This window comes from Ixodes scapularis, unplaced genomic scaffold, assembly GCF_016920785.2.
Source record: "Ixodes scapularis isolate PalLabHiFi unplaced genomic scaffold, ASM1692078v2 PGA_scaffold2__306_contigs__length_199485367, whole genome shotgun sequence".
In the NCBI taxonomy this organism is placed as follows: domain Eukaryota; kingdom Metazoa; phylum Arthropoda; class Arachnida; order Ixodida; family Ixodidae; genus Ixodes; species Ixodes scapularis.
In genome coordinates this window covers 289,442-431,899 of record NW_024609857.1, presented here as the reverse complement: position 1 = coordinate 431,899, position 142,458 = coordinate 289,442, and the positions used below count along the sequence as shown (strand labels likewise).

The 142,458-nt window shown below is 46.6% G+C and overlaps 6 protein-coding genes and 1 non-coding gene across 11 annotated transcripts; 3 read left to right on the top strand and 4 right to left on the bottom strand.

The window, feature by feature from the left end:
• The first annotated feature begins 64,234 nt into the window (after nt 1-64,234).
• LOC115318018 (P2X purinoceptor 7) lies at nt 64,235-68,089 on the top strand. Its single transcript, XM_040499872.2, has 4 exons — nt 64,235-64,561; nt 64,628-64,834; nt 65,262-65,440; nt 65,983-68,089. Exons 1-3 carry the CDS (start codon nt 64,365-64,367, stop codon nt 65,437-65,439), a joined length of 582 nt encoding a protein of 193 aa, XP_040355806.2. The 5' UTR covers nt 64,235-64,364; the 3' UTR covers nt 65,440; nt 65,983-68,089.
• LOC115318020 lies at nt 66,441-68,728 on the bottom strand. 2 transcript variants are annotated; one of them, XM_042291662.1, is made up of 3 exons: nt 68,383-68,728; nt 66,629-66,720; nt 66,441-66,576 (listed from the first exon to the last, which is right to left on the bottom strand). In XM_042291662.1, the coding sequence occupies exons 1-3, from the start codon at nt 68,726-68,728 to the stop codon at nt 66,466-66,468; spliced, it is 549 nt and encodes a 182-aa protein (XP_042147596.1). In that variant the 3' UTR covers nt 66,441-66,465. The 2 variants fall into 2 exon arrangements, with proteins under 2 accessions (XP_042147596.1, XP_042147597.1); XM_042291663.1 differs by having other exon boundaries at nt 66,441-66,568.
• LOC115310679 lies at nt 68,400-78,359 on the bottom strand. 2 transcript variants are annotated; one of them, XM_042291661.1, is made up of 15 exons: nt 77,872-78,359; nt 77,138-77,206; nt 76,952-77,035; nt 75,823-75,919; nt 74,461-74,566; nt 74,167-74,394; nt 73,205-73,568; nt 72,821-72,994; nt 72,242-72,428; nt 71,964-72,107; nt 70,105-70,206; nt 69,818-69,989; nt 69,568-69,716; nt 69,231-69,422; nt 68,400-68,891 (listed from the first exon to the last, which is right to left on the bottom strand). In XM_042291661.1, exons 1-14 carry the CDS (start codon nt 78,175-78,177, stop codon nt 69,232-69,234), a joined length of 2,373 nt encoding a protein of 790 aa, XP_042147595.1. In that variant the 5' UTR covers nt 78,178-78,359; the 3' UTR covers nt 68,400-68,891; nt 69,231. The 2 variants fall into 2 exon arrangements, 1 of the variants encoding a protein (XP_042147595.1); XR_006077933.1 differs by lacking the exons at nt 68,400-68,891; nt 69,818-69,989 and having other exon boundaries at nt 69,305-69,422.
• A 2,892-nt stretch (nt 78,360-81,251) lies between these two features.
• Nucleotides 81,252-90,304, bottom strand: LOC8034837. The gene is made up of 6 exons (XM_029983281.4): nt 90,135-90,304; nt 89,882-90,064; nt 85,239-85,319; nt 82,701-82,929; nt 81,510-81,667; nt 81,252-81,455 (listed from the first exon to the last, which is right to left on the bottom strand). The coding sequence occupies exons 1-6, from the start codon at nt 90,273-90,275 to the stop codon at nt 81,303-81,305; spliced, it is 945 nt and encodes a 314-aa protein (XP_029839141.2). The 5' UTR covers nt 90,276-90,304; the 3' UTR covers nt 81,252-81,302.
• Nucleotides 90,305-90,406: 102 nt separating this feature from the next.
• Nucleotides 90,407-108,248, top strand: LOC8026725 (protein-serine O-palmitoleoyltransferase porcupine). Its single transcript, XM_029983282.4, has 13 exons — nt 90,407-90,636; nt 90,734-90,924; nt 93,343-93,544; nt 93,661-93,704; nt 94,162-94,340; nt 95,472-95,578; nt 95,746-95,856; nt 100,342-100,442; nt 100,518-100,594; nt 101,276-101,339; nt 104,226-104,311; nt 106,108-106,215; nt 107,522-108,248. Exons 2-13 carry the CDS (start codon nt 90,735-90,737, stop codon nt 107,618-107,620), a joined length of 1,368 nt encoding a protein of 455 aa, XP_029839142.1. The 5' UTR covers nt 90,407-90,636; nt 90,734; the 3' UTR covers nt 107,621-108,248.
• A 2,357-nt stretch (nt 108,249-110,605) lies between these two features.
• Trnak-cuu lies at nt 110,606-110,678 on the bottom strand. Its single transcript has one exon. It is a non-coding gene; the product is annotated as a tRNA-Lys (tRNA).
• Nucleotides 110,679-114,482: 3,804 nt separating this feature from the next.
• Nucleotides 114,483-142,208, top strand: LOC8026724. 3 transcript variants are annotated; one of them, XM_042291660.1, is made up of 5 exons: nt 114,483-114,552; nt 133,486-133,634; nt 135,671-135,738; nt 136,388-136,465; nt 142,002-142,208. In XM_042291660.1, exons 2-5 carry the CDS (start codon nt 133,486-133,488, stop codon nt 142,133-142,135), a joined length of 429 nt encoding a protein of 142 aa, XP_042147594.1. In that variant the 5' UTR covers nt 114,483-114,552; the 3' UTR covers nt 142,136-142,208. The 3 variants fall into 3 exon arrangements, with proteins under 3 accessions (XP_042147594.1, XP_042147593.1, XP_040077615.2); XM_042291659.1 differs by lacking the exon at nt 114,483-114,552 and adding an exon at nt 114,848-114,925; XM_040221681.2 differs by lacking the exon at nt 114,483-114,552 and adding an exon at nt 114,851-114,925 and having other exon boundaries at nt 133,441-133,634.
• Nucleotides 142,209-142,458: the final 250 nt, after the last annotated feature.

The window sequence follows — 142,458 nt, the reverse complement described above, 5'->3', positions numbered from 1 at the left end:
GCGTTTCTCAATGATCGCGACGCTAGCACGCAGCAACTGCGAGGCAAACGTGCCTGCAGCTCCGCGGCGCTTGTCTTCGTGCTTCGGCGTATTTGCCGCTTTGTCGGGGATCCACTAACGATGACGTCATGCGCAAGCCTTGTCTTCTCTCTGGTATTGGCTGGCCTCGCCATCCGAGCCCGGAGCCCGAGCCCCGCAGCTGGCCTCTCCCAGGCCCCGAGTGCGAGGCGGCGCCGGCCGTCCCTAATGGCGAAACTTGATAGTCGCGCACCCGACGTAACCGAGATGGCGGGCTTCTCCCCGGGACGAGAGCGGAGAAAAAAGAAAGACGATCCCGCAATAAGTAGCGGGTTCGGGCCCGGAACAAAGAGGGCCGCGACCAGCTGAGTGCCTGTCAGGCTGGGGTGTCCGCCGCGCAAAGTGGTGGTCAAATAGGCGTCGAGGGCCCCCAGCTGCTCCGCAAGGAGCCAAAGGGCTAGCGCCCATTCCTCTCTCTTTCTCTGCTCCTGCTTTCGGCCGGCGGTTTTCTCCTACGTCTACGCTACCGAGAAACGGCGAAGCCCCACGCATTATCGACGCCCTATAGACTAAAGTAACTAATGCGTGCTCTTAATTCGTCGCTTTTCCGGCAACAAGGTGACAAACTCGTAACTTCTTGCCAGAATTGTTACAATCAACCTGTTATCTACATACTTGGTTACTTTTTCCGGTAACGAAGTAACGAACTAGTTATTTCTTAAGAGAAGGAACGAGTAACGTATTTACGTTAGTTTTGGATAAAGTAAAACGTATAAGATGGCATTTAGTTACTTCCGGAGGGGAACGTTCAAAACACACGCACCCAACGTACACAAATCACCCCCATGCAGCTCGCGCCTGTAGTTTGCGCCACCAGACAACGCTAGATTTTCCAGAAAATAAAAGATATTTACGAGTGTCGCGGATTGCTCGATTCTTCAAGTTTTGTGTTTGGATTTTGTCAGACTCGTTTCGGTTGTGATCTTGGTGAACGTGACGATACGAATGTTGGCTCGCCGGAGAAGGAACTTTTTACTTGTTGCCGGTCGCTTGTTGCTGGGCGCTTGTTGCTGGGCGTCTAGGGTTACGTCTGCAATTACTACCGAATATAGTTCAATGTCAATGTGTTGCTCTCGGTATTTTTCAATGCTATAAGCCTATAACTGACTTGTAGTGTTTTTAATTTCAAAACCGAGATCGCTGATTGGTGATAACATGGTTATTTCCTGTCGATCAGCTAAATGACAGCTAAATGACTGCGGTGCTGCTATTTCTTATAATATAGAAGTGATGTGGTGGAAAGAAATTGGAGGAGTACAGGGAGCAGTCCGAGATGCCGTTTTCCAGTGTGGCAGTCACGAAGACAACTGGAAGGTGAGACTCGCTGTTAGATGGACATTTTGTCCCCCAGTTTCTTTTGCACTGTTCTGCGGTACGACGGCGTGCGGGGAAGTGCGCGACAAAGAATACCGTAGTCAAAAGACAGCGAGCGCGCAGGCGAACAGGTGGTGGCCATTCGTGTCGTTTAACACCTGAGGCTGTTGTGCAGCAAATGAAAACGTTTAGTCGAAGGAAAAGACACAGAAGGGAACGTCCGACGCACTAAACGCCTGTACCACTTCGGAGACGTCACCTCCCTTGGTTAAGGTTAAAGACGCTGGTCGAGAGGTAAGACTTTTTGTTTTTCTGTATTTTGATTTCGGTACGCCATTAAACTGGCTCGTATGAAATTTCTTTTCTGGTGTTCCCACCGATTGTCCACTCGGATTGCGAGCACGTGTTTCTTCAATTTTGCATTTAATATTTTCTTTTACTCTGTTTCGTTAAACGTTATTGTTTAAAGTAGGAATTAGTTCGTTGGTGGTTCACGCTTGCCCGGTCGTCGCGTCGATCCCTCGTTCAGGTTCACAACGGGCGTGGCCCTATCGCCTGACAACCGGTCGAAAATCCGTTATCATGTTCAAAAGAAGTTGTCAGTTTTGCCCTTGTCACGATTTATGCCTACTTCTTGAAAGGCCGGTCCAAAATCTTGTGGCAACGAGGTACGTCAGTATAACCACAGTTATCCATGAATGAACACGCTCTAAAACAAGGTACTAATAACGACGAGAAATAATGAAGGTGCCTACTGTTTCATAAAAATGCCACATTCAAAGTAACGAGAAGATAACGAGTTACTATTAAGCTGAAATAACGCGTTCCTTTAGAGTCGGAGTAACGAGTAACGTACTCAGTTACTTTTGGAGTGAGTATCGGGAAACGGCATCTAGTAGTTATACCCGTTTTCACCTCAAAAACCATAGTAAAAAACCTCGGGTGCCACGCGGATCATTACTAATTTGCCCCTTTATCTGGATAATTAAGAGATATGTAGGTGAATGTTAGATTATATACTGTAAAGGACTTAATTTTCGCGGGCGCAAATTTTCGCGAATGAGGCCAAAGCTGAAAATTTGAAATTATTCACGGGTTCTAATTTTCGCGAATCGAGTGTAGCTTCCGTAGCCTTCACATATTGCCCAAATTGTTCGCGGGGCGTATTTTTCGCGAATTGTAGGCGATTCGCGAAATTCGCGAAAATTAGGTCCCCGCGAAAATTTAGTCGTTTACAGTATGGGTTATCTTATCCAGACGTACAGGCTTCAAACGCCAAAAGCATCACTTTTTCCTTCAACAACCAAATCTAGTAAGAACTATTTCGCGCCGCGTATGAACAATGTGCGAAACTTGTTTTTTTCTTGAGGTGAAAACGGGCATAGTTTGTTTTCGTAACGTGTACATGTCTGCTTCTTACGAGCGGGAGCGGGTGACGTATTTTATCCACTTTGGACCGAGTAAAGAAGGACTGCGACTCTAGTTGTATTTTACAAGGAACGTGTGCATCAGCGGCGTTCTCTGCATTTGAGTCACAATCCAGAAATGTCAGAGCTGGGAAAACGAGGGCGGGTGGCGTCTGCAAAAACGAACATCGTGACTGCATATATTAGCGTCGATTCTATCCAATTAACCCTAGTAATTCCCCTTCGCGAGCCTGAAAATAAGCAAAACTGAACGATATTTATTTGGTTAGTCATTTACAAGTTTTTCGCATCCTTGGAGGTGTCCTACGTCGCACGAATCGTTGTATTCATAAGATCTATCTCCCGAAGTCACTAGATTCAGCTTTCTCTCGGAAACTTCCTCGTGTACCCTGGCTAAAGTGCGGAAAGGAGAACAAAAAAATAAATATCGATCATTAAAATAAAATAAAATAAAACGAAAAGCCTCGCTACATCATACGAAATTCTCCATGCCGCTTACTTGCTATTGCATGGGGACGAGAAAGTTGGGTATAAAAATATTATTAAGGCAATGAATAGGGAGAAAATAGGAGTAAAAGAGATTCGCCACTCCAAACGTGTGTTTCGGGCCCCATATACTACACAACTACGCGTTTTATCCACTCCGCAACTAAAGTTTGGATTCTAAGGAACTAAGATCTAACTTCGCATTTTCGACACTGCTGAATATACCATGTGTTATGCCGCAGCCGCGCTGCTCAAAGATCATACAAAATACATCGCTACAAACATCATGAGACAAGTATCAGAGGAGCCATGCTTGCTTCATACACCGTTTGAACATGTGCCCAGGCAGTTTTTGCATGACCAAACTGACAAGAGAAGGAAGAGCCACGCTTCAGAGTGTGTCTGCAGGACTGTCGCTTGTATGACGCCTTAGCGGTGCAACCACGGTTTTAGGCGCGGATAACCTGTGTACCGCCGCAGACGAGCAACTGCTATTCAGGCAAGCGCTCTGTGGCTAATACCCCATGCCTGCTTGGGAAAAGAGCGTGTTGGTTTAAGTCATGGATGACGAAAGAATAAAACAAAACAGGGACAACGCTACCACATCTTTCAACTAGCAACAGACGAGTCGCCTGTTGCTAGTTGAAAGATGTGGTAGTGTTGTCCCTGTTTTAATTGTTTTATTCTTTCATAATACCCCCGTCAGACGGGTTAATTTAGTGCACTTCAAGCACGTGCACTTCGCCTTTAGTGTCATTTTCGTAGTGTGCCACGCGGCTTCTTCCTGAAGAACACACATGGATTCGAGTGAGCTGGACGAGCTCACTTCACTCGATCGAGTGCGCGGCCTCGATAGCAGTTTCTCGAGAGTAAAACGTAACAACGCAGAAACAAACAAAAACAAAAAAAAAACACGCGGCGTAAATTTTATTTAAGAAAAATGAGAAATTCGTAAGTGTAAAGACAGAAAGGATTGAAGAAAAAAATAGTGGTTTGGACTTAGCCTTACTGTTTAGGCTGATATGGACCAAATTATCGCCGAGGTGAATCGATGAAACACGACGACAGTGTCAGTCATTCAAATGCTATCTTTGTTAGCGGAGGCGGATACAGCGTACATTTGTTTCAGCATGTAGCTGTACGAGACATGAACTGAACGAAACATGAACTGAAACATGAACTAATAAGGCAGTGGCACACGCCATGCTCGTAGACATCTGTGGGATGAAACGGAACGTCAAGGTTGGATATTCTCCTTTATCTTGGCTGGCGATAATCAATCAGAACCACCTAATAGGCGTAAATATCGTTTATTAATGTAACGCTGTTTTTAACGTGTCTTTAATGCCGTGCCTAATAGTACTTTACACATCGTTATGGAGATCATTCTTGAGTGACACTAATTTTTCCGTGTGGCACCGAGACACGTGAAGGGACATTCGGTAACCTGAAGTGCACTCGCTTAAAGTTCACTAAATTGGCCCGTCTGACAGGGGTATTCTATTAATTTGAAATATGCTGAGCTGGCAGTGGTGACAGCTCTGTTTGTAATGTATTACCTTATGGGGAAGATAACTTACTAAGATATTTTATTACTATATCAGAATAATTGAGGTAACGTTACTAACTTTGCGAGAGGTAATTTAGCGGTGCCATTAATAACTCTTGCGTGGTAGTTTAGGCAACATAACTCACTTGATTGCCGCAACACAGTCCTCGAAAAACAGTAAAACGGACTTATAATAAGAAAAAGGAAAGGTAACAAGGAAGGAAAACACAAATCTTATAATTAAAAAATAATAATAGGAGATGGGGAAAACGTTGGGACCACTGAGTTCACTCTGTTGAACAAGACGTTATAAAATTATTTTCAGTTTTGTAGTTAATCTGTATTTTATTTTCTAGAAAATTTACGAAATGAAACTATGTTACGGGCTTTAGTTAAGCTAGTTGGTACATACTGTTGGCAATCAGGTCAGCTGAACACGGAAAAAAAACAAGAACACGAAGGAAAGGACTGGACAATCACACCGCTGACTAACAACTAACTTTTAATTTTTCCTCATCCCAGCCTACGCCTTTTCTATATTCCAGGTAACTATAAATCAAAATAATGTTACCAAAATTTAATGACTTCGTAATGCACTTTTATACAATTCCTTTGTTATGACTTCACATTCTGACGGAATATTACTTTACTTCTCGGAACAACACCTAATATATGCCTGAAAGAAGAACTTCTCGAGTCTGGCGTCGCAGCTGTTTTGACCTAATTCAAAATCCATATATTTATTTTCATAAAAGCAAAGAGACCATGGTCAAGAAGATTATCTTCCCGCCTCCTTCACACAAGTTTTGTTGCAAAGGATTTGGTTGCAAAGACAAAGTATTTCGGTAGTACTGAATATTCTCTTAACTGGTGCTTGAAATGAAATAAATGTACGGTTGTTGTTTCGAAGCAATAAATTTTATGGCGTTTTTTTTATCTGAATACATTTGGAAATAAATTGACGAAGACAAAATGAAAGAAACATGATATGTAATTTGTCGTTGATAGATTAATGTCCCGATGATACGCGTCCCCAATACCACTTGGAGCGTAACGAAATACTTCGCTAGATGTGCTGGGAACCGGCAGTTGGTTGGGTCTTCGAGCTAACTTTGCATCAAGAAAGTACTCATTCAGACGCAACAACTGCGTACATGCATTCTCTCCCAATATTTCTGGTTTCAGAGTCCTGATGCAACAAGTCAACGTGTCAATCAAAACATTGCTTCTCTATTAGAAGAAAAGCTCTTGAGAACGTTGTGTTAAGCTGACAGCATACATATACGAGGGCCGTTGTTGTTTACAACTCTCAATAGACTGGGCTAAAAAGAAAAAAAAAAGAGTGATGAGAGCTCTTTTAATAAATACAGAATTTATATACAGGGTGCGGCCGTAAAAACTTTCACATTTGGCACGCCTAGCAAAAATCAAATTTCAAACATACATACCTGAAATTGGGCACACGAACGTCGTTTATTCCAAAGTTTTTTGCCTATTTTTTTCAGACGTCAACTCTGGAGTAGCGAATTATTAGAAAGATAACAAAAATGGCAGATGTGTATTTCCTATGGCCTATACCCGCCCGTTCGCCGTCTGCTATCTGGTTCGCGACGCCGCTCCCAGGTGGCGCACTGAACGCAAAAACGCGGGAAACGCCGCCTGAAAGGGTGGTGTCGGGCGAGATAATCGCGATAAAAAGTGATTTGAACGAAATATATGAATGATTGTTGAAATTACCTGTTTCAAGTCAAGTTCTGACAGATCGTCATGCAAGCAAGAAGACACCATGATGCGACGATATCATTTATTTACAGCTGCTCGTCTTGTTGACGATTGCGGGTCGCTCTCGAAGACAGCAAGCACCGCTTCCATGAGCTCCTCATTTTTCAGCAGGCTCTCACGTTCACTGACTGTATTCTTCTTTTTAAAGTCTTCTCCACTCACAAAACGATCCGCCCAACTCAAAACAGTCGGGCGTGAAGGCGGGCGTTTATGAAATGCAGTGCGAAATTTTCGTTGTGCTGCGGCCAACGAGTTCCGCTCCACGTACCACTTGACTGCATGGGCACACTCACTTGCCAAGTATTGCGGCATCGCAGGGCGGCACGGAAAATATTTTGATAATAACTGCAGAAGATAGTGCAACAAAAACAATAAATAGAAACAATCAGGATGCCTCAGCAGCGGCACTCTTGATTCCAAAGTTGAGCTTTCACCGGGAACGGACCCGTCAACAGATAAGCAGACGACAAAGGAAGACACACGTTCGTCTGCTTTAGAACATATTTTTATTAAACGAGGGCGTCCGCCAGTTTTTATATTTCAAGTAAAAGGGCATAATCCTTCACATATTTCGGTAAAATCACTTTTTATCGCGATTATTTCTCCCGACACCAGCCTTTTGTGCGGCGTTTGCCGCGTTTTTGCGTTCAGTACGCCATCTGGGAGCGGCGTCGCCAATTAGATAGCAGACGGCGAACGGGCGGGTATAGGCCATAGGAAATGCACGTCTGCCATTTTTGTTATCTTTCTAAAAATTCGCTACTCCAGAGTTGACGTCTGAAAAAAATAGGCAAAAAACTTTGGAATAAACGACGTTCGTGTGCCCAATTTTAGGTATGTACGTTTGAAATTCGATTTTTGCTAGGCGTGCCAAATGTGAAAGTTTTTACGGCCGCACCCTGTACATACTGCAGCAATTTCTCCACGTAATCACAGCACAAACTAAAGCGAATACCTTGACGTGGCGTAAGCTTTTGGATGCTCTCCCCAAAGAAATGAACCGCCCGGGTTCTCGGTCATTCCATCATGCGTCAACAGGAGCGTCAGTCGCCACCGGCGTGTAACATGTAGGAAACTACGTGTATCAGAATTAATTGGGGAGGGGGGGGGAAGGGGGGGGGGGGCTAGTTAGATGAATATCTAGACGATGGTTTAAAAGCGCAAAGGACTAAGAAGAGAAGGAGGGACTTTAAAAGCGCTCTGTCCTGTCCCCTCCTTCTCTTCTTAGTCCCTTTGCGCTTTTAAAACCAGCGTCTAAACTACGTGTAGTTTTTGGGAGCATGAACAGAGACCCACGACGACAGGGGCCAGGGAAGAACGTCAGTGGCGGCTGACGGTCTGCTTGAGTAAGGTGGTTAGTTGGGCGAGTTGGTAATGAGTGAACATGGTTAAAATTGCGCACAAATAGAAAGGAACAGTGAAGAGGGAAGAGAGAAGAGACTCACAACATCCAGTTGTGAGGTGAAGAGGGAAGCGGAAACTCACAACATCGAGTTATGAGTTCGCTCCCCTTGTCTCTTCTCTCTTCCCTCCTCACTGTTCCTTTCTATTTGTGCGCAATTTTAATTATGTTCGGTCTTCTTGACTTGTGATGGAATGGCTAAAAACCCGGGCGGTGACGATCTTTGAGGAGAGCGTCCAAAAGCTTACGCCACTTGTTTTTGAACCCAATCCATTAAAGATGGGAAAAAAATCTTTGTGTAAACAATTCTTTAGTGCGCATTTCGTCGCGCGTAACCGCTTGTATTTCTGCAGTATGTACAAACATCGCAAGCCAACATCCGTTACATTAAATGCCTGAACACACAAGACATTTTTAATCGCATCCCAGACTTCATGATGCACTTATGTACCACTTTAGCGCTACTACTCGGGGTTAATTTTCACGGAATAAAAAAAAAAAAAAAACGAAGCAAAACTCAGTCTTGTTTCTTCGAATGTCGTCCAATGTCGCCGCAACGATGAATCTGTTCCTACGAATCCTTCGGATGACAGCGTCAGCAGCACCATCCGATTGCGCGGACACCGCCGCACGTGGGGGAGAGATGAAAAGTTTCGCTTGACACGTCGCGCCATCTGATGCGGTCCTCCCGCAACATGGAAAAAGTCGGCTTCGCCTTCCTGTCGATGGATTCGATCATAAATGGTGTGACGCTAACAAAAGATCCAGTTCTTATAATATTGTTCGGTTCGTCGCATATCACGCGAGTAGCTTTTTATGATGTATTAATATCCCATTCTACGATGAAGTAAGTAAATAAATATAATAATAATGTTATTAAATTGTAACTCCAGCTATCAAACAGTGGGCGCGTTATCAGGGCGCTGGGCTCAACGCAGCAATCATTGATTGCAGCTGTACAGCATGACCGCCAACTTTTCGGGTATACAGTGAACGTGGAACATTTTCAACGTTCTCCAGATTCATGACAAACCCGACGAAAGGCAGACGCAGTTATAAAACTCGCCAGGATGGAAAGAGAACTATGTTTAAATTTTTACAACAAAAATGGACTACGCGCAAGGCGTTGGAAGCAGATGCCAAAGTTTCTGAACTGACCGTTATCTGACTTCCAAGTTATCAGCAATTTTCTTACATTTTCAATAATGATAATTGGGGCGAGTTCCCGGTAGCTGTATGTGTATGTATCTGCGAAGTCCGCTAGCCTTTTTTTGCTTTAACTCTTGGATTATATAACGACAAGTTCTGAATCACCGCCACCTGCTTCCAAAGGGAGAACGAGCGTTCCGCTACGCGTATATTATTTCTACAGTAAGGAAACCCCGGTTCACTTTTCTCCCCAACGCACGATATGTTTACGAAAAATTCACAGGGTTTCTTATGTTATCCCTAAGACGACTTGAAGGCTTGTGAAAATTTTGGGGGGTTTCGAACTCTCCAAACCATTTTCTCCTCCCCCCGCCCTTCCTACGCCACATGCTGCTTCCCCTTGTTGATAGGCAAAACAACCACTAAAATTCGAAAGTAATTTGTAACTTGAGTAGAAGTTACTCAAAAAAGTAATTAAAGTGAACTACTAATTACCCAAATAAAAATTTAGTTGAAAGTTACTAAACTACTCAGAAAAGTAGTTAAACTACAGTAACGTGAGTAGAGTAGTTGAACTACGTACAAGTATGGTATGGCTGAGATGCACCGCCATTTCTCGGGAGGAGTGCAAAGCGGAGCGCGATGAAAGTGGGCGCAGTGGTACTCCAGGGTGAAAGTGGTCGTAAGTAAAATAGAGTTGGTCGTGTCCGAGCGAACAGATGCCGAAATATGCCGTCATGGCCGCGTTCAAACCTAGCGGTGCTGCCTAAAGCTATAGCCATGCTAGACATCGGCAGCCTTGTCTCGTACGCGAGTCAGTGGGTTCCATCAATTGAAAGGGAGCGCGAACACTCCTCAACATAAAATAAGGAGGCAGAAAATCGCTTTTGGGTTACCAACGGCGTAAGGATCCTCATCTTCTCGGTAGGCTTCTGTGCATGCCAGGGAAAGCCCCCCCCCCCCCCCCCCCCCCCCCCCCACACCCACACACACACAGGCTGTTTAGCCCTACAAACTGGAGGGAGGCCGCGATAGAGCCTCCGCGTACCGTACTCGTCCTCAGCAACATTAACCATTTTTTGTTCTGTTATAGACGCTTTAAACATACGCCAGATTGAGCCGCCTAAGAGCCGCCATAGCCGCAGTGTTGTACGGAACGGCGTTCCAAGGAACGGCGTTCCTGGAACGCGTTATTTTTAGGAGGGACGAAGGAACGCCGCCGTTCCATTTTGCATTGCTGGAACTGGAACGGGAACGCGTAACATTTTTACTGGAACGGAAAGATTAACGGCGTTCCTTTTTTCGTTTAGTGGGGTAATTTTTATTTTGTTTCTAACAGCGAAAGTATGAAAGTACAAAAACAATATCTTTACGAAGTGCAGGATCTCTTTAACTTTTGGGCTACTAATCATATGGATTATTTCGTGTGGTCCTCGCTTGCTAACAGTTTCGGGTGCAGGAGAGCTGGTGGGCATTGATAATTTTTTGAGTGCCCGAAACTGCGGTACAAAAAACCAAACTTTTAGTCATAGGAAAAGACAAAGAAAGAGGGTTGTTTCAAACTCAGCTACTTCCCTTGGTTCCACGAATCCTCATACACCCAGGAATCTAATGCTGACTACAGCCATTTTTGAACTTCAATAACGAGACCTACAATCACAACAAGATCACAGATTGCCAGATATCGGACTCACCCTCGTATCCCGAACATTATCCACACAAAAGATACACAAAAAATAGCCTTTATTCCTTCTCTTGTCCCCCACCTTCAAGCTAAACAACAAATACAACCTTCACAACGAAGTATGTGTAGCTTTCAAAACTGACTTTCCAAAAGCCCTACCCTCTCGTTCACTTGCTTGTCTTGCGGACAACAACATCGAGAAGCAACTATTGTTAAGTTCTAACACGGGAATCTGTTAAATTGAAGCGTGTGAGGTTGTTGTAAAACGCTCGTGCAATCTTGGGTAAAAGTACATTTGGCTCGTCTGAATTGTCCACTGCAAACATGAATTTGGGTAATAGCTGAGATTTTTAACATGAATATATCAACAAATGAAACCCTATTTCCGCGTGCTTTCTACTCCTGGCGCCCTTCGATCACGACACACAAACTCGTATGTTGACTGTTAATGGGAGAGATAAAAAAAAACTCTGCTTGATTTAACTAAATATGGTAATTAGCAAAATATACAAATGTAACGTATATGTAACGATGCGTTCCCTTTTTTAAACTGTAACGGGAACGGGCTCCTTTTTCACATATGGGACTTGTAACGGGAACGCGTTCCAAAAATCAGAAGGAACGAGGAACGAGCTTTCGTTCCTTTTTTTGAGGAACGTGTATAACACTGCATAGCCGACCTTCTCTTGTTTTACCGAAATGCTGAGCCATTGAAGCGGACGGTTACGCGCCTCCACGGAAGCCTATGCTGATAAGGACGCAGTAGCACCTAAAGTGGTGATAACCTGTCCTGCGGTGGTAATGATGAAGTGAAGCAAACGGAATAACAGGAAAAAAAACTGAAGGTCGGTTATGGCGGCACCCAAAAATGAGGCGCTTTTTTTTTTCTTTTTTTCTTTTTTTTTCCTTTTTTTCTTCGTTTTAAACGAACACATGAATTAGTCAGCGTTCAATAATATCCCCTGTCATGTGAGGCCCATACCAGCAGAAGCAGCCAGTGCATTTTTTCGCTGAGGCCAGAGTTAGCATTTTATGTCGTTTCGGTACTGATCGTATTGGAGGCACTGCATTTGAAGAAATTCTTCCACGAGTAAACTTAGAAAAAAATTTCGTTTCGTCGCTAGGGCCCTTCATCTTTGTCTCCTTTGCTGGCAGATTGTCCAAACGCGAAATCCAGCGTCACGTGCGCTGCCTGGTGGTCGTTTTTTAGCTTGGAGTGCAGCAAAAGCTATCGGCGCAAGGTCACAATTTCGAAAGGTACTGATCTTTTTTGGTAGCACGTGCAGCGAAAGCAGCAACTGAAGCTTCGAGCTCGGACACGTAGTCCTCACTTCGGTCCACGGTAACCATGAAATTTAGAGCAAGGTCCGCGGCCTAAACGTGGACATGCGGAGTTTTTCGTAATTACTTTAAGGTCCCGTGATACGCACACTTTTCTGGTCTGTCTGACCTGGTTCCTTTACCTTGTCCGCCGTGTGAATACACCCATGAAGCTCCGCACCCGGTTCAAAAATATAGGAACACATTATTCACTCGATCAAATAGAAGACTGAATTGACTGTACTGCAAGCATTTTACTAGACTGACATAAATGTCCAACTCTGAAGCACCGTCGTTAGTTTGGCACGTAAAACCCCCAAATTTGACTTTGACCTCGCGACCCCGGGCTCTGAGGGGTTTCGCTCGGCATGCATCTGGTATGAACATGGGCCTACGCCGTATCTTCGAGAAATTGTGATATTATTCTAGAGCTAGACACCATAAAGCGAATATGCTGTAAAAAAGCGACGAATTTCGCCGGAAGGCGTTCGCTCTGCGCCCGGCGTAAGATCTGTGGTTGTTGACACCGTGCACAAAGAGAACGTGCCACCGGGAAAAACTTCGTCGGTTGCACGCCCCATTTTCGCTCCCTGCATCCTAGCCATAATAGTGCCAGAAACTGCTCAGGAATGTGGTGCGGGGAAGCTACGGACAAACAAACGAAGACATATACGTAAGCCGGAAGTGGTCGAGAAGTGAATTAGCCTATTTCTCGAACAACTGTCTTGATATTTAGATTTACAGTGACGACTAGAGTAGAACGTAGGTATACAATTGTATATTCCAGACGGACACTACAATACGAGAGAGAGAGAAAGAGAGAGAGAGAGAGAAAAAAATTAATGAAGGTAGTGGAGAGATTGGCAGCCTTAGAAATTAAAATGCGAAACCATTTACTTCCGAGGTGAGTGCCCAGGCAGAAATAAAGGTAACCGAATGTTTGCTTTGGGGATGCCATAACAGATGTCACGATGGTCAAAGCTATAATATACATAACAAAGCGTTCATTAGGCAGCGCTCAATCGCTGTGAGGGTCGATAGTTAACCTGGGAGGCAATAAACATTAACGAGGGACGAAGCAGTAAACAAGGGACGTTATGGGAATTGCGGTGTAACCTTTGCTGACACCGCGGTGGCGCTGCGAGTTTACTGCTCCCCAATTTGCGCATGAGCGCTCATGCAACCAAACTACAATTTCGGAATTCATGCTTTTTTTAATAATGCTGAAATGGGCCACGCAACAAGGTTTACAATCTGCTCTGACGTCACGCGGGTGATGTAATCAATCCTGTGATAACATTTAACATCAGATATGATGTAGCGAAGAAGAGTACGTTTTTGCTATTCTTGCTGATTCGAGACAATACTCGCTTTTCTTGTGGCATCCGACTAGTGTTCAAGAAATCAAAACTTCCTAGATATATTTTAGCATCGAATGCGTCTGTGGCAAGCGAAACTTGGCGAAAATATAGGACACAAAAGGCGAGACGAAAAAAACGTTATGACCAAGAGAGAGAACGTCATATAGTGTTACCGCCACAGCTGGGCTTCCTCGCGGGTGGCGTGTCATTCCCAAAGGCTGGCGTAAGGAATTATGCAACTTAACCATAGCGATAGCCAATGGCGTTCTCATCGAAAATCGTAATATGAGGAAATTTAATAACACGAAAGATATTCTCTGAAGGAAAAACTGTCTGTTTCGATGATACCGGATTTTCTCGTGTAATAGGCTAAATTTACACGGATGCGACCGTATCGCATTGAATCGAGATTTGGCTATTTTGATTCGTGGTAGATGGGCAGAAGAGAAATAAGTAAAGAGACAAGGTGCGTGTGATTGGTCTTTGCTCGATTCGATGCGTAACGATTGCATCCATGCAAGCCCAGCCATAGACGTATTATTTATGAACAATGCCCCTGCGCCTACTTCACTGCGCAGGACATAGCCAGTCAATCATCGCGTTCTGCATAAAAAAAAATATAATAATTAAGATAGCTACTGTCTACTCTAAAACCCGTCGTTACCAGACCTTCTGTCACGTGGAACAGACCCTTCCTCGTATTTAACCGTCCTTGATCCACGATAATGCCACCAACTCACCGGTATTCGTCTCGACCCGAGCAAGGCTCGCATGGGTCGCAAAGCTGGAGCTCGTGCTTCAACGTTTATTATATTCCTTTTCTTTCAAGTAGAAAACAACACCTCTCGACCATGACACAGCACCGAGAATCATCCCTCTTCCACTCCACGGCGTCTGGGAGCGCTCCCCGTTATTACGGTAACCTTGATTAGGCTTAGCGCGGACACGTCGCCGATCGCGCGCTCGGCTGCCGCAACTCCCAGCAGGGGCAGATTACCAGAAAAGTCCCCCAATTCCGAAGCCGGATTAAGGGTCGCCCCCGGACCGATCGGGGGAGGGTCGGCCGGGGCACGGCCGCCCGTGTTGTTCCCCCTCCCGAGCCCGAGCAGGCGGCGATTTCGTCGCCTCATTTCCGAGTTGAGTCAGAACCGCGCGGAGCCGGCCATTGTACTCACTCCCCGCGAGCCCTCATGTCCGAAGGGATACTGCCGGACCCTAATCCTCGCGGAAACAATGCACACATCGGGGATTGACCTTCCTCACTTCCCGCAGCATTTGGTTCGTGTAGACCCCACTTCTTTTTTTGCTGCGCGTCTGTCCGCAGCGCGGGCTCGTGTGGCGGGCAGCGGTCATCAGGTCCTCGCTGTCGTTGAGCTGGCCGCCACGCGTGATTCATGAGCACGGTGCACGGCCGCTCCGAGGTCTCCCTCCGCCTCTCCCGTGTTCCGCCCCGCGCTGGGAGGGACGCTCCTCGCCACCGGGGATCCCAGAGGTGCGCTAAAAGGACAGCGACGGTCTGGGGGACGCTCTTTCTTCTCTTTTGTACGGGTCGCGGGTTTTTACGGTCGTCGCGAGGAGGCCACCTGTTCGCGGGGGCCGCACTAACGAGGCATCCGCGGCGGGGCCATGTTTACGAGGCGCGGCGACACTCCGCGCCAAATGTGTTCCCGGTGGACTCGGACGGCCGCATTGGTATCATAACATGGGACGGGCTGTAAAGCTCAATCCCCTCTTTTCTCAGTATTATTATTGTTGGTAACAGTTGTAGTGGACACGGTAGTTCAGTGTTGGTAGTTGTCGCAGCTGTATTTGTAGTAGTAATAATAGGTAACAGTTGTAGTAGACACGGTAGCTCTAGCACACTGTTGGTAGATGTCGTGGCTGTACTACCAGTAGTAGTAGTAGTAGTTATAATAATAGAAATGGCAGTTGTACTGCAGCGAAGTGTAGACTAGCACAGAACTCCCTTTTCAAGGACGCTCCTCGGCGTCGCCAACACTTGCGCCGCAGGAGCATCTGCCAAAAAGCTTTGAGTGCGAGCTTCTAGCCTTCGCTGCGGTACACCTTAAGAATAGAGTTGATGAAGAACAGGGCATGGCCATTTAGGACTGATTCAGTCCTTACTAATGCAGGATTGTTCTTACCGGGGTTACGCTGCAATCCCGTAGGCCGCAGTGGCAAAAAACGACGGGTCATGTCGATCCTTAGGGTTTCACTGGCGTGTAGTTGTTATTTTCTACTCAGAGTGCCTTAAATGTCCTAGTAAGCTAGAATTATTTTAAGCTGCGTGGAATTTTAAAGCGGGAAAGGGGAGGAGGCATTTGACAAGTCGCGCTACTTTTACTTCTGGTCTACGCAGCAGTACTGACACTATCGGGGCTATCCAGACACTACGCGCGTGTTAGTATACCGAGTGGCTCGATGAAATTCGCCCATGCTACAGGAATAAAACAGATTAATACCGCTCTCCGCGTTGTCGCCTTAGATTGTCACCCGCCCCTCATCGCCACCATCAAAGCCGAAACCGAGCGGCCAGGAATCCCGAGACCATGAAGCCCTGATCGTCACATGACGCCACCGACACGACAAGCGTCCGCCATTCTTCGAGGCGTCGTTTCCTTCCGCCCAGACCGCGACAATGATCTGCCCCTCCTCGGCAAAAACCGCGGAGAACAAATGGCGCTCACTCTTCACGCGGGAGGAGGCGAGAAAGAGAAGCCGAGTGCGGCCAAGTTGCCTCGCTTCCGATCACGGTCACTTCCTCCGACAGATTGTCGGGGAAGAAAAGCCGCCACCCGGGCCCTTCCGGATCGGCGCGTCCATTGAAGAGGCGGGCCGTGCGTCGCGACTCCACCGCCCGGTTTCTTCGCAGACCGCAGCCCACCTAGAAGACAAGGCCTGCACGTGACGTCATCATGGGTGCATCCCCCGTTGTGGGACGCTGCAAGACGTGCGCTAGCGGCGATACTAACTCACGCTAGGTGACGCTGCGGGGATCCACTAGTGATGACGTTTGAGGGGGAAAGATGCAGGCCTTGTCTTCGAAGTGGTATCGGCCCGGCTTCAAGCCTTCGGGCCGGCGCTGACGGCGAAGGCACTGTCGCTCCGCTTCCTCCCTTATGACTCCGCGTCGGCCCGATAAAAGGGAACCATTCTCCCTAATGCCTGTTCCCCCAGTGGCCAGGTGTCGTGTTCGTGCCTCGCGAATAAAGAGGGCGCTCCCAGTGATGCGAAGTCAACCGGCTCCTTTGCTCGGAGCTCTTTAGCGACGTGTTCGCCATTGTGCGCAGCCGCGGAGCGTGAGCCCGCAACGACCCCACGCCGTCGCCCGACAAAGCTTTTCTTTTTTTTCTTTCTTTTTTATATGTTATTCTCAATGCTCCTTGCCTCGTGCTCCGACAGCGATCGTGGTGCTAATGCGGTTACCCCAACAGTAAGCAAGCGGGAAGAAAATTAAAGTAAGAAATAAAACCAGTCGTTGTATCTGCAGGATGCCATCGACGGCACGAAATAAAAAAAAAAAAAATAAAAAAAAACATCATCATGGGACTCGCGTGAATATAAACTTGTCACCAATTGTGCTCGTTCTGGAGTTGTTTTAGAACTTTAAACTAAGCTGAAGTTCTGGAATGGCGAGTCCGAAGATCCCCCGCAGTCATTTGTAAAACATGTATAACATTATCTTCTCCTATTGCAACTATAGCGGAGGATAGGGAGGTGCTCCTGATTCGAGCATAGAAGAAAGAGCGTTAACAGCCAAGGCGAGGACGACTTAATCTAGAAATAGATTCACCCGAAAAACGGTCAGTCGTGACAGTCGGGGAAGAAATCCCAAGGGTGGACCTGAATATCAGGTTTTATCCCGAGTCAACGTTTGTTGCCAGACTGATGCATGTTAACACCACTTGAAAGGGAAACCATTCTAGAGTCAGTCCTCAGCTAAACCACCCCACATTGCCACAGTCACTTTTTTATCTTGATTTTGTTTATAGATGAAATGTTTCATCCAGCGTGTCTCGCTCTTCCCTTTGCCTCGCCTAACAACAGTATTTCACTGCCTCGTCGTTACCGGGTGAGATACGACCCCCGGATTAAAAAACGCTTCAGTGATTCGTGCTGATCGCTTAACGTAGCCTCTATCATCCATCTCCCCACACCTAGATGGTTGTTTGGTACATCGCCTCAAGACCAAAGTTCCTTCCAGCAAATAACTATGATGCGGCTCTTCCTTGCAGCCCGTGTCAGCCATAACGTGGACGAAGCAATGCACGTATTGTTCTTTTTCTACGAGGCATTCGAAGCAGCGATGACGAGCCGAAATTTCCGGTTCTTCGCCATCAGTCTTCGCACCCATCATAGCCGCGCAACCTCCTTTGTTCTCTTGTTCACGCGAAGGGATACAACTCCCTTCGCGCACCCACGCGCACCGGGAGGAGCAGACAGCGCACTGCGATAGATTTCGGCCTTAAAAAAAGCGCCATAAAACATCAACAACTGCGCAAAATCAGGAGCCTTTTTTTTCATGGCTCTCGGGCTTTTAAGAAGTAGTAGTAACCCAAAAAGAAGAGTCTTTCAGTTCTTCTTCACACTTTTTCCTCTCCCTTTTTTGAGGGACGCTCTTTTCTGCGTCCCCGGTGCGGGTGGGTTCGCAGGAGATGGTTTTCCCGCTTTGTTTGCAGCCTCCGGAAGTGACAGGGAGGGCTGGACGTGACGCTGCCGATACTGCTGCTAAGTTACCACCCCAACCCTCGCTTCTTTTTTTCATTCCAAAAGCTTTCTGTTGGAAACCCATCATCGTGGTTTTTTGGGGGTGCGGGGAGCGTAACAACTTTATAAAACCCTAATGCCTTTCGCAATTTCGCTCGCTACAAGCTCACTTTAACGCGCGGTGTGGTCACGTGCTGCTGAGATTGTCTCCCGGGCGCCCGGCACGGCGAGTGGCCCTCCCTCATCAAGGGCGGGAAACGAGATTAAGAGCGTTGTTCGTAATGAAGCACGTGCGCGAGCAGATAGCGTCCTCCGTAACCCTCTGCGACGACGGTTCGGTGCAGTTACACGCTCTTCCAATTAGGACCGAGGCCATTAGCGATGCGCTCGTACCGATGCTCGGACGGAGCAGCCGTGTTCCCTCCTTACCTGTCCGGCACACGGAGACGACTGAAATCTTATTGAAGCCTTTTCGCGGGAAATTCGTTGATGGGGCCATCAAATGATTTTTTTAACTTCTTCCTCCTTGGCCTTTCTCCTCAACTAAAAAACCAAATGAGAAATCATTCGGTCGTGAAGTGCTTGGTGGGCACCGGTACAATGACTCCAAGCTTCTACCGCGCTTTCTTAAGGACACCGTTAATTTTGTCAATCTCAAGTGATGATAAGTGCCGTCTTGGCACCCATTGGCCGCGAACGCGAATTCAAATATTCGTCGACGAATTGGTTGTTGACGAGCGCATACGTCCGAGTGACGCAGTGTTCGTGTCCAATGTGTGAGCTGGGGCAGGCTGACGTGCTTTTGGTACCGCGGATGCATCACAGTGAAAAGGCGGTAAGCTCTCGAAGGAAAAGGGGTCGGTTATATTTTCGAATTTTCGTACCGAAAAGCAGGCTTTTGACTTTCTACCCCCTTTCTTTTGGACGACTATAAATGATATGCGATTAATAAGATTCCAATCTTAAATGAATTATTCTTTCATGGCCTCTTCTTGTTCAAGAGGCAGGCCCCACAACCCGCGATTCTCAGCTGTCGGCGACTGTCATTGATTTTAGGTTCAGCGGCTCATTGAAAGAATAATCGCACTTTTCTGGCGTCTAGGTAACGATTCTTGAAGTTCCCAGTGAAGCGAACCAATCGTAGCTGGGAAAAGCTACTATTACTGCAGCTTATGGCGTTAGAGTTCCTTGAACTGTAAACAGAGTAAATTGCGAATGTTTCTACAACCTCATATATGTGTACGCATGCTCACACCTACAGTTACTCGTAAGACGTAACCAGGTTAGGTTTAAGTTGCTTTCCAAATACGCCCTGACGTCGAGGTATGCCGCACCGATTGCTGCCCAACGATACGGTTTCCATCGCGGAACGTGCTTTGGCAGTTTCGTGTATACTCGACCCCCTGTTCACGGTAGAGTTTGAGGCAATCACGGCAGATAACTCTGACAATGAGACTGAATGAATTAATATTTTTTTTTAAATACAATTATCATCGTTACTTCGAGTAGTACAACTCTAAATTACCTAAGTTACAGGTTACTTCGAGAAGGTACCTGAGTTACGACGCTTGCTTGCACCTTTCCATTTAATTGTATTATAATCATACGTGAGTTATACATAAAATTTCTAAAGTTTTCCTCAATCATAGGAAGTATCTAACTACTGACAATGTTAATAACTTAATAATACACAGAAAGAATAAAACACATGAAGGATGAACACAGACGCATACAGTTCTTTCTTGAAAGAACTGTGTGCGTCTGTGTTCATCTTTCATGTGTTTTATTCTTTCTGTGTATTCCAGGGATGGGCAAAATACATGCAAATATGTATCGAAATACAAATACAAAATACTTCGTCAATATTGTATTTAATTACAAATCTAATTCCATTAAAAAAAGCATTTAAATAAAAGATACAAATACAGCCAAATGTATTTGGTCTCCTCCAAATACTTTTCCAAATACATCCCTCAAAATTTGCGTCAGCGACTTCAGGGCACCTGCAACGGTTTTCTGGGTATCTCATTTTAATTTTGCATCGCACACTCGGGAGTTAGTGTGCGAGGCTCTAGTAACGTAATAAAAATATAATCACAAAAAAAATAATCAGCTTGGACGTAATAGGTGAAAAAAGTCAAGAGCTTCAAGCAGCTTTTTGTTGATTACATTTTGGTATAGACCAACAAATAACCGAGACGACCAAGACGCGCAGCACTAGCTAGAGAATTTTTTATTGTTGCAACTCACATCAGTTACGAAAATCTGGACGACCCACGCATTTAGAATGTTCCAGGCAAAAATATGGATGGAAATCAGGCTGGAAAGCATGGCAAGTTGTCACAGGCACTTATTTACCCGCCTGCCTGTGAACGTTAATTTCGTCACTATTCTTGCCCTGGTCTAGCATGGTAATCACAAAGTCACTAAACGCTTGTGCTTGATTGAGAGACACTGCATTCGGTGCAGAGCGTAGTTTTCTTACTGCTCTGGACAGTGACAATAAATTTGAGGGATGTATTTTCGCCCACAAAATTGTATTTAATTACAATTGTATTTGAAATACCCACGTTTTAGTATTTAAATGCACACGTCAAATACACTACCCAATTTGTAATTAAATACAAATGCAAAATACACAAAGTATTTGAAATACGTATTTCAAATACTTGTATTTGAAATACTGCCCATCCCTGGTGTATTCTGTAGTTTTCAACGCGCTCTGCTACGTGTACTTTAATAACTTAAGGCTGGTTCAGACCAACTGCGTTGCGAGTCGTTTCGCTCCAGAACGGCGCTGTGCGCGAACCTCGGCTACCATGGGAACCACCCATTTGTCGGTTACACTCAAACGCAAATGTCTAAACCAGCCTTTAGAGTGGCTTAAACGCTTCTGATTACTTTGCTACAGCTTCGGAACCGAGTAAATGCGAGCGAAGCAGCGACTCAACTGTGGTCTTCACTGCAGCGCTCTCGAGACACAGGAGAAGCAAACTTGAGCAAAATAGGGGATCCGCAGAAACACGCTGCCAGTCAGTCATCCCCTCCGGCGGCAAGTCAAATCTACGAACCAGTCCCATAACGTTTAGTGCAGCACTTGACTTTGGTGGTGACGACCTCCGTCCAAACAGGTGCGAAACCACGCGGTATATCTTAAAGTCGCGAAGTTATCGCGGTCGCCTCCTTCGCAGAATAACAAAAAAAAAAAAAAAGAAAACGATTAGAATAATTCAAATTTATTTTATTTAAATCAGATTTACTCGATTTCAATCAAATTAATTTGATATAAATCCTTTTAGCTAGAATTTAGTGATTTCTTAGCACCAGATATAGTTTTCAAGATGGCGATTGGTCGATGAATTCATTCGACTACTATAACACTGCCGAAGAAAATATTCCTGTAAATTTAAAGTACAGATTAATTAACAACTTTTTTATTTTTGTAATCTCCGCCATACTGGAACAAAAAGAGCTTTTTGTTTCAACTTTATTTGATCTTTCGTTCAAGTTCTGGCTTGAATGCAATAGGACATTACTTTTCAAGTTTTCGTTTCTTTTGAGTTCAGATTTTGTTGCAATAGAACGCTGCGAATTGTACGAATAAAGTGAAAAGTGCCAAACCAAGCTCACCGCTACGATTTGCTGAGAAGACGAGTTTTTTTTTTTTTTTTTGCTCCTGTTCAGCGTTATATAAATCTTTCTTGCTGGGTGATTCTTTGACTTAGATATAAAACAAATAATACACCCAAAAAGGATCAAATGATAGACAAACGGTAAATACGCAAACTATTTTCGGAATTATCTTTGCGGGAAAAGTTTGGTTTAAGTCATCGTGGTAAAGTTGGTCTAATTTAAATCACGATCTCAATCCAATCGATTTTCGTCCTCGACCCGGGTCTTTCGACTCCTGTCAGAGAGAAGAGTCAGCAGCAGATCAAAATCCCCCAAAAAACATGCGTACGAACAATCGGTACAGTCGTAGAAGATTGTGCACATATATTACCCTCCGATACACACGGAACACCAATCACTGGTATATTTACCCTATAAGCTGACGAAAAGCAGAGTGATCTGAAGCGTCTGCTTTCACGCAGAGCTCTCGGAAAAGGCAATCGCCGCAATTTACTGCAGGAACTCGGCCAACGGCAAAACTCCAAATATGGTTAGGCAAAAAAAAAATACAGTTTGCGCCTTGACACAGAACATAATGTTTCAGCATGTTTCATGTCACAACGCAGACTGGGTTCTTTTAAACATATTTTCGCCTCGTCATTTGCCAAGCTACCTCCGTAGGTTGCAACGGTTGGCCCTTCCAGGGCCGGTTTTCTGGAAGCGATGGTAAACCCATTTTGGTAAACCACGGTGCCTAGGAAGGAAAAAGTACCTAGGGTACTGTAATAAACGGCTGGATATTGAACAGCCATAATTATTTCTGATTGGGCAGTAAGATGCGCCATCTATCGGTGAAACAAGCCAGTCATTTTGTTTATCCTCTTTTTCCGCTGGTCGTTATCGATCTAGTATGGTATTTTAAGTCAAAATATAGTAATGTTGTACTTTAAGACCACTTTATTTGCTTCAGATGGTACGAAGAAATTTTTGCTACTATGCTAGAGTTTGTCGACGAATATGCGAAAATGTAAGAAACATTTCCTCCAATATGTTCCGCCATAAACAACGCATAACTTTCCCGTGTGCCTTCCAGTCTGGCAACGCCGATGCTGTAGTCTCGTTTTTGTTCCTTGCGACGCACGTTTCTGCGATTCCTGCTAATCTCAACTGTTTGCCCCCTCTTCCGTTTGCCCAACCGATCCACCAGTGACGAGAAGCTAAGCTTCTCGTCACCGTTGAATTGCTGGCCACCGGGGATATGTAGAAACCTCGATGCTGCCTGCATACTGTCGGCTCACTGCGAACAAAAAAAAAACAGTACAATGTCCCAGCTGTTCACCGGGAACGAAGGCTATATCGAGGATAGCCCCCTTTCTCTGCAAAGTAATCGCTACTCACGAGTTGGCGTGCATAGTGTAACAGGTTAAAACATGTTAGTATAAATATATACCAACACTCGTTCGCAAAACATTTCTTTACTCACCATAAAAACACTTGCAAGGCTTAAGCACTGTCATATGTCTTGGATCCCGGACGGCTGAAGAGTGATGCGTTCGCGGAATGCTACCGTCGGTAGTTTAGCAGTCCCTCTCAACTACCGCTTTGCTTGACTTGCTAATAAGCTGATGGTGTGTCATTAATATAACAGCCGGATCGAAATGAATGTTCAGCAGTACCAAGCAGAACTATTAACCCTCATTAAGCGACGTCGCAGCCATTTTGCTTGTAGGTACAGCTCCTCCCTCGGCGCCCCTGCTCTCCCAGTCACGTGACCTAAAATTGCCTCTTCTAGGGACAATAGTTAACTTCAAACCACGGTTCGCGTTCGAGAAAACGGGCCCAGGAGCTGTGTGGGAAACTAGCCACTCCAGATGCTTTTTTAGAGTGTGTGATCCGAAGGGCGAAGAGGCGGACGCTCTTTCGCCGCCGACACGGCACGTAACATTGGAGCATCTTACTGATTAGTCCTCTCGTTGACTGAACTCGAAATTCCCGGGGTAATATGTTATCCTTAAGATGACTTGAAGGCGGAAGCCCTAGCGCCGATGTAAACGTGATAGCGAACCTCTGAGGACACACCTTTGGCGCCGTTTCATTGGTACCTCTAGTTTGGGTACCTTTAGTGTCGCCGACGTGTTTTCGCTCAAGGACTTTGAAGGTCGACTGAACGATGAGACATATAAGGCTTTCGCCTTAATCAAAAAACGCAAATGATCAGTGTTTCGAGTCAGGGCCGTAACCAGGGGGGGGGGGGGGGGATAGGGGGTTCTGACCCCCCCCCCCCCCCCCCGAAATTTTTTTCTGGGTACGGCCCTGGTCGGTGCACTTGCAGCCAGCCGATTTTAATCTCCACCTCTGCGCACGCGCAGTGGCGCCGGTCGGCTACCGGATACCAAACCGGGACCGGTTCTCCGGTTTGCTGCAACTCTCCATTATATACCACCGATGCACATGATTCATAGGCAAAAATAAGACAATAGACACTTTCAAAATGGCCGCCGATGTCCCCGAAACCCCCCCCCCCCCCCCCCCCCCCCCCGAAATTTGTTTCTGGGTACGGCCCTGTTTCGAGTACATCGGACACTCGATCGGGTCACCAAAAGGCCGATTTCGTTTTGTCGGCGGACAAGAATCGGCGTTTGTCGCGCTGGAGGAACTTAGAGCTCCCAGCAGCCATTCCGTTCGTACACATACCTAGAAACATTGCACACTCGTAGATCTCACGCACACACTCACGCCACCACGGAACGCGAAACAATGCTCTAAATTAAAAAAAAAAAAGGAGAGAATCTGAGTTTGTCTCGCCCTTAGCCAACCGTGCGACGATTAGCAGCCGAGGGCACAACTCGGGCGTCGTGCACCGCACACGTCCCGCACCTTTCCTTATTTTTTTTTTTTACGTTTCCTCTTCTTCGGTGCAGTCGTATCGCCTCCTTTTATTGCGGCGAGAGAAAAAAGAAGGAGGGAGTTGAAATCCGGCTGTTCCTCGCGCGCTGGGTTTCGCGGAGGCACGAACGTGTGACTAATCGTTGGCTGGGATTTCGCCCCAGAGACGCATTGCCTCGGCTTTCCGGATACTCTTCGTTCTGGCTTGTTTTCTTTTTTTTTTTTTTTATACATATATATATATATAAAAAAATTGAACTCAGCGTGGTGTGTAATTTGAATAAATGTACACGAGGGGAACGGCAGCGAGCCTTTTTAATCGAACGGGCTGTTCGCATTGAATGCCGCCTTTTTTTTTTATCGGGAAAAAGAAAGAGCGACGGGGTGCTTTGTTTTGTTTTTTTCACGCCGAGCATTGGCGCGCGCGCGTGACGGAGTCGGTGCCCTCAGTTTGGGGAGGGTGACTCTTTTTCGAAGCGTCAAGACTGAAAAAAAGAAAGAAAGACGGGCGAAGGAGCCATTTTTAAGCGGGGAAATGAGCTGTGAAATGATACTTAGCTCACCAGTGCCAGCACGGACAGGCGGGAATTTATGACAACCTATATGCGCGCCGGGTTAGGCCGTCCGCTATACGCAGAAAACCGGAGATAATCTTCGATGGGTTAGCCAGATTAGACGATTTATGGGGATTGAGTGCGCTCATCGACGGAACTAAGGAATTCAATTCCCAGTCCTTTCATGGCGTACGTCAATTTGGGTTTGAGGGGGTTAATGAAAAGAGATTAGTGGCTCTCAATGAGGATGGCTCTTGGTAGACTGTATAGGATGGTGTTTTGTTCAAGAATGAGAAAAGTAGGTGCACAGGAACAAATAGCGTGAAGATTATGATCGCTTAATTGGGCTCAACGTTATATTATTACTTGTATCTATTCGTTTTCTACGCTTCGACTATTTAGCATCATAGAAAGAAATGAATTGCATACAAAACATTAAAACGTAAAAAAAGAAAAATATTTCTAAATATAAATGAAACTATTACACGACCAAGGCACAAAACTTTGTCGTTCTGCGTTTATAATTTGATATTTGCAAACGGCGAACGGGAGGCATTTCCGAAAGTTAGCCACGTGCTATCGAAGTTGAATGCATACTGTCGCTGTACACAAAAGAAACCAGCCAACCGTCCCTAGTCATAAGCACCTTTCTTTTCTATCGCCTCTACGACTCACGAACCAACAATCAAAGGTCATACCCTTTAACGGGGTTTCACGGAGCATAACTGGGACTCCAGTTACGTTCGTTATCTCCCGAGCCATTCGAAACTCCTGCCAGACTTTTTTATTACTCCGTTCTCAGCAGCGAGCCGATCCATCGGACGCCAAAGCTTATTTTCTGCTATAGGATTCTCGGGCGCAAAAGGAACGACAATAAAACATCACGAAGTCGAGCGCGAAGCATCAACAACAACGGCCGGAAACGGAGGCCGAAGGCAGCGCGGGTGGCCCTTTATTAACCCCGGCCGCGTCACAGTCGGACGCGGGAGAGTGGATCGCATTAGACGGCATTAGAGTCTCCGTCTCCTCGGCCGAGAGCATCAGCCCTGCCCCAGGAGGAGCTCTCGTCGGAGAAGATTCGGCGGCAAAAACGGCACTAGCGAGAGTGGGATGGCCTCCGCACTTCCTGCCCGACTTCTTCTGCGTCTTCCAACTTACTCCCAGCTTCGTGCGTCTTAAAAAGAAAAAGAAACACGGAAGAGAAAAAAGAAGCGCGACACGGCGTCCCAATCCTTTCGGCGGCTCGGCCAGTCGCGCGTGTGTTGAGCGGGGGCGCGCTAATCCGGCCATATCCCGTCCGGGGGCTCGCCAAAGTAAGCAACAACAGCGAGCTTCCCTTTCTCTTCTTCCATGCCTGGAGGGAGCGCGGGTCCAGATAAACTCACTGCTAGGACCCCGACGCAGAAAGGACGACGCGGGAGTCGGTCCGCCGTCGTCGCAATAAATAGAGGAGCGCGAGAGAGGGCCCGAGCCCCAGTGAAAAGAGATGGGCCCTGGCCGTACGTGACCGACATGGCGCCGCTGAACCGAATATACGTCCTCCTTCTTTTGCGCGTGTTTTTTTTGGTTCTTTTCGACCCGAAGGTCCGAAGCCACGGCGCCACCGCTGCCGTGGAGGACGAGGCGGGGTCCGCGCCTCAAACGAAAGCCGCGTAATAAAAAGTAATGGCTCCCTGCAAATGAAGACGAGCCCGGCGAAGCAGAAGGCTGCAGGCTTGCCGGAATGGCCCCTGCTTAGTCACCCTGCCTCGTATTTTCTTTCGGGCGCGCGTACATCTATACGTTTCGGTTGATCCCCCCTCCCGGACCCGTCCTCCGTCTCTTGACCACCGAAAATGTTTCCAGGATCGTCCCCGGCATTCCGCGGCGCTGATCAACGAGATAGCGGGTAACCGTAAAGCAAAGCAAAACATCCAGGGTCTCGACAGCGGTCGCTCCAGGGTCGTGGCTGGGCTCGGGTTGGCATCGGGGCTTTCGGCTCGTGCACGAAACACCCCGTCTCATTCGTCTTTATGGCTGACCCCTCGGGCGTTCCGTGCGCGGGGTATTTTTTGCGGAACACAACGACAGGGGCGTCGTGGTGTTCGCGTCTTTTGAAAGCGGCGATCGCGGTTTTCTTTTCGTGGCGCGCCGAACGAGCGCTTTTGAGTGCCGTCGGTGTACCAGGCCGTGTCTTTGCAGGTCGTGAGAGGAGTCGTTTTACAGGAGCTGGGCAGCGGCGATCTAGATTAGCTCGTCGCTCGCCTTATTTGAACGCCGGCCCGTAAAAGGGAAGCGATCCCCCGACGCGCTTTACGGCCGCGAGGACCAACCGGTTAATAATTGCGGAGAGCGGCACGGTTCCTTGAGGGGCGTCGCGGCCGGGCACGCGTGCGGCGCGTAGGTGCAGGGCTTTATGGCGTGCTCTTAAAGGAAAAGGTTGACCGCGGCATGGTCTCGTCTAGGGAAGGTCTTACGAGTCACCGATAAGAGCGACGCGAAATCTCGGAGTCACGACACGGATTGCGTCCTTTTAATCCGACAGCGATTATTTATGTTTCTTTTTTATACCGCGAGTATATCCTCGTGGTATTCCAGCGTAGGACAAGGCGCACCAAACTTTGCATCCATAGAGTCAAGTGCCTTCAGCTGTCCTTGCGTTACGTGTTTACCAAGAAATGGCGTCGAGTCATTGCGAGGGACCCGAAGTTCGCTCGCAGCGTTTCGTTTGGGGCTGCTGTCGCTTCCGCAAGTTGTGACACCTGCATGAAAAAAATATATATTTAGGGGGAGATGTAAGTGATTGTATAAACACTCTTCACTTCAATACCCCCTACACACGGTCAGCATAAGTACCAGTAACACAGGCCCCTTTGCAGTCGACGAATCACCTCGCGCATTTGTGTCGCGAGCACATGCCACGCGCGGAGGATCGCGAACTGATTCGCAGCCGACCATAGAGGTCCCTTAGCTAAAGGGACATTTAAGATCGTATGAATGGGGCATACGAATCGCCAGAATCATTAATGAATCAGAGCGCGTCCACATTCGCTTGCGTGGAAACAATTCAGCCGACCTATTTCCCTAACATCAATAAAATCCCGTGAAAACATTTTTGACTGCGGGCCCAACTCAAGGGCACAGGCTGCAAGTACCGATTACTCCCCAACTAGGGTTCGCGTAACCTAAATCCCACGGCGACCATTCCCTGCCCATAGTTCCAAGTTCTCGTCTGATTCGTTTTAATAATATGATTGTCTTTATTTTTATCGCTCTTTTCGGTTCCCCGTTTCAAGCTCGTCTCTTTTCTTTTCTCGAGCGCGCGAAGCTTTTTCCATTTTTGGGCTGCGCGAGGGTCGTTAATGACCCGTGCCACCCGACTCCCTTCCTCCCATCGTTCCCATTCAGGCGGGAACAGGGAGGGAAAAAATGGCACCGAGCGCGCCAAAGGCCGTCATAGGACAATGGCGACACTCGCGAACAAAAAAGACGGACAAAACAAGTGTCAGAAGCCGGTTCGGTCTAAGCGAGGAGATTGTGCGTCCAAGTATCGTTGCTTTGTTTCCAGACACTGCTTTTTCCAAGTCCGCTTGTCGCCGAGTCGCGGCTCCCCCAAAAAACGTACTCGAGCGAGCGGCGCGCGAAAAAGTCGGTGCTCGCTTTTGTGCCTTTCGACGCTCTCGAAGAAGCGATCGTAGACTTTTAAGGTGACTACTTTTTTTTTTTTTCTCGCGAGTTCGAACGGCTCCGGAAACGTCGATGCACTGCGGTACTTCGGAGAACAAGCCATCGCCATCTTTCACCGCGTCCCCTTCCCACCTCAAACAGGACATGGCGTTTATTGTTGTTGTTTTAGCACGAAATGTTACGCTTTCCAAATTTGCAACGTTCATCTTGAGGAAATGCACGATTTACAAAAGCATAACATCAAAACCTCCTACGTAAAAATTATTTTTTTTACAAGTTTGGTTTAATAAATTAACACTGCTTTAACTTGATTACAACAAAAAAATGCTGTTTAGATGTGTCTGCTTTGGCACATACAATTAGTAAATTACGTAAAGAAGCGAACACGTAACGACAACCTGAGATTCAGTATTCTACAACAGACGTAAAGGGACCCTTATACACGAGTCCCACTAGAGCGACTAACGGAAAGAACCGACAAGGCTCAAACACACGGAGCGTGCATGCGATGATACCTTTAGCAGGCTTGCAGTCTCCTGGTATACTCGCCAAGTTAGACAAGAGATTACAGTCCTTCCGCCAGGGAGCTTTAGAACAGGAGTCCCCACGCTTCCCTAAAACAGCTTGGGGCGTCGCACTGCGCTTGCGCAGAACTTCTGCGCTTGGGCGGTGCAACTGCGACGCCCCAAGCTGCTCGGGGGACCCGAAGCGTTGGAGCCTCCTATCCTAAAACTCTCTACTTTCGCTTGGAGGCTACACGTGTTTGAGGCTTGTCGGTGTCGGTTGTATGTGTTTTTCTCTCTATAGACCTTTTTCGCTTGCTCTTAGGATATAAGACGGTTACGCTTATATCCTATATGTCCTCTATCGACATGGTGACGACAAAACAATGTTTTCGCCCATACTGGAAGTGACAAAATTCATAATGGCGGCGCCCTTGTGAAAAATGTCTCTAAGGACTCGGACATTACGAGTCACCAAAGAGAAGACGAAGAGTTGCTCTTTTAACTTGGTGGGACGTTTGATAGGGTATTAATAGTCCTGGTCAGACCGGGCATGCCGTAGCAATACTCGTGGCGCCGCACCCTGGCGCAAAACCGCCCTCCATAGCAGTACGGGTCCGTTTGCTATGGCGACGAACACATTAAACTTCTACTGCGGCCGCGTTCCAATATTGCTGCCGCTTTATCTCTGCTGCGAAACGGTGAAGACTGTTTTAAGGAGGCGAACCTCCGCAAAGAAAGTTTTCCAGCGTGCATGGTTTCCGGAGGGAAGGAGATAATCCTGGCCATAGCCTGGCAGGTGGCCACGAGAAGCGGCCGCCGAAATTTGAAAAGGTAGAGCGGCAGACAACGGATGAGAGAAGAGCCACGTGACGGGAGCCCCGCTGCGGCGAGACGCCGAAACACACTTCTCCGGAGCTATGGAACGTCTGCTCGTGCTCCTCCTATACCTCGCGCTACCATTTCTTTTCTCGTCGGGTTTGAGAACCATATTTCCGGTCCTCGCCGCTGCAAAAGCTGCGCGCTGACGTCCAGGTTCCCCGAGAAATACTCTGTGCTACCAGATCCTCGCGCTCCCAATCTGCGACCGGGCACTTTTTGGCTCCGTCGTCGAACTGCCAGGCTTTGTGAGTATATATAGGAGGCTATGTCCTGGCATACAAACATTTGTCGACCGCGAAGTGAGTCTCGCAAGTACAAGACAGCGTTACCTATGACATCCGCCTCAAGATAAATGCTGTTTTTTTTTATGGTTTGGCTCACTTCCGAAATTCATGAGCTATTCGGACAAAGATGGGGATGCTATATTAATCAAATTAACTTTTCCTACACATCTGCGCTTTCGCACACATCGCTTGAACTACTCTAAAAAAAGCCCGTGCGTCTACTTTCCCGCACACCACTCGGAAAGCCAATCCCCGCAACTTACGGAGGCCACTCAGCGAATGACGATGCCGAAACATTTGTTTAGACCAAAAAATGCAGTCTGAGTTTTGACATTAGGCAATGCAAAACGTCACGCTTGCATTGCTAAATGTCACGACTCAGACTGCGTTTTTTGGTCTAAACATATGTTTCGGCAGTGTCATTCGCTGAGCTGCCTCCGTAAGTTGCGGGGATTATTGGCTTTCCGAGTGTTGTGCGGGAAAGTGTTGTGCGGGAAGACGCACGGGCTTTTATTTAAGTGTAAGGGCTTGCGCTCCTAGAAAGTCAGAGTTACCGCAGTTGCTGTAATCATGCCGCTGCTGTTTCAATTCATACGAATTAAGTAAATGACGAGGCACGCACTGCCAGACCGCAACACTAGGTCAATTTGTATAAACCAACTGAAATGGGACGCGAATACGGCCACAGCTCATCTGTTCCCAGGCATTGTGAGCGACTCGAACAACAAAATTAAAAACCTTTATTACAAGCCGCGACATCTTGTGTGCCGCTGCCGTCAAAGCGGTAAAACTGTAATTTAAAGGAGCTGTGCAACGATATTCAATTGGAATGTTTTTCTCTCTACACGAGCTTACTGGCACACCTGAGACTCAAGGATACTCACACGCAACGCCATTGGCCAAGAAACTCCTTTGTTGCGGTGTAATTTCAAGGACAAAAGCGATCGTTTTCATTCAATCTCTCCTTTGCAAAATCTGATGACGTAACTCGGGGATCGCAGTACACCCAAGTGACGATATTTGAATTCGGTTCATAGATTGGACCCGAGCATTGCGTGGGCACTCGATTTGGGCTCGTGACAATTGCTAGCTCGAGAAGCATTCGGGTTGTGACCAGTGTCCAATCGCTGCAACGACGACAACAGCCGAGCCATAACAATGTCTGGAACTCAGCGCGTGTCCTGCGCTTTGCCAACCCCAGCGCGTGGCTATGATCAACACTGGCGGCATATAATCGGCTCCAGATCACGGGGCAGCTTGTTCTGGCTGCGAGTTGAGGGGGTGAACGCAGCTCGTTTTTCTTAAATTTTTTACTGGGACTTCTATTGCGTGGGGTGAAAAACGAACGCGTGTTTCATAGGTCATTAACGTTAGGGATCCGTTTTAAGCGGTATTTGTGCAGAGTACAAAAATTGTTGCATTGCTCCTTTAAGTACATGTGTCGTTCTCTTGTTCGTGTCCTTCTTTTTTCTTCTTCCGGTGTTTAAGGTTTCGTTATGTCTGCGTCAGTAACCTACTCGTGCTTTTAGGAGTAAAAATAGTGGTCGCCAATCGAATTAGATTTGTGCCAGTACTGTTGTCTTCTTGTTTTACCTTTTTTTCTATGTGACCTCAGAATAACAATTTTTCAGCACAGTTGCGGGTAACTACAAATAAGTTTTTTTTGTGTGTGATTTTTTGTTTTGCTTGGTTTCTAAGCGCAGTTATACTTTACATATCTAGATCCCCAGCGATAGAAAACAAATCGTCAATGTTACTTCCTTCTCTCTGCAAAAAAAAAGAAAAACAAATAACTAATTTCTAATTTCAGCCATATATTTTCAGTTATTTACCTTTGTGAACTGTCCTTTTTGTTGCTTTCTTTTAAAATTATAAAATTGTCAACAGGCTCAAATTGGTCAACCCAGAAATGTTCTAGTGTATAATCTTTTAAAGTTCTTTGGAAAGTAATTATACCTGTTGTAGGCTAACTAGATCATTTTAATAATAAATATAAAAAAGCTAAAATATATCCGTCTTTTTTTTCAATTATGCGTTTAAGTCAGCACACAACAGAAGCTACGATTGTCTGCCTTATTTTACCTCATGTATTTTTCCGCTCACTCGCTTTCCCTTGTATGCATCGGGGAGCAAAATTGGCGGGCAAGCAACATAAGTTGGTCCTCAACTTTAAAGTTGTTAAAAAATGGTAACTTCATATTCGGATTTCTTTAGTCGACAGCCACGGGGAACCATCCTAGCTACCACATTAGAAACTTATCGCGGAGCATCAGCTGCGGACGGCGGGTCCTGCAGGCGCGAGCTCAATCCGCCTTCGGTGACGGCTCCCCCAAGCAACGCAAAACTCTTGCACGCTCTTGCGTGTGATCTACAAGAAGTCCCTATTAACGTGACAAGTAAACATAGCTGCACTACTGAATCATACAACGAGACGGAGAAACAACCCTGTCCTCCGCACTGCTGGAGATTCATGCTTCTGGCGCTATTTCTTAAATCACCTCCCAGAAACCAAATAAAACTTTTCGGGGGACACATACATATCTACCTTTCTGTTTAATACGATGCTCTGGCATTTTACTACAAAACAATACCTGCTGCCCTGCCCTTTTGCATTCGGTACTTTACGAAGCGCGAGGCCAGTACGACAAGTGCACCTGCCCCCCGCGTCGACTGGTCCTTGTACTGCTAACAATTATGGGCGAGCCGCGCCAGGGGGACTCAGTGGCACTGCGTATGCGCGGCGAAACCAGGCGCGCAGCCCTATACACTCTGAAAAATGCCTGCGCGTCCACTTACCCGTAAAACACTCAAAGAGCCAATCTCTGCGATCTACGAAATCACCTCAGCGAATAATGAGACGGAACATCTGTTTAGACCTCAAAACGAAGTCTGCGCTGTAGCATTTCGCAATGCAAAGCGGGAGGCTTGCATTGCGTAATGCCGCAGCGTAGACTTAATTTTGAGGTCTAAACAAATGTTCCGCCTCCGCATTCGCTGAGCTGATTTCATAGATCTCAGAGATTGGCTCCTTGAGTGTTTTGCGGGTAAGTGGACGCGCAGGAATTTTTTAGAGATACAATAGTAAGGGTGCAGGCGAGCTGGTGGATGTTAACCACGTTGAATATACCTGAGACCGGGGTAGAAAAGAACATAAAAGTCGAAGAAACAGAACGGGACAGGACGACGTCTGAGACGTCGTCCTGTCCCGTTCTGTTTCTTTGAGACGTCGTCCTGTCCTGTTCTGTTTCTTCGACTTTTATGTTCTTTTCTACCCCAGTCTCAGGTATATTCAACGTGGTTAACATTTTTTGAGTGTAGGCAGGCACGGGAGATCTCATCCAGCAAATCCCCACCACGCGGTAGAGCTAAAGTCGCTGGATGCCTTTGCAAGTGGACCCGGCTAATGCCCGAGTTTCACTAGAGCAACAAACAAAAACAAAGCGATGGTACCTTTGGCAGGCGTTTATTCGTTCGGGGCTCGTGAAGAAAGCACGAGTTACTGCAAGCCTGCCAAAGATACCCTCGCGTGGATGATGCTCGTGTTTGAGCATAGCCTCCTTTATTATATCAAAGCCTGTCAAATCGCGAAAGAATCTGGTTTGAGGCTTGTCGCTGTCGGTCGTTTCTGTTTGTCGCTCTTGTAGGACTCGGCCATTACCGCGCGTCAAGGTGAGCGGGAGGACCTACACTTCAACCAGGTCGTTCCCTGCTTGTCGTACATTGTTGCCAGGCGTCTCTTGCTGAAGTAGATACCACTGAGCGTCGCGAGATTCTTAAAACAAGTTATTTATAAAACATACAAGTGTTGTCTTCGGACGAGAAAGAGCACAAATAGTTAAATGAAATGCTGGAACCAGTAACAAACCGATTTTTTTTTTTTTTAATATCCCAAGTCTCAAAGTGCATATTAGAATTCGCCAGAACCTCCTTCCACACGGTCCCATTGCCGCCAGCCAGTGTCCCTTTAAGAAAGGCGTCCGCTACCAATTGTGCACGTCGCACTGACGTCTTTGTAGATCAGTGCATACTGCTTATCCGCTAGAAGTACAAGTCAGGCAGCACGCAGAAATTGCACACCTTTATCTGAGCAAGCCCAGTAATTCATTGCCGGGCCAACGTCTTTTAAAGCTCTAGCTTTACGGCCGACACTTTGCAGATATTTCGAGCTCGCGGGCTGTCGTCGCCCGCTATGGGAAAACCTTTCTTCCCTCTTCTCTTTGCGCGAAGAGAGGGAAAAGGGAGAGTCTTCGTGTCGTCTGCGAGCGAAGGGAGAATCAAATTTGGAAGAATCTTCGTGTCGTCTGCTGGAAACCGTTCTTTCCAAACGTTCCTCGCGTTATGCGAAATCCCGCTTTGGCAGTATCCAGTTGCCAAGCGAAATGTTGGATAATTTTAGAAACTGCCACCGCGCTTACCCACTTCACGGATCACCAAGCACTGGTGGCGGTCGTCGGTGGCATCCACGACGCCACCTACGATGGTTATGAGAATTAACCATGTCGCACCGGTACGTGGCGGCACCATTCCACCCGCATTGCGCGGCCGTGCCTATCGCTTTCGTTTCTTCGCACATTGTCTCTTTCACATGCTTACACGTCACAAAACTCGCCATGGCTACTGCATTTCCTGGTTGGTCCACATTTGCGCACCCCAATGACGTGCCCCTGGCACACCCCAACATGGAAACGTTACGCGTCGCCAGCATCGCTCAAAATGGCAGCGCACAGTAGCCTCTCTTCCAAACGTGTGTAGGGAAAGCCGAATCCCGTACGTGCTTCTTCATCTCGTGATTGGGCGTTATAGGCCCAATCCTGCGTCGCCCAGAGGGCGCTGCGAAAAGGGGCTTGTTAGGACTTCTTTTGGGTAGTACGAACTTGAGCGTCTATAACTGTTTCGCATATAGAAGCGTGCCTGCTTTGATGTGGAACACGATAACGAGAAAAATACAGAGAAAAACAAAACGTTCTAACGCCGTCGAATCACAGGTTAAAGCTAAGACAATAAGAGCGTGAACCAAGAAATGCTGTAGCACGCGTTCCAAAGAAGAAAAAAAAAAGAAAAACAGGTCGGGACGTCAGATGTTCCGACGTCACCACCCAGATATAAGAGACACGTACCCTTGCGGTGGTGATATAATAATAATAACTTTATTCACCATATCACATATGGTGGGAGCTGGAGAAAAAAGCTGACAAAGCAGCTTGACGGGTCTCCAGCCCCCTGAACAGGTACACAGCGGGGCCAAGTTACATACAAGCAAGAAAAAGAAAAAAAAGCAACAGCAAAATAAACAGAAAACATCCACAAAACGCTGTTATGGTAAAACAAAAAGATGACTAACAAACCGTCAACTTCACAAAAAAAAAAAATGCATGAAGACTAGACGACAGATAAACAACATGTTTATATAAAAAGTAGATAGTCACGTAACTCACGCGGGCTAGAAGATAATATATCAATATTCGAATTCAGGAAAGTGTTTAGTAACGTTGGAAGTGTATTTCTAATCATCTGAAGACCGTAATCTGTACGCGATGTACCAACCATCCAGAAATCTGAGTGGCGAGTAGAATGTGTCAGCTGTTTTTTCCTAAGGGATGCCAAGCTTAGCAGGAAGCTATCTATCACAGAATATTCTTGTTTATACTTCATGATAAGCTTGTATTCATATTGTTGATGTATTTTAAGTACCCCGAGTTTTTCAAAATTTGGTCCGTGTGAAAAAGATAAGGCACGTCACACACGAGTCTTAACGCTCTCTTTTGCAGTATGAATATTCTATGTAAATTTGTTTTAGTAGTGGTACCCCATACCAAATGACAATAGTTTAAATGAGATACAAATAGTGTGTTATACAAAAGTAGTTTAACACTTGATGGAAGAATTAGACGGTGTCGATGTATCAAACCAATTATACAAGCAAGTTTTGAAATAACGTTATCTAAGTGCGCTGTCCAAGACATGTTGTATGAAAACAACACGCCCAATGTCTTGAACGTGGTGACCATTTCAATGGGGGACGAGTACAGAACGATGTCGCTCAAAAGGGTAATTTTCCTGTTTTTGGGACTAAAAAGCATAGCTTTAGTTTTGTCTTTATTTATTCTTAGATTATTTGATGTAGACCAAGCCTCCAGACTTCTCAAGATGTCGTTTGCGACTTGTACAATATCGCTGCAATTCCGAGACGATATAAAAATACTCGTATCATCAGCGTAAATGATAAATTTAGCTGGTGGTGCAATATTAACGATGTCGTTTATGTATATGTTAAAAAGAAGCGGACCAAGTATACTTCCTTGAGGTACTCCCGATTTTATAGGTTTTAATTCAGAGGCGTGACCCCCGATATGCACATATTGACGCCTGGTTTCTAGGTATGACTTAATAAGTATTGCCGCATGCCCTCTAATACCGTAAATATAAAGTTTCTGAAGAAGCAAATCATGGTTAATAAAGTCGAATGCCTTTGTAAAATCTATAAATATACCTAACACTACATTTTTGTCTTCGAAATTACGTAAAATGAATTATTTTTGGTCCAACAAACCAAGTTCCGTGGAACGTCTCTTTCTAAACCCGAACTGCGATTCCGTAAGAATGTTATGTTTGTCTATAAATGTGGTAAGACGACTAAAGATAATTTTCTCTAAACCTTTTGAAAAGACTGGAAGGAGAGACACAGGCCTATAGTTACTTATGTTATTTCTGTCACCTTTTTTGTAAAGTACAACCACTTTTGCTATTTGCATTTTTGTAGGGAATGTGGCTGTCTCTAGGCTAAGATTAAAAATGTGTGCAAGGCACCTGCTAATGGTGTCCAAAACATAAATTACTGGCCGTATTTGTATATCATCAGCGTCGCAGCTATTACTAACGGTAATAGCTGCGATATAAATCTGGAACTTTCTATCAACTTGTGGCGTTTAATTTATAGCCGATTTCGGACGTTGAAAGGATTTTCCGTTCTTCAACACTACACAGAAAGAAAAAAATCTCAGCGAAGGCGCCTCAAGTAGTGCGAAGCCCAGTCAGGTGAGCTTGTATTACCCAAAATGAAAGCGCCACACTTTGTTCAGAGATTCAGCGCTGGAGGCGTACGCCGGATCGTTAAGATTGCGCTATAACCCTTCCGTACTTCAACAAGTGTTCAGCGTAACTACAGTGTACTGAGGTAATAGAGAGTTTTAGTAGATCGTGTTTTCAGGCCACGCTAATCGTAGCGGGAGCTCGCGCTGCCACTTCGATGTAGGCTCTGAAGCGCGCGCTCGTAGCGGTAGCGGGCCTTTGAAAACGATCTACTAAAATTGTTGGGACCGGAGCGGTTCGCGTGAAGCGTGTGGTGTAGATCGCGATAGGTGTCGACACCGGCGCATCGGCAGTAGGGTCAGTATGGTGGTGGTGGTGCGCGTGCACCGCATGCACGCGCACGTGCGAGGGCAAGCGTGAACAGCAGCAACTTTCTGCTGCTTTGTCGACTGCAGCACCGCGTAATCTCACAAGTTCCCATTGTTGAGTCACGCCGTTGCAAGCTCTACCCCGTATTCTAGTACACTGTATACCGTAACCCCGCCTCGCATAGTTTATTTCTATTTTTCGTACTCACATATTAGGCAGGCTTATGTGGGCTCCCTAGTTCGTACTCTGGTCAACTGGTTGGACATCCCACCGCCTCTACCGCTTGGTGATGCATCAATTACCACATAAATTTTGAAGACAAAGGTGGACCTTCGTCTTCTTTCTCCGAGACTCTGTCTCTGTCTGCTCGACGGGTCTTGGCGTCGCTGAATTATCTAGAGTCCTTAAAGCTTCGTCTAAACGGCAAGAGAGAAGATTAAAAATTAAAGAAAACGCTACACTTTTTTTCTTATTCTGGATATAATTTTTCTTTTGTAACTTTTAGAAACCAATGCGCAACCTAAATGCACCATTAAGAAAAAAGGCTTCTGAACAAAAAAATCCTCCCAGCCAGTCTCCCTCATGAAAACGACACAAGGACGGAGCTCGCGAACAAAATAAAAATTTCGCCCAAGCGCAAATTAAATGATTGATGGCGCGCCGCCCGACCCGCGTACACATAAAAAATGCATTACAAGCGGCTAATGACGCCGCCTCTTTCCACCAATTGTTCCTTTTTTTCTCTCCCTCCCTGCACTAGCAATAACTTGCACATTGTAGTTCTTCTCTCACGCGGCTCGAGTTTTAAACGAAAGCAAACAAACAAAAATATAACAAAAGAAAGAGCAGCGTTCCACTTTCGCGTTTAATTGCTGGCTCTATTTTCCGTCCAATAATTAGTTCGAGTAATGCGGATGAATGACAAAGAATGTATCATTGGAAGAAAAAAAAAACAGCCGGGAAATGTTCAAGCTTGCCTTTCTTTTCTTTTTTGATTTCTTTTTCTGCTCCTTGTGCAAATCGATGTCCGCGGGTGTCCACTATTTAGGCTGGCTCGCGGTAATTGGCGGCGCTGCGTACAAAAGCGCCGACGCTCACATCCCGCCGATTATCTACTGAACCTTCTTCACGAACCGAATGCCAAGAGCCGGAACGCCGCTACAAGCAACAGATGGATCTCTCTCTCTCTCTGTCCAAAGCTTCCGTCACCGCATAAACTACGTCGTGAAGTTTTATTTTATATTAAAACCCCACCGAAGACAATTAATTTTCAAAAAAGACTTCTAAAAGTGGTGTTTCCCCTTCTATAGCACATCAAAAAAATATCTATTTACAACATACAGCTTACAAAAAATTACAGGAAGATTCATTGGTGCATTCTTACGGAATACGTAAGCATGACCTTTGGAAACGCCAAACACGTCCCCCTATGGGAAACGCTGACGCTAACCCCCTCACTTTTATTATTATTATTTTTTTTTTGCTTTCTTTTTGCACCGTCTATTTTTTCCTGCCTCGTTTTGGTCTTGTTACGGGGTCAGTGTAAGCATTTTTCAAAGGGCGTTTCCGAAGGGTCATGCTAAAGAATCCCCTAAGAATCCACCAAAGGATTATTATTGTAATTTTTTCCCCTCTGTTCCGTACTCTGCCTGTCATAGTACGTCGACGCCCTTGGATACGGTCACGCATATCACTCGTGGAAAGAACCACATCCATCACACTCGTGGAAGAAACCGCATTCGTATCACTCCTGGAGGGAACCGCATCCATTGTTTTAACTACACACACATCACAGCCCAAGCTCCGGCATTCCACCGCGCCACGGCACAACACCTCGTATACAGCGAATTGCCAAATAGAAGTACCCACCTTTTTCCAGTTCCCTTCTTCTACATGGGTCTCTTTTTTATGTTCGTCGTGCTATCAACGAGACGTACGCGTACTTCACCAATGCCATCACGTTTTAAGATGTAGATTGACGAATCACTTTGCCTATAGGTCACATGTCTTTTTCATATCAAGGTGTAAATGTTTTTTTTTTTTTTCTCTCTTATTCAACTTCAGTTGCAAGTAGTGCCCTGTGGTGTCCGTCGTCCTTTAACTTGTCCGTCGTAATTTTAGCGCTTTTATTATATATAGTGAATCAAAAACTAGCCCAAGCAAACACCCCTCTATTCCTCCCACCTCTTTCCACTTTAGCACAGTGAATGCTGAAGAAGAGGCGACCTCCTCTCCAACGTTCGTTGTTAAAGTGGGAAAAGGGGAAGTATATTTCCTGAATGCTTAACGTTGCTGACACCGTGACGTCACATTACGGCTTTGAACCGCGAGTCGAGTGACGTGCATCGCACGCCACAGACGAAAACAGATTCTAAATTATCTTCCGGGAAAAAGAAAAAAAATCTTTTCATAAAAAAGGGAGGTTGTACCCGCGCACGGAAACGTCTGAAAATATGAGAAGTTTCGGACAATAACATATACCACAAATTTAGAGGACTGGCTCTTTAGAAGTCCCCAAATTATATTTTCTATTTTTTTTAATACATTTCATTTTTGACTATTACACACTTGTAACTGCTTACGACCGGAGACTTAAAAACCGGTTGTGGCGTGGCAGGGTTGAGCAGTATCGTGACGCAAATGTATAGCGATAGTGTTTCAGAAATGCATTATATATTTCTATTTCTGTATCAAAATACTTTTTTCGGGCGTATTCTTGGTATCGCGGTATTATTAGGGCCGATGTATTTTGCTACAGTTTTAAAAGAATTGTTGACCTCCACACAGAGGGTCAAGACCGAATTTCGTCAGGAACGTTTTGTGTCTCGGACCACAGATGACTCTCTTCTTTATTGTACAAATGTTTACATATGTTTTCCCACACTTTAGGCGGTCAACTATTCCAGTCGATTCCAAAGGATGAAGGCTCTGTCGGCGCGCTCAACTAGCAGATAAAAGGATACGGGTTCCTTCAACTTTTTTTTTTTTTTTACGGTGACGTTATAAGGTCACCGCTGAAAGAGACGTCCTGATTGGACATAACCATAGTGACTTTTCGAGGTTATTTGGAAGGACACAAAACTGATTTAGATGTTCCTGGGATTCTGTCTCAGAAAGATAAGAGAAGCCGCAATAAAACCGCGCTCCAGCCATGGTGAAAAAATTGCTTGCTTCCATTCCTACTTCTCAAAATACAAGATGTTAATTCTGCAATAAATTTGACTCGAGCTTAAGTGAGGCTCCAACATGCAGTGAGAACTTGCTCGCTGGTTTAAAAAACAAAGTCTCGTATTCTCGAACCTGCTTCTTTTTGTTCTTCGTATGTTCTAAGAGCTGCGCCAAAACATCCATTATAATGTTTTTGTAACAATGCATTTCAGTATCTGTATTTCAGCCCCACCAAAATACATTCCTGTACTTGTATTTCCAAATACTTTTCTCTTTTTCAAATGTATTTCTGATACCTATCAAGGTATATTTTTATAAAGGTAATTCAGTATCAGTATTTTAGCTTTTTTTATCATGTATCCCAGTATTTGTATTTCCAAATGCTTTTGAAAGTATTTGTGCCAAACCCTGTAACGTGGTCAAATGCAGGTTTGTGATCCAGCCCTTACGGTGCGCTTTTCAGATAGGCCAAACTATAGTCCTCCGTTTTTGTGTGTTCGTTTGTTTGCTTTTTCAGGAAGCGAGTGAAACGACCGAGCGAAGATGGGGTGAAAGAAGAACAGAAGTCGAAAAGCAATTCTTGAAAAGAGGAAACTGTTGCCAGGCCGTTCTGGAAAGCAAGTATTTGGATGGCAACATTTATTGGCGAGCGTTCGCTGAATCTATTAGAAAACGTAGAATCCGTCAGAGAAAAGTAAACACAAGATTTCCCGGGACTTAGCAGTTAGAGAGTTCGAGGACTTCTTCGGAACTGCGATTCCTTGTTTCGAGCTAACATATGCCCAGGAGTGCCGCGTCCCGAATGATTCGGGATGCACGGAGCTAAAAAAAGCGGAGGACCGCGCACGCGATGCAATGTCGGCACGGAAGAGCGCGAGAAAAGAACTGACATCACTCTTCTAACTCGGTTCTTCTTCACCAAAGGGTTTTCCTCGGAAATGAAACCCCGCAGAAGAGAGGATGGAAAGATAATGGCCATCTTCGAACGTTAAGACCTCGGGGCTGGAAAAGACGCACTCCGTTTCAACTTACGGCCGACCGCGGCGGATATCACGAGCCACCGGGGCCAATCCGAGGCCGCGCGAGTGTCACGTGATCCTGGAGAGGGGGCGCAGTGAGGCGCGGAGAGAGTATCACGTGCTACGTTCACAGAGCCGGATTGGTTGGGAATGCTCGTAGCATCCGCTGCGCTCTAACGTAAGATGAAACGGAGTACAGACTTCCTCTGAATTCGGGATCCAGGGTCCGGAAGCGCTCGAGGCGGCCTGCCCCGAAAGGAAAGGTGTGTCTGAAAGCCCAAAGCGCTCGGCGACTGCTCTCTTCAAAATTGCCCCGAATTGAGATAAAGCGTGCGAAAGACTCCCCTTTCGGGGGGAGGGCTTCCTCCCGACGGTGGCGCGCGAGTGGCCCGTCCCGAGCGAGATCCCGACCCGCGGGGGGCCGCTCCCGCTGACGGTGCGCTCCATTGCCGGCGAGTGCCGGCAGCCTCCATTTTTCACAATGTCGCTCAGTTCTGTTCCGGCAGTTACTCACTCATACGGTGGAGTCTCCTCGGGACGGAGATACGTATATATGCTTCCGGGATATACGTCGCTCGTGGAGCGGATCGTTTTGACGCGCGATGGGGAAGGCTTTGGTCGTTGGTCCCACGATACTTCCGGAAAGAAGCGACTGCTCGCTCACTAAGGTGAAAGTCGAAATCTGGGACACGTCCAGGTTCTTTTGTTCCCCAAGAGACGCCCAGCGAGGGGAAACGTTGCAGTTGCTTCTTCCAATCCAGCTTTCGTCTTCGTGCCGTTTTCAAGTTTAAGAAAGAAAGAAGAGCCTGCGCTCGATCTACCGTCGGGACAGCGGGAGTAGCAGATTTCCACAGGTGGATAAGGAATATCGGATATCGTTAGGCACCGATGGTGTCCACGAGGAACCCGAAGGAATCGGTACGAGAAAAAAACATAGCGGCAACTGCAAACGCCCGGTTTCGCAAATTCGATTTTTCTTACAGCGGAGCTGTCGAGCGCTAGTTCCCCAAGATCGTGTCCCCCGCAAACAAGTGAAGACACCGAACTCTGGACACCTACTGCCATCTATGAGCGACGGCGGCAAGCCACGTATCTGGTTGCCGCCGTCGCTCATAGATGGCGGCAGCCTTTCCACTCCGGCTTGCCGACTTGCGGCCGGCCATTACTTTTCATTGTACAGCTCCGCTGTTCTTTCTTCTTCACCAAAATAAAAAAGCGAATTTTTCTTTTTTTAATGTTGGCAGGTTCTTTGGCATGTTTCTCCCCCTATATCTTATCTCCGGGGAAATAATTAGCCGATTTGTTAAGAAAGCTACTTCGTTGAATAGAAATGAATCAACTAGGCAACACGGTCCATACACGATATCTTCACTCTGACTTTGTCCATTCAACCCGTCGAAGGACGGTTGGCATAGGGCTCGCTGGAGCCATCCGCGTGTAATGGCGTTACGTGGGGTAAAGCCGCGATTACACTCTTAATATACAGAAGACAGCCCGCAGACACCGTCTGCGTCCTTCCTCGTAAAACGGTTCTTTCACATTGATCTTACAAAATTGTCTGCGTAGATGTTTGAAGCGTAGACATGTAGGAAATTGCAAACCTGCTTAGAAGATTCTTGAGGCGTGTCCTCAGATACTGCCGTTGTCGAGTCCGCAGCGGCTTCGGCTTCGGCTTCGGCTCTTCTAGGGCCTGTCCGGCATCCGGAGGGAAGAGGAAGCGGACGAGGTCGAACGCCGCCTACACTGAAAGCGCCGAATACATGGTGGACACGAGCGTTAGCCAGAAGCCGACTGGAACTCGTACCATCCAAACACTTGGCACAGTACCCGTGCCCCATCTCCATTTGCGACCCGCGGTGGCCCTCAGCACATAGACAAACAGAGCACCTGCGACTATCTAGGCGATGTTGGGAGGGGGACGGGAAGGGGAGACGGGTGGCCTCGAGGGCTGGGGAGGGCTAGCGCACACCAGCACGGAGCACGTGGAGCGAAAGTTCGCGCTGCAGAACCCAGGGATCCTGGGTTCAATCCCCACCCGTGCCCGTTTCGATCTGGATGAGCATCGTACCGGAGTGCGGTCGTGTTTCACTATACTGCGTGGTGCACGTTAAAGACCCCAGGCTAGCGGTTGTACCGCACTGGCTAAATTGCTCATCTACAGCTGAGACACGAGACACCCATTAGGGCTGACTAACTTCCGGCTGAAAAAACAGAGACACAACACAATTTTTTTTTTATTAACCCAATTACTTACTTGCAGCGGAACGCAAAAGAACACTGTTTTTTTCTGTATTTCAGTTTCATACAATACAATACGATACAAACTTTATTTTTCCAGAAGTACTGGAGGGGTCCCCAGATAAAAAGCTGCTAAAAGCAGCTTGACTGGGCCTGGGTTCCTCTTATACATACATGGCAACAGCTCGTACCACAAAACACTTTGCCAGGATGGTAAGAAAAATAAAACAAGGTCACATAACATTGAAGTAGCAGAAGAACAAAACTAGTTATGAATAGTTGAAACAGAAGGTACGTTAAGTCTTTTTTTGCCAATTATGTAGATGTTTATGGTGTTCGTGAAACATTTATTTAACACGTACTTCCTAATGCAATGATTGGAGGTTGTAATTTGTTCGGCACCGAGGAAGGAGCCAAGTGTCTACACGGCGTGTGTTTATACTACTTTGACGTCCCCCCCCCCCCCCCCCCCAGTTCAGAAATAAAATACAAAAAATCTATGAATGTTGGCGATGAGAAACGAAGCTCATTGACCATGCAGCCCAATATCTTTTTAGGCGATGTTCGCCAGGCTCAGAGAGAGAGGAAGACGAAGTCGACCTATCCAAATCTTTCCACAGTGAGCTCCGACAAATCACCCGATTTGCACAGTTTTTCCATCCAACAGAGGAATAACGACTTCATAATCGAAGAGAGGTTCACTCACGGCATCGATGAATATCTGATTTTTTGTGAGTTCATTATCTGTATTTTTCTCCCACCTTTCGAATGATCACGCCATGGCGGTAGCTAAGCCTCGCGAGAAAACTTAGACCCGAATATGGAAGGTCTCATCGCTCCTGTCGACGGCGGCCACACACTGTCGGAGATGCATCCCTCACTAATAACGGGCAAGACACCCACCTTCTCCTCACCTGAGCAAACCATTATGGCGCCAGACATCCACCGTTACGAGACAGTTACCGAAGAAGACAACTACACACTTGTCCAACTCGGAAAGAAGGCCCGTACTACCCCCCTACGCTCAACAGAGCTTAAAACAGTCATAATCCGACCACAAAGTGCCATGAACCTTCTTCAATACAAACAACATCACATTGCAATCCCCGTAAGGCAAAACGCCCTCCTCACCCCACACGAAGCCCAGGATCTCTCGGTGCACATCAAGCAACAAAACAATATAATAGTGATCAAGACCCCAAGCCCGATGGCGGCGGAGAAAATTGCGACCCTTTCTCAACTTCCACTTGGACAAACCGTATACACAGTCCAAGCGTATATCACCGCACCGGCCAACTCCTGCAAAGGTGTCATTCACGGAGTGGATCCCGGTACAGCCTCTGAACACCTCATGCAGCACTTGGCCACTTTCGGACCTACCATACTTGCCGCCCGCATTATGGGCAAGACAGAAACAGCCATTATCACCTTTGAAGGAAGCACCGTACCCTGGAAAGTTCTTTATCACCGAGCTATATCCCGGTGCTGGCCCCATCATCCGAAGGCACAGTTCTGCTCCCTATGCTTGATGTATGATCATCGCGCAGACAACTGCCCCACCAGATCAACCGCAATCAGATGTGCTGATTGCACAAAACAACTTAAGCAACAAGGAGAAGAACACCAATGCTTCCTTCTCTGCATCCACTGCGGAGGGGAGCATAGGACCAAAGACCCCGATTGCCCAATCAAGAAGCAAAAGGATCAGAGATGGACCAAAGAATCCTATCTTCAACGTATCAGGCTGCGCAACAACACCATGATCCCGCAACATCAACAGCCTGCACGCGCATGGGGAGCACACAACCAAGCACCGCCGCCACATCAGGGCCCCGATTATGAGCACGCATTCCCCGCACTGGCACCACGAGGTCAGCCATCGCAGCCGTGGCGAGGGCAGCTACCACGACAGGACAAGCACATCACTTATGCCACCATGAACAACGCACCACCACCACCACCGCCCGCATCGGCAGATGCGACAAACCAAAACCAATGCACGACCCCAAGCAAGAACCAATTATCCTGCCTGGGTACTGGGAAAACCGCTCCACCCGGAAAGACAGGTGAGCCAAGCACTCCAGCTCCACCCCAACAACCCGAAACCCCCAACTTTAACACCTCACCCGCACATCCTCCTCCCATTTACGCAGCACTTCCATACCAACAGCACACAATTAAAACAAGCCAATCCCCCCTGGTCAACACACACGATAGTATCCCGTCTGGACAAACCAGATGCTGTCGTAGCATGTTTTGACAAACTGGAACAGAAGCTAGACCGCCTAATCAACAGTGTCGATAAACTCGCATCGACCTATGAACGCCACGAACTGCGACTAACCCTGCTAGAACAACGCGTAGACCGCATGCTCAAACGTCTTCTCCCCGACGAAGATTGGAGCTCCGACACCATGGACTACACGCTCCAATCACAAAAGAGACATATTCCCCAAGACCAAGAGGACACCGCGAGCACCCACTCAAAAAACGCAACGGTAGATAGTTCATGCCTCAAATAAGTTCTGAGAACCTTCATGTTTGGCAGTGGAATTGCCGCGGAATCACCCACAAAAAGCATTAATCACGCAATACCTCCTCAAATCAGAAACTCCTCCCCACGTCATACTTTTACAGGAAACTTACAAAGCGCAAAACCTGCCCAAATACAAAGCAACACACTCGGCACACAATGAGCATGACCAACCATTATTATCAACTTACGTTAAACGTGGCATTAAACACTACACAGAAAAGCACCGGACAACATAAAAAAATTCAACTTAATAACGACAATATACCCAGACAACTCACAACGCCCCATAAAGCTTTACAACGCCTACAATCCACCCAAATCTAAGCATGACCTGAAACTCATCTTTAAGCACGCCAAAGACGATGAAGGGACACACGACATTTATATCATGGGAGACTTCAATGCACCCAACACGTCATGGGGATACAAGGCAAACACCAAAACGGGCAGGCTACTAGAAGAAAACATACATGGCTTTCAGTACACTGTCCTCAACACGCCGGGGGTAACGACCCGCACGGGGACACGCGCACAGGTTTCCACAACACCGGACCTCGCACTGCACAAAGGACGATACTCCACTACGTGGGAGAACAGTCACGAGAACCTGACTAGCGATCACGACATACTACACATCACGATCCAAATTACGCTAAGAAAGCGCCGCACAAAGGTCGCCTTCACAGACTGGAACAAATTTCACAAGCTGAGGCAGAGCACAACAGACAGCGAACACGACACCTTAAACACGTGGACCAAAAGCCTAATGGACACTAAAGAGCAAGCCACCAGCCCGCAAACAACTTCGGCGCCTGCAGACAGGCCAGACCCACATCTCCTACGTCTTTGGAAAAAACGAAAAAGGCTTCTCAGAATCTTCGCTAAGCAACCACACAATGATCACCTCCGCAAAAAAATAGAAAACATAAGCATAGAGGCGATTATTCACGCCCAGACGCTAGAAATGACAGAGTGGAACGACACTTGTGACAGAATTCAAAATACTCTACACAGCAAACAAACCTGGCACCTTCTGCGCGCCCTGCTCGGCACGAAGAAAGACGTGATCCCCACCATAGAGAAACACGTGAGCACAAAAGGCATCAACAAAACCTTCGAGGAACTACAAAATCTCTACGTTCCAACGACACACCAGTCACTTTACAAAAACTACACGGGCCCCGCTAACGAATACATTGACAAGGATTTCACCCTGGCCGAGCTCAACGGTGCACTAACCCAAAACAATCGCAAGACCACGCCGAGCCCCGACGGCATCACCTACACCCTGCTGCGCAACCTTCCTGACAGAGACAAGGAGACACTTCTGGACCATATCAACCAACATTGGAACGCAGGCACACTTCCGGACGAATGGAAAACATCGCACATTACCATGATTCCGAAACCGGGAAAAACAGCCACACTCAGCAATCTCAGACCAATATCCTTAACATCTTGCGTGGGAAAAACTATGGAACGGCTTGTACTAAACAGATTAGAAGAACACCTGGAGGACACTAAACACTTCCCGCATCAGCTCATAGGGTATCGTAAGTACATATCCACGCAGGACCTCTTTCTAATACTACAAAATACACTTCTAATACCCAAGACAGCACAGACACAAGCACTCCTCGCACTTGACGTGAAAAAAGCTTTTGATAACATTACCCATGATCACATACTCGAATCAGTTCTCGACACTGGCAGCGGCACCAACATGTACAACTACATACGCAGTTTCCTCCAAGGCCGGATAGCGCACTTTAGAGCCGCAGGTGCACTCTCCTCGCCCGTTGACATAAGCCGAGGCACACCCCAGGGATCAATTCTATCCCCCACTCTCTTTAATATCTGCATAACCACACTATCCAGGCAGCTGTCCACAATCCCAAACCTTCACCACACATTATACGCCGACGATATTACCCTTTGGTGCGAAACCGGATTTCCAGGAGAAGTCGAAACTAGCCTTCAACAAGGCGTAAATACCATAGTAACATACCTACATGAAGCTGGGCTACAACTCTCGGCCGAAAAATCGGAATTACTCCTCATGAATCGAGCACAGTACCAAAAGAACGCCAGTGAACTAGTGCAAATTAGCATATCAGGCAAGCTCATACCGAAGGTGACATCCTGCAGAATACTTGGATTCCCCATACACCACAACAAAAATGCTAACCCAAACACTTTACAGTTTCAAAAAGACTGCCGAAATCTCACGCACCTAATCAGACGCATCATAAACAAAAAACACGGTCTCAGAGAAGAACAGGCGAAGCAACTCGTCACCGCACTCGTACACAGCAAGCTCCTCTACACTGCACCATACCTCAACCTCACGCAAACACAAACCCGAAAACTTGAATCCGCATTTAACACCCTATACAAAGCGACCCTGGGACTCCCTATATACACCTCAAACCAATGTCTTGTAGACACAGGCCTCTTTCACAGCCTTGCCGAACTGACACAACAGCACAGAGATAGGCAGATAGCGTGCCTCTCCCATACGGTGCAGGGACGCGACATCCTCCAAAGATCAGGAATCACCCCTATCTGGCTTACATCAATCAGCCAAGGCCTTCCCCTCCCCCGTAACATCGCATTTCCCAACATACCCAAAAATATGACGCGACACCTCCATGAAGGGCGACGTCAAGCACAAGCTGCTAAACACCGCAGAGACAAAACATGTATAACAATATACACGGACGCAACACGTTCCCACACTGGATCATTCGCCTGCGCAATCTATACACCTGGACAGACAACACCTATCACACACATGGAAGGACCCTTTGACAACCCCCCAAACATCACCACGCTGGAAACATACGCGATTATATATGCCATACACGAAGCTTCTCTGCTCACTGAACACAATAACGCCAACATTAATCTCTACACCGACTCAGCCCAAGCACTTCGCAACATGCAACACAGGTTATTGGAGCCACATTTACTTGATATCCTAATGGACGCCTACACACGCAACAACAACATCAGAGTCACCCTGCGCTGGATACCTGGCCACGCGGGTATTGAGGGAAATGAGCTGGCACATCAACTCGCCCGCGAGATCAACTTCCGGGCTCCCTCGATCCCCTGGCCAAACCCAACGTCAGCGGACGACGCCGCAACTTACAAAAAGCAAATAGCTGAACACTATAAAAACATTAGGGAAAACCGTACCACCCTTCCCAAACCACACCCCTCACTTAGCACCGAACAAGCACACATTCTCCGCGAAGTACAAACCAACACTCTCATCACCCCGCTAATGCTCTACAACTTCAGGTGGCAGAAGACAGCTCACTGTCCCAACTGCCCCGAGGTCAGGGCTGACACAGAGGACATACTCTACGCCTGTAACACTGCGCTCAACTCTCCCTACTTCCCGTACCCATCCCCTCCCTCCTGGAATGCTTGGCTCAGCTCGGACTCGGCGGACCTCCAATGGGCCCTGGCGGAGCAAGCGCTCCTTTTCACAAGGCCGTAGTTTTTGGCTTTTAATAAAGTTGTTCTTCTCCTCCAGGCTCACGCATTTTTTTCTTATAGACGATTGCGAGCGAGTGGACTGGCCGCCGCCATATCATTGCTCGCGCGAGCGAGCCCGTGCAATTGCGAGCTTGCCAAAGCTACGCTCAAGCGCACGCTGCACGTATGGGGCACCAATTGGGGCGCCATGCTTGCAATAGGCGAGCGGCATCGGGCAACTTCCCATTCCTTAGGAAATTTTGTTTCACTGTTGACAAACAACGACTAGGATCTGCTAGCCTGTCTAAACAAGGTTCTCAAAACTACAATCTGGAGCTTTCAGAACCATGCTTTCTAGGTCTTAATTTCCGTCATTGCCCCAAAAAAAACGAAGGAAACTTGTTTTTCTTTTGTTCGTTCAGTTCTGGTATATGCATGCATAGTTCGGGACCTTCAATCTAAAAGTCTATCGGATAAATTCGAAAGAGTAGAAAGTCGCTGCGCCAGATTTGTCTCGAATAATTATACGTTCAAAACATGCACAACGGCTACGAAAGAACAGTTACACTGGCAACTGCTCTCATGCAGACGGAAAATTTTAAGATTAAAACTTCTTTATTGTCTATATAATGATAAAATTTGCATCAATAAAGACAATTACATTCAATGCCCTTTCTACGTGTGAAAACGAGTTGACCATCAATACAAAGTTGCAACTGTAAACTCTTGTTGTAGATAATTTTTTATTCGAACTGCATTAGAGTGGAACATGCTTAATGAAAATGTGTTTCCCTCTGTATTTTCATCTCAAATGTTTTTGATAACCTCTCCCTGCAATGTTGCCTCCAAGGCAATGCCAGGTAATCTCAATAAATGAATAAATAAACAAATAAATGTTTGCAGAGGCTTGCAGGCTCATTGCCCTCGCTCGTCAACAATGAAACAAAATTTCCTAAGGAGCCGGAAGTTGCCAAACGCCGCTCACGGAGCGCCGTGAGTGCAAGCACGTGAAGTTCGCGCGTGAACATAGCTTTGATGAGGTTGAGATTGCGCGGGCTTGTCCCCACGAGCAGCGACATGGCGACGGCCAGTGGCCTCGCTTGCGATCGTTCATTGGCGACGTGCGCGACCAAAAGCGTCATCATTGGTCAAACGCTCGCTATGAAGACTTTAGTAAGATGAGTTCTGCTCTCATCGACGAAGATAAGAGCAAAGTCAGACTCTCAACTTTGATGGTGTTGATTTACGAACGTGATGAGCAGGCTTCCACCGGGCTTTTCAAGCAACATCGAACTTGTCGCTGGCTACTGATAATCTCGGTCGCGACGTCAGTGAAAGGAACCGTTAGAAGGCGCCGCCGAATCATCTACGCTTCAGAGTAACGACACTTGCCCATGGCTGGATGGATGGATCGTAATGGCTATACACTTTGTAACGGGCGGCAGCTTGTGCCACCTAGCCTAATAATTCGTCATCCCTTCTTTTTTAATATTTGTATAAATTTCGTTCTAGCGCAACACTCCCCCCCCCCCCCTTTTTTTAAAGTGTTCCCATTGCTTATTTTTATGTTTTTCCACCCCTCCCTAGATGTTTTCCACCAATCTTCCAATCTCCTCTTAGTTACCGTAATTCTTTCCCTGTCCATTCGTTCATTTATGTCTGCAAATCATATTGTGTCTTAAAATCATGATTGCCAGTTATCTGAAGCTTTATCTGAATCACAGGGAACGCTTTTCTGCCCTCCACAAACGTTTAAACAGTTCGCGACAGAACAGAGAAATATTACATGAGCTTCCCAACACCTAATGTGATGCTGAGGAAGGCGCACTTATGAATCATGGCGAGCGGCAGTTGCGTCTAGCTGCTCTCACAAGCACCGAAATGGCGGCGCCCACAACAATGTCGGGGAACAGAGTGCCGATATACTCTAGGCGCAGGTAATTGAGTGGCTCTAGTCTATACTGATTAATAAAATGTTTGCCCCTTTCCCGCACATATCGTGGCAAAGGGCTCCGACGGTGGTATCGCATGCTGCTGACGCATGTGACCTTGACTTCGCTCGCACTTGTGAAACATGCTGCTGATGTGGATAACGAAAGAACATCAGCGTGTGGAGAGCATGTGAACCAGTCAAAACGAAGTAAATTAGGTTATATCGAGGATCGCTAAAACGGTCGTAGCGCTCACCTCATCTCGACTACTTGCTCAGATGCCTGCAGCCTGATAAACGTTTTTCGAGACTAAATGACGCCTGATGTGTAGGAAAAAAAGTTGCTGAAAAAAAAAAAATAGATCCGCGGCAGCCAAACCTCAGCAGCATTCATGAGCGTGTTCTTCTTAAAAGCGTAGTCTACCCAGCCTGAAGTTTATGTAAAAGAAAGTTGCCGAAGCGGCGCGATGCAGCGAACAAGTAGCCGGTCCCCTGGTATGAATATTGCAGAGACGGCACGGGGTGATGAATGGCGGGGGCTCCTTGGCGCTGCCTGCGCGAGAATTCCGGGCCGCTAATCGGTGTCGGGGGACGCGCGACGCCTTGTCCTCACCCGCTGCGGCACGCTCCTCGGCACTAGGGCCAATCCGGCCCCAGGCTCGTTAATGGAAGGACCGTGTACCGCTCTAAAGACGTCGGCCCGGGTTGCTTTCGCTTTTGCCGGGCCCGCTCTGTCTCGGAGTTTTGCTGACAAAGGTATACACATTCGCCGACGCACTTTCTCTTCGAGTGCCGTGCGGGTGTCCAAACCAGAACAAATGGGCGCGGATTGGGTTTCCTGTAGCTGCTTGTTGTCAGTTCGGGACACGACCAGCGGCCACTTCGAACAAGCGCAAGTTGAATGGCTCTGCACGAGGGCACTGCCAATACCTAAGAAGGTGCAAGAAGACGAAGCCTACGCCTTCCTCCCCCCCAAACGTCACCACTAGTGAATACACGCATCGCCGCCAGCAGGAATTTATACACCCCCCGCCCCCCAAACACCACCCCCACGAAAAGACTAATATCCCCAAAATATACGCCCCTAACTCCCCTCCAAACATCCCCCCCCCCCCAATCCCTTACATAAAGAGCGACCCCCCCGCTTCCCCCTTTTCTCTCCTTCAATTTGTTTTCTCCACCGGAGAAAATATTTTTTTTTCTTTCCTTTTGCTTCAGGGGAGTAACGGTCTTTATACTTTCTAATAATGGGTCCACCACCTTCGTGCATCTCAGTAGTAAATCACAGCGGTAGAAGTTGACAAGCCAGTTTATGTAGTCACTTCGAAGGACCAGCGAAATATTTTTAGAAAAGAGCTCTCAAGTCGACGCTAGAAACTTTTGAAAACTCGAAGTGTTCCTGACGGTGAGGCGCTGCAAAACTTTCTTCGCCTTTTGCGAATTCAAACGGCAGCTCGAGGCCTTGAAACAAAAACAAAAAAGAATTATAAAGTGGGACGTCAATCAACGGGCACCAAATGAAACGCCCAGGAAACATCAGCGCTAACTGAGAGCCACTCACGTAATCTGGTCACATAACACTAACTCACGTAATCTAAGCTCGCATGAATATGTGACACGTGATCACGAGCCTACGTGATTACGTGACACGCGCGATTACGTTTACCCAGGACAAGACGCTGCAAAATGCTTCGGATTTCAACGAGAATCTGTACAGCGGTTTTGGCTACAATTTATACTTTTTGCAGTCGACCGTCGACCATCCCACTCTTTTAGCACATTTCAGGCGGCGGGGAAGTGGGAGCTCAGTCGGGATATTACGGTATATATTAGGGGCGAAGCTGGGGTATTCACACGAGGGAGAAATCCCGGGGATTTCTCCCTCGTGTGAATACCCCCTAGCCTTGTCCGTCCGGCGTCCGTGCTCACATCGATCTTGCTGGTGCTCCTGCTCGTGATCGTGCTCGTGAGTTCACGTTCTCACGTGCTCGTGTAGGGCAAAAAGAAAATTACACCATCTTCCCGAGGGGAACCATGGGGTGATGCGGAGCATCGTTACATCACACTTCATCGGAAGAACGGAGTGAAGTGGAGTCAACAGCGGTGAACTGAACGCGCGCAGAAATTGGTTTGCTCTTTATGTTTATACAGCCTTGATGGAGGTGCGCCTCAACGGGTAATGGGTCTTTTAGCTGTAGATGACGAATTTAGCCAGTGCAGTACAACCGCTAACCTGGGGTTTTTAAAGTGCATCACGCAGTAGTCATCACACGAACGCGTGCCGGTACGAACCTCATCCAGATCGAAACGGGCGGGGGTGGCGGGGACTCGAACCCAGGAGGTTCCCAGCGCAAGCTTTCGCTCCACGCTCCGAGCTGAGACGCGTTAGCTCACTCGGCCAGTTCCCTTTTTTTTTTTTTTTTTTTCCTTTATTGTTCGGCCACTTTTTCCCCTTGAACGCGCGCAGCGCGCCTACCGCTGCTTATATTCAAACTTGAAGGAGAAGAAACTAGAGGAGGAAAGTTGGGCCTGCGCGCGCGGTGTGAGTAGAAGCGAACGCACGCGAAGTGCACGCAGCTGGTAGCTGCGTGCACTTCGCGCAGCTGTTGAAGAGAGAGAGAACGCACGCGCAGCTGTTGGAGAGAGGGACGCAGCTGGTAGCTGCGTGCACTTCGCGCAGCTGTTGGAGAGAGAGAGAACGCACGCGCAGCGAGGAGAGTTGCGCATGCGTAGTGTGAGTGCGGACTACGACGCCGCGGGACATAGCCCGAGCAAGAGATGCTCCGCATCTAAAAAAAAAGATAAAAAAAAGAAAAAAGCTCTGCGCAGTTGACAGGATTCGAACCTGTGCGGGGAGACCCCAATGGATTTCTAGTCCACCGCCTTAACCCCTCGGCCACGACTGCGGGACGAGTGGGGGCCTCTGAGATGTGGTAATAACTCATGAGCTGGGGATGTCATGGATAAAACGTTGCATGTAGTCGCTCCATGTCTATACAGGAGAGGGCGCTGCGGTAAAATGAGTAAATAATCGCGTTAAACTTGGCGTGCATTGGCCCAACGTTTATAGACGAGAGGGCCCTGCGGTTAAATGCGTATATAACCACGTTCCATACCACACATTCTCTTTCTGACATGGGTGGAAACAAACGAAAGGCTCGGCATGCTGCGGCTCAGCGTCTACGCAGACAAGCACCACCCGAGCTTCGCCCCAATCAACCTCATTCACCACGTGGAGATGCGGTTATTTTTTTTAAGAACCTTTTTCCTTATAGTTTAGCGCTATCATATTCGTACATATATAATTAATTTCAATGGGATGTACTGCCAGCGTCCAGGCCGGTCAAACTAAAGCCACTTCATGTTTCAAAAGTAAGGCAACGTGCGTCGCTGCACGGGGCACCTGCAACCTGCAGCTCTTGGGAAGATCATGGCGGCACAGCGCAGCACTGAGCTAGATCAGACGCCATGTTCTTCCCAGAAGTGGGGCGCGGCACGTGTCTCGAGCATTTCCACAACAATGAATGGCGCCACTTTTCCTAGGATAGAGGGGCTTTAAGTCAAACCACCTTCCTGGACGGTGGAGGACCAGTCGCCAGGCGAAGAGCCCGAGTCACCAGACGAAAAAAGACAAATCACAACTAAAAAGAAAAAAAACAAAACAGCGCAAAGACGAGGACAAAGTAAAAGGTAATCGACAGGACACAGCGCTGACTCTCGACTGAAGATTTATTTATGTTAGCATCCAGTATAAATAGCATACATGCCACACAAAATAAATGGAGGAAAAACACGAAGGACTACATATCACGTGTTCAGTAAAACACCGCCACTGGTTTGCCCTCCTCGTTCCAAGTACTGCCGCTCTTTATCTGAAAGCACGAGCGACGGGGCGCTAATAAAGCCCCTTCATGTTTCAAAAGTAGCGCAAGGTTCTTCGATGACGTGCAAACCTTGGGAAGACCATGGCGGCACAGCGCAGCACTGAGCTAGATTTCAGACGCCATGTTCTTCCAAGAAGTGACGTGCGGCACGTGCCTCGAGCATTTCTACAACAATGAATGGCGCCACTTTTCCCAGGATAGAGGGGCTTTAGGCTCTAACACAATCTGGTCCCAGTCTCACGATGTCACGGGCTTGTATAACTTCACGCGTGACTCTGTCTTTATTTTTAAAAACCACTTGGGCATTTGTCGAAGACTGGAATGCAACCACAATCTCTGCAGGGCATCCCGTGGTGACCCGACACAACTTTAAAACGTTATATCGGTGTTCTCCGAGCCGATCGTTGACGATCTTCCTGTCTGACGGGCGTAGCGACGGCCGCAAGATAATGGAATGGAATAGACCACTCCGTGCGCGCGACTTCCCACTTTCTTCAGGTTATGTGGGATACCGTGAGGTGCGGTACAACAGTGGCATTTTTGTTCACTTATCTAGCCTTTAAAGTGAAGTTACTACGTCTTTTCTTTAGTAAGGTCTCAGCCACAGGTACGACGGATAGCCAGCAGTCCGGAGTCTAGAAGATTCTTTACGAAATCTTATAACAACCTGGTCTTATTCGGCGGCTACAACTGCATCTGTCGATGAATCTCGAAATCTCGCCAGAGACATTATAGCGAAACCAAAGAATGCCCATTTCTTGTGATCAACTACTGTTACAGGACTATTAGAGGCCTTCGGAGAAGCTGTATCAGAAGACATGCAAGAAAAGAAGCTTATCGACAATCAACCTTATTCCGTATGTGCTGATGAATGTACAGACGTGAATGATCGTGCAGTCCTCAGCACGCGTATTCAACATATTAGTGCTCACGATGAAAACTTCGAAATTCAAGATGAAAACTTTGAAATTGTCGAAACTTTCATTTCAGCCGTAAGCCTCGAGTCGAAGAAAGGCGAGGACATAAAAAAATATACTCATTAGGAGAGCTGAACAAGGTCGGGTTGAACCCGGAAAATATTTCAGCCGTTTCATTTAATGGGGGGGGGGGGTCGATGTCAGTAAAAATCTGAATGGCGTGCGGGCGCGACTCACAGAGTACGCACCAGACTTGCTCTTCGTACACCGCCACAGTCACCTACTCTAGCTTGCTCTCGATCACAGCCGCAGGCGAACCTTTCCGATCAAAAGAGTCCTCAGTGCATTGAACAAATTGTATAGCAGCTTTAGAAAAAGCTACAAGACTAAATATCTGTATTGAAAGGCGCTCAAATAGTGACCAATCCCACAAAGTTGTGCAACCTGGGGAGACTCGATGGCTTTCTTATCATGGCAGTGTGAAGGTCATAATCCAGCCTTATGCGTCCATCCGTATTGCATTGGAGCCTATCTACTCCGACGCTGGAGACCATTCTTCTGACGCTGGAGGACTTCTCCTCTTCCGTAAAAAATTCAACAGTCTTTATCATCGTCTTGTTGTCGGCTCCTCTATCCACTTGTTCGTTTGTGCAAGTGCTTACAGACTTCGACAGGGAATCTCACCGAAGCCACAACGCCAATCTGAGCAGCAGCAATCATCAATTGGAGACACCATTGTGGAAAACTTTCAGAAGAACTCGTGCAAAAAAGCACAAAGACAGGAAGTGCGAATGGAGGATGACGACGAAGCCAGCGGAAAAGACCTACAAAGACTAGCTTTATCGTAAACATTAAAAAAAGTTGTAAACAACATGCAGAAAAGGTTTTCTGAAGAGTTTCTAGAGCTGGGGGGGGGGGGGGGGTGCAAGATTTCACAAACATTTTTTACCAAGAGAGGTAAATCCAAATTTTAGAAAAAAATATCAGAGATGCGCGACACGAGAGAAAAAACATAAGCGAATATAAGATCCACCGAAGATATCCAGGCGACCTGGCTTCGCAGAAAGAACTGCTGGCACTTGTGTGTGGAGTCGAGAGGAAAGTCATGTTTCCTGCCCTGTCTGCTGCAGCAAAGAAGATCTTGCTTCTTCCCGTTAAAACTGGTGTAGAGAGAACCTTCTCAACCATGAACCGGATCCTTACCTCAGAAAGGTCTCGTCTAACTCCCGCCCCTGTAGATGCCCTAAAAAAAGTTTCTGTGAAAGGCCCAAAACATTCCTAACATCTAAGACTCCACGGGTGAGACGAACAATTGCTTTAAGTTTATAAACAAAGCTTATAATCACTGGGGAAAAAAAATCACGTCGTGCTTTTTAAAGGTTTCGTTTTGCACTCGAGTTGCATTGAGATGCTTTTTTTTATGTTCTGTATATCTACATGTGGCCATTACGGGAACTATATTTCGTGTAGTACCACGACAAAGGCAAGTGAAAAGAACCTCGACAAAGCGGTACTGGGAGGAGGGGAAGATTTGGTGTAGAGGACTGCCATGGTGTGGCGATCACGGACAAGTTATGTAAAAACTGTATATAAAACATCTTTTTTTTTTGTTTTTTTTTTTTTGTTTTTAATATGCGGTTACAATCTTTTAGACTTTCTGCCACCAACTGTAAAAAAGAAAATTGATTTCTTTTTTTAATGTTACGCATTTTCAATTTTTTCGCAATGCCGAAAATACTGATACGAGGCTTGATTTGTAGCCCGCCAAGAATAACGCAGCTCACCCTAAGGTATTTAGGATCTTTACTGTGTTTATAGGTACAGTAAACGTATATAAAATTAGTAGATCCAAAAATATTGTCACGACGAAATTAACCACTGGATGCGTTTTGAAAAGGTTTCATAAATGTAAGTAACCATACCCTTTTTTTTTTAGCTCTAAGCGATAACAAACTCTTGATATCTAGACTTTAGTTGAGTTCAATGAACAAGGTTTTCAATTATACAGCCCACATCTATTAGTATCATAGAATAATGACAACCTCCCCCCCCCCCCCCCCCCCTTTTCCAGCACAAAAAAAAAAAAAAGATTGTAACACTTTCTAATTTTTTTTTTTTTTTTTTTGACACGCCCCCAAAGCTGGAATCCTGGATCAACCCCTGGCCGCCAGCGCGACTTGCTGCGTCTGACAACGAGCACGACGCTAGCACGCGGCGAAGCCTAGACCGACCCGTGTGCCCCTTTGTGGCGACTCTCGTCGCTCTCGTCCAGCTTCAGCGTGTTTGACACTTGGGGAGGGTCGAGGCTCCACTAACGATGACGTCATGCCCAGGCCTTGCCATATCCAGGTGCTATTGGTTTGGTACAGCTCGTACGCAGGAACGGCTGCAGCGAGCTTCGCTTGACGCCCGCGCATGTGCAACGTGCTGTAAACGGCGTTACCGCTACGGCGCAACGCCAGATGTAAGGCCTCCGTGCGCCTTACAACTATAGCGACGTTCTTTACGGCGCCGACTGGCGCGAGGATGCAGGTAAAAAAAGGACAAATGGAGCATTTACACCGGCAAAACAAACTAAAAAACGCTGTTTTTTTTTTGTTTTTTTTTTTGCATACTGTGTTTTGTCATGCGTGTTGGATGCCGTAATTCATTAAAGAAGGTGCGCAGTATTGAGGGACTTCATGTGCGCCCAGATGCTCAGAACCATATAGAGCGACTTTATTTATTTATTTATTTATTTAATTATTTATTTACCAATACTGCTCGCCTGGTCATGAGACTGTAACAGGAAAGTGATACACACGCAAAAGGCGAGGAAAAAGAAAGAAAAAATGTGTCGTATCGCGCTGGTCCAAAAATATCGGGAGCGCTCTGCTGCGCTGCGATGCCAACAAAATATTTTCAGTGTCGTTAAGAGGCTGCATAGGTCATCAGCCCCGACTGAAATCTAACAGGAACAACAAACAATAAAAACATACAATATCAGTCCAAACTTTGCATGTAAGAAAATATAATGCGCAATAAAACGCGAATACGTCTTCTATCCGATTTGAGTGAAGAACAAAGAAAAGGACGCACTGGTGAAAACATCAATTGGCAAAGAATTACACTCTAAAACAGTTCGCGAAAAAAAAAAAAAAAAGAATGGTGAAATGCTTTATTTTGACATTTATTGGGACGGTCGGCACGGATATGAGGGAACGCCCTTGGCTGAATTGACCGTGTTTTGGCAAACACGCCGTCCGACTCTCAGACATGTGAAATTCGCATTGTTACTGGGAGACACTTTCTGGCATCCTGTACCTCTTTGAATGTACTGCCAAAGAAATCCTACTTTTGGGCGCCGCCAACTGGCTCCCACACGCGAAAGCGGTGCTGTGGAAGGTCGCTTGATTCGCCAGACATCAGTTTAATTTCATGTCTATTTGATGAAGTGAAGCATATGTTCCCTATTCTGGAACCGGCTCCTTGAAATACAAGGAATGGATAGGGTGTATGATATATGAACTACAGTTGTAAAATGTCTACGCAATGAATAACACATTTAACTGTACACACCAAGGGTGGAAAATAAAAGTTAATATGATATAAATCGTAATTTAAATTGGACCAGTTTTACTATGAGGATTTAGATCGAACCTTTCCCGCAAAAATAATCCCGGAAATATTTTTATTCACAGTTTGTCTATGATTTAATCCCTGCAACGTGCATTTCTTTGTTGTTATTGTAGTTTTTTTTATCAATGATTTATTATGCAAGATTTAAAGGGATTCTAGAACAAAATTTCGGCGCTCATTTTTTGGTCTATATGTGTTCAAAGGAGCAGTATCACATCGAACATACCAATATCTTGTTAAAAAAGTTTCGAAAAGGAATTTTAAAAAGAATCGAACGATTAGCAAAGACCACCTGGTGGATGTCGCTAACGCCTCGTTTGTAATGCCTGTCTAGGAACCTTGACAGCTAGTGACGGAGGTTGTCTCGTCTCCGGCCACGACGAGAGAAGAGGGGAAGGAGGAACTCCCCTCTTCCCGAGAATGCCTTTTGTGTGTCGCAGAAGTCGCTATCGTCCCCCTACAAGATTATAGAAGATTAACCCGTCGCTCAAAATTCGTACAAAAGCAGCCGCTTCGGTGGCTGGAACGACTAGGCCATCCTCTCGACGTCAGCCTCGCCGTAGCTTTGCGCGTCCCGAGACGACCTACGTCACGATTGCGTTGGATGTCACGTGGTCTCCGCTGGGCCCTCTCCGAGCGCTTGCCCGAGTGGGCCGTTTATAACAAAAAATAAAGCCACCAGGATCAAAATACAAACGTGCGATTGTCATTTACGAATATTGTGGATCATATTTGACCTATTTTTGAACACGACGGGAATATTTCAAATTTCGTAGAAGTATCCCTTTAAATAGGGATGAACACGAGCAAAAAAAGAAAAAAAAAGTGCTCTTCTGAGCAAATCAGATCGTTGAGCTTAGTTTCTACATTCACCTTCATTCGCCTGCTATGTAACGTCATACTGTAACTAAATCAGAACGCAAACAAAAGAAACAAAAACTATAACACGTAATATCATTCTCCAGTCGAGTTAGAACGCGAAAGAAAAACCAAGTAAAGCGTTTTATCAACTAAACCAATCAAGCTGTTTTTGTTATAGTGTGGTAGAGATTACACCCAGAAAAGGTTATTAATCAAACTGTACTTTATGTTCACAGCAATTCTTTCTTTCGCATTGTTATTAGCGATGGGACAAATTCATCAATCAATCTGTTATGTTGAAAATACATCTAGTGGTAAAGAATCGCAATTTTCTAGCTACAGTAAATTAAATCAAATTAATATGATTTAAATCAAATAAACCTGATTTACTCGAGTTTCTAAAAATAATTGTGATTTTCTTTTATAGAAATACACTTAGAAATAATGGGAACTCACACAATGAGAGATTACGCGATGAAGGCATGTGTACAATTACAATATTCGTATTTTGGTTTTAAACGGACAACAATCGATGTATGTTGCGCTAAAGTACGTAAGAATACGAGCGAAATATACTAGATATCACTAATCTTTCAGGTGCAGACAAAGGCACAGGGGATTTTGTGCTCAGCTCAGGAAAACGCTGTTTGTAGAAACATTCGCGCGGAGAACGAACCTTCCAAAGCTACGAGTTTGCACCCGTGCCTTTGTCGGCACTGCAGATTTTTCTGATATCGAATACATACCGGCAATCCCCTTACGAGAAAAGTGGTCGTGTCCGCCTAGTTGCGTACTTATTTTGGCCCCACGCCGTTGCACAACGCGCTGCAAAGAAGTCCTGGTCAAAGTTCGCTGTCAGAAAAGCCAGCGTGTTTTGAGTGCCATTAGGCTTCTTATTTTCGAAAAAGTAAACAATGTCCATAAAAATTGCTGCAGAAACCACTATTGTTGGTTGTTAATGAAGTGCGTAGCATTCGTCCAGGACAACGACAAGGAAGACGTTTAATTAAGCAGCCTTGGGTAGTGTCACGATACTGTAACTCGTTAGCTTTTTTTTTAATGCGAAAGCATTAACTGGCCCATGGAGTGAGCCGACGTCATCAGCTTTGAAGCAGCGCCAAACGGCACCTTAAATCTTTTCTCTGAGTGAAGCCAGCTCCCAGCTATGAAACCACGGGAAAAGCCTAGCCAAACGGCACCTAGTTTCCCCGATCCCAAAGGAGCGGAGTAAAGCTGATGGATTTTGAATTCGGTTTCATTGACTGGCGCGCGTCGGCGAGGCTCCCATTGGCCGCTGCGCGTTATTTTCAATAACCGCCATCCGATGGCGCTGCGTGCCCGCGAGGCAGCATCTTTACTCCCAAGGTCAGCGCGCGCGCTCGACCGTAGACTCAAGTACGAAGCAGACGACAGAAGGGAGCGGAAGAGCGGCGTGCATGCTTTCGCATTCGCAACTCATAAAAAGTGCTTAGGTCTACCTCGAGCCTTTTTAACTTTTAACTGTAATTCGATACACCTTTTTTTTAAGAAGACTATCGCATTAATGAATAATGCTATCGCATCAATACACACGATACTAATTCGCATAGCCGTCATTAGCTGCCTCAAGTCAGCTCGTTAGTAAGCCTGTTCAAGCGTTAAGGCCGATTCAGACACTTGCGTTTGAGTGCATTTGACTGCGTTGCGTCGACAACCGAAAGCGAGTCACCGGCACATCTGTGCTTCGTATGAAGCGTGGAATCCAATTCAAGGAATCATCTTGGCACGCGATATAAGCAGCAGGGATGTTCTGGTTCCTCGCCGCCGCAACGAAGTCAAACGCACTCAAACGCAACTGTCTGAACCAGGCTTTACTCTGAGAATGAAATAATGCAAATCAGTGAAGATCGAGCTCTACTCCGAGTGGAGCGTTGCGAAAGGCACAGGTTCACTTCGCCAAAATGCACGGTACGAAAAAAGAAAGGAAAACTTTCTACTGCATTATGTAAGTATTTCACATGCTCTTTGGTACAGACTTTACCCCTAACTTGCAAAATAGAGCATAAAACGTCTACAGTATATACGCAGAACCGCGACCATGAATTTTAGTGCATGACTCGCACTAAAATTATTTCTGAAAGCCACGCGCGCGCGCGCGCCTTTGGAGCGGTGGCAATTAGTTCATCGAACGTTTCATCGACAGATCGTTTCATTGACACGCGATGCTTCATCGACAGATTGTTTCATCGACAAATGGTTTCATCAACAACTTAGAACAGCTTTTCTTTTTTTTTAATATATTGCATGAGGTTGCTGCCGCAAAGCGGCATGTACGGGTCGGTCAGGTGGGTTAAAGGGGCCCACCAACACTTTTTTGACCGGTTCGAAGTTCGCGCTGAAACGGAGCTCCATGAAAGCAGGAACACCGAGGAAAAAAAATATTACAGAAATTCGCAATATTTTGTGAGTTATTCGCAAAATAAATATTGCAGAAAACAACTTTAAATAAGCAAAACATTGCGCTTCATGACGTAAAATGAAACAGTTTAGCGATTGGAGCAAAGCGGTTGGCCAATGGGACGCGAGTTTGGTTGATAGCCCGTCGGCCCGGTCGGCCCGTCGTCGTTAGGCCAGTTAGGCCTCGCTGCAACCATCGCAGGGTTGGGATCGGGTTGCCATCATCGATGAATTTACCGGGCTTATCAGATTTTGAGCGCCGAATTCTTAAAAGGAGTGCGGATCTAGGCGTCGCGCCGTACGAGGACACTCCACGCAAGCGCCGCGACGCGTCTCTGCCTCCCTCCGCTCCGCCAGCCGCGGAAGACTCGTCTCCCGCAACTCCGCCACCGGAGCCACCTCGGCGAGTAGGAGATACAAACTGGTGAGCGTTCCCCTTGGGCACGATATAAAACATATAAGCTGGGTCCTAAGTAAGCTTGCAATCCAGGTGCGACTGCGGCCGCTGCACGGCCATGCCTACAACTCGGGAGTGTTTTTGCTGCCGTGAGCTGCCACAAGCTGTTCGGAAGCAGCCGGCTGAGTGCATCACGGTGCACACCGACTTCTTCAAGCTGTGCCTTGACGTCGCCGTCCTCGCCGTGGCGTACTGCGAGGTCCGCGAGAAGGGTCTCGAACATTCCCACGAGCTCCACGAGTGAGTGCAAATGGTGCTGGCATAACACGGCAAAATGAAACAACAAAACGTGATCGCGCGCATACGAATATCCTTGATTACTCAGTCAGGTAGATACATAGTAGCACAACCGACTTCGTAGCAGGCGTTCGCTTTGCTAACACTACGTGCTCCCAAAAGAGCACAACCTCCTTCGTAGTGTTCGCTTTGCTGACACTTTACGTGCTCCTAAGGCTCGCCGTGCCCGAAGCAAAAAGCTTCATCACACATGAAAATATAAACTATCTAAACGCGTTTTCATTAAACCAGCGAGTGCGGCCGTTCTTTCAAAAGCTTGTCGGAAAATCAAAGACCTGATGAAGCCTGCTTTCTGCCTCTCAGCTGCATCTTAGAACGTGGCGGTTCTGCCTTCAGTTCTACAAGAAACATTGTTATTCTTCCTCTCCAGGAAGTATCGCTTTGTGGCATACCGGCAGTTCACCCGCTGGATGTGGGGTCGACTGGGAGCTGGCAACAGACGAGTGCTGCCTGCGTGCGTTGTGGAGAAAATAAGAAAAACCTTCCCCTCTCAACAATACACTGGCTTCAAGTATCCTCCTCTGGACTGCGCACCAGTGGATTGCTGAGGTTGGTCCACTACTCGGTCCATGTTTTGAACCATAAATCAAGAACTGACATGGAAGCTGTGGTTAATCGTAGCTATGTAAATAGACGGAAGTTTTGTAGAAAAAATCGTAAGGGTGCAGGCGAGCTGGTGAATATTAAACAAGTTGAATTAACCTGAGACTGGGGTAGAGAAGAAACATCAAAACGTAGAAGGGACAGAAAATAGACAGGACGACGTCTCAAACTCAGCTGAGTTTTAGACGTTGTCCTGTCTATTTTCCGTCCCTTCTATGTTTTGATGTTTCTTCTCTACCCCAGTCTCAGGTTAATTCAACATGAGCAAGTTTTGTATTACTTGTTTCAATATCAGTCGCGACAGTTTCAACGTATAGAAAGCCAAGCATGCATTTCTAGCGTTCTTCCTAGCAATCAGACATGGCCATCGAGCACATTTGAAGTTGCAATATTAAACATTGTTTAAGTAGCATCTGAAATCAATCCTTCTGTAGGCGTCGTGTCCTTTGCCATTCTGCACCCTAACAAGTCACTTCATCTCTTTCCAGCCAGGAAGCCGTCCAGTACACCCCCGATCCTCTGGTACATGGATCACGGAGTGTAGAGCATTATGTGGTACGGCTAGAGAGAGACCAGGGTGCAGCAACCTTGTGGCTGTACAGTGTACAGCCACAGAGTTGCTGCAGCTTGTGCTTTCTCTAGCTGTACTGCTTGGCACTACCCTTGAGAAATGTTTGGCAGAACCCCATTTAAACGGCCTTTATCAAGGCCACTCATCTGTAGTATATCGGAGCTGGCAACCAAGCAGAGCCTCCCTCCCGTGTCTCGTAAGCTTTATAAATTGACCAGCTGAGCTCAACACAGATAGCCCAGCTGCGTGTATGCGCCAGCATCGAGCCACCCAAAATGGTTGCAACAGGTAACTCTTGGCTTCTTTTTTTTTATGCCCTGTAAAGAACATAAGAACATAGCCAGGAACATGACATACAGGCTACTCATTGGAAACTTCTTTGGTTCATCCATACATTTATTCACTTCTCAGTTCCGGTTTCTCCACCAATCTTGTCGGCATGAAGACATTCGTGGCAACCTTTAGACTTGACTGCTCTGCTGCCAGAAAACTTGCTGTGGTACCTGCATGTCTAGTAATTAGTGGGTAAATGCACTGTGCCTATAGGTGGCAAACACCCATACCATGAAAACAGTGTTGCGGAGTTGCCACTCTGAAGTCTGAATGATTCCACAATCATTCTGCGACTCCGGAATAGAGTGGATTGGCAGCAGCACTGAGAAAAATTAGAAGGGAATTAGTTGCATCTTGCCAAGAATTGAGCAGGGATGAAATGTGTTCTTATGCAAGCTGTGTCGATGCGGTCAAAGGGACTTTTGAGACGGCATCATTGCACTCTAGGTAACTGACGGCTTGGTTATCTGACTGGCTCATGTTCCTTCAAGGTTGAAAATCGCACCCCAATGAAGCAATTAAAGCTAGAGTTGTAAGCAGACAAGGTCTCGTTCGTGCTGCCATGAGACTTGGCAATGTGACTTGAGACCATGTGCAAATAGAGCACCAGGTATGAACAATGCCACAGTTCCCGTGTTTCTTTGATGCACGACTCCTCATTTGCCATATATCTCCTAGAAGTGGTTTTATATATAAGGTCCTTTTCTGAAGAAGATGGGTGGTTTGAAGTTTTTCTATCTGTTAAGGCTTTTTGCTGTACTATTATACCAATGCGCCAAGAAACTAATGGAGAGGAAGAGACGAGAGCACGGGGATGTCAGAACGCTGAGCCCTGGTTCGAATGATTAGTGGGTAGACGTATAGGCCAGCGCGCTGTCTACAAACAAGCCCACACAAAGTGCGGGCAAATACACAGAAACTAGATTTGCATGAAGTGGAGCATTTGTGCATGCGCCCTGCCAGTAGCAACGCCACTACAGCAGCATGACGTCAGGGATGCGTGTTGGTGTATAGCTAGCTGCTTTTGTCTCCACTGCACTGAACAAACGCACTAAAACGCCGGCATCTGGCGTTAGGTCCTCGCATTCGAGCGTGTTTAACTGCAGTGTGGAGACAACGGTCTACCCACTAATCATTCGAAAGATGGGTCCATGTTGCGACGTGCTCTTGTTTCCCTCAGTTTTTCGACGCATTGCTATCAGTGCCATGTGCGACTACCGCCTGATAGTGCCTTCGGAACTTTTTTTTGTGCATATTTTTGCAGTTGTCTATGCCTTTTATAACGTCAGCTTTATACTGACATTATTTGCCGGCAACTTAACCCCTTTGACACCCAAAGGATTACTGGAAATAGTGGAGACCTAGAAACCCTGACATGGTTTAGAACACACAAAATAAGAGAAATCTTGTCTTAGAAAAAAGTTACCCTTTTTGTAATTTTTTTCAAAACATTGCTTGTGACCAACATTTCAAAACCCAGTGTTTCCCTTCTTAGAAGTTCAAAGAAATGAAATTATTGGAAAATTCAATTCTGTGGAATATATTCGGAATGAAAAGGGGGTGCTCATTCCACAACACTGCATGAAAATCCCTACATGTGGCCCAAGACCTTTGTGCAGTCCACAATTTGAACCATCCAATTATTTTGCAGGTTATACTGTTATGCTAAATAAACAATCCACAGGCAAGCAGAAACTCCACTGTGATAACCGCATTGTGTCCGCCTCATGGGAGACGTGCTCCCTAGCAGCTGGGATCTGCCAAAAGGCTGCACGTGATCATGATCTAGCTCCCATAAGCCAGCTTGGGAATGTGCAAGGAAATTGGGGGATGCTGAAGCAAATGCTGAGATAAACAAGGCATTGGCAGCAAATGCACCAATTGTATTCTCTCACATAGGCAGCATGCCTGTGAAGCAGGCATGCTGCCATCATTGCATGCATGCTGCAACTACAAACTGGTAGAAAATCGAATTTGTACTCACAACTTTTGTTTCTTTCCAAGTACTGCATTGAAAAAAGAGACACGGGCGTCTGAAGCCGTCGCAAGACGTCCGATTTTCGAGTGAGAAGTGGTCCTGAAAAGGACCGTTGTTTTTTCTCTCTGCGTGACGGTGATGGACCTCTTGGATCTGGTGTACCTGGTGACGGCCTTGGTGCCCTCGGCCACGGTGTGCCTAGCCAGCTCACCCGGCACCAGCGGCTGCACAGCCATCTGGTTCTCGCGGCTCGCGGCTCGCGATGGTTGAGCGCTTGTAGTGGGCCACGGCAGGGGACCTCAGCCTCAATATGCTCGAAGGCGTCGTTCATGAAGCTCTTCATGGTCCACATGGCCCTGCTTGACGCGTCGGTGTCTGGGTGGAACAGCTCAAGCACCTTTTAGGTGTAGATGCCGAGACTACTTCCTCCTGTGCTGCTGCTTGTCAGTGGTGCACACATTCTTCTGTGCCTTGCCAGCCTTCTTGACGGCCTTCAGCTCATCTGAGGATGCGTCCTGCACGTTCAAATAAGCAGACAGACTGATTGAAGAAACGAATGAACAAGTGCAAGCGCAATAAACCTAAATCTGTTTGTTTTTGATAGCGTACTAAACTGTTGCCGGCATCCACAACAGCATTCAGCGAGACAGTGCGTGCACTCTCATTTGTGCCATCCTGCTGATCAACCGTGAAGCTGCCCATCTTGCTAAAACAAGATAGCTTAGCGGACCCCAGATTCATTTGCAAGCTTCAGTACTCGTTCATTCTCTCTTCAAACACACAGCAGCACAACAAGAACAGGAGGTGTATGCCATACAAAGCAGTGGGGTAGAGCAACTGTTTGGAGCATTCACCTCATGAAGACCCTGCTGTCCCTCTGCTGTAACGTGACATCCTCTGTTCCACCAGCTGCTCCTTTGGAAGCCTCGGGTAGTGAGCTGCCATGGGGAGGGGGGCCCGATCCCGGGGTCTGTTGCCCAAGGCTTCCCTGAGGGAAGACTCGTTGCAGCAGGCAGCAGCCTCAGACAGCAGCTGGCCCACGTACGCTGTAATTAGGGCAAGCGCAGATAAAGGATGTTACCCATCACATATGTCAAGGAACTAAAAGCGTCTCTGCAGCACTTAGATTGTCTCGGAATGACTGTCCAGCGGGTAGTATCTACGGTGCCAACAAAATTATATGAGCCTCACCGTAGGTTGGAGGGGTTTTTACTTCCTTGAGACGATCGGTCCCCATCTTCCCTCTCTGCATCCTTCGCTTGAATTTTGGCTGCCCTTTGCGCGTCACCGCTTGGACCCTTCCGGAGTTTTCGTTGTGGTGCAGAGCAGCCAATCTGGTTCTGAAGCAGAAATTTTGTCCGCAGTGAAAAGCATTCATGGGGACCTGCTAGAAAAAACAATCGACTTGCATATGTGCCTAATTAGTTTACAGAAAACAAACCTTGCATGCATGATGGGGCCTGTGAACGCCACAGACTTGGGTGCAAACCTGATGAGCATACTATGGTAGGACTCGAGGTTGTACGTGTGGCCTGCAGGTGACACATGCTCCAAGTCCCTCAGAAGCACTTTTTGCATGGTAATGCTGACAAAGCGCTTGTGAGCTGGTGTACCTGGAATCATGATTACACGCTATGTAGCTTCTATTTTTTTTACTTAAATGTGCAAATTTACCAAATTTGCTCAGAGAAAAGTAGAGTTAGGTTTTCAGGGTGATTGTCTACTGACCTAGAGAGAGCCACTCTCTGTCCCCAACGAGGGTGTCGTGAACACAGCGGTCGTACACCCCTCCATGGCCAGTGTGCTTGTCGAGAGCATGGTTGTTTATGCCTGAAATACAAGGTTCATTTTTTAGAACAATGCAAACAGTTTGTGAAGTTACGAAACAACTTTCAGGCATGACAGCATGCCTGTAACCTTTGCCGTATGCCTAACACGTTTCTGTCTACATGACAGAGACCAGTCTTTCAGGCCTTGAGATGTCCCACGTAAGCAAAATCGTAGCATCACGGGGACATGTCGACCTGATCAAGATATTTCGACAGTTCCGCATTCGAGCCAAACAATTATGCAGGAATTATTTGCTCTATGTCATTCTGCACTGGATCATAGATACCTAAATTGATACTCATTTGTGTTGTAGTGCACCTGCTAGCCTGTCAAATGTCTGCAATTGTGTTCTGTTATCTATTTTGACTGGTAGACTTGCTGATACAGGCATGTTTCAACTGTAACCCCCTTTGTTATGATATCGCCTAGACGTGCAAATATTCAAAACAAATGGGGCTGGTTATTTGGCTACTTCAAACATTTTTGAAGTTTGAGAATGCTGCAGGATATATTTTTATTCATTTAAAAAGCAAGGAAAACATTCAACAGAATACTACATGGATATATGCCTGTATACAGTCTAAGCTCGTTACGTTATAACAGACCTTGATTTTGACCAAGATTTCGGTCTGTTATAAGAGGAGTGTGTTGTATGCAGATATGAAGCGGAGTCAATGGTATGTAGTGGAAAACGAACCAAACTTCACAATCCCTATGTGATATCCAAATGTCTGTTGTAACCAGGTCTGTTGTAATGAGCTTAGACTGTATGTCCAGTGTTTTCTTGTGCCATTATTCCATAAAAATAGAGGTAAACCTATAATGGTAACTAGACTTGATCTGCAAAATTTTTCAGTGCAACAACCAAATTCAGATACTTTCCTGTAATGTTTCTGACTAAAGCGGTAAAGCTTTTGGCACGTGGTACTAACGCAAGGGCTATGACATGTAGGCATATGTGGTTTATATGATAGTCATGTACAATGTTATCAAAGGAGGTTGACTTGGTGTTAAGCAGCCGCCATCCTGCCTTTTTGTGTAATATTTCCCTGCTACGTTTTAGCTTGTTGCTGTTGACATTATTGCCGTCTTGGCAATAACCCTCCGTGGCACTGAGATTTTGTTTTCGTCTCGAGAGCGCAAAGTTGAGGGTTCAAACCATCTCTGGTTCCTGCCCACGGAGTCTTTGGGGCATCACTTATGTCCTCAGTTGCTTTGTGACGTTGGATTCTTGTAATACTGCCACGATAGTGTACTGAAGAGTCAATAAAGTAAAGAATACTAGGTCTACATTTCATCTGTTCATTTCCTTGACAGCTTTGAAACATACATTGGAAAAGACTGCTAGACAATCCTTTCTTCACTGGAAGTTCTACATTTGATTTTTTTTTTTACTTCCACATCCTTGTACAAGTATTTGGTTTGATTCAAAATTATTCTTGCAAAATAAATACTTTGAAAAACTCGTAAGGGTGCAGGTGAGCTGGTGAATATTAACCATGTTGAAATAACCTGAGACTGGGGTAGAGAAGAAGCATCAAATCGTAGAAGGGACAGAAAATAGACAGGACGACGTCTCAATGACGTCGTCCTGTCTATTTTCTGTCCCTTCTACGCTTTGATGCTTCTTCTCTACCCCAGTCTCAGGTTATTTCAACATGGTTACTATTACCTTTGTGCTCACTTCGAAGTGAAAATTCACTACCTGGGCACTTCTGTATATAATAGGACTAAATATTGACAAATAATTGACTCACTCTTCCACATCTCGACGAGGAGTTTTCCATCCTCTTCGCAGTTGGCAGCACACCAGTACAGATGGTTGGAGGCAGGCTGTGCCCAGTATGCCAACACTTCACACCGGGCGTACTTGCTGGCCTTCAGCATCTTTTTGCTTATGCCTGGAAGAACAGTTAAAAAAAAACTATAATCAGTACACATATTGCACCTTACTTCAGACTTGTAGACCGACTAACATAAGGACTGCAATATGACACTAAATCAGACTAAACTGATGATAGTCAGGGTTAGGCACCTTTTGCAATGTGCCAAGCATCGAAGTAATGGCGTGTCTGGGGTTCTTTGCTCCTCATGTGGCCCTTGATCCCTAGGTGACGGTCCGTGACGAGGGCCTCGACCGTGACATTCTCCTCCTTGAAAAAAGTGAGCCCCTTGGCACAGCCATGCAGCTCCATTGCGTTGCTGGACTTCACCTCGGGGGACTGTAAGAGAAAAAAGCAGTTGCTCGTGTGTAAGGACTTGAGCACCGACTGCTAAATGAAGCAAAATGTATGGCCTGTATGTAGGTATGGAACAGTCCATCCTAAATTTCCACACAGACTATTCATGAGCAAAGCTATAACACTATAATAAGGAAGCTCTGGCTTTTGTAGGGCACTTTGTATGCATATTGGCACATGCAGCTTGAGTGATGTCAGCGTCAATGCATAGATGAACTGGTGGTATATCGCTATCCTTTAACTATTTCCTATAGCTCGGAGCAAGTAGACACTCTTTATCTACTTGGTCAGTGCTACACACAAAGTGAAGCCTTACTCTTGCAGTAACAAGCAACATCAATATTCTAACCCTCCAGGAAACGTGCAAAACTTGCCTCTCCAAGCTGCACTTGGACATAGTGGAGGATCTTGTTTGTCTCCATCTCCATGAAAGTGTATGTCATGAATTTGGCCGAGTACCCTGGAGAGTCGTACCTCCCGTCCCCAGCCAAACGCACCGTCTTCCCCTGCCTTGCCTGGAGAAGGCTCTGCTGCTCTCGGTTCCACACCTGAAAAAGGGTTCGGAAAACGTTTTTCGAATTTAGGCTGGGCCGATGAGTTTGATTCCACATTCTTGAGCTCTTTCTATTGTTTATTAATAAATTTCTCAATAGTTGCTGTACCCATTACTGAGGGGATTGTAATGACGACAATGAGAATGTGCTGCCCAAAAATGTTAAAGGGCACGAGAAAGATAGCGATTATGCAATGGAACTCACTCGTTCAATTGAAGGCTGCAGGAATGCTGCCTGGTGATTGAAGTACGTGCTTTCCGAGAAGGCTTGAATATTGATGAGCCTTAGCAGCCTGAGCACCTTTGCAGAGCAGGAGCCGGTGAACAGCATGGCACCGGAGAGGAGCAGGTTGCAGGCTGGCACGTTGTTGATGAGAGGCTGGCTGAGCCAAGTCCTGCTGTGTTCGCTTTGGCACACAGCCGTGGCCCTCACTAGTGTGCCGTCTGGTACAATAGTAACTTTACATGGCGCTTGGCACATTACGCATGGGCGGAGCAACTGCAATAAACAGCTCTCAAATACAATGTACTTGGGCTCCTCGTGCAGGGGGGCCGTTGAGGTTGAGTTGCTGCAAAAAGTATATTCTCGGGGTTATTCGAAGACTTGATGGGCAAATGGGCAACCTTATCAATTTTCATGCACTCCTCTTCTACTTTTGGCACAGCATATATTCAGGCAACTAAGTGGCATCTCAGTATTCTAACAGCCGAATTCACAAACCTCGCTCCCATTGGGGTGCCCCTCCACTTCTTTGAGGAAGGCGCGAGGGCCAGTGCTGGCCTTAGCACCTTCGACGTAGAAATGGAGGGGTGCCACAAATGGAGTGAGGTTCGTGAATTCGGCGGTAGGGCTTTGTTTGCCTATTGCTCTTCAGATGCATGTTTGTTCAGAAATATATCATATCTGTAATTGGTGTTTTTCCTTCGACTTCTACAAAAGTGGCGTCTACAAGTAATTATGGTGGAAGAAATGGGGGTTTAGATGCTTTCCAGAAAAAGCAGTGGAGTGTTTACATAAGGAAATAAAGCTTCAAAGTGAGGCTACATCAATAAGATGTAGTGCAGTTACGGAGAGGTGAGCCAGCAAGCGCAAAAACGAACAACTGCACATGGATGGGCTCAAGTGAAGGCACACTTCTGTGAAAATAGCAGTCAGTGGTGTATCACCTCAAGAAGCTCTCGTCCCAAGAAGCCTCGTACGTAGTGTCTGCAGGCTCTTCTGGAATAGGGCTTGAGCACATGCCTGGTCTTTCGAAAGAGAGGTCGGCCTCCAGAAATGGCTGGCTTGTCGGCCGGTACGATGGGGCAACCTGCTCTGTGGCGAAGTCCTCGCATGCTGGCATCTCAACTGCTGCTGGCACAGGCACTTGCTTCATAGCAACTGGAGCAGGATCCCTGCGCAGAAAAACAGTTGTAGGCTGGCACGCTGGTGTCTCAACTGCTGGTGATGGAGGCACTTGCTTCATGATGGCTGGAGCAGCACTTGTACATGGAAGAACAGCTGGAGACTCCCATGGGTCTGTCTGCGTCTCCTTCGACTGCTTGGCGGACAAGTTCACCTGTGTGCCTGGAATGTTATCGGTACAATGTACTGTGGTTGCTCCCCTGGCTTGTTCAGAATTTTCGGCACATGGTGGCTTTTCACTTGGCCTATGAGAATCTATGATGCATCCGGTGGCTGTCGTAGCCGTGGAGATTTTCCGTTACATTACTCGGTGCTTTACGATATGTTGCTTTGTCGAAATATCTAGAATAATTGCACATGAGTTCTTAACAGTTGCTACTACTTCATTTACTGTATATAACCAAATCAAAAAGAATTCCCCAACATATTTTATCGATATTCTCTGATAACCAAATTAGCTTTTCAGGTCCTACTATGCCACACTGCTCGGTTTACAGGACTTGCAGATAAAGTGAACTTGGATTGAATTGTGAAAGGTCTCCCAAAGCCACCCTTTCACCTTCCTACAGCTAATTCCTGTTCTCTATGGGGTCATTAGCAAGAACTGAGGTACAACAAGCACTTTCTGATTTCCTGTCCCTTGCTGGTCTAGCATCACGGCTCTAGAACACACTCTCCTTCTCACCTGTCCCTCTCTCATTTCCCTTCCCGAAAAAATTAAATGGATCGCCCCTTCATTCAGACTAACGTATCATAGTGCAACATAGCCCTAATTCCTTTTGTTACCATTTATTAAGCATCGCCACCGCACAACCACAAAAAGAGCATGACATATAGCAGGGGTGGCCAACCTGCGGCTCGCGAGCCGCATGCGGCTCTTTGCGTGTTAAAGTGCGGCTTGCAGCTCCTTCCCTTACCCTCTCCCCTTTCCTTGCCTTGCTCTCGGTCGCACGAGGACTTCCCCAAAAGGAGAAATGAACCGCGTTTTAAATCGAAAGACAGGTGGCGGTTTGGTAGTCTTGTGTTACTACCACCTTACGTACAGTTGAACTGCTTTTGACCAGGCTAGATCCAAAGTACTTCGAGTTTTATTGCTATGAACAAAAGTTCCCCTCCCCCGCGGCTATTGGAAGTCTCATGGCTTTGTTTGCGGCTCTTATGCCGGGTCAGCCTGGCCACCCTTGACATATACCGTGCTTATTGAAGCAAAAAAGGTGTGATAAAGCCCTGTCCTCACAGTGTCATGGAAATGCTAATTGGAACACTGAAAATATTAAAATGTCTCATTAGAGCTTGTTTTCTACAAAAATTAAAAACTGCACACGGTACATGCCACGAGATACAGGCTGTATGACGGACTGAATACATGAATGAGCTTGAGTGCATCTCAACTAGGATGAAATCTTGCATGTCCTTACCTTTGTTTTCGTACTGAACTTCAATGCTGTAGGTGTGGTCGGCAGACGTGGCACTTCTGATGGAATACCCATGATCTTCAGTTGCGAGCTGAAGTTCCTGCAAAATGGCCGAAAATGTGTTCACAGTGATGTTTCTTTGATTTTCAAGCTCATAGTTGGTGCTTAGCCTTACACCTGCCTGACTCACAAAGACCTTGTGTACTTGCATAAATTTCCAGACGTTTTTGTAAACAGGTTGCAAAATAAGGGCATGTGCATGGCACTGGAACTTCTAAACAAAAGTTGCTCGGAAAGTTATGACCCACACTTTTCTTTTTCTTGTCCTAAAATAAAGATAGTGACTAAAAGCCCTTTCTCGCTCCCCGAGGGTGGCATGAAACATTGAATTCTTTAGAAATTAAGAAGCTAAAGCCACATAGTGAACTGTCGTTTCACAAACCACAGCTGTTTACAGAAGTGGATGGCTCATAAATTCCCCACAAAACACGGTGGCGGCCGTGCTGTATTCTCGGTGTGCTCGGTTTTCTTATTCTCCTTGGCCACCACCCTCATACTCTTAATTTTAGCTGTGGTTCATGCGGCCGCAACTTGGACTGCTTTGATCAGACATTCATCTCTGGCCGCCGCTTTAACCACACACTCACCCCGACGCTGTGCAATTCGGCATCATATTCTCTGCTTTAGTGTCCGCAGTTATGGTGACATACTGAGCCCATTTGTGAGATTATTTACGTGAACTGGATCTTATGTTTTGATGTAAAATGCATTATGAGGAAGACATACTTCCAGGACGCCAGAACTATACACATACAGATTGCCGTCGCATGCACATTGCATAGAGTGATACGGCTGGGGTGCACTTGTTTCTTACCGATGTCAAGTAGTGAAAGGATGAGTAGATTATTTAGATAAATGTTATGCGTAGAGAAATATCTAGTAAACCCTATAAATTTCATTTATTTTCAATAACTATTGTTTGACACAAAAATGTTGGGGTGTTACTTTCTAAGCAATCCTTGTGTGCTTGCACATCCATTCTCAATCATATCCTTTGATTATTTACCCCTCCATTCGCATTCTAACCCCCCATCCTCATTCCACACCGCCCACCCACTGCCAAGAAACTCACACAACAGTCTTGAGTTTCAGGTGCTTTCTGTTCAGCAGGCACAACCTCGATTATACTGGCTGCCATGTCCTCTTTTGACACCACCTGCAAAGTTTCATTTTTCATATTGTACCTGGCATGGTGTGGTAGCACGCTAAACCTCGTCACACATTCGATTTACTAATAGGAGCTCTAGCTCGGACTTACAATAGGGTCTTCGCAGAGGTTGTCTGCTTCATTGTGCTTCCCACACTCAGATGGCGTCTCTGAATCATCCTGAGAAAAAAAAAATTGACAATTTGAATCACTGTTGAAATGTAATGTGGGCATGCAGAATTAATACAAGTTAATTAATTAGGTAGCAAAAAGAGACAATGCCAAAACTGCCGCCTTTTTTTAATCGCGTTTTATGATTAATTTAATTGAACAACACTTTGTGAGGAAGTCAAGCGATTCGTGCAGTCAAGCTGGCACATAATGCATACTTCTCTATTTTTACTATCGCACTACTCAAAACCGAGAACCAAAAAAAAAAAAAAAAAAAAGTATACAAATGAGTTTTTATAAGAAATTTGAAATTGTTGCACCGTGGACGTCACACCCCCCCCCCCCCCTCCCTCCCTCCCCCTCTAATCCGAGCTCTCCTTTCTGATCGGTGGCTGTTTTCCCTCCTACTCGCTCGAGCGTTTGAAACTTAACACGCATCAAGAGGCTCTGCAATCGGTCCCCTTGCCGGGCGCCCGGCTGCCTTTTGGCTTCGGAAACTTCTGTGCAAGGGAAGGCTTCTGACAGATGTGAACTTGATGCTTGGGGAAACCAGCGGACGAGATCTGCCACAATTTCGCATTACGCATGTTCACGGGCGCGATAGGAGCCATCGTGTGAGTCACAATTATAACTAAAACAAAAGAACAAAAAATATATATCACAGAATTGCTCACCAGTCTGCGCCTTTTGCACGCTGGTGCTGGTGTGAGATCCAGTTGAAGGGTCGGAACTGAGCCCTCGTCGAGGCGTTTCTTCTTTCTCTCGAACCCCAGATTCTTCGAAACCTTCCACGACGTGAAGGACTGCGCGGAGAAGTGCTCGGAACACACACGATCAAGCTGATGCAGTATCTTCGAGGTAGCGCGCAGTCGAAGGGCTTCCAGCCAGCGACTTCGCACTGGATCCTTGCCAGGTAGACGGTGAAAGGAAACACCCGCATCCCGGTGCGTGCGGGTGCAACCGCGCACGAGACACTTCATCGGAGCCGACAACCTAAAGTGATCGTTTCACCATAGGTTCATTACGGTTAATCGTCTGCACCGTCCCGTCGCCGCACTTCACTGGAACAGTGAAGAGTCTTTCACAGTACTAAAAGAAAATAAGGGTTCCCCTGGCTCCTCTTACTGCTTTTAGTTGACCGGGCGCACAAGCGAAAATACGATGCGCGGTATCTGCACTGGACGGATCACTTGTCGTCTGCTCGCGGCGGTACGTTGCGGACGCCGCTGGGAGGCGCGCATGAGCGACGAGGCGCAGAGACGAGGCGTTGTTTTCGCCCTTTTTGAACTTTAATTTGCAACTTTATTAGCTCTATAAAAACGACTTGTTAGAGAAATAATGACGGTTAACGTGTGATATACTTTATTTCGCTTCAAATTTCCTGGGACGGCTCTCGCCAATCACGAAACCCAGTGAATGTGACGTATCGTGAAAGGGAGCACCGTTATTCGCGCGCATTCGGCACCTCGCGACGCCACCGTCGGAGGAGGTGTTTCCTAGTTGTCAAATTAAAATATGAAGCGCTAATATTTTCGAACTCTTTCGTTTTCCACTGGGTTTCCGGGACCACTAACGTGTAGAAACCGCAAAAAAAAGTCGACGCTCAAATACTGTTGGAGGGCCCCTTTAAAGGGAAGCTACGGAGCTTCTTGGAAAAAATTAGTTAGAAGTGAATTCTAGTGTATTTTTACCCCGTGAACCCGAATACCCAAACCATTTGCTGCGTAAGTATTGTTAACCGCGAGAAAAACGCGAAAGACAGTCGCTGTCCGTGACGTCATCGACGGCTCTTTTGGCTGCCCAAGGCTAGGGAGGCGGGGCTTCAGTCCTATTTTGAAATTGCTCGTATGGCTCTCTGGCGCGTCGTATTGAAATATAATTTTGATATCTGTTATTCTAAAGGCCAAATGAACGCAATTCAAGCGTTTTTTCTCAAATGTAGAAGTGCCCCATCTTCCCAAGGGGTACTCCACAGGTTTTTTTGATTGTCTCCGATTTGCTTGAGATTTTGCTAAACTAACCAACAAACATCGCTAAAATAGTATCCCAAATATTGAGTCGAAATATTGTTTTTCGCGAAGTTATTGAATTTGCAGTTTTGGTCCTCACCGTGTTTTTCAAACTGGAAGTCTCTATTGGCAACAACAAAAAAGTGACGTCAGTGGAAAGCAGGGGTTCACTTTTTCGAAGCAGTTTCATGGTGTCAAATGAATGCTTTGGTAGCTATCTCCCGTATCCGCGCTTCAGCACGGATTAATATGATTGGCATATTGTATTTTTAGACTGCTTGTTCGACTAGCAAGCCTACCTGCCACTGACGTCACGGCACTGAAAAGTGCGCGTATATTTGAATATTTTTTTTGCATCATTTTCATTTGCTGATTTCACAATACCTATGATGAATTTCGCGATACTAAATAGCATACCGGAAAGGGTAAAGGCCGGGGAGTCAGAAAATATAGTTAGTTGAGGTAGCTCAAAAAATCGGTGGAGTAGCCCTTTAAAATCTTTGTTACGAGCCGCCGCAGACTGCCGCCGCGAAGCGGCGTGAACGCATGCTGGCGGGCTGTGGGCGGGCAGCGCGCACCCCAGTGATACACGCGTAACGCAATGTCCCTACAGCGAGCAATTCGCGTAACGAGTTTCGATGAGACGATCGTATCGACGAAACGTGCGTCCATGACAAGTTGTCCACGAAACGAGTTTCGACGAATTGATAGGGACTCCTTTTGGAGTGCTACTACCGCAACTTGTGAGACGAGGCCAAGCAATCGCACTGCACACGTTTTCAAAGTTGGAGACAGAGCTGTCTACGTCATAAACCAGAAAGACAAAACACACAAGGAACTAAAAAACGATAAAACAGACGGTGCATTTGTTCTTCGTTGTAGTTCCTCTTCCCCAGAGTTGCGTCTTCTCGTGCATAAAGACGCTCGTCAAAACGAACCACCTCAGAGAACGGAGCGGTGGCGCCATCTATGCGACATTAAAGACATTACGCTTTCGTTGCATTCGCGCGCATTTTTAAATCTGACAACGTCAATATCCAACAAAAGCCACCACAAAACGGCCTTTTTTTTTTATACTGGTTATTTTTTTTTTAGAAGGAACTACCTAAATATGAAAGTCATGCCAATTATCAATTACAAAGCCCCCGGCGTGTTTTCCCGGCAGGAATGTTGTGGACCAAATAGAAACAAGTATCCATTATACTTTTAATGATAAAAATTAGAGGCCTCTCAGGGACGTGCGGGGGACAATTTTAAGGGCCGATACCGCAAATACCCATCCTTCTTCAGCCTCTAGGAGCAATTGTGCTTTCCATCATACTTCATGACATGCCCAGTGATGGGCACTACTCTACAAACTGGTGCAGCACTGGAACGAGGCTAGCAGTTTCAAATTATTGGACATACGCCAATGCGAATTGGAACTTTAAGTAGTTTAATCGAAGTTCGAGCTTCAGGCATTCAATTGGCCTAATATTATTGAAATCCCAAAGTGTTTCCAAGGGATATTCCAAGTCGAAGAGTCTCGAAAATCTGGGAATGAGGCCGTTGTTCAAATGCCCGCATTATAATGAACATCCGAAAACATGTCAACCTACTTCTGAAGTTAGCATTGCTGTTATATTAGGTTTCATGGAAACTATGTTTGTGTTTTTTTTTTTTTTTTTTTTTTTTTTTTTAGTGACAAAGTAATTGAACATGAAAAGATACGCTAAATTTGATAGCAATATGTAAAAAAAAAAAAAAAAAAAACTTTACATTTTTTGTAGAACTTGTTTCACAACCAGACAATAATTGTTCTGAGAAACTAGATCACCCGTTTAAAGTTGAAACCGTATTCACATCACTTTGTCTCGATTTTTATTTCCTGCTCAAACTCTCTCCCTGCTATAATGCCGGATACAGCAGGATGTTGTATCAATTATTAAACAAATACTCCAAAATTTTTGTAACATGCTGTGGACGGAAGTGTGTTCTTACTTTAGAAATACATCCATTTGTGGGTCCAGCATCTCAAATGACATCACAAATTTATACAGCATGAATCAATACTTCCAAATAACTTTATTAATATTCCAACCCCAAGACACGTGTCTTCAACAGACCTCCATCTCGTAGATGTGCAGGTTTCGTAAGTAGGTCTTAATCACAGCGAGGACCAGTTCATTCTCCGACGACTTGTGATACAGATTGATCAACACGGATGCGGTGGTGCAGTGCACTGCAGGTGATGTGCTGCCATACTTTGCCTGCAATGTTTTCAAAAATTAGCATCTGTAAAGAACGAGTGGACACATGCTCACCAGGTCAGCAAAACATTCTGCCACATCCGAAGGAAGAGGGCTATTTGGTGCAGGGCTAGGGTCCATGGCGCACTTTAACAGCTTCTGCAGAATGAGCCTTTCCAGAAGTGCAGGACACTCCTCAAGCAGGCCAACGATACTGGAGTGGCCAACGGGCACTGCACAAACATGCACTTGAAAGTCATGCTCACTGAAGTCATCGTAACTCAACAGTCAACATGTTAGCAAATCGTACCAACATGAGCCAGTCATACATGCCCAACATGTGGAAATCGGCAAATAGGATGCCTCGACCTACCAGCAAGTATGAGGAGTGCAATACTTCCCTCATACTATTCAGTTAGAAAACATGAAATTGATGACAAACATAATTTCTATCAAATTAGTTCACCAGCTCATCCAGCAACTGTAAGAAAACGTTGGATGAATATGCAGAGCTTGAGCTGAAATGGTGAGAGCCAAAAGTTACCCGTGACCCCGCCCTGAGACTAAAAGCTAATCTAGTGTGAAAAAGAACATGCAGACGAGAGTGTGAGGCGAATGTAATTCAGCATGTTCCTTTTCTGTGGAACGGGATTCACTTTGATGCACCTGGTCTCGGTCTCGGGCTCACGGGTCACGGCATCACCAAAGCCAAGGCCTATCGTGTGGGACGCAACCCAGGAACAACCAACGCCGGCAAGCATGCTGGAAATCTTTCACGGAATGCTATTTGATATAGAAATCCCCAGCGAACATCAATGTGGGAATAGTAATGATCAGAGCTTAATCTTTACACTGGATGGCCTGGATTTGCAGATTCCAGCTTAGATGAAGCTGGCGCCGTTCCTGGTAACACTCTGGAAAGATGGATCCCTCGCGGACCAACGGGCAGACTGTTTTCGAGCGGTAGTCAGGGAATTCGGATCTACACTCTCAATCATAACTTGGGGCCACTCTGGCACTGCAAGCTTTCTTTCCTGTACACATTGATCACCTTTGACCGTGGTACAGAGATCTACATTGAACATTTCGAATGTCTGACAAATTTGACGGAACTCTTTCCGCCCCCTCTTGGCAGCATGCCACGATGGCCTCGGACAATCTGCCCTGAAATTTGGAAACCACCCCTGTAAATAACTGCTACAACGAAGACCCAAGGGTGGTCACTTCGTGCAAACTGTACCGATGAACTGCGCGACTGCTGCTCACCTGAACTGATCCAGTCGGCACAGGCAGAGATTAGCCGTGAGCTATCGGTTTCCCCGACAGTGCCACAGGACGTCAGAGAGGCCATGACATGCACGAGTTCTGTCCCAAGAGGAGCCAAAGTCACCCCTTTCTGGCACAGGGCTCGCTCAGCAGCGAGCAGCACGAGCGCACACAGTGCACTCTTGGGCCGCTTGCCTAGACCTACTTGCGTTCGCAGATACTTGGCCAGCTGGGAAAGGATGCCAAAGGATAACACTCGGCTCGATCTGCCAGCTGGACACACAACTCGAAACACAAATGTACATCAATCTAAGCAGTTATGCAAAGTGCGGTGGGCAACGACTGCACAGTGTATGTATGGCTCTGTGCGACTGCAAAATCTTTTGTATGCCATTTTGTTTTTACTGTTACACGGAGCTGTAGGTTCTGCACACCTGACGTCCTTGCACTGTGAATGGCAGTTTAAGGCGCTCATTATGCTTAACAAAACTAAAAAGAACTGCACATATCGGTGTCTACAGGGCTTCTTACCCTCTTGGATCTATTGGCAGTCCTGGATCATCTTTGTCCTATTTAGCTTCTTTTTCTTTCTTTCCGCATCTCTCGGCATACGTCCTAATAATCGAGCAATTCATAATTTGCCGTTTGCTTTGGATGCTCAGATTTTGATGTTCATTATCACTTTTTCTTATTTTCTTTTCATAATGCATAATTCATAATGAATGATTCATAAAAAAACTTGGGGGACGCTTAAGCTTTGCCTTTAAAGGGCAACTCCGCTTCATTTTTGGTTTTGAAAAAACAATGCAGTCCTCTTCAGTATCGCCTAGGAAGACCACACGTCAAATATTACGACGCAGTTCTGTCTAAATGTTTCTTAAACGGTCCGGCAAACTTTGCAACTCGCCAAGTTGCCGAAATCGGCTGACTTGAGCGGGAGAATTCAGGCGCAACCAACAGCGCAGTCAAGGCTACGGCATGGGCGGAGCCAACATTGAGCTAAACGCCATCTACATGGCCCCCTTTTGCTTGTTTTCACTTCTTCGGGCGAGCGTAGCGCATGACGTCAGCAACGTTGCCTCTCGGCGCCCAGCAGTGTCCACGTGATTGGCGTAACGCGCCTGCGCAGCGCGTTTCTTGGGAGCCGTCCGGCCGCCCGCCGTGGTCCCGCCGTTACCGCCGTCTTCCGCGTCACAACCGCCGTCGTCGTCTCACCGATTGTGATTATTGTCTCTCGGAGTTTCGTCCACACTACGGACACCACGTGTGCGCACACTTATGCCGCAGTTGTGCAGACGTCGTCGAATGCCGTAGACACCAAAACGTGGCGAAGAGTGCGGTGCAGACGACACTCGTGCCTGCCACACGCCCGCCCCAATCCCGCCCGTCGTTGGGCCGAGGATCACGTGACATCTCGTACCACGTGATGGCCATGCACTTGGCGACCCGAGGCCAATGTTGCCGGGCGGTGCCGAAGTTTCGGTTTCGATTTCCGCTCGTGTTTAAAATCAGATTTAAAATATATATCCCATTTTTCGCGAAGCAAACGACGTAATGTGTTTTACTAGGGCTTTTTAATTCGAAATCAATCATTATCCCGAAATCTTCGGAATTGAGCGGAGTTGCCCTTTAAGAGTGGATTGCGATAGAGTTATCGGGCCCCATTCGCAAAGCATTCGCATTTAAACGTGCCCTCATTTCCAAACCACGCAAGCGTGTGAGCGTGCTCTAATCTGTAGCATCACCTGTCACGTGATGTCACATGACGTCATGTCACGGGACGCATGGCATCGCACGTGGCTGTTACGTCATGACCCTATTGATTTGCTAAATTTAGCTGAAAATTTCCATCTAAATTTGGCGGGAAAATTTTCCGCTTGATTTGGCGGGAAAGATTTCCGCTAAATTTGGCGAAAAGGTTTTCCTCTAAATTTAGCGGTTAATTTTTCCGCCAAATTGAGCGGGTCAGTGGGGTCATGACGTCACAGTCACGTTTGACGTCACGCGCGATGTCACACGTGGCTGTGCAGGTTGCATTACAAGAATTTTTAGTCCCACCGACGCGGGATTTTCTGTGACACAAGCGCCTAAACACTATCGCATCAAAAAGGGAACATCTTCGTTAGACAGAGTCGGCAGCAATTCCCGAAGCATCGAGACCATATAGTAGAACAGGTAATCCTAATATCCCACAGTTGATGGTTAAAACTATTATGATCTTGATCCCTATTACAGCTACCATCGGAAGAGAGCAGAAGCCGATAAATCGATTCAGTAAAACAGTTATAGTCACTGAGAGGATGAGAACAACAGGAAGGTCCTCCGACTGCCCCGCCTCCGGGGCGAGCTTCCTACATTCGATAACGCAGTGGCGTCTTGTGAGCCTCAAGCGTGCAGGCAAAGCCACAGCAGGGAGAAAGGCAATAGGCACGTCATTCAAAAAAGACACCCCGCAGCTCTCATCCTGTCAGTGCCTGTAGTATACTAAAAGTAAAAGAGAAACAACTAACAATAATAATAGTATAACAATCCTCTTACTTCAGGCAGAAAAACAGGGCTACTGATGATGCGTCCCTCCGCAGGATTTGTAGAGTTGCTCAAACAGTTGTGCAGAATCCGCTGGAGAAGAAAGAAGCCAGCCCAAGTGCGGGTTGTTAGAAGGGCACTTAAAAATTATTCTAAACGAATCGGGGATATTCATTATACCGTAAATTACTTTATTTTCGCAGTCTCAATGTTTCGCTAATTTTGCGGAATGTGTGATTCAAGAATATTTTGCGGGCACAAAATTTCGCAATTTGGAGCACTTTCCATGGCGGCGCAGCGGCCCAGCCGCCGATAAGAGGGAGCCCCTGGCCACTGAGCCAGCAGAGTCCGCATGGGCGGACTCCGGAGTGGCTGCACGGCCGAGCTCAGAGCGGCGTTGCCACTTCACGAGAGCAAGCGCTCGGCCGTCAGAAGGCGGAAGCGAATCGCGATTCAGAACGACTTAGGTGGCAAAAGGACGAGGCCCTTCGACATTGCAAAACGGAAGCAATACTTCGCAGGCGGCATGCTTTCGCATTCACAACTCATAAGAAGTGCTTAGGTGTTCTTGGACTTTTTAAACCAGCTCGCCTTCATTCTAGTCCGCAGCTTGTACAATGGCAAAGAAGCATCTGGCTCGGTGACATATATGTGTTGTGCCACTTTAAAGGGGCCGTGCAACGATATTGGGTAGGAATGTTTCACTTTACACCAGCTTACTGGCACTAGTCTGACCTAAGAATACTCGAACGCAATGCCATTGACCAAGAAGCATCTTCATCGCGATGGTATTCCAAGGATAAAAGCGAACCTTATGGTTTCAGTCTCTCCTTTGCAAAAATTGATGACGTAGTTGTGGGGACAACGCCAACAATGCGATTCCCGGGAACACACCATCAAGCTTTGCAAACCCCACTGTGACAATATTTAAATCAGGGTGTCGAACCGGAACCAAACCGAACCGAAAACCGGAACCGAACCGGTATTTTTTCCGGAACTGAACCCGAACCGTTATATTGTTATCGCGATGAACCCGAACCGGAACTGAACCGAAAAAAAAATAATGGTTACCGGCTCATGTCAAAACGGTTCGGCCACGCGTTGTTGACAATGAATGTGCTATCAATGCCATTTGTTTTTTAAGTGCCGTCAACTGACACACACCTCGCTTACATATTTTTCTTCTCCACTCAGTCTTAGGAATATAAACGCTGCATCCATGAATCTTGACAAACGCTGCATCCATGAATCTTGACATAGGAACCAGTATTGCGCTGGTCGTGGTTTGCACGGAAGAAAAAGAATTGAAAGGCTGTGCAAAAAAAAAAAAAAAATTGCGTCACGGGATTTTATTTTTCTACAATCTCGTAAATTCTAAATGCTACTGTGTGCTCATTTCATAACACGTTTCTAGAACGCGCGAGTTCTTGAAGCTTGCTTCCATTGGAATGAGAAAAGAAAAGGCTGTGGAGTTTGATAATAATGCATCCGGTTTCGTATAGGCACTTAAAAGCTAACATATTTGTGAGACAGCGAACTCTTCTATTTTAATATTTATCCTATTACGTCCTTCTGGCGTTGCGTTCGGTGAAGTGTTTTTCATATTCCGTATCTTGTTTAATGAAAACTTCTTTAAGGGTCTAATTTGAGTTACCGAAGGCTAGTTCAAATAAAGAAAGCTGTATTTTCTCCCCACTGTTCCTTCAATCGCTTACACGCCGAGGTGGCGGGATAGTTAGCGAGTTCTACTTGTAAGTGGGTTTGTAAGGAGGTCGCGGATTTTACAGCTACTGCGTCGGACCCAATTAGATGAAGTCCGAATGCGTAAACGTCGGTGAGGTAACCTTTGAGTGCACATAAAGAAACCATTCCTGGTAGAAATCCCTGAGCCTTACACTACGATGTATCCCGTTTCGTATGTGCTGATTTCAGTTGTTTTATTTGTAATTTATTTTGATGTTGCAATTTGTAATTTATAATTTCCGAACCGGTTCGCGAACCGGTTCAGCGCCCCGAACCGGTTCGCGAACCGGTTCGTGGATGGAATTAATCGAACCGGAACTGAACCGGAACAAAATAAATTTACCTGAACCTGAACCGTAACCGAACCCGTATTTTTTTCGGTTCGACACACTGATTTAAATGCAGCTCATTCAAAGGACACAAGCACTCCATAGGCATTCATTTTTGGCTCTTGACAATCCAACCCTTGGCGTGCATTCGTGTAGAGAGGCGCCCAGTCGCTGAGATGATGGGAATAGTTGAAGCTTAAAGGGGTACAGAAATGAAATGACGTGGCCACGACTTCTCTACCTCTCGCTTTGAAATCGGCCAACGAGAAGTGCAGTACGTATTACGCTCGTGACATCAAGGGCCTCTGCACGGCCAAGGGTACTGCAGTTGTGAGCGTTGCCGCTTGGTGGCGCCAACGTGTTACAATCTCGCCTAGCAGTAATATACGAGGACTCTACGCTCTATGGCCTATACACGGGGGCGTAGCCAAGGGGGGAACTTATGGGGCTTCAGCCCCCTTCCCCCTTTCCCTCCCTCCCTCCCTTCCCCCCCCCCCCCCCCCCATATTCCAACTGACCCTACAATACAGACATGCATTCTGACCCCCCTCCCCCTCTCCGCACTCCAAGTCATGGACATCCCAGGCATCCCACCCTCCCCTCCCCCCGAAAAAAAGTTCCTGGCTACGCCACTGCTTATACATAGCTTGCCTGTCACATCATTCAAGGCCATTCTGGTATTTGATGTGCCACGAGAGCTTGGTTCACCGTGTTAGTTTCACACCAGAGATTGAGGGAACCAGTAGGTTAAGTAGAAAGAACCGTCAGTACCCAGCAATGGCAACACCTGCAAGGTGCGTATATAAGGTACTCACTGGGTGCAATATTGGAGCGCGTTAGTCACGGCACATCCTGGGAGGGGGGTTGGGGGTAGTGGCATGGTTGGCCTGGCAAAGGTCCCCGCATCCTCAGATCAAGCTTCTACATGTCGTCTAGTGGCATAACCAAGTGGGGGAGCTTATGGGGCTCCCCCAAAATCCAGCCGACCTTATAATATGCACATGCATTTTGATCCCTCCTTTCCCCCCCTCCGCACCCCAAGTCATGGACATCCCACAGCCCCCCCCCCCCCCCCCCCCCATTTCCTTCCTCAAAAAAGAATTCCTGGCAATGCCACTGATGCTGTCTGTGAAAAATGGTCATCTTGATGGCGTGGAATGTATGTTGTGAAAGCACTGTAAAAGCTTTAACATATACAATGTAGTAAACTCATTAGCATTCTCCACCAAGTCACATTCAGGACTAAGTAAATCCACGAGCGAGCCATCCTGCCACGAACTAGCGCTGCTTCTTAGGAACTTATGACATGGCGGCATTTTAAGATTGTGCCACCAGGCACAAACTTAAATTCTATTAATTTGTTTTAAAATTAGTTTCCTTGACTTTTCCGCCAGCAGCCCAGAAACACTAGCCTAGACTAGTGTTTTTTGGCTACCGCCACAACATAGACCCCATCTAAGCAAAAAAACAAGAGCAACCAATTTCATTTCCGTACCCATTTAAGAAATGTGTGCTATGTTAAAAACGTTGGAGGCATATAATCAGCTCCAGATCACATGCCCTTTTTTTCTGTCTGCGAGCTGAGGGTGTAAACGGTGTTTGTTTTACAGCAAAGCTGTTTATGGCTCAGGTTCTGCAGATTTTTCGTATGCAAGGACCAAAAACTCTATGCTTGCACCGCACATGTCAGCATCTAGAGTGGTTGGTAACTGTTCTAAACCAAAAGCCTAAAACGAATGCCATCTTGCACGCACATTCTTCAACACTTTATTTTGGTTATCTACTTCGAATCTTTCATACGGGGAAGGCATGCACGTGCAGCGCGTGGAACACTCTTCCCTGCATTCTCCTTGAAGCCTGAATAATTTAGTAATTTTCATGTGCGTGACCACAAACCCTACGCTTGCACCGCCCTCTTTTTGTCGTCATTCCAAGCACTTGTGTGCCTAGTTTCCTTTCCTTCCACCCTCCCGGGGTGGCAATCCTGTCGTGTGTGTCTACTTTCCTTCGGGTGGCGGTACCGTTGTGTGTGTCTAGCTTCCTCCAGCTCCTCGGGGGCGGCAGTAGTCGTCCACGTGAATGTATATAAAAAAAAAACGGAAAGACAAGTTGCCGTTCTTCATTTTCAATTTTACTTCTCTCGTCGTGATGGGGAGGCCGCGTATAGTCCGGACTCCCAAAGAGCAACACGCCTACGAAGAGCAATGGCGGGAACAGCAACGAGAATGTCCGTGGTGGCGGCGGTGGGCGGCCTGTTTGTGTGCGTGTACCTTTCATCACGATAACCACCGATCAAGACAATGAATGTGTTCATACCTTTGTTCAGAATTCTGTGTCGTGTTTGTGTCGAGTGCTGGACGTCTTTGCTGGTCATCCCCCTTCAAAGGGTGGAATGGCTCCCAATTTTATGATTTTTTTCTACGGCTGCCATTGCGTAAAGAAGAAAAAAAATGCTTCATAGGCTATACATGTCAAGGAATTATTCTAAGCTGTATTTATTGAAAGTACGAAAATAGTTGTCGCCCCTTAAAATCGTGCGATGTTCACCAATCCTCAATATGCGAGCCTCCAGACAACACTCACGACAGTCCACTGTTGCACCGCCGTCGAGTTCTCGGCGACGCCCGACGTGTACAACCAGCACAGGCAGCTCCAGAACGCTTGTCGAGCATCGTCGGAAAGATGATGAAGAACCCCGGGTTTCGAGACTCGCTTCAAGGTGGAAACGGCGTCCGGCAATTTAATCGGTATCTCGTGCACCGACGTCTGCAATTGACAAGGCGTTTTAAAATGGGACCATATTCTCGACGGATTTAGTGGCACTCAGTGAACTCACCAGCTTGCGAAGAGAGGATTCCAAAGCGGGAAGTGTCATGTTCAAGCGTTCGTAGTACGTGTCGGGATTGTCGTGCTTTTCACCGTTTCCAGAAAGCTTAGAGTGCGGCTTAGAGCTCATAGCCCACTCGTATAAGTGCATACGATGCGTATCAGCGGCTCTTCGAGCCTCGCTACTCGAAAACAACAAAATCAATCAAAATTAGAACCGCACCCTACACGCCAGCGACCGCGCAAAAATATGAACGATAAGCCACGTGACCGGACCGACCGGACCAACACACGACATATTTACAGACAAGCGCCTGTTTTGACGAAATAGCGAATAGGTCTGGCAACGTGCAGTTGACGGCTTTGTCAAGGAAGAGAAAAAGAATCCAATGCGATCCAATCCAAGCATTGCATGTGTGTTTGTTTACTCGAAGTTTGTTTCACTGACGTTGTCCAGTGATTCCAGGCATGCACCGAAAGTGAAATCCCCCCCCTTCTCGCACCCCTAGCAGGTAATTAATGCGATATATTTAATCAGAATATTTCAAAACAAGGTCGCTTCTAGGTCGCTGAAAGGACAGTGGTTTCAGTCGTCGCGGCCTCTTTCAGAATGGATTTCTACGACACGGATCTGGACGTCGACGACGGCTTGTCCGATTCCATGTACTACACGGACGAGCCGGAATTCACTTTGGCCGACCTGTACACAAACTGCCTGGTTCCGACGCTGCGCGACGGCATCGGCGCGGCCGCCGTCCTTTTACCGACTTGCATCGTCTTCAGGCTCGTCGTCCATGCAAGTGAGCTGCCGACCGCCTGTGACACTAAATTTCCTGAAAGCACCGGTTGTCTCGTCCTGCTTGTTCGTTGTATCACCATGTTTTGTACTCCCCTACGCGAGGTGGTACTGTATGAATGTGGTTCATAATATGGAGGCGGCAGGCTTTTGCTTGTTTTGGCGGGGTGCCTGCCAGCCACGATGATAGACGCTTACCGTGACCATACGCCCGTTAACGTAAGGAAGAGATGGGAGCTAAAAGGGGACCAAGTGCTCGCTCCTCTACGTCGAAATCCGAGTAAGGAAGCAGACAAAAAAATAGCCACCTGCATATGCCTGGTGAACTTATTTCACTTATTTCGTCACCATGCTATGTCTGTTGTGCATATGCTGTGCTGTGCAGAACACTGGGCGAGGTCAATTTAGTGAACATCAACTGCCAAAATAAGACAGAAGTATTTATTTCGTTAGCTGGAGCCAATTGAAGCACTTTATTGCAAGTATCGCAATGCTGTAGAAAGGCTAAACTAGAATCTTTTAGCCATGACCTGTCATATTCTGGACTTCCACAAAAAAAAAAAAAAAAAAAAGAGCTTTGAGGCACAGACCCCTGCCGCAGCATTTCGTCATGACTGTACAGTGCCATTTAAAAAGACCTTTGCTTCCGAGAGAGTCTATATTGTCGCATGCATGGCAGAGAGGGGACGTTGTTTCCTCTTGCCCCTCACCTCCACCAGAAATGTTGCGGACGGAAACAGATTGACAAGTGTAAAACTGAAAGAAATGTTTCATCAGCAAACTTGTGCCAGAAACTAAAGAAAGTAGCAGCGAACATCGAAGGCGGCAGCAGCAAGCGTCGAGATGTCAGTTTGACAGCTGGCTGGTGCAAGAGTCCGAGATTGAGTCTGCAAAGCCATGCTGGACTCCTTAAAAAAAAAAAAAAAATCTGCTTTACTTGGGGTGAGAGTAAGCATGAACCTTCTAGAAGTATGGAGGAGCATTCTCTCTCGGTCATGCATGCTGCAATATCACTAAGCACAAAACTTCAGTGGTTGGGCCTATGGGTCACAGTTAGGACTCCGTGTTTTCAGAGTTAATTTTTCGTGAAACTCAGAGGGTGTTTTTTGGAATTTATTTCTTAGCAAAAATTCATTGTTTATCGGAGTTTATTTTTCGTAAATCCCCAATTCTTTGAAATTTGGAGATTAATTTCGCAGTGTTTCCTATTGAAAAATAATAAAAATTAACCAGATGCAAACATATGCCAAATAAAAAATAAAATGCGCTTGTATCAATTAAAATTTATTTAGTTGAATTTGGCATTGGTGTCATTGGCAATACTAATTTTTCCCATGACAGAAGTTATACACAAGTGTGGCTTCGATAAACGTCGATACCTTAAAATCAATAAACTGCCGGAGGTAGCCACAAGGAAGCTCGTAGTCATCCCATCAATCTGTCCCGCAATTGTGCTAGGTGGAGTGGTTAAGGATGTAATAGAGAAGTTTTAACTGCCCCTCTTCTCTATACTATACAATCTCTATGGTCCATAGCTTCACTGTTAACCCCAGAAACATACCCTCTCCTTTCTCTAAATCTCAAATCCCATGGCCCCAAAAAACCAAAAGCGTGGCTTTTGTCGTGACACGAATGGGACAATGACCTGTTTTCCTGAACCAACCTTGACGAGACAAGCCGTAAGACCCCCTTTTGACAACGGTTCGAGGCTTGAAAGAAAATTATGGTGTCAATTTCCCACGACCATTAAACCTGCGCTGCTCAAATTGTAAAAAAAAATATATATATATACATCTTCTTTTTTTTTTGCTGTGGGGGGGGGAGGGGGGGGTGGCATGGGCAGTAACAATTGGGAGTTGACGGATAAATCCGAATTGACAAAAATTTTACTGGCGGGTGTTTTCAGGAGTTTTTCGGATTTATCCAAAAACACGGAGCCCTAGTCACAGTCTGCCATAAAGAGACATTTTATGCAGCTTACAGCTCAGTCTTCCTCTCATTGAAGTTCTTGGGAGCTTTCCGGCATGCTACTCAAGCAACTTGAAGCCCTTCTAAAGCACAGCTCTGAGGCGCCCGTTTCCGGCTTGAGCGGCGTCGCCATCGGTGTAACCGCTAGCCCTGCCCCCCCCCCCCCCCAAGGATCTCGGGAGGATCTCGGGTTCCTTCGGGAGGACCTTGGGTACCTTCAGTGACCTCGAGGAGGGAAGTTACGTGACCCCCTCCCCCCCCCCTCCGAGGTCACGTGACCCCCCCCCTCCCGAGGTCGCATAACCTCCCCCCCCCCCCCCTTCTCCGAGGTCACGTGAGCCCCCTCCCTTCCCCCTCAGTACCCTTCCCTCCTCCTCCTCAAGAGCTGTGCTCTAATTCGGCGTAACAGGGAGTTGTAAACGGCTTTCACTTTTTGTCTGTTCTCTCCCCTCAGATATCCTGCCAAGGAATGGAGTCCATATCCTCTCTGCCCTGGCCGGCATCTGCTGCCTCTACCATTTCTTTGCGGGGCTTGCGAGTTACGTTGCCAGCTTTGCCATGTTTGGCATTGCCGTCCTCTTGTCTGTAGACCTCTGCGTCAGGAGGCTCAGAGGGCTAATCTGCTCTGCTGCCTGCATCGCCTTTGTGGTCGTCTGGTGAGCCTGACTTGTTTTCACCGTTGAGTGATTCATTTACTCCTTATTCATTATGATTGATTTGTCCTCTTGTAGCTGTGACTTCATGCTAACTTGCCACTGCTTTTTTGTTCCAGTGAACTGTACCTCGTGGATGCTACGTCCTGGCACAGAGTTCGAGGTAAAGCACTTGACAGAACATTAGAAAGGGCTCTGACAAACGCTCAAGAAAAACAGATTTAGCGCATTGATTAAAAACAATATGAGAGATGAGAACCCAAGGCAGTCACTGAAAGCTGGAGATGGTCTTTCTGTGGCCTTCACTTTTTGTGCTGTTTTTCCTAACTTCGAAAGTCCTTAGCCAACTAGCGTAAATGTACACTTAAATTTTGATTTTGTAAAGAGGCCTATTGTTTTCTGGTTCATCGAGAAAGGTGTCAGCCAAAAATGTCATGCCAGCAGTCTTCAATGTAGCCATCTTTATTTGCCATCAGTCCCCCCCCCCCCCACTTCCTCCACTACCCTGGAAGAAGCAGCAGAACAACTCCGAGTAGGGACTTGCAGCCCTTGCTCAATGTCCAAGGCTTCAGTAATTCCAAGGAATTGTCCAAGTATGTTATGTGTCATTTGGTATGCAGGACCGCAGATGATCATTGCCATGAAACTGATCTCTCTGGCTTTGGACGTCGACAGCGGTAGCTACAAGCTGCCACCGCTGTTGCACATCCTGGGCTATGTGTTCCACGTGGGAACCTCGATTTTTGGTCCCTGGGTCGGCTTTTCAGACTACGATGCCAGCATCGATGCAGGTCCTGTAGTAAGTATGATGTTTCTGTTGGCATGCCTCTTTGAGACATATTTAATTTCTCTCACCTGGAATTATTTTTGTGCTGGGAAATACAGGTAGGTGTCAAGACCAGCCCACAAAAATGGTCCCTACATATTGGTCTGCCCCCACGAGTGTCGAATGCTTGCTAATGGCCATGTAATGTAGGGTGTTCATCGGAAAGTGAGTCATATATCTCGATGCTCCAATTTGTGTAGGAGGATGTTGAAAGGTAGATGAAACTCCCGAGAGCAGACAGAACTTTCCCTCAAACTTGCAACAAGACCCCATCTGTCAGTAGGTTTTTATGGATGACCCTGTTTGTCACGGCTGTGTCGATAGATGTTGCATATTTTGCTGTGTTATTGAATAGATTCTTCTATTGACACATTCCTGTGTCACTTTGTCCTTTCCTTCATCAAATACACATTGCTTTATTTTGTGAATGACTTCAGTGATATAGCTCTTCTTTAATAAAACTGCATCTTCAAAGATATCTCCCTTTAATTTCAAGCCCAAGCTTTTCTCTTACGGCAACACACTATCCAGCTGTCCCAACAGTTCAAACTTTTGACTACTAGCCTGCCACGATTTAATGGGACAATAAAGATTCCTCCACATGTATTGTGTTTCTAAAGTTCTAGAGTATGGTTTGTGGCACAAAAACCTCCCTGGGCTTGTGCAGCAATTTTTATTTGTTTATTAATTTTTTTTATTTATTGTGGCCTACCAACAGGCATGGGTTTATAAAGGTAGCAAGCAAGAACACACTATAACGCTGCAAGAACACACTATAACAAGAGTGGAATGCTCCTCTTGAACAACAAGAGGTCATCACTGAAAATGTCGATAAACAATGTGTCAAGATGATTAAAGAAGTTTCAAATGCGAACTGGCGAAGGCAAACAATACATGGGGTTAATGGCAACTGTGCGATTGCAGCGAACGTGAATCTGGATGTGAGATACGATAATTGAGCAGTCATAATACGCTTGCAAGGACTTGAACAAAAATATTAGGTCACCACTATATGTTGGGACAGGATTCATAGCAGGCTATGTTCAGAAGATGCCCATGGCATTTAGGCTAGAAGCAGTTTTTGATGAAGTTGTCTTGTTTCAGGACGTTTTGTGGAGCCTGTCTGTGGGCCGCTGCTTCCTGCTGTCATACATGAGCCTTACAGTGTCCACCTGCTGGGCTTCTTGGCTGCTGCCCTTCGGAGACTTCAGGTGCGCATCGCCTACCAGCAGAGAGACCCCGAACCCCAAATGTCCCCTCTGCCTACACCACTGATGCTTTTCAACTGGATGCTAATGTGGGGGAGAGTGTGGTCTGCACCCTCTGGGCATCTTATTTGCTGGTCGGTCTGTCGTAAGTGCTTTGTTGTGCATTGCAGGTGGCCGGCTGCCTATAGGGATGCCATGTCCTTCCGCTTCAGCCACTACTTCATCTCCTTCCTGTCGGAAACAACTGCGGTGGCCTCTGGCATCACTCAGGCTGGTTCCCTGTGAGTTGAGGCTATGTCCCACCTTACTTGGTTCCCCATTCACTACCACTGGCCGCAGTTCATTGGTACAGTGTCTCACTCCTACGGGAGGGCCGCATTGAGAGAAGTTTTGGTTTTAATGCGAAAGCATTAACTGTCTCATGAAGCGAAAGAGCCAAATGACTATTTCACACCACTTCGATTCCTTCGGCTAGCACGCGTCCACAGCCTGGGGCACCATTTACATTGCTGCGATCCCCATTGGCTAGCCAGCGACGACCAGGCACCCATTCGCCGGACACGCAGCGCCAGTCAGCGCGCCAGCAGCGAAAGTTGAAAGCCTGTCTTGTCTGTTTGTCTTCAATTTCCCTCTTTCCTTATCGTAAATTAGAAGCCAGCACGCTCAACCACCTACAGCAAGATTGATGTACATGCTTTCACATTCACAACTCATAAGAATGCTTAGGTGTACTATCGGGGAAAAATGAAATACGAACAGAGGAGCGCGTGGCTCGCGGTACAGGTTGCGCCGCCTGGAAGTGAACCTAGGAGCGAGCGTGCGTGGCCTACTCCGACGTGTTCACGCCCCTCCCTCTGTGCTCCCCATGCTTCAGCAGTGCGCCTCTTAGTGCGCTGAAAGCTATCACCGCTATCTTTGCTGGCTCAGCGCTGCAAAGAAGCTTGCCGCACTCGCCGAGCAGGCAAAGATAGCGGTGACAGCTTTCAGCGCACTGAGAGGCGCACTGCCGAAGCTGGGGGAGCGCCAATCGAGGGGCGTGAACACATCGGAGTAGGCCACGCACCCTCGCCCCTAGGTTCACTTCCAGGTGGTGCAGCCTGTACCGCGAGCCACGCGCTCCTGTGTTCGCATTTCATTTTTCCCCGATAGTACCTCAGTCTTTTTTGTGAAGCAACACTGCTAGAAAAATATTTGATGTTTTCAGAAAACAAATGAAGAACCAGCCTTTCTTAGCACTTCTTGTTGCGAAAGCGCTAATTGGCCAAACCTTCTGGAATTATGTGCAGTTGTTTTTTTAACATCAAAGCTACGAAGGATGCAAATAATTTGTTGACTGCTTGAAACAAATGTAGAGATATGGTAATTACATTATTTATTTAGATATAATGTTCAGCTAAAGAATTGTTTTTGTTAGTATTCAAGTTATAAATCTATTCAGATTGGTACTGCATCACCACATATATGGCTAAAATGGAGAAAGGAGGAAAAAGTGAATTAGTACTGCCCAGGCGAAAATTTTCAACTGGGACCAATTGGTCCCAGTTGCAACTGGTTTATGGAACAATTGCCAGTTGAAACTGGTCCCAGTTGGAGTTGTCCAACTGGTCCCAGTTCGAGTTGGTCCCAGCTGGAATTGGTCCCAGTTACAACTGGTCCCAGTTGGAGTTGGTCCCAGTTACCGCTGGTACCAACTCCAGCAACAGTGAAACACGGCACAAAATGGAAGGTTGACAAGACTTTATTGTCAAAAACTTGGAGACGTTAGTGAAGACGTCTTCAGCTTCTCTCCCCATCGCATGAAGAAAGGTGCTCACCCGTGATCCCACGTTGCGCAGGTGAAGTCCTGATAGGATGCGGTAGCGCTCCCACCTTGCAATCTCTGTCACAATAGTCGAACATCTTCGAGGTAGACCTCCCGCCATTTTCGCCATTGTGCTCTCCGCGGCGTTTTCTCCCGTCCGGTCTTTCCTGGGTGCCCTCCAATCGCTAAACTGCATCTTTCCATCCTCGAAGTTCACCGCCGCCACCATGATGTGTTTACAGTTAGGTCCAAAGAAGCGCAGCTGTAGTTTTGACATTTTCATAACCACGCCAACTTGAGCAATGGTGACCCTTCTCTACCGCGTCCGTCCGACTCCGGCATCAGCATAGGCAGCGCCCTCTGTCGACAGCGCATACCGCTATTCCGCACCCACGTGCCATGGCGGCCGGCTAGCTCTGATTGGCCAAAAGATAAATTTATTTGTTAAAAGAAAAAAGAAAAAAATGCTGTAGGTGTTTAAATAAATGTTTTAATATAATTTAATGATGCACTAAATGTTCATTTAGGTGAACACATTGTCACTAATTATATTTTCCAATTAAAAAAATTATTTAGTTAATTAAAATTTTTATATTATTTTTAGAAATATATAAATGTAGCCAGTAATTAAAAATTTCCCTGTTCGTATAAATCTAAAAATTTAAGTGTTTTTAGTTTTCTTCATTAGCAAAGGTCAATTCACCCCCAACTTGTCCAAATTGTTGCCCCGTGTGAACTGGGAACGTGAAAGGCATTTGAAGTCCGACTGGGAATCGCTCCAACCAGTTACTTTCCTAACTGGTTCCAGTTCACTCCATTCCCAACTGGGAGTCAAACCAGTTGACTCCCAACTGGGAATGGTTCAAACCAGTTGACCCCTCAGCTGGTCCCAGTTGGACTCCTATTGGTCCCAGTTCATTCCCAGTTGGTACCAGTTAGTCCCAGTTGAAACCAGTTGAGGTGCCAACTGGTCCCAGTTAGAAATTTTCGCTTGGGTGTCTAATTCCACTACTCGAGCGTACGCTGCCTTGACGAAATTTCCACGGCAACAAAGTATTTTCGATTCCCCGTCGGTTGTCTATAAAAGATGGTGTATAAACATTCTCTCCACAACGAGCAACTTTACGAACGCCACTTTGCTTTCAACAAATTTTGTTGAAGAAAACTAAGCTCGCTCATCTAATTTACAAACTAAAGAAATATTCTATCATCTTTCCATTTAATATTGCAGCTTGTGGTCTCGCCAAACAAACAGAGAGAGCTCAGATGCCTCGAAAACTACTGCTTGGAGGCTGGAAACATTGTAATTTGATTTAATTTTTTGTAATATAAGCAGCGTTGCCAAGCGCTAGCTGAAAAGTTCCAACAATCAAACATTGCTGACACTGACCTGGAAGATCTACCATTCTGCCGGGGGAAAAGCACAGCAGCAGATGCGTTTTTGCTGCCCCCAGTATACACGATTACAAAGGGCACCTTGCCGCCACCATGTTGCTGCTTGTGTAAGGAAGCACATGCAATTGCGAGTCTGCCACGGTCATCCTCAAGCACATGCTGCACCTGCTTGCACTCACGGGGCACCAGTCGGGACGACATGCTTGCAAACATGTACACATCCATGCGTCGACCCATTTTCTTCAAAAGTGACCGTTGCTTTGGATCCAAGATCACGGACTATCGCAACGGTGCGCCAGAGTACCATGAAGCAACGGAAGTAGCTGGAGAGTCACCCTGTCGCCAAACGTGATTTCCACTAGCGAAGAAAGACCAAAAATTGCCAATTTAGCAAAACGTAGCTATCAGTGGAAATCCTGGCAGGAAAGGTTGCTTGATGTCAGTGACAAGGTATCGGTGTATTTCGCTAGACCTCCAAAGCCTCCGATCTCTCTGTAAAGGTGACAAATATAAGCAACCCTCATTTGCAGTGGGTCTGAGCTCAAGCCAAGCCAAACCAAATCCATGGAAGTTGCATGTTGGCAACAGCATGGTTGTCGGTTGATACCAGTCGACATATGATTTTGCACGACGGTGTGGTGTGGCTGGCAACAGTTACAGATCTTTTGCAACAGTGATTGTCAGCAAACATAACAGCATAGCGCTGCCATGTGAGAACAAAAGTTTAATTTCTTTCGAAGAAAAAAAAAACACATTATCGCCGAGGCTGCAAGTAAAAAAAAAAGAAGGTAGATATCGGACGATTCTATCATGGCTTTGTATGCATGAGCACCATTGATTTTATCGTACTGGGATTCATCTGCATTTTTCAACCACTTATGTCCGCACAAAAACAACCTTTTTGTGCAGTAGTTAGTGACAAATTCTGGACCTACTGTTTGAATCGACTAAATCCAAACTGAAGCCTACCATGCAAGGCCACTTTTAACCTCTATAGGTAGTTTATTTATGAACACTTATAAAGAATAGAACACTTTAAACACACTTTCTAGTAGTGTCAGTGAAATGTGAGTGAGGTCCACAGAATTTTAGTTGTAATGATGAAGGGAAGCAAAATGACATAGTCTCACAGTCTGGTCTGCCCCAAAAGACACAAATTGATTTGAGTCTTAAGATGAACAGCTCTACAGTTATCTTCATGCTTGATTAATAATTTCTTCATGTACCTGCCTTTCAAGGTCACCACACAAGGGATTGGGGCCTCATACAGTCTAATCTCGTTAATTCAGGCTCAAGGGGGACTGAGAATTTGTTTGAATAAAGCCAAATATGAATTACCAGAAGTTTCCTCCCATAGAGACGCCTAGGATGGGACGTGCCTGTTGGTTTGAATTACCCGCAAGTTGAATTAAGAGAGTTTGAATTAATGGCATTCGACTGTACGCCAATGCATGCTGTAGAAGTAATTCGGTAATTCATGAAAGCTCGTAAATAGAGAGCTACGTCAGACGCCTCCAAGGGTCGGCGGACGTTGAGTGACTGTCCTCCTCTTGAAATCACCCTCCGCCAGGGACCTGGCCGTCACCTCTCCCAAAGATGTGGAAATTCCGCGGTCCCTCGTCGAAGTGGTGATCCACTGGAATCGCTCCATGCACACCTGGCTTAGACAATGTGAGGCCACTTTTGTATCTGTTGCTTCACATCTCTCGGTCTGGCATTGCTCACGGCGTCCTCGCAAATTTTCAGACGTTTTCAAGGCAACCAGGCCTCTGGGGAACTTCACTGCCATTCTGCTCACCTATGCCGCGAGCTCGCTGCTTCATGTAGGTGCTCGCTCATTGTTGGCTATGGGCATTCATAGCTATTTTTTGAGGTGGAGTTGCTTTGTTTCCCCAAACCAACAACTGAGATATTAAAAGTGGCGTTAAGAAATTTGACTGATTATAGGGAAGCTTTTTTGTATACTGAAGTTTATGATTGAAATGTTTACATTGCTTCTTAGAGTGTGAAGGAAATTTGTTGAACAGTGGGGAAATTAACCTTAAATTTCAGGGGGAGATTTATGGGGCAGAGTTGGACTGTTTTCTTCAATTCTTTACCATAGACTAATGTAAGTGGGATTGGATTGGATCCATTTAAATGGGAGTTTTCTTCGGAAAAAAATTCCTGTCGTGACATCTTATCGACAATGTAAAGGGACAACTGAGAATAAGTTTGGGGAGCACTTCAGTGGAACTCACTATTGAGACAGTACCACTGGAAGAAAATGCTCCAGAATTGCAGCTTTGTCCACTTTTTTAATTGATTTCTTGAATTCCGGCTGTTTAGAGCAAAACTAAACTTTTCTTGTCTGATATTTTGTCACAGGGCATCTAGTATAACCTTATTGCTTCAGTTTTAGAAGAGAGACGACTAGTGAGGGAGTTCAGCAATGTTTTCACGAGGTTGTTGCTCTTTCTGCACGGCTATGATTAAACAGTTGATTAAGAATTAATATTTTCCAGGGCATCAACTTTCAGTTGGCAGCCGTCCTTCTGTCCCTGGGATTTTACACCTATACGGAGTTTGGTGAGTGGCATTTGGCTTTTTTTTTTATTATCGGAAGCAATTGAAATCAATGCCTGGACATTACCCTCGGAATTTTGGACTTGGGAACTCGGTATTTGTGAAGGAAAAAAACAATTTCCAAAAGTCGTATTTGAAGTTCCCACGCGATCAACGCCAGTGCAGTGACGCCAAAGATTGAGTCGTCCTGCAACTCGAGTTTCACTCACGCCTCCGAACGGTCCCTACCTGAAGTATCGTGTTTGCCCACGCCCCGCTGTCAGCCGCTCTTCTCCATGCGTGCCGCCTATCGCTGGGAGCAGACGACGCTTCACTTATGAGTTTGAAGCTGTCTTAGGGCCCTTTCAGCGATCTCAAAGTCTTTGAAACGGTATGAGGTCGAACAGAATGCGCAGTGAACTTTTGTGAGTGACGTGAGCGGCCACGTCGCTCACAAAGTGGAAAGTTCTCAATTTCCCGGGTGGGGGGAGGGGGGGCTGGGCTGGGGGCTGGGGGCTGGGGCCCGACGAAACACCGCCCCTCCCTCCCCCAGAAAGATGCCTCACCAGGTTGCTTATCCTACTAGGATAAGCATGCTGATGGCATGATGCCTAAACAAATGTCTGCTTTTGTGACCCCATAATTTAGCTGTCATTGCAGTTCAGATCAGTGAATTCGGTGGTTCAAGCGCACTGACCGTAATGAATTGTTTCAACGTTTGGGAAAACGAAAAGGGGCTTACAAAACATATTATGTCGTCTACTTCCGCAGCCTGCAGGTCTGCTAGAGGTGCCACTGTTGTCATTCGCAACTACTTCAAGGGAATTTCCAGCGCTAGCCTTTATCGTCTTCGCTAATACTATGTAGGGTCTTCGAACAGGACTGCACGAATAGTTAGAAAAATTTATCCACTCACCAGCTCTAGTCACTTAGTGAAGAAAGCTGGTGAGTGGATAAATTTTTATTTATCCACTGGGTTCAGCTATCGATATGTGCAGGCACCAGGGCGCACAGATGAGATTAATGAGGTGCACCCAGAGGTTCCGGAGGCGATGGTACTTGCTTTTCCGAAGAGTTTGGAAATGGAGGGGGGGTTGGCACTGCCGGTGGGAAACTCTGGCCCCTGACACTACCCCATCTCCGTAGTCGGCGCCTATGCCACGTCGTGCCGGTCCTGCGTGAAAGGAAGGCTGTCCCGAAGGGGTCACAACCGAAACTATGCTACACAGACACCAAACCCACTTGTTTTGACCGTTTGACGATGTCCTTTTCGAAGTCTGAGAGGTCGTCGGGCACCTAAAGCAGAGAACTCCGACCAACTCCCCAACTCGCCGATCATCCTGAGTGCTACATGTGCCGAGCGCCTGCATGTTTTTCGACGGAGGATAAAAAGCCAGGAGGCGACATCACTCCGAACTCAGATTTTCGGTATTTCAAAACTATAGTCGGTTGCATCCTAAGAACGAAGGGCGAGGGTAAGACGGGCCGGAAAGGAGGAAGCAGACAGAATGCTGGAGAAGAGAGGAGGAAACCTCCTTCTCTCTTTAGCGTTCCGTCTGCTTCCTCCTCTCCAGCCCGTCTTACCCTCGCACTTCCTTCTTAGGTTGTAACGGACTATAGTGCATTTGCATTTGCCTTAAGATTATCATAAAATCCCAAGAGATGCCCCACTCTTGAAAGATAGCCCACCCCTATTCTGGCTTGATTTGCTATATCTTTTTTTAAATAATGAAAGATAGCCCACTTCCTGTAATAGTAGTGTTGGGGTCAATGGTGGCCTCGGCGTAAATGTGGCTAGTTAGCTTCAGCGAACGTTGCTGACTGGGAAGTACAGTCCTGCTTCCTTCGTTGCCCCTCGCCACCATACAAGCTTGGAAGGGAAACGACCTAACAATAGCAATTTTTTTTAACTTTACTTGATTGTACACCGAAAGTTGGCCCACTACATATTTTCACCCGATTTGCTCTCGATGTTAGGTGGGCTATCATTCGGGATTTTATGGTACGTGTTCTATGAATGTTGTTATTAAATATTATAGAAATGTCGCTTACAAAGCTTCTAAATTTTATAATCGATTACATCACAAATCAAAGGACTCGAAGTGGTGAGCAGGGTGCCAAAAAGAAAAAAGTGAGCGTACGGGTGGAAAACATTTTTTTCGCATTATGGTATTTTTTAGCGTGTCTATGGCTCCAACTTGCATTTTTTAAAACAACTCCAAAATATACGACCTTTGGTTTGTCAGTGCCCCTTTAAAGGACCCATGCAAAGAAAAAATATATTTTTTTTTAACATCCTGGTTGGGAAAAGGAAGTCATAAAACGAATTTACAACGAAAAAGAAAAATTTTTAGAGCTATATTTACGGCGCGATACAAATTTGTAGTTAGCTCTTTTGGAAGCCTCCTATGGCCTCTAAAAGTAATTTATTCATCTTTGTTTAAAGTATAACAAAAAAACTAAGATTAATAAGTAACATTTAGATGCCAAACGAAACTCCTGAAAAGGCACAAGCAGACGTGATAGACCTATGCGCCGGTCAGATGACGGTGGCGGCTCCCCGGAGCAGACGAACTTGTGCGGTGGCGGCGACGGCGGTGTGGAGAAACGCTTTGAAGTGGCGTCGCACAACACTCAGCGTGCGGCGGCGGCGACGCAGCGCAGCGGCGCACAGGCCTATCATGTGACCAGCAGCGGCTCCTGCGGGTGCCAACTACAAACTCGTTTTGCGCCATAAATATAGCTCTAAATTCTTTTTTCCTTCGTTGTAAATTTGTTTTATAATATTGTTTTTTTCAACTAGCCTGTTAAAAAAAAAAGTTTTTTTCCTTTGCATGTGTCCTTTAAAGCACCCTTGCATGTTGTATGCACTCCACGATAATGTGTTGCTTTGTGACCCCTTCCCCACAGTGCTGCGCCAGAAGCTGGCTACGGTATTTGACGCCTGCATTGGAGCTAGACGCTGCAAACCGCACTGTGACCACCGCTACAAGAGTGTGAGTTTGACTGTGAAGCCTTACTTCCTGAAAAACAACCTTAGACTGATTTTGATATCTGTTGCGTGAGGTCTGACACCTGATGCAACATTTTAATGTAGCGGTGCCGCAGAGTATTTCATAGATTTTTATTTCTTTATTTAATATTGCAGGACACACCATAGTTTTGAGATGCCTTTCGTCTGAGAACTGTGCCATTTTCTGCCCTTGTAATTTATTTATTTCACCACAGGTGTCACTGATTGCAGTATTTGAGACATTAGACCAAATGGTTTATCAGGAAACACTGGTCAATACTTTCTCAAAGATGTATCTGTAAAAGTTTGAGCATATATGAATTGTGGATGTACTCGGAAAGCATTTCGATACAAGTAATAGTTAAATATTATAGTTATAGATGACACCGCCAGTAGTCACGCCCGCATACGCCATCATTGTCTTACTGCCTTTAGCCAGTAGCGTGCAGCAGCAGTGTTTCGTGCACATTGCTAGTCTTGGCTGCATTTCTGCCTATGCAGGCGTGGCTGAAAGCTATCGACAGTGTCTCTTGAAACTCTGGGACAGCCACAAAGCCATCTCGAACAGTTGGAGAGTTTCTGAGGCGACTCTGGATGTATGTCCTGTTCACTCAGCAGGCCCTTTGCCCGAGTTGATTTGCTCCCCTGTGGCATCAAGAGCGTGCCACTGATGCTAAAGTTTGTCCCTGGGGAAAGCTGTCCCATCGTGTGACAAAAAATTTTCAGACCAGAGGACTCTAAGGACTTGACATGCTTAGCTGTAAATTTCTTTACTGTGGGAGCTCTGAAGTTGTACCTATGCTGTGAGTTGTCAACTTTGATGGGAAGAAGACTTCTATAATCTATAGAGAAGAATTTGTAGTATTTATGGCACCCGTTTATTGAGATAAATTTGTTGCCCACAGATCTGCCATCTAGTCCCTGATGTCGAAGTGACAGTGCCGCATTTTCTAAAGCTGATAGTACAATGTGTTACAATGTACAGGGTCGTCAAGATAATACGCATTGATAAAATGAATATTGGCCATTTTCCGTGCTTTGCTCGGTTCGCCGCAACGTCTTCCTGGCTGACAGAGTATCTGAACGTCTTGGCACTGCTGTAAACTTGTGTCTTCTTGTAGCCATACCACGCAATGATTTGCTTAGGCGACTTTCCAGCACGAAGCGATTCAAGTATTGCTGCCCTCCGGTCATATTCCTTGCTCATTTTTGAACAAGTCGCCAATTCTTTATTATGCTATGATCCGCCGTCGAATCATCTGTCCCCAGAAACGCAGCACACCCGGTTAGCTTCACTGTATTGTTGAGGGATGAAATCTTGAAAAAGTCCGGACTTATCTTCACGACCCTGTACTTTGTCTACATAAGTGTTCTGTGCATGTTTTACATTTTATATAGTACCTTACACTGGGTTGAGCATTAAATAAGAAATGTGTGCTGTGCAAAAAAAAAATGTGAACATAGATTTTTTTTAAATTTCTTTTAACGCTTATTTCTTATTCAAAGCTAAATTTTTTGTTTTTTGTTTTTTACTGTGTATAATTATGCCCTTCTTAGAGTGGTAGTCAGGGCGGCCTTACCAGGAGGGCATGTTGATAGCAATATCATTGACCGACACTCTGGAAAAGCCATATGAAGGCAATACAGGCATGGTTTTATGGGGTAGGCGGTATATTTCGACAAATTGTTTTGCATCTTCAGATAGTTTGTAACATGTATGTTTCTTTTTCATTCTGGAATGATCCTCCTTCCTAATAAATTCCTTTATGCACGATGCAGGACCATCCTGCAGTGTTTGGAACAAACCTGTTCTTTGGTCTTCTGAGTGTTTTCCACCTGGCCTACCTTGGAGTCATGTTTGATGCAGCACCACAGCTCCAGGAACAGGCAAGTTTGCATTCCTCGAACTTGCTGCCCCATTTATCGCCAATACTTGTATAGATAATGCAATCTTTAGCAGTGGTGCATTTTTTAGTGCTTTCATTTTTGTTTTCCAACAAATAAAAATTTAACAGAAAGTAAGAGTGAGCCATCTTTTAGGGGCGTGCTGTCTTTTTTTACACTACACATACTTGTAACCTGTAAGCAAATCTCAGTTTTCTAGAGATTGCTGTGCCAAATCTTTTGTTTGGGGGGTGTCTTGAAATTTTCGGTAGTACATTGAGAAGAGGGGCCTACACAACGATTTTTATTCTTTGGCAGAATAGTGCAAATAAAATTAAGTAATTTGCATTTATTAAAATCCAAAGAATGTCCCTTTTTCTACATATTAGCTGTTTTGTATTTTGTTTTTTCAAGACAATTCTAAACACTTTTGTCAGTGTGCTGTCGGATTACCCTGAAGATGTGCAGATTATATTTTAAGCTGTCGGGGAAATCTGTACAGGACTGCTCTTGTGCACATTGCGCATACAGTGGCACAGGGCATGGCATGCCGATTACTGTCATTGGAAGACCGCTGGAGACGGCCACATGGAAGTATTTTGCTTTCTTCGGATCAACTCCTGCGAACCTTTTGGTTCGCAGGAGTTGCGAACCAAAAGCATACGTTTTTCAGATGTAAACTAAACCGCAACCGAAACATTATATTAGCAACTTCACGGTATGTCTTCTCTGATAGAAGCCAACAAGGACGTAATTTCAGATACTACTTAGTTTTGTGTGTCATCCTAAACTAGCAAACCTGCCGACTCCGGTCATGTGCCATTCAGATTGCATCACCATGTGCCTGGCGCAACTATGCTCACTATATGTGTGATGTTCCAGCTGTGCTTTTTACCGGGTGTTCCTTCATTTTCTTGATTGGTGCAAGACACCACTAGGAACAAAAGTTCAGGTGTTCATAAGCTTTTTCAAGCATGTTGTTGTTGTTTAACAAATTCCTCTAAAAAGGATAATTAAATATGCAGGTACAGTGTTTCATTGCTAGCTACACTAGATTTTAATTTTTCTGTTTTATTTTTATGTTTCATTTTCTTTTCTTATTTCCAAATGCTTGTGCCCCATTGCAAAGAATTCTGAATGTCTACTGGCACCACAACATACTACTAATGTTGCTGGTGGTCCTCTTTACAACAGGTAAAGGTTTCAAGTGTCTAAGCCCCCCGGCAGTCTTGTCGCACTTTGTTTTCATCCCTGGTTCCACTCTAATTCATAGCCCCAGCTGACTGTGACATATTCTTTTCTTACGCAGGGCTACAGTATGTCACACACACTCAGCAAGTGGTCGGAGTTGAAGTTTGCAAGTCACTGGGTGGCGCTGGCCACTTTCCTCTTCTACCTCTTGGTCTGACTGAGCCAGGCACCACGACCAGCCAGCTCCGTGCCTAGAATATGCACGAGGAGTGAACGACCGCTGATCGATCCGACCACTGTCATCCGATGCCAAAAACGGAAGCATTTACACCTTCACGTCAGTCACTGAGGTGCTTTAGGTCACAAAGTAGCATTCCTCTCTCTATTGTGCTCTACACTCATTTCGCACTTGCTTTTATGCAACCTTATGGAGTGCTCAACTACAGTCTATTGCTCATGCTTTCTTCTTAGTAGTAGGTGTTTTTAATGCACTCCTCGCATTCCTTCTGATTTTATCCTGCGATTTCTTTTATATTTATGTATCAATATTCAGTTTTTGTGGGGCCTCTGGTTTAGTGTTCAGAGGCTGCTACTACTGCTTTTCTTGCTGTGATATCCTACCAATGAACACGTTTTACTTTTGTTGACAGAACTAGGTTTTTTAGATGTAAGTCAAAGTACATGTGAGAAGAGGTTGACAAACTGCAAGCTCAATCATGTCAGTACCACATGCAGCTGTTTGACTGTTAGTGCCATAATGCATGTTTTGGATCGAGACATTTACACCAGAGATGCCCCAGTCTGTACACATTCCGAAAATAAAGTTCCAATGTTAGCCTCTCGCAGCCCACCTTAACTAAGCATGGCATACATGAGCGCAGAATAAAAAATATGTATGTTAGTACATTTTGTGGACCAACATGCACCATCCATGCATGTTGGTAAGCTCGGACCTTTTATTCCAAATGAGGACTGGTTATCAGTTAGCTCATAACCACAACGTTTGCCTCGGCACAGACTGTTTAACTTTGAGGCCGAACTACTTAGCCATCGTCAAGCGACCAATGGTTTAGGCTTATGAGCATAGAAGTTGTTTCTGTAGATCCTATAGGAGTGGCTTAAAAAATTTAACACAAAAAGAGGGGGGGGGGGGGGGGTGCAAGAAAATCTGTAAAGTAAACATATTAAGGAGACCGAAGACTGTTTTTGAAGATGAAGATAAAACAAACAAGGACAAGGGTTGAAAGTGGACCGAATCTCTTGCCGATTTCTAAATAATTGGAACTTCGAATAATTTTACATTGTAGCATTTGGCACGCGGACATCCTAGGACTAGGTGATACCAGAAACATTGTTTTCTCTATTAAGAACAAAAAAAAAAGAAAATTGGGCTCTTGAATGAAGTTTGAAGAGTTTTTGTGGCAAGGGAACATTTGGCGTGGGATGGGAAGAGGTTGCAGCTAAAGGCCCTCTTTTATCTATATTTTCGCTCTCCCACATATCAGTACAAAAATACAGAATTGGGGAACAGACAAACTGAAATGCGTGGTGCTACGTCTCATCTATAAAAAGGTAAAACAATGCTAGTATAGATGGACGCACGGAACAGATTTCACACAACTGTCCCTCTCAATTCAAAAGGAAAACCCGGAGACCATGATGGCATCCAGCCATTCGAACTATGCAGAACTTGTCTTTGCTAAACCTGTTCCATCGATTAAAGCTGTGCGCGCTCCCTCCTCCTTTTTTCGGAAATGTCCCGAAGGTTGAGAGGGACAATCAAAAAATTTGATTGTGATACGTACCTTAAATATATTACCACAATTTGAGTCGGCTATTTCCAGAATATTATTACCTTGAAATGGACAGTTTGTCTCCAATTTTTACAGCGGAGCTGCTAAAGGGATACTTCAACGAAATTTGAAATTTATTCATCGTGTTCAAAAATAGGTTGAATATGATCCACAGCATCCATAAATGACAATCGTACGTTTGTATTTTGAGCCTGGTGACTGTATTTTTTGTTATAAACGGCCAACTCTGGCAAGCGCTCTGAGAAGGCCCAGCTTAGAGCACGTGACATCCGACACAATCATGACGTAGGTCGTCTCGGGACGAGCAAAGCTACGGCGAGGCTGACGTCGAGGGGATGGCCTAGTCGTTCCAGCCATTGGAGCGGCTGCTTTCGTACGAATTTTGAGTGTCGGGTTAATCTTCTGTAATCTTGTAGGGGGACAATAGCTACTTCTGGAACACACAAAAGGGATTCTCGGGAAGACGGGAGTTCCTCCTTCCCCTCTTCTCTCGTCGTGGCTGGAGGCGAGAAACTCACCGTCACTAGCTGTCAAGGTTCCTAGACTGGCATTACAAACGAGACGTTAGCGACATCCACCAGGTGCTCTTTGCTGATTGTTTAATTCGTTTTAAAATTCCTTTTTGTGACTTTTTAAACAAGATATTGGTGTGTTCGATGTGATACTGCACCTTTGAACACATATTGTGGGAACCATTGGGTTCCCTCTATCCCTATCTAGGCCTAGCTTCAAGCAGGCCGTGGGAGTCGTCGTCACCAATGGCGTCGGCCTCCCGGATACAAGGAACCACGAGGCCGAATTCCCCGAAGGGGCCGGTTCTCCCTTGCCCTTTTGGGTGAACGCGCCATCGGCACACCCTTGGGAGTGATTATGGACGCGTCCCGTTTTCGAGTGACCTTCTACCGGCCTCCCCGGGCGCGTCTATTTCCCGCAGGCTACATAAGCCGGCCACCCACCTGTGGCCGGGGCTCTTGGTTAGGGGGGGCTACGCTCGACGGAGTATTCATCGTTATTTTACTGCTCCCCCTTTTCCGTGATCCTGCCAGTTCCGGCAGCGCGGACCTTTCTCCTGGTGATCCTGTCAATTAAGGCAGCGCCAACCTCATTTTTCTTTTGTTCCGCCTACGGGCGCAAAGCGTGTGGCGTAAGCCCAATAAACACGTTTCTACGGTATCCCTGTGTTTGGTGTGGTCTCCCGTCCACCGGAGCCTAACGGCAGTCAACGGACGGACCCGGCCGTAGCCGCCATAACAGCGACCTACGGAGTGGGTGTTGCCTCACAGCGATCAGCAAGGTAAGTCGAAACCCGCTTTATTGCAACCGACGAGTTAAGTAGTGGGTATTTGCCTCACTGAGGACTTTGGGGTAAACTAGAATCCCACAACTGGCGCCCAACGTGGGGCCCGAACCCACGACCCTGAGATTAAGAGTCTCATGCTCTACCGACTGAGCTAGCCGGGCCAGTGCGACGCACGTGACTCACGGCAGAAAAGACATCTTTGTCTCTGCCTCTTTTTATCTCTGGGGCCTTGTGCACCCAGAGATTGGTCGAGTGTCCTCAGTTGGACGGCTCCACCTTGCTCGGAATTTCCGAAGCTTCCTTCTTGGGGAACGAAACGGGAGAGGGGGGCAGAGCGCAGGCGGCATTCCAGTTCCCGGCGGTTCCCGGGTCATGGTTCCACACCGAAGCGGCATTGACGCCAGGGAGCGTCATCGTCGCCGTCCCCGGCCTGCCTGTCCAGATCCGGCTCCTCGGCTGCTGGCCAAGATGGCGGCAGCCACCCTCCCCCTGCCTGGACTCGTCCCCAGGCCAGCAACACGTGGCATCTCGTCGCAGACCCAAGCTGTGGACCCGTGCCGACAGCAAGCAGCTCGCATCCGCGTCACGGACCCGGTGACAGTGCCCGTGCCACTTGGTGCGTCCCCCAGGAGAGACGCCCAGCCGCCGTACTTTCTGTGACCCTTCGAACATTTCGTCATGGGGTGTCCGGGCCGTCCTTCCTGCGCAAGCCAGGCCACTACACGGACATTGCAACGCTACTCCCGGTAAGCCTGCCAAGAAGCGTGGGCTGCAGAGTTCGGCTGCACCCGGGGTCCACTGTCAAGCAGCGAGCTAGAGTTTTCAGCATGTACCGCGCTGATCGTTTTTTTATTTCTTTGTTTTTCTTCGCGGCATGCTCTTTCGCTCTAGCGTTTCGTTTTTTTTTATTTTGTTTTTGAGAGCCGGTAGGCCATTTTATTTTTAGGCCTACCTTAGCCTTGAGAAGGGGGGAGTGTGGGAACCATTGGGTTCCCCCTATCCCTATCCAGGCCTAGCTTCAAGCAGGCCGTGGGAGTCGTCGTCACCAATGGCGTCGGCCTCCCGGATACAAGGAACCACGAGGCCGAATTCCCCGAAGGGGCCGGCTCTCCCTTGCCCATTTGGGTGAACGCGCCTTCGGCACACCCTTGAGAGCTATGATGGACGCGACTGCTAGTGGCCTCCCCGAGCGCGTCCATTCTCCGAGGCTACATAAGCTGGCCCCGAAGGTGGGCCAGAGGCTCTCGTCGGCGGAGGCCCTGGCTCTACGGAGCTCGGTTTTTCTTTGTGGGCCTCCGACTTCCCGTGAATCTGTCTAATGCGGCAGCGCGGGAAACCGACCGGGTGATACTGGCAATTGAGCCAGCGCCCAGACTTTTCATTGTCTAAGAGCGAAGCGTGCTGACATTGCAGTCAATAAACACGTCTTTATCCGGACCCATGGAACCTTTCTGTGTTTCTAAGTGGTAACACCCCAAAAGGGCGAATTCCCACAATATAGACCATAAAATAAGTGCCGAAATTTCGTTGTAGTATCCCTTTAAGGGCTATACTCTATTTCACCTTACGATGTACCGCAGGAAAGGCTACAAGCGCGTGCACCTTGCTCTAGAGCACACCTCGGCAGCTTGTGGGCTTGTGCATTAGGGGCAGCTGTCAACGCTATGTGCTCGAGCTTCTAGCCTGCGCTGCAGTACAACATAAGGTGAAACAAAGTATAGTTTCCCCAGGATTGTGTCCCCCGCAAAGAAATGGCACTGAACTCTGGACACCTACTGCCATCTATGAGCGACGACAGCAATCCACATATCTGGTTGCCGCCGTCGCTCAAAGGTGGCGGCAGCCTTTCCACGCTGGCTTGCCGACTTGCGGCCGGCCATTACTTTCCATTGTACAGCTCCGCTGGTCTTCCTTCTTCACCAGAGTGGGAAAGTTGAAAGTCTTTTAATACTTGTGTACACTATTCCTTTGAAGTGCCATGTAGATAGAAGGCTAAAATCATAGTAGTGTTAAAAAATAATAAGATAGCGGACTCGTATTGCACTGAGAGTTCGGACACTTATAAGACTATTAATGAAGTTAACGGAGCAGAGGCACAAACCGTGAGATGAGATGCCGGATGCTGAACCTTCAGGTTTGAAGCTAAAAATAGACAAGGCAGAAACAGTTTTCAAACCAACGTCACTAAAGTGTAGCTGTCATAGAAAATTAACTGCGAAGTAATTGCATTGCTTGGAACTTCCAGCGTGTCGGCGTAACAGCGAGCTCGCCTTTGCTGAAGGCGTAACGTCCGTCCATGGTGGTGAAATAGGGTGCAGAAATAATTGAGGAGCAAACCCTAATAGACCTTTCGCTAAATTACCCAAGCATCAATGAGAATGTTAGGAGCGTACAAAATAAAGCATCAGTGGAACGCGCGTGCGAAGTGCCGTTTGTTTTAAATTTTTGCTTTTGAACAGTTAGAGCTGAAGACACCAGCACGCCCAGCGCGTTTATTTATGTTCCCGGCATTCTTTTTGATGCTTGGGTAATTTGGCAAAAGGTCTATTGCTTCTCGTGTGTTTTCATGAGCCCTCGTGCACGGGCAACTGTGGCCAGCCTTCGACACCAGGAGCCATGGAGTGATGTTACTGGGCCGAAACAACCCGCTTGTAGGCACCCTATATGGAAATCGAAAAATGCCATCTCGGGAAGCCCCTTGTGGCTTCTGACCAATAGGAAGTGGATTGCCAACTGGAGTAACTGTAATGCATTTCTACAGTACCATGCGATCCTTAGTAGGATCAACTTAGGAGCTCCGACGGTTTTACAAGCTACTTAAATTAAACGCGTTTTCGTAATACCAACCATGCTCTGCTCTTCCCGACATGCGATTTGTGGCCTCTAAATTCAACATAACTATGCGGAGTGCGAGTTCGTCTGCTTCCTGCACGGCGTTGCGACGGTGTCAGAACGCCAAGCTCTTATTAGCTCATTGAAAAATGTAGTGGGTAGACTTCGAGGCACCTAGCATTGAGCTCTACGCACTGTTCTTTCAATCAAAGCCTGTCACAGCTCCGCATCGTTCTGGCGTCACCGCGACCCCTGCGCAAAAAGCAGACGAACTCGCGCTCCGCATTGAGAAAACGGCAAAAAATATTATGCCAAAAAACAAACATTAACATTTTCTTGCGCTGTCGAAGTGGGGTGAAGTCGCATGTATAACGTGCCAGTCGAGCAGGACATTATTTTGCGCTTTAATTTTTAGTTTTGCTTTCGTGAGCTTCGCAAGCATTCGTTTCCCAACATCAGCCTTCTTTTAGTCCTTCGGGAACAATTTATGAACCTCTCCCTTGTTACAACAATTGACGTCACGTTTTCAATCGAAATTCGACTTCGTGCCGATTTGTGTGCCGATTATTAAGAGGTCGGAACCCCTGCACAATGGCGGAACGGCTGACATCGTGGAACGCGCAAGTCATAAGCGAACGTCGGAGCGCGGCCAACGGTAGGAGCCGACGAGTCAATTAAACAGCGACGAAAGTGCAACGTCACTGCGCTCGTCACCTTTTTCTGTTGGTGTGCTTTTCTTTATAGTCCGCGGACTATACATGTTTAAAAGTTGAAATTTCTGGCTGTGCGGACTATCTACGCGTGCGGACTATACAGGAATTATATTTTTCAATATCGTCGATTATGACGAGACGGGACGGATTTTGTGAATAAAAGAGTATGTTATTGATAATTTATGTATATTATAGGCTTTTTTGAGAGCCAAGAAAACATACATATGTCAAGGTGTGCCACGTTTGAGAAGAATTTCGTGTCGACTAAGCACCATGTGCGGACTATGCACTGGGTGCGGACTATGCAGCGGGTGCGGACTATCTAAGCAAAAACTTTCATTTTTGACCCCAAATTTGCCTCTGCGGACTATACGCCGGGTGCGGACTATAGTCCGGAAAATACGGTACTCCAACCAAGCGCATAAAGTGTGCCTTGACGTTGCGGTTTCAGTCCGCCATTGTGCAGGAATTCCACAGCTGCCAACAGAGGGTAAGATTTCGAAAGGGGCCTCTTGGCCCTTCGGACCAAATTTTAAAATTCACTGACTTCGTACAAACATTACTATGACTCGTCATTTCGCTTAATAGTTTGGGTGTTTATATTAATCTGCTTAACCAGTCTTGAGGCAAATCAGTGATTATCAACATTTCGCCGGACTCCCTTTCAATCGATGGGCGGCCGCAAACAAAGTTGATCGCAAGTAGAAGAAAATTTCCGTATTGATTTCGTAGAACATAGCGCATATACTGGAAAACAAAAATTGGTAAACATTTACGCTACCCGTAAGGTGAGACACTGCGACGGCTGAGGTGTGATGTCGTAGCTGAAGGTGTCGTTCCGGAGCAGATGGACTGAATGAACGGTAATTGAAACCAAGTAACACTCCAGACGAAACTTCCATAGCGTTTTGGAACCAATGAGGTTGTATTAAGTAGAGAGCATTTCGCGATCTTGTTAACCAGTTTTATTGGACACAAAACTAGGGCTGCCTCGCGGTAAGTAAAGAACACTTCTAAAATCGCGCGCCCTAGTTTGAAATCCAGGGAACGACGAAACTGCATGTGTATATGCATGCAGTTTCGTCCAGGCAGCCACACCGCGCTGTCGTCGGTGTGGCTGGCCGTACGTCTTACGCAATGTTAATGGGCACAAACTAACACCGCCTTATGGTCACCGAAAAACACTTCCAGAATCGAGCACTCGAGTTTCAAGCGTGTAGATCCACCTAACTACACGCCCGTGGTTTGTTTGCACTTGCGGATTCGCGGGCCGGTTCGCGCCGGCGGCGCTGGCGGAAAATCTGGATGTGGGTTCCGGTCCGATTCAGATTTCCCGCCAGTGACGAGCGGATTTCGCCACCTGGCTCCAAAATCAGCTCGCCGCTGGCGCTAATCGGCCCGCGAATTCGCAACTGTAAGCTCACCATTACGCCCACCTAACTTTATTCGTGTTATCGCCCTAGAACCTTTCTGGCATAATTGGCGAAAACGCTTTATTTTTGTTTGTTACCATTATCAGCAGTCTCGTGTTAATGTTTGTACGTGCCGGCATGGTGTCACGTGACTCACGTTGTTACCTGACGTCATTAAGTCGCGTGGCGTCATCGTGCAACGTGATTTGACATGACAATTTTCATCTTCGATCAACCCGCACCAGAACTTCCCCGAAATCAGGACAGTGCACTGCGCTCCTCTGTCGCGCAGCGCGAAGTCGACATCGAGGACAACTGCGCCGCGCCGATGCACGCGTCACCTCTCGCGTTTTGTTCGTTTTTTCTCGCGTACGTCCGTGCGCGGTGCCCGTCTGCTCTCGATTTCGCCCGGTTTTGTACTCGCAGATTTAGAGGTCACGCACAAACGAACATCTTGGACGGGATTGGATGCTCACTGTACTTGGTACTAAGATAAATAAAATAAATACTAAATCACACCGAAACTATACACTGGGTTAAGGTCCGAATATCTCATCATAGCTATTTAAGGTGGAAGGTTGCACACTTGCAAAATTCTTTTATCTGCTGTTTTTCTTCAAATGGCCTTCGAGTACTAAACTTCGCTTGGGACGGAGCGCCAAAGCTCAGTGGCTCTGGCGCTTTCCACGAAGTTCATAACTTTCGGGCGCCCTTTGCCAACGCAGCAATCACCCGTAATCGCGGCGATGGTCTGAAGCTCGTCGTCTTTGCTGTCAGAAGAGTTGAGGAATTCATCGAGTGCCGCCACGAGGCGTGTTCGTTTTTGCATGGTCGCCATCTGGATAGACTGCGCCCCTGCTATTACCGCCATCTCGATTCACGCTCCTGGCCGCAATGCCTGATGGGTCTGGACCCCGGTGCACCGTTTATCTTCTGGTGCGCACTGGGGCAACGAAAAGCCGCACCTGGAGGGTGCGCTCCGTTGATCGAGGACGTCCGGTGCGCACCGGTGCACTTGATCGAAGACAAAGGGGCGCACCTCGGTGACCCGGTGCGGTGCGCACCGGCGCGGATGATCGAGGATGCTAAATGTCATATGATGGTGACAGCTGACGCCAGGTAACAGGTGACGTGATGTGCAGCGTGACGTCCGAGTCGTGTCGAGCGGCGTGACGTCCACGTGGAATCTTTTGGCGGAGTGCCGAAAGTGTCCAAGCGTCGATATGGAGCGCGGTCGCCGGCGCAAAACCCGCAAAGTTTCCCACTAACTGCTATCGCACGCAGTAAAATCTGCGTGCGACAAGTGGTGATTCCATCGAGGTGATTATATGCCATCGAACTGGTGTTTGGAAGCGAGCAATTAATTAGGAATACCCACCAGCACTGCGAATTGACCGTGCCAGCGAAAGAGAACCTAAAAGAGCTAACGCCAACCGTTGAAACTCTAACCCTGTGCATTGAGTCTCATTTCGGCCGTTTCACATTTCGGCGCCAGTACGCGCCGATTTTCGCTGCGATGGTAGCTTGCCAATCCTTCATTTCATACCGCTGAGTGAGTGGCGTCGCCCTGTTTAGAGTCGCGAATGGACCGTTACCATAATCGTCTCCTGCGTGCTTCCGTCTTCGTTTACTGGGCTGTGGAACGAGTTCTGGGTACTGACTTTCTTCCGCGAATTAAAACGCAGCGCAAGCGTCGTTCAAGACAACATGCTCGTTTTTGTAACTTCAGCTTTGCTGGTATGTATGGTCAAACACAGTAGCGGTGATTATATAGCAGGCAATCGCGTCACCAAAGGGAACGAAAATTAAATTCCATAACGAAAACACTCGAGACTGGGTAAAGATAAAATAACGGACAAATACACACACCGTCTCGAAACACAGCTATTCAGTTTATTTCGCGTCGTCACTTTTATACATGCATCCACCCTCCTCGCCCCCCCCCCCCCCCCCCCGAGTGTTTCATCCCTCCTCGCAGCAAGACACCAAATAACAGAAAGGCATACTGCCACCGGCTGACCGCAGCCCACAAGCATAGCCCACAAAACGATGCACCCTCACTACCCCTAATATTTCACTGAATCACATTCGTCATCTGCAGAAACCTTTTCATCTCTCTATTCAACAATAAAGACAACTTACTTATACAATTTCTACAGCTAGCAATCTGCATAATTCTCTTCCCACTTCGCCTATTGCATTCTTCTTCTTTTTTACGACACTCGTTTTCTCCCAAATCGGCTTGCACCCGTTACACTCTTCAACATGTTTTGCTAGATGTGATGTTTGTGCCTTGTTTTCCACTGCCCTTTTATGCTTAAAAATTTTGTAATTTAAGCAGCGACTTGTCTGCCCAATATGAGAAAACTCACACTCCGAATGAATACCGTATACAACACCTTCTTCACACACAAAAAAAAAATAATAATAATAAATTAAAAAAAAACGCTGGATTCTTATGTTTTATCGGAAACTTGACGAACACTGGAAAGACTTGTTAAAAATTATAGCTTATGCTGTGTCCTGAATACGAGAGATACGCCGAATTGAGTCGCGACTGCCTTGAGGTCGTGCGAAATCCTATGTTAATAAGGCACCGAAACCACATTTTGTTTGTTTATTTGTTTATTATTTTCAGTGACCCACCAACAGCTTGACGCCTCCTTAGTGGTGCACTTATTCCTTCAGAAATACAACGCTAAACAGGATAAAAGCGAAACGTTAGGAAAGAGCAATAGCCTCAACACATTGTCGAAATTTACGCTTTTCATCAAATATATCAAGGCTAGCATTCGCACAAATCTGTTCTAAATGGTTATAAGTCAGTTGTAGGCGTGTTATGGGTGCAGCATGATAAAAGTCGATAGGATAAAACAAAGTATAAAGTCTACAAGACTGACGAGGAACGTGCAAATAGATGTGACTGAGTAGTTCTGGGGAATCAATTATACCATTTACAATCTTATACAAATATGTCAGTTCACGAATTGTTCTCCTGTTGTGCAACGAGTCTAACTTCACGAGTTCACAAATCCTCTCATAACTATAGAAATAATTCGGTTGAAAATAACGATCAAACAAAACACGAACAAACCCACGTTGAACTCTCTCAATTAAACCTGAATTTGTCACTCCAATACAGTTCCAGACAACTGAGGCATATTCAACACGACTACGCACCAGTGAAGAAAACAAACGTAAAATACAAAGTGGTTTAGAAAAATCGCGTGTCACTCGTGTAATGGCTCCCAGCACTCGAAAGGAAGCAGTCGTAATTGTGGTCACGTGATGGTTGAAATTGATTGCAGGATCCATAAAAACGCCTAGATCACGGATGACCTCAACGCGAGTAATATTGGTGGAATCTAATACACAGGGAAAACTCAGAATTTCACGCTTCCTAGAAAAGGACATAACTTTCGTCTTTGACTCATTTAAGAGTAGGTCATTTGAAAAACACCACGCCGAAATAGAATCTATATCGCGCTGAAGACATTCACAATCGTCAACCGTTTTAACCGCTGTAAACAACTTAATATCATCAGAAATAACAAAAACCGCGTGTGTTTAATACAGGAAGTTAGATCATTAATTTACAAAAACCAAAAACAGCAGAGGACCGAGGTTACTGCCTTGAGGAACCCCAGAAGTAGATAAAAAAGGAGCAGATAATCGGCCGGATACTCGCACAAAGTTCAGCCGATGAGATAAGTAACTATCGAGGAGACGACAGTACTTAAGGGACAGACCGTAACTACAGAGTTTACTCAACAGTAATCGGTGATTAACTTTGTCAAAAGCTTTGCTCATATCAAAGTAGACTACATCCGCTTGTCCTCCGCTATGGACAGATGGTACAATATGATGTAGGAAGGAACACAGGTTTCTTTCTGTGGAACGGCCTTTCATGAAACCATGTTACGCAGGAATAATCTTCCGACAAAAATATGCGTAAAGGCGGGTGTGCAAAACAATTTCATAAACTTTAGAAAAACTACAAAGGAGGGAGACTGGCCTATAGTTGTTAACCATGGATCGATCACCCGATTTATGTAATGGAACAACAACAGAGCGCTTCCAAGCGGTAGGAAATGTTTCAGATGCAAGTGATAAGTTAAAGATATGAACCAAAACTGGACAAAGGAGTGGAGCACAACCTTTTACTATGAAGCTGGGAATTCCATCTATTCCCGTAGATAACTTTGGTTTCAATTTTTTAATTGCCTCCAAGACTTCAGATTCATTAATTGGAGCAACAGTAAAAAAATCCAGGCGGTTTATATTCGAGCTAGGCATTAGGCCATTATTTGTACTGAAAGAAGCACTAAAGTGGCGCGCAAAAAGATTAGCTACATCAACAGGGTCAGAGACGCAATCCTCATTATCTCGCAATCTGATCGTGGTAACATTCTCTTTGATGCTCTCTTTGACAAACTTCCACATACACTGTGGCTGTGTGCTCAATGATTGCTCGACGATGTCAGCATGTTGTTGTTTATCTCGCTTAAACAATTGTTTCGCCTCTGCACGACATTGACTAAATCTCGTGTACCAAACGACATTGCCAGTTTTTTTTTGTACAGGCGATGATAGTGTAGCTTGCGCCTTAAGCAATGTCTTAGTTCCTCCGAGAACCATATGGGATAGTCACTTTTATGAGACACCCTCTTTGGTATAAAGAGTCGCATGCTTTCCTGGACAATAGTCGAAAGTCTGGAAGTTGATGATTCAACACACTGATCAGCTAGAACACTACTCCAGTCATAGTCCCGAAGATACTGATACAATGAATAGTAATCACCGTTGGAGTAGGAAAACCATGATTGTGAATGGAAAATTCGCTTGGCAAGTGGGAATAAAAATGATACAATAAAAGGTTGATGACAGTTATCTACCCGAGAAAGCGGAGCTTTGGCAAGACTGATATCAACAGCCGAAGTGACCAGGGCAAGGTCAAGTATGTCTCCACACCAGTTGCGTACAGTATTACGTTGTTCAAAACCATTGAAATGAACGAAGTCTAACAGACAAAGTAGCTTCAACCTTGTGTTCGTGTGACTGACTAAGAAGCTGCCTGACACCCAATCGTAACCAGGAAGGTTGAAATCGCCATACATGTGCACTCGAAATTTAGAGAAGTCAATTCTTTCTTCCAGGAAGTTGATATGCTCACAGAAAATAATGTGATCAAACATCGGCGGAAAATAGTAATTGCCAATGAGAAAGTTTTACCCTCGGTAGACAGTACTTCAATCCACACGCTTTCAGGATAGCACTCGAGATCGCTCCTCCGATGAGCTTTCAAGCTCCTATCTGCAGCAATCAAGACACCTCCCCCCCAAGCTCTTTCCCGTTTTCACATAGTCACGATCACGTCTATATACTTCATACTTGGGTGGAAGATAATTAGAACTAGAAATTCCATCTACAAGCCAAGTTTCTGTTAGGCATATGATTGAATACGTGCTTGACATAGCCTCCGAAAAACACTCGGCGTCCTTGGTCCTCAAACCACGTACATTCTGATAATAAATGGTACACTCATCATGCATCTTCTTCGTTTCTCCTCAAAAACCCAAAAAACTGCCTAAAGAGACAGCCAATGGGCCACACACTTGCGTCATTCACCTTGTCAAAATCCTCTTTTGTTTTTCCGTGGGAACTGTGCTAAAACCTCATGCTAATTTTAACGCAATATTAGAAAAGACCGCTTGACTATACTATACCCGTCCTCCAATAGACGGGCCACTTGCAACTCAATTGCCCTTTCCGCCCAGTAGACACAATTGTTTACACGCACTTCTCAAAACTGAAGATACACCTCTTTTCTAAACTTGAAGTATGAGTATGAAGGAGTTTCGTTTATTCAGAAGGAGGGCCCTCCTTCTGAATTAACGGAACTCTTTCATACTCTATTAAAGAGGACCTTCGGTAAAACTCCAAAATGTTCAGAAAATTGTCTACATCAATACCGGTGATAGATTGAAATCTTACCGATTTTTCCTTCACCAGTCTCTCACTCTCCCTAACAGTTCGCCCTCTTCTGTTTAATAATATAAGTCCTCGATGTCTAACGTCAACACATTACTAGATTTATGGTGATGCGGCTCCATTAATTCAATCAACTGCTCCGAGTTCTTTAGTGATAATAGACTAAATATTTCTGCTCCTGCGAAACATTTCTGAAGAAACCGTCGACGCCGTTACTTCCCCATCTTTCTGACAGCAGGAAGATCACAGTGATATACCGTTCCTCTTTACTTTCTTTAAGTCATAATTGAAAGGTGTAAGCAACTTAGGGACCACCTTTACCTGCCTTTTGTTTCAAGATCCCAGCCGGTAAAATAGCCAAACCTCGCCGATTTCTTAGGGTGAAGCAACGACAACTTCTTCCTTTCAAGCTCATTTTTAACCCCATAAAACTTTTCATAATTTACTTTTTCCGTTCTAAGCGAAGGGTTAACCAACCTTGACACGTTGTGCAACGAAGCATCAAGAAACAATTTTCTTTTTCTTGGTCATGAATTTTTCTCGAAATCAGGAACACATAAAAATGCCACCGTTCTTCCTTCAAGTTCCACATCAGACAAATTGACGGGTTTTCGGGCGTTTTCAGGTGTTTTTAATGTTCGATTGATTTTTGTATACGTCGCCGAAAGCAAGGCTACTTTTGTCTTGGTTAGGTTAGTATTCCACTTTAGTTTTGTGTGTTTTCAAACTTGGTGATCATGTCAAGTGAAGCCTTTGACCTGCCCTTTTCCTCCGTCCGAGCCTCTTTCGCCTACTTGTTTGGAACTACAGGTCCTCAAAACATTGTCTTTTTTTCTCCAACGATTTCGCTGATCTAAAATTTATTTGGAATAATCTTTTCCTTTTTTTTTTTTCTTACCGTCGGAAAGAGAACGTGCGAGGGAAGGGCAGAAAGAGAGGCACTTTATCACTTCATCTTTTCATTCAAACAGGTATTCGCCGAAGGCCCTAAGGGCCGCGAACCGAAACGACAAAAGCTAGCTTCATCAAACTCAAATATTTTTTAGTGTTTACGTTTTTCTTCGCGCATTCGAACAAATGGATTCTGACGAAATACGTTGATCGAGGTAATCCTCGAAAGCAGTTTAAAATGTCCCCCTCTCCCCCAAATCATACTCACACACATACACTGCTCGTTTTCGTCGCTCGTTCCCACAGCCTCGCAGAAGCACAGCCTTCCTTTCCACACCGCCCAACTCGCACAGGCGTTCAGCGTTCCTAATCACTAGCCTACGGAAAGGGGAAAGCCTACCGAGAAATGCCTCGGTCACGCGCGTCGCATCGTCCAGCTAACTGCGGTCCGAGGCGGTCCCAATAGTCAGTCTTTAGGAAAAAGAGAAGGTGTTCCCTTCCCCAGCCAAGATGACAGACAAGATGGCGTCACTATATAATCGACGCGCAGGACGTGAGCGACCGCGATGTTCCCCGTTGTCGAAGGAAGGAATACCGAGCGACACCGTGCCAGCAGACCTCGAGGGATGGCCGTGCTCACAGTGTGCTTCCTAGTCCTCGCCGCTTTCCTCCAATCTGCCAGGATGCACGGAGTCTACGAGTGCTTCCAGAAGCCCTTACAGCACTTCGACCTTAACTCGGTAATGTGTCGCGCAACCGCGAGCAAGATAGCTTTTCCTTTTCTCTATTGACCAATTATCGTCGCGGATGGCGCCACTGGTGACAAATCTCTTATTGGAGACAATAATGCTAGGCGGGCGAGCTAGTTTTTATTCGTTATACTAAAGAGTGCCAAAGTGAAGGATGTGGACCTGTGCTCTTGTTTATCCATTCATTTCTGTGGCTGCCTTTTCGCGCTTAGACAGTGAGTGAACACAACCCGAAACGAAACACATGGACATTGAATGCTAGAAGCGGAAGCTCTCAGCGATGGAAAGTGATTTTATTGCAGGAGTTAGATCGCTGGAACTTCATACCTGTAACCTTTGCTATAGTCTAAGCAGAGTTAAAACTGAGCATATAGTTCAGGGGTGGCCAAACCGCGGCTCTTTGCTGGGCCAACCGCGGCTCGCATGATCCCTCGTAAGGTGCCCCCCCTCCCCTCCCCCCCCCCCCCCCCCCGCGCGCCTTTTCGCGTTTCCCCAAGAAAACAAAAAAAAGGATTTCAGAATAAAGCACGGCTCGCAGTTTGGCAGCCTTGTACCCCCATACGTGCAGTCGTACAGACTTGGGACCCCATATGCACAGTCAGACTCTGAACAAAATTTAAGTTCCTCCATTCCCCCCCCCCCCCCCCCCCCCCCCCCCCCCCCCCCCGGGCGGCTCTTAGAAGTTTCGTGATTTCGTTTGCGGCTCTTAGGCCGGGTCAGCCTGGCCACCCCTGATATAGTTCCACTCTTCACCGCAACGCGCGTGGCAGTTGAATCCCGTAGCAGATATTCAATCTCAAAACTTCTGTAGCCTCGTCGAAGAAAGAAGCGCGAGCGCGTGATTTGGTGAAAACATTCTGCGGCATTTCGGATTGCATATGAACAGTGCGCGTGCACAGCTGTGATCGGTGCTCAAGCCACGCGAGCGCACGGGCGCCCATAGCTTTGCCTTCACTGCCACAGACAGTCGTCCCCAAGGAGGGCGCCTTCTCGAGCACCAATGCAGTGATGGAAGAGCAGCGTCGTTTGCACGAAATTGCGCCATAAAGAAAATTCTGCTATATCTTTCGGCAAGGTGCCATTCTTGCTAAGAATTTCGCCGCACCTGCGCCAAAATGAACTAAAACGTAGCAAAACTCAAAAATTAATATTGGTCGATTATAATCTTCAAAGAAATAGAAGGCAAGGAAAGTAGTTCAAATATGTACTTCACGGCGCCTCTACTGACCGTATACCTCGTTTAATTTTAGATGAAAGCGCAGTCGAAGGCTCCAACATATAAGCACGAATTCACGTACTAAAAGCCTAAGTGACGGATAGCCGCTTCGCCTGATTGGTTTAGCCGACAAAAGAACACGTATAAAAAGATGACGAATGTCATGGTGTTTCGCTTTTGACGCTGTTCGATCGGCCACGTCATCGTCTGAACTTCAAGGCTAAGTCAGCTATGTCAGGAACCTAAAGTCGCGAGATATATTTAAAAAAAAAAAATTCACAGGGGTATTTTATGTTATCTCTAAGACGACTTGAAGGCGAAAGCCCAAGCTCTAATGTAAACCTTGGTAGCGATCCTCAGAAGACAGCGCTCTCTCTGATGACGCACTTTTGGTGCCGTTTCATTGGTACCTTTCGTTTTGGTACCTTTCGTGTGGCCGACGTGTTTTTGCTCAAGGACTTTGAAGGTCGACTGAACGATGAGACATATAAGGGTTTATAATAATAATAATAATATATTTTATTTTCCATTTACAATGGTGGAGGCCGAGAAAAAAAGCCGCGCACGAAACGGCTTGACGAGCTCTCGGCCCCCGAACTACATTCTGCAGCAGTGACAAGGCAAGAGAGAGACAAGAAAAAATATAAAGAAAACACACACGTTAAAAACACACACGCCAAAAACACACACACCAAAAACATTAGTCGTCTACAACAAAATGGTACATCAACGCACGCAATTCTTTCATGCTTATAGTGCCTACGTCAACATCACTGTGAATAAAACAATTAAGCAGTTTAGATAATTTATAGCACAACATTTCTTTTCCTAGGTTCAATCGGCAAGTAGGTACATTCCAGTAATCAGGTTTTCGAAATTGATAATTGGGGACGCGTTGGTTTAAGCCAGACAGTTCAATTATATAAGTACTGTTACTACACAATTCATGTTTATACTTTGTAGAGAGCCTATAATTATACATGTTGTAGATACTTAATATATTATAAATTCTGAACAGGTTTTCTGTATGCGAGCAGAATGGCACATTGGCAATTATACGTAACATTCGTTTTTGAAGTAAATGTATTATCTTAAGATTTGTTGCCGTGGTAGTACCCCAAACTAGGTGGCAGTAACTTAAATGAGAAGAAAATAGAGATTTATACAGTAATAATTTAACCGACCTCGGAAATATATATCGATTCCGATATACCAGACCTACAACTTTTGCTAGTTTATTTTTTAAATACTCAATATGATGGTCCCATGACATGTTTTGTGAGAACACAACGCCAAGCGTTTTGAATGACTCAACCAATTCAATATTTACTGAGTTTATATAAATGTGTTCTAATGGAGAAATAACTTTATTTTTCGGCCTAAATATCATAGCTTTTGTTTTATTGGTATTTATTTTTAAAGCGTTTTTATCGGTCCATTGTCCTAATTTATCTAGTACTGTGTTGGCCATAGATATAAGTTGGTCTGCCTCATCAGCAGTAAAAAGAAGCGTCGCATCGTCAGCATATATAACAAATTTAGTTGTCTGGTCAATGTTCACAATATCATTGACATAAGCGTTAAAAAGGAAAGGTCCCAAAATACTGCTTTGAGGTACGCCCGATATTACCGATTTGACTGTGGAAATGAAAGTATTACAACAAACGTATTGTTTGCGGTTTCCAAGATAGGATAGAAGAAGAGTTAAAGCTTGTCCGCGAATTCCATAATATTCCAGCTTTTTCAATAATAGTTCATGGTTTAGAAAATCAAAAGCCTTTTTAAAGTCAACGTAAATACCAAGTACTAGTTTTCGTTTCTCTAGATTTCCCAAAATAAATTCTTTCTGTTCAAGTAAGGCAAGTTCAGTTGATTTATGCCTTCTGAATCCAAACTGGGATCTTGTAATTAGCGTGTGTTTATCAAAAAAGTTCGACAAGCGGGTATGAATAACTTTTTCAAGTCCCTTTGAAAAGACTGGCAGTATTGACACAGGCCTATAGTTATTAATATCATTTCTATCTCCCTTCTTGTGCAGAACGGAAACCTTGGCTACTTGCATACGGACAGGAAATATTCCTGTCGACATGCACAAGTTGAAAATATGTGTTACATAGGGCGTTATAATGTCTAGAACATATTTTACTGGCTTAACCTGGATATCATCAACATCTCTACTCGCAGTGTTCTTTAAATTCATAAACACCGAAAACACCTCGGTATCAATAACGGGATCTAGAAAAACAGAATCCTCATTCCTTTTTTCAATGTATGAACAGGCTTCATTTCTATATGCGTTTGTAGCTAAGTTTACAAAATGATCATTAATCGCATTAACTAAAGCAATACCTGTAAGTTTTGCACCATTCACACAAAGCTTTTCAACATCAACATGAGACCTGTCACATTGTAGGATTGAATTAATCCTTTTCCATAGAACATCAACACGTCCACTCGACGAGCCCAAGTTCCTATGATAGTAATCCGCCTTCGCCTTTTGAAGTTCCTTTGTTAGCCTATTTCTGTATAATTTGAAATTGTTTATATCCGTCTGATCTCTTGTTTTATTAAATTTTTCGAACAATCGATTTTTTATATTAATTTTCGATAAGAGCTCTGGGGTAATCCAAGGCTTACGAATTCTTTTGGATGTTTTAAATGTCTTATACGGAAAAGTGCTTGCATACAGTTTTTTGAACTTGTCCAGAAAAAGATTGTACGCTAAACAGACCAATTTTCATTTATAATACATTCACGAAACGTTTCAAGGTTATCAGGCGTGATATCTTGAAAACGACTGATGGACTTTTTTTTATTTTTATGGCATCGCTTGCCTGTTATGCAAAAGAAAGTTGGCAAATGGTCACTTATATGATAATTCAAAATTCCGCTAATCACACAAGTATTATCAACATTTGTGATAAAGAGATCAACAAGGGTTTCCGTGTTTTCCGTGATTCTAGTTGGTTTGGTTATCACATTAAAACAGTCGTACGTAGCAAGCAGAAAATCGAAATCATTTTTAGGCGTGGTATTAAGTAGCATGTTAATGTTAAAATCACCTCCAATTATCACAGTTAGCTTATTGTCGCTACAGAATCCCAGCAGAGTGTCAAAGAAGGCAAGAAAATTCGGAATGTTGCCATCAGGTGGACGATAAACTACAGAAACAAGCGTATTATCTGTCAGCAAAGACAGGATTTCATAATCACTAGAGATAGAGCAAAAACTTGGTAACAATTCGCAGTCCATGCCTTCTTTTATTAGTGCACACACACCTCCACCACGACTAGTGGTGCGATTTAAACAATAGGCATTGTAGGATGGCAAATGAATAACGTCCCCTTCATCAGAATACCAAGTTTCAGTTAACATAATTACATCGAAAGGAATTTCAAACTGTCCAAAAAGACATTCGAGGTCAATGACTTTGTGGGTTGTTGCTTCGCCTTAATAACGGGATGACGGCTACTGCGATAAGTCAGAACCAGGATTTCATGCACCCGATGATATCGCTAGATTATCCTGTTCATGCCTCCATGCCGTAGCTTACAGCCGCTCGCGTCAACCTTCACCGCCTCATACCGGCGCGTGCACGTCAAGCTCCACCGCTGTGCACCGTCGCGCGTGCGTCGAGCTTCACCGCTTTGCAGCGGTGTGCTAGGAGCAGCGTCTCATACGGGGGAGCACCTGGTTCAGAATAATCAAAGCCTGCACACTAGAATTGTGACGTCATTCCAGTGAGATCGAGCGCACGTTGGACCCGAGTTCTGCGTCAGCGTTTGGGTGGGTCTCGTGTCCAATCAAAGCATCGAAGGACGCTTGACTTCGGGTTCGGGTCCAGTTCCTGAGTTGGTGACATTCGCACCGTGATAACGTTCCTCGGAGGAAGAGGAGATCGTTCGTAGGCCTCGAATATTCGGGGTGGTGTTGGGTTAGTGCTATCGGCTCGGAAATCATGCTCAATACTATTACCATGGTGCCTGGAGCGCGTCTCCAACTGGTGTGTTTTGCGTCTTATCACAAACATCAAAAGTGCTCCCGAAATGGCAACAAATGACGTCACCGAAGCCGGAGTGTTCTGCCGTCGGACGTCGCGATCCTGGCGGTTGATTGTAGAAATACTCGTGAAAAGCACGAGCGAACGCGAGTGTCGCTGTCGTCGCGGCGTTCCAACTTCTGGCTGCCGAAGCTTCCGTGGACTGGCACACTGAAGAGCGACCTGCAGCAGAACAGGCCTCCGCCACACCCAGAACCGCTGTTGAGACACCGCTAGGATCGCGACCGGCGACAGCGTGATACTTCTATGACGTCATCAGGCGGATATCGAGGGACCACATTTTTGGGCGGCGCGGTAAACACACCTGTTGGAGACACGTTCCAGTCACCCTACTATTACACGTTGATTGTATTTGGCCTTGACTGTGTGTTAGCCTCTTGTGACGAGAAAAGACAAAAAAAAAAAAAAGAAAGAAGATGTTTATGTATGAAGAAAAAAAATTGGTAGTCAAAGTAGTTCCCGTACAGCAGTCGCGGTGAAAGGGCAGAGAATACTGACTCAGCTCTGACTCCAACGTCGCTGAAGCGCAGTGTCACTTTTAATGAGCAACTGAAGGTTTTCATAGTTGTGGGTTGTTGCCTTTGCTGTGTATGGTATTAGAATCTTGAGTTTGGTTTGTTCATGCGACTTCATGTGACGTAATATTTTTATTTTATGGTATGCGAATATGCTGTGTTTTTTCCCCGCATTTTACAGAAATAATTATATGGATAAATAAACTATGGGGTGTGTACAAGGGGTAGGAGAGAGAGGCTTTACGTCAACTGAGGGGTTGTGCTATGATTCATTTTGCAGCCGTATCTTTTTCGTACTACCGACTCTGAGTTTATTTCTAAAAAAGTAAGTTGTGTATTCCTTTTACACCCGAAGGGGAACCTTCAATTATTATCAAAGAAGGGTTCATTTAGCGGTGCAACAATTATTTTATCTTCAAGTAACATACTAACAGATGTCAGCGTCTGCTCCAAAATTGCCAGTGGCTGCCCCAAACAATCAAATATTTTGCCTGCTACAATACCCTCTCCACTCTCACAGATACACATGTGTGTCTTGAATGCCCGTTGCTATTTGAAATATGTGGCTCTGTCGTCTTCGCCCTACATGTTACGTCTTTCTTCAATCTTGACCAGCGTCAACACGCACTTCATCCATTAATTTCTTAATAAATATTCATTAATTCAGAAGGAAAAATGCCGCTTCCATCGCTGCGAATGTTTACGCACACGTTGCGTTAAGCCTCAGCCACAAATGACTTCTTCTTTATTTTTATTTGTACGCCTCCGTAGTTGTGTTGCTATCTTAATTCAGAGTTTTGGCTCGATTTCTATCTCCTCATTCATTTTGTATTATCTGTGCAAACGCAAATTCAAAATAGCGACACGGGCGGCTGCTGAAGACTGTCCGGTGATGCCGCCGACAAATATGAATAACAAAAAAAAAAAACACACAAAAAAAACACAACATTTGTAAATGTACCTTTGAGTTAGTCATTCCGACTACTCCGTGTGAAGTGTGTGTGTCTGTGTGTAAATGACTTCTGCCTATGCGGAGCACTTCCGGACAGCGCGCACTCGCGGAAGTGCGCCAGATACTCGTGTGACGACATTCTAACCGATTTTCGAAATTGCTACGGAACGCAGGATAAGGTCCCCGGATCGGGGTCTCGCTCGGCGCGTGATGGCTTTGTCCGTGGTGAACCTGCGGAGTAAATGACCGAACTAAGTCCACCATCAAAATAATGAATGAGTTGCTCGCGTACACCGGAGGGCCGAGCATTCGCCCGGGTGTTGAGTCGAATCGATCTGCAGCGTGTGAATGTGGCCACTGACCAACGCCTCCTAGATTAGTTCCACTATGATCGTCGAATCGGAGTGGACGTAACATAAAAGTGGAGGGCAAAGCGTGCGCTTGGCATCAATGTGGTGACGCCGGGGGAGCAAGTGTGTCTGTGTCGAAGAGAACCCTCCGCTTCGCAGGGGGCGGTGACGGCAGACATAGTTTCGTTCTTGCTGGCCACCTTGACTCTCGTCGTGCACAGAACCTCCCCTCTGGACCTCCTCTAACCGCGATTCTGAGACTGGATTCAAGCATTTCGACTTGACGAGAATTTTTCCGCACGTAATGCCAGCAACGATGCAGATGCTTACGATGGCCTGGAATGTACACAAACACCTATCGTGCTCCATAAGTTGTTTTTTTTTTTTTTTTGCGTTTAAAGAGTTTCTACGAAGTTCGTCGAAGCAGTGGGATCCGAAGGCAACGACTCCGCTGTCTTTCGTGATGCGCTGGTTTCTTCTGACACAGCAGCTGTTACTCAGATTGGCTCTACACTGGCTCTTTTGCACACCGCCTCCTTCTGGCGGACACACGGGTGGGGTCTGCGCAGTCATATTTTTTGCCGATAATATCTTCAGCGAAGGCTGTTAGAACGCTAGAATTGGTGTCATTTAATACCAGTCCGACTGCGGATGCTGATGACGGGGTGGATGCGGCGTTGGTGTTGCTGGAACGCATATGTATTTCACAATCATTTCAAACGTTTTGTCGTTGGCTCCCTTGAGATGAACCTGGGGATCGCGATTTCACGCTGGTAGGCGCTGAAGTATGGTAGCTTGAAACACGTCTCAGACTGGTGTGTTTAGCGTCCGATCCCGCCCATGCATCCAAAGTGGTCCCGACGGTGGCAACGACATGATGGCGTTATTTGAGCCGGCGTATCATGTTGTCGGGTGCCGTGATCCCGGCAGCTGATTATAGAAGCCCCGGCAAAAAGTACCGCCGGAAGCGAGTGTCGCTGTGGTCGCCGCGTCAAAAACCGCGGCAAAAACATGACCTAGTGAGAGCCTGTGTTAAGCGCGAAACATATGTACGACGACAGCCTCCGATCCGACGTCCGATCAGGCAATACGACGGTCGGAGGCGAGGGTTTTCAACGCTCTCCGGTGCTACGAAAACCCTCTACCACCAAGGTCATGCCGGCAGTCCGCACGTCGGATCGGACGGTCTCGTCGTACATGTGTTTCGCGCTTTACAGAGAATTTTCAACTGCTTGATTGGGGTCACGTGGTTTATGGACCGCGTTTGCGATACGAGCTGCGAGAGGACGTGGCAAAATCGTTGACCGTCTGCAAGCGTCTCGGTCTTTCCGGCAGCTTTCCTCCTCGCCACGCGACGATACACCGCAGGTGCACTTGTGAACCACCTCTACGTTGAACCACCTCTACGATCTAGGCTCTCCAACGTGACACCCTTATGACACCATGAGGCGGAAGTTGAGGGGACGCAGCAGACACGCCAGTCGAGGACCGGTTCAGTTATCCGCTGTCTTCAATGCCAGGAACCTTGGCTTCAATCCCCACCTGAGCCGTTTTTGATCTGGATGAGCTTCTTACCGCCATGCGGTCGTGTATCACTACTGCGTGGTGCACGCTAAAGACTCTGGGCCAGCAGTCGCACCGCACTGGCTAAATTTATTATCTACAGTTGGTAACAACGTCGCCATACTCTGACAGACTAGACTCCTGCTGTTAAAACACCTAACGACGAGTTTCGTCCCTTGCTGCGCGAGACTCTTCGTCCAGATTGCGAAGTAAACCATACTTTTCCTGTAGGGCTCGTCAAAACGTTAGGCGATGGAGAAAATCATGCGAGTTCTGCGCGTTGAAAGGCACGGTGAAAGAACCCAAGCGCGCACTTTATCTCGCCACTCCGCCGTTCCCTTTCCGCACGTTAAAGTCCGTTTGCTATGGTCAGCGCCACTATGCAGAGCTGTGTACTGGGAGATTTTGGCCAATGGGCGGAGCAAAGGCCGCCGCCAGTGCCGAATATTCCCCCCGCGGTTAGAGTGTAAACTGAAAATGCGACACAGTGTCGAACACTGGACCTTTTCCGAGAAGCGTTGTGCGCACGCGCGAGCGCCCGACGCTAAGCGGCGGAAGTCGACACGAAAAACCGAGGAATCTCGGAAGGAGGCTGTGGATCAGCGAGTAGAACACGTAGTTGCAGCATATATATAATTGTGTTACGCAAAAAAAAAAAAAAAGAAAGTGGACGTAAAGAAAAACACGACGTTTGGGTGAACGCCACGGATGCCCCTCTTTAAAGTCGCGCTGGGCACTCGCCGCAGCTCAGAGAGCGATGAAACTGGTAGCGTACCTACCTGCGCTGCCATCATCGATTGGCAGCGCAGGTAGGTCACTTCCTCGATTTTAGGTTCGTGCAGCCACCGGCTGGTACCGTCTGTATGCGGAAAAGGTCCATTAGCAGACCGCGACGTCACAATATTGAAAACGACATCTAAAGCGTGAAATAGAAGCGTTCAATCTCGGCGTCTCGGTGACAATGGCGTCAATAGGAAATCAGCAGCAATGATCGCCACTACGCAGTTTCCCTGGTTTGGAGCGAACGTTCGTTTGCACTACCGTTCAAAATGTACGTGACGAAAACCTGAGATGCACTAAGTTCTCAGTCACCAAGAGTTATGCCTTTTTAATCTAGCGACGCTAAAACGGCTTAAATTAGTCGAGTCGCATTTTTAGACCTCACGACCACCGCTAGGGGCTGTTTCGTGGCCTCTGGTTGGCCACAAGGTGCTCTCCTATTCAAATCAATGAATGGCCGCCAAACTCTCCCAATACTCTGTCACTATGCAGAGCCGTGTATTGGGAGAGTTTGTCGTACTTTAGTGTAAGATCTACATCTCGCGAAACAGTAGGCACACCGTTTCGAGGTGGGAATTCACATCCTTCGCAGAGTCAGAACCCCCGCGCTAAATGCTAACGTATCGTGTCGAGAATCAGCGAAGCGACAACAGCGATCGCGGCATCATTTTTTTTCCCTAGAACATTGAGTACCAAATTGCTAATTCGTTGGTTGTTTTGCGGAGAAGCTTGGTGTTTCACACCCCCCAGGAACGGCATTGACGGACATAGTGAAACTCTATGGCCGCGGTTGCACTGCCAATACATCATACAAAAGACAGTCCGCAGACACTGTCTGCCCGCAGATGATTGATTCTGTGAGTGTCTGCAGAGAAATTCGTGCCTTTTGTATGACGTAGGGGCAGTCTGGCAACAGGAGCCTGTGCTGACGCGCCGTCCCGCAGATGCTGAACTGCGGCCACAATGGCGAGTCATGGTCCATCTGGAGCATCCCGGGCAAGCACCCGTACTGCGCCCAGGACACCGTGGACAGGACCAGGGACGGAAGGTACCAGTGCTACGAGAACGGCAACCAGGACTGCCGGAGGCTGCCGTGAGTCCCCCTATTTTAGAACCAAGTTTCCAGGTTGTTTCACGAGGTGCGCTTTCTCTGAGAAACCGCGCGTCCGGCGCAGCGGAGTTGTCATCGCCATCACCCTCCTGTCTTAACGCCAATTTTGATTATCATGCTGAACTATGCGCCGTCGCACGCACATTGTTTTCCAAAAATAAAGTTATATGCGAAAGATCGGAGGTTTCAAACGAGGTCATGCGATATACACCAACCCGAGGAACATCTGTATCCACTGTCCCTGTTCGCTATTCACGCACCGAGTTGTTCTTGGTCGACTGCTAATCTAATACCCTTCAACGAGAAGTTTAAATTGCGCACAATTTGTTTATGTAAATAATATAAACACGCCAACAAAAAGAGTTTGGGGAAGAACCCTTTTTGTTTTTCCTGATGCAAGTTTTATATTTATGTGTGCGCGAGTTCTAGAGTGTCTCGCTTCCCCTACTGTCATGTATGTACGCTGCACTTACTACGGTCGGGGTAAAGGCGTAAAGGCGCTGTGAGCGGCTCGCGTCCCGGCATACGGTCGTACACTGCGCGACACTGTTGGCGCGAACGAGCAATTAAGGTACGATGGTTTAAATTTGTTTTTGAGGACATTAAACATGCCGTTGCGGGGAGTAAAGTTTAACCTATATTTTCATCGATTTTCTCGCTAAATTTAGCGGACTTGGTGTATAGGCCATGTGACGTCAATTCCTTCGCTAGATTTAGCGGGGAACTAAACTAGTGACTACAGTCGGTGACACCCCAAGAAGGTAGGGCGAAGGAAAATATGGTGGGAAAGGAGGAAATGGACGCAACACTGGCGAGGGGAAGGGGAAACCCCCTCCCTTCGCCAGCGTTGCGTCCGCTTCCTCCTCTCCCACCTTCCCTTCCCTCGCACTACCTTCAAAGCACGTGACGTCAGGTCACGTGATGTCAATTATCCAGCTGAATTTAGCGGGGAAATTGAACTGGTGTAGGGGCCACGTGCCGCGGGGTCACGTGACGTCAAAATTGCATAGATAAATTACAGGGGAAACCGAATTTGGTCCCGTGATGTGAGGTCGTGAAACATTAATTTTCGTTGTAAATTTAGCGGGGAAACTGATTCGGTGTTTGTCACGTGATGTCTATTTCCCTGCCAGGTCTAGCGTGGAGACTAAATTGGCTTATAGGTCACGTGATGCTGTGACGTCACAATTTCCCCGCTAAATGTAGCCGGAGATGCACGCACGGACGGACACAATTTCGGGATTGGGAAGTTCTGTTAAAAAAAAAAAAAACATTTCATGCTTTAAGATAAAAAAAATACGGTTATTTCAGTTTGCAGATAGCAACGCTCGGTCAAAGGAGGTGAACAAAAATAAGTAAAAAAAAAATGCCTAGCAATTTCCCGGGCAATTGTATTGCACCTGAAACGTGTAGCGTCTACGCTCTCGGCGTTCCTCATCGGTTAGTTTAGCGACTGGATGAACGTGTGGCATGGACACTCGATAGCAATTCCTGGAGTGAAGATACCGGCGCTGTACCCGGGTTTTAAAAACGTGTGACAAGGCGTCAAGTTGCTATCTGCCGGACGCAGAGCGGATCCCGGCACGTTTTTTCCGCCAAACGGCACCTCGACTCAGGGAGGGCATTGTAGATAAATAATCGTTTTTTCGTATATAAAAAAAAAATAAATAAATAAATAAAAAGGTATGTGTCGTGACGTGCTGGATGGACACTTGCTTAATAATGTAATCGTCTGGGTTTGATTCCCGCATGTCTCAAACGCTTTTTTACTGCAATAGCCCCCCCCCCCCCCCCCCCCCCACCTCTTCAAAACCAATCACTGCCGAGCCTCACGGCCACGCTTTTATGCAGGCTTCACGGAATACCAAATACCTAGTCAAAGAACGTTTCACGTTCAAATAAGTGCCAAGTGGTCGTTTGGTCAAGAAACAAAGAGCCACGGTAGCAACTGCGGGGATGCCTCCATGATGTGATCATCTCTCAAAGATACTAATTAAGCCTCTCTTCTCTCGACGCAGGTACATCTATAATCCCAGGCCTGGCTGGAATTCTCCGAACCAGCTGTCGAGGGATCTCGGAAACGGATGTAAGTTTGCTGAACTGACGAACCGATTTTATAGGACAAAGTACGTCCTACCGCGATGGTTCGCGAGATAAAATAAACATCCGTGTATGCCACGTAAATTAATTATCCCTTTCAAATCACGTTTTAGAGCGCAGCTCTTAGAGGCCCGTTTCCGGCTTGAGCGGAGTCGGCGTCGCCGTCGCCGCCGGCGTAACCGCGAGGTCATGTGACCGCCTTCCCCGAGGTCACGTGACCCCTCCCTCCCAGCGTCACGTGACGCCCCTCCCCCTGAGGTTAACACCGAACGCCGTCGGCGTAACCGCGAGGTCATGTGACCCCCTTCCCCGAGGTCACGTGACCCCTCCCTCCCAGCGTCACGTGACGCCCCTCCCCCTGAGGTCACGTGACCCCCCCCCCCCGAAGTCACGTAACCCCCCAAGGCCACGCGACCCCCAGGTCACGTGACCCCCTCCCCCAAGGTCAGGTGACCCCCCCCTCGGGGGAAATTGAAGAATGAGGGGAGGAGGAGGAGAAGAAGGAGGGGTATACCCTCCCCTCAGTACCCTTCTCTCCTCCTCATCAAGAGCTGCGCTCTAATTCGGCGTTGCAGGGAGTTGTAAACGGCTTCGTCTTTTTGTAACTGCATATTCTTGTCTCGTTTTCAACGCAGCTTGGAGTCAGTCTTTGGTTCTGGACACCGACAACTGCAACTTCCTCGTCCAACTTGAATGCTACGAAGACGGATCAGGTAAACAGACACGAGCCACGACCTGAAAAAGTATCGACTGATAGTGTTCCGCGTGTTCCTGTGAACGTTCCCGTTGTCACACAGTTGCGTCGACTGCGTTGCGCCGCGTCGTGCAGCACAGCGCCTCCCTATTGTTTCGCCCTAAGGGTCGTCATAGCAATAGCCCGACGCAGCACAGTCAGACAGTCAAACGTAGTCAAACGCAGTCAAACGCAACTGTGTGAACGAGCCTTTAGGCCTTGGTCCATCCGTTATTTTGCGTCGCGTCGTACCACTCGTACACCTGTCCATTGCGTGATGCGATCATCTCCATGATGTGATCATCGGGGGTGCCTCCATGATCCCAACATGGAGGCACCCACGCAGGCGTCACTGGCGCTTTGCTTTTCGACCACACAGGCGCCTCCATGTTGCTTTGACATCTTGTGAGGAATATATAAATGATAAAACTACGGGGTAGGCATATCTGTAAGGTATGCGCGCATCCTACAGACTACAGAGTCGTTTATAGGATACGTGCATACGTAAACTACAGAGTAGGTTCGCACTCTCGCAGCCCCCTTTCCACTCTGTAGATTTATCAGTTCTTAGTTGCCTCTAGGTAGCGCGGCATGTACCGTAGGCTACGCCACTCCTCTGTTCGCTTCAACGTTACTATACCCTTTTTCACCTTGTGTTGTACCGCACGAAAGGCTACAAGCGCGAGCTCCTTGCTCTAGGGCACATCTCGGCGGCACAAGCTCTCGTGCATTAAAGGCAGCTGCCAACGCTATGAGCTCGCGCTTCTAGCCTTCGCTGCGGTACATCATAAGGTGAAACGGAGTATTAGCGATGTGCGCGACCAGAAGGGGTCGCTGCGGTCAGCTTTCCACTATGGAGCCTTCATAAACTACTTTCCACGATTGGCCAAACCTGGGCATATGAGCGTTGTCAGATTGTCAACTTTGACGGTGTTAGTTTCGGATTGCGATGAACACACCATCGAACTCGTCGTCCAACCTGAAGGTAAGTTGCAAGGGTAACAACTGGTGACGTCACGGCGAGGCAAATCCCACTCGTGACGTCACGGAGGGAACCATAACAGGGCGCCACCTAAACATCTCGGCGCTAATAGATCAAAGTCAGTTGAGAAGCTTCCTAGAACGCCTATAAGGGGATCGGTGGCCGAGTGGTCTAGCGCACACCAGCTCGGAGCACGTGCAGCGAAAGCTCACGCTGCAGAACCCAGGGAGTTCAATCCCCACCCGTGCCCGTTTCGATCTGGATGAGCATCGTACCGGCGTGCGGTCGTGTATTACTCCTGCGTGGTGCACGTTAAATGTCCGAGGATAGCGGTTGTACTGCACTGGCAAAATGGCTCTTCTACAGCTTGGAGACAAGTCGCCCGTAGAGGCAGACTAAGTTCTAGGCTGTATAAACATACACAGAACCCAATATATATTTTAGAGCGCAGCTCTTAGGGGCCCGTTTCCGGCTTGAGCGGCGTCGGCGTCGCCGTCGCCGTTGGCGTCGCCGTCGGCGTAACCGCGCGGTGCATCATGGGAAATGTCCCATAATGCACCGCGCGAGCCCCCCACCGGGGTCACGTCACCTCGTGGGGGGGCACGTGACCCCCCCGAGGTCACGTGACCTCGGTGCATTATGGGAAATGTCCCATAATGCACCGCGCGAGCCCCCCACCGGGGTCACGTGACCTCGTGGGGGGCACGTGACCCCCCCGAGGTCACGTGACCCCCCGGAGTCACGTGACTCCCCTGAGGTCACGTGACCCCCGCCGATGTCGCGTGACCCCCAATGACGTCATCGTCACTGATGACGTCACCGGCATCCACATCGTCATCGTCATCATCACTGATGACGTCATCATCACTGATGACGTCACCGGCATCCACATCGTCATCATCACTGATGACGTCACCGGCATCCGCATCGTCATCGTCATCATCACTGATGACGTTACCGACATCCGCATCGTCATCGTCATCATCACTGATGACGTCATCAGTGACGTCACTGATGTCGTCACCGGCATCCGCATCGTCATCGTCATCGTCACTGATGACGTCACCGGCATCCGCATCGTCATCGTCATCATCACTGATGACGTCACCGGCATCCGCATCGTCATCGTCATCATCACTGATGACGTTACCGACATCCGCATCGTCATCGTCATCATCACTGATGACGTCATCAGCGACGTCACTGATGACGTCACCGACATTCGCATCGTCATCATCACTGGCGAAGTCATCAGTGACGTCACTAATGACGTCATCGGTACCCGCATCGTGATCGTCAATGATGACGTCATCAGTGACCTCAGTGATGACATCATCGGCATTGGCGGTCACGTGACCCCCAAGGTCACGTGACCCCCCAAGGTCACGTGACCCCCCCTGGTTAGTTTAGCCCCCCCCCCAGTGCCCTTCCCTCCTCCTCCTCAAGAGCTGCGCTCTAATTCGGCGTTACAGGGAGTTGTAAGCAGCTTTCACTTTTTTTTAAGAACGCCTATACTCTGTTTTACTTAACTGCACGAGCGCGGGTGTTTGGTGGGGACGCTAAAAGCCCCCAGAGCTCGCTCTTGTAGCTTCTACCACGCTCACACTTAAAGGGACCTTGAAAAGAATTTTCGACGGGGATAAATTGGGATTTTACTAATCGTATATCATTTAGTGCGCCAAAATAAAACTAGTACACGAGCGTACAAAGCCTAAAGTTTGCTTTTCGGTACGAGAATCTGAAAATATGAATGACTATTTCGTACCTCCTTTCCTTCGAAAGTTCTCCGCCTTTTCACTGTGATGCATCCGCGGAGTCCAAGCAGGTCAGCCGAGCCCAGCTCACGCATTGGACACGAGCACTGCGTCACTCAGACGTATGCGCTGGTCAACAACCAATCCGTCGACGAATATATGTGAATTGGCGTTCCTTGCCAATGAGTGCCGTGATGGCACTTATCATCGCTCGAGAATGACAAGTTCCATGTTCTGCTTAAAAAGCACGGTGGAAGCTTGGAGTCATCGTACCGGTGCCCAAGCACGTCACCACCACGCGATTTCTTATTTCGCTTTTCAGTTGAGGATTAAAGTTAAGGCGGAAGAAGTTGAAAAATCATTTCATGGTTACTTTAAAGTGAAACATAGCATGGCCCGTTTTCGTGGCCCGTGCGCTCGGTGCGGCTCGCTGCACTTTCAGTCTGCCCTAGAAGCGGCAGAATCGATGAAACGTTTAATGCACGATGCTTGCGGTAGAGATAGATTATATTAGTTTTTTTTTGTTGTTTTTTTTTGCTTTTTGGTAAACATAAAGTTAGCGCAAAAATGGGCGCAAGAAGAGCGTCTTTCTAAAACGGTCCTTTTGGCCCGTTTGAGGCGTTGATGATGGTGGCGCTAGGAACTCTAACCGCCCGTCCTGCTCGCGTGCAGACGACAGAGAAAACATCACCCTACTCCCGCCATACAAGTGTATCCTTCGTTAAAAGCTCAGTCCCCCTACAGCTACTTAGACGCGTCGTATCGCTGCCCTTCTATGCATTATTAAGAAATCACGCTATACTAGAGTCATCGCCAAGCTCTTCGAACCTCCTGACCGAACATCACACCGTCTAAAGCCTAGTTCACATGCAGCGGTTTTGGCCCTAGAGCGGCGCGATTTCTGCCGTCGCGGCGCTCTGGCCAGCACCAGCAATTCAGTGGCACGAGCGCCGCGACGGCAGAAATCGCGCCGCTTTAGGGCCAAAATCGCTGCATGTGAAACACGCTTAACATTCGAAGCTATAAGCGTATTTTCGGGCACACATCTGCTTTCAATAACTCCGCATCGCCACGCGCAGTTATGCGCTGGAATAGTCTCCCTGACAACATAACCTCTTGTTCAGATCTTGCTGCATTTCGAGCTGCTATCTAGATTACCTGAGTGTCCTATAGTTTATATTTCTCGTGATGTTTTTACCTAAATAGTGCTTCAAAGTTTTGTGCAATACACGACTTTTCGTTGCTGGTGGTGCTCTTCCCAAATAGTATTAAGGTGTAGAAACTGCGTTGTGTTTCTGCTAAAATTGTCCATGGTCTCATGGCTGAGAGAATGTGAAATCCACTGTTTCATGTGTGTGCCTTTAAAGCTGTTTATACTGTACTTTGACTAAATCCCCCTTGAGTAGTCTCCAGAAATTGATCTGCAAGCTGTTTGAATAAATAAAAAAATAATGAATAAACCGTTTTCGGATGCCTCCCTTCCATGGAGCTTGTCAGCTGATAGATTTAAGAACAATTGGTTCGCATTTCATTCGTATTTGATAGTACGTCAATATACCGATATGATCATGGGCGTACCAACCGGGGGGGCAAGGGGGGCGCTTGCCCCCCGCCCCCCCCCCCCCCCCCCAGTTCTCAGAGGGGGGCAAGGCATGTGTTTTGCCCCCCTGAAACAGCCGGCACTGGGCAGGGCGAACACTGGCCGGCGGTGCCCAAGGGATACCAAGGGCACCACCCTCCGGTCCTAGGGGGGGGGGGGGCTGGTCCCCCCCCTCCCCCCCCCCCCCCACTCAAAACAAGTTGGTACGCCAGTGGATATGACCGGCCTCTTTTGTTAAGCCGCCGCTGCCGGCATGCAGCGTGGGAACAGTAGTCTTTCTGCTCGTGCGACAACCCCGCTGTGGGCCTACAGCCTAAAAAATGCCTGTGCGTCTGTTTTCCCGCACAAAACTTGAAGAACCAATCACCTCAACTTATGGAGGCAGCTCAGCAAATGGCGATGACGAAACATATCTTTAGACCAAGAAGCGCGGTCCGAGTTGTGACATTAAGCAATGCAAAACGTCACGCTTGCATTGCTTAATGTCACAACTCAGAGCGCGTTTTTTCGTCTAAACATATGTTTCGGCATCGTCATTCGTTGATCTGCCTCCGTAAGTTGCGGTGGTTGGCTCTCCAAGTGTTGTGCGGGAAAGCAGACGCACGGGCTTTTTTTTTAGAGTGACGCGAGCAGAGCACGAGACGACAGGAGCTCTCTCTTGCACTACCGCCTGCCACATGTGAACTAGCGCCACTAAATAAGCTCCGTTTCAGAGTAACGACACTTACCCTTCTTGTGGCATAAAATCATGGTTTCCCGTTATCTGAAGCTTTATCTGAAATCACAGGAAGCGCTTTCCCGTCCTCCAGAAATGTTTAAATAGTTCGTGACAGAGCAAATCAATATTACATGAGCTTCCTAAAATCGAATCTAATGTCAAGAAAGTCGCACTTTTGAATCATGACAATCGGCAGTTGCGTCTGCTCTGCACAAGCACCAAAATGGCGGCGCCCACAGCGATGTCGGGGAACAGAGTGCCGATACTCTAAGCGCAGCTCATTTAGTGGCTCTAGATATACTGAGTGTCAGCGCGCACTATATGTTTTGCGTGGACCGTGCTGTTGCATGACTGAAAACTATCGTACCGCACGGAAATATAATGCGCCCAAACAATTTTTGCACGGTCTACAGTTCAATCAAAGTGAGGACTCCTGAATGTTGCCTTTGTGTTTCCATTCAGTGCACACCTACGTGACGTACAAGAGCACCTGGCCACGTCAGGAAAGGCTCGCCTACCGGGACAAGGCTCGTTGGGTGCCGCAGCTTTCTTTCCTCAAGTACTACATGTTCGACTGCGAGAACGGCTACGTCTAGCGGACCGCTCCGTTGGCGGCCCACGTAGAACGCCAGCCCTCACGACCACGGAACAATTAAAGGAAAGCTCGGGCCAAATGTTGATAGTCGCTGATTCAACAGATTAAAAGACGCCTCTGAACTAGTACTTCAAATTTCAAGTCGCAAAGATAGTTTTCTTTTTGCGAGGTTGTTGAAGTTTCAAATTTGGGATTGGAAGCTCTATACCAAAAAAAACCCTGAACCGTGACGTCAGTTGAAAAATGGGGCGATATGAAGGCATTACAGTTCGCTCCGGAGAGATTACAAAGGGTTGACGTGCGAAATGAATGCTGGTTGAGTTC

Excerpts from the sequence above, each read along its gene's own strand:
- LOC115318018 (XM_040499872.2), top strand. The coding sequence starts at position 64,365 with ATGAATTTACCGGGCTTATCAGATTTTGAGCGCCGAATTCTTAAAAGG. Across the intron at positions 64,562-64,627 it reads CGAGTAGGAGATACAAACTG|GTGCGACTGCGGCCGCTGCA; the intron begins GTGAGCGTTCCC and ends CTTGCAATCCAG. Across the intron at positions 64,835-65,261 it reads CATTCCCACGAGCTCCACGA|GAAGTATCGCTTTGTGGCAT; the intron begins GTGAGTGCAAAT and ends CTTCCTCTCCAG.
- LOC115318020 (XM_042291662.1), bottom strand. The coding sequence starts at position 68,728 with ATGTGGACCATGAAGAGCTTCATGAACGACGCCTTCGAGCATATTGAG. Across the intron at positions 66,721-68,382 it reads CTTGGAAAGAAACAAAAGTT|TGCTGCTGCCAATCCACTCT; the intron begins GTGAGTACAAAT and ends AATTTTTCTCAG. Across the intron at positions 66,577-66,628 it reads TCCGCAACACTGTTTTCATG|ACATGCAGGTACCACAGCAA; the intron begins GTATGGGTGTTT and ends ACTAATTACTAG.
- LOC115310679 (XM_042291661.1), bottom strand. The coding sequence starts at position 78,177 with ATGAAGTGTCTCGTGCGCGGTTGCACCCGCACGCACCGGGATGCGGGT. Across the intron at positions 77,036-77,137 it reads ACCTCTGCGAAGACCCTATT|GTGGTGTCAAAAGAGGACAT; the intron begins GTAAGTCCGAGC and ends GAAACTTTGCAG. Across the intron at positions 74,395-74,460 it reads GCTGCTCCAGCCATCATGAA|GGATCCTGCTCCAGTTGCTA; the intron begins GCAAGTGCCTCC and ends TTTTCTGCGCAG.
- LOC8034837 (XM_029983281.4), bottom strand. The coding sequence starts at position 90,275 with ATGCACTTATACGAGTGGGCTATGAGCTCTAAGCCGCACTCTAAGCTT. Across the intron at positions 90,065-90,134 it reads AATCCTCTCTTCGCAAGCTG|ACGTCGGTGCACGAGATACC; the intron begins GTGAGTTCACTG and ends TGTCAATTGCAG. Across the intron at positions 82,930-85,238 it reads GCCCTGTTTTTCTGCCTGAA|CTGGCCAAGTATCTGCGAAC; the intron begins GTAAGAGGATTG and ends ATCCTTTCCCAG.
- LOC8026725 (XM_029983282.4), top strand. The coding sequence starts at position 90,735 with ATGGATTTCTACGACACGGATCTGGACGTCGACGACGGCTTGTCCGAT. Across the intron at positions 94,341-95,471 it reads GCATCGATGCAGGTCCTGTA|GACGTTTTGTGGAGCCTGTC; the intron begins GTAAGTATGATG and ends GTCTTGTTTCAG. Across the intron at positions 106,216-107,521 it reads CACCACAGCTCCAGGAACAG|GGCTACAGTATGTCACACAC; the intron begins GCAAGTTTGCAT and ends TTTCTTACGCAG.
- LOC8026724 (XM_042291660.1), top strand. The coding sequence starts at position 133,486 with ATGCTGAACTGCGGCCACAATGGCGAGTCATGGTCCATCTGGAGCATC. Across the intron at positions 133,635-135,670 it reads CAGGACTGCCGGAGGCTGCC|GTACATCTATAATCCCAGGC; the intron begins GTGAGTCCCCCT and ends CTCTCGACGCAG. Across the intron at positions 135,739-136,387 it reads GAGGGATCTCGGAAACGGAT|CTTGGAGTCAGTCTTTGGTT; the intron begins GTAAGTTTGCTG and ends TTTTCAACGCAG.